The sequence below is a fragment of the Lagopus leucura genome, unplaced genomic scaffold (genome assembly GCF_019238085.1).
Source record: "Lagopus leucura isolate 7727_CA_CO unplaced genomic scaffold, USGS_WTPT01 Super-Scaffold_100001, whole genome shotgun sequence".
NCBI lineage: Eukaryota > Metazoa > Chordata > Aves > Galliformes > Phasianidae > Lagopus > Lagopus leucura.
Genome location: NW_024962262.1, coordinates 44655563 through 44799741, shown reverse-complemented (window position 1 = coordinate 44799741; position 144179 = coordinate 44655563). Strand labels below are relative to the sequence as shown.

Genomic DNA, 144179 nt, shown 5'->3' with positions numbered 1-144179 from the left:
CCTTATTGACTCTGCAGATAAATCTATTAGCAAATTTGATAGAGTGATAATATCTGTATTCCACAGTGTCATTAAGAATTTATTTCTATATTTGACAGAGTCTTTACCCTTGAGGACCACTGTATCTTCACTGAAGGCATTTATTGAACAACATCCTGATTGCTTAATGGTTCATACAAAGTGAGATGAATGAATGCATTTCTGAGCTGGGAACTGTTGTCATTAAGGTACGGTGCAAACAAATCAATGAGGAAGCCCCAAGCTTCTGCCCAACGGTTTGCAAAAGTGCCACAGGCAGGAAAGAAGAAAGTCAGCTATTGTTTAAAAATATCACCTGAAAACATGTGAATCATACCACAGAAATATTTGGGCATAAAGATCTGTAGGGAATTCCTACTTGAAGGCTTCCTTCTGCACAGGTGCAATTGAAGTAGGCAGCATATTTTTTTTATTGAGCTTTTAATTGCAGATAATCTATTTCATGTAAGGTTAAATTGAAGCAACAGTGAGGATCTCTTGGGAAATACAAAGCACTAATGGAATAAACTCATATTTGGCTATTTTGGCCAAAGTCATCTGCAAAATGAATTTGTCATGGAAACCTGGGAAGGTAACATCTCAGTATAGAAACTCTGCAAGTCCGCTTTTTTTCCTTGGTTGCAATTGATTTTCCTTCAAAAATAAAGAAATACCTGTATAGAAATACCTGAAACAATAACAAAATCCACTTTCTGACTGGAAAGCTGCTTCTCCTTCTCCGCAGCCATCCACCTCTCACTACAGAGATTCAACCATACAGCTCAACACCCTCTAGAATTTCCATTTGGGACATAACCATGCTTTTCAAATGTGTAGACTTTGGAAGAATGAATTTCCATATTTCCAGAAGCTACAGACAGAAAAAGGGTTGCCCACACCTGTCAGAATAGCAAAGCAGTTCTCATGATTGTTCTCATGTTAGTTCTCTCTCAAATTGCACGGATGCTACCACCTCTACACTGCTGCTGGTATTTCTGTGGTACTGTAGCATTCATTACAGGATGCTGAAAAAGATCTTGCCATTTAAACATGTGAGAAAACCAAAGATTTCAAGGTGTGTAACAAGATTATCTTAAAAGCTGAGTGATACATACAGCGCCTTTGAAAAACACATCCTGATTTTCTTTAAAAGAAGATTTTTTAATGCAGCAATAATGATCAAATTACCTATTTTCAGTCTTTTCTGGTTGTCTCAAATAATTAGAAACCAGGAAGTTGACTCTGGGTTTAAGTCTGTTCACCTTCCCTTTGGTATAAATCAAAACTATTTCCACAAGAATCCAATGGGAAATGGTACAGACCACCATCAGGAGATCTGCAAAGTGGCAGAAGCTGCAGCACAACTCCTGTCAGATTAATGAACATCAACTCGCAACCTGAAGGATCAAAGAATCATAGAATGGTTTGGGTTAGAAGGGACCTTTAAGATCACCTGGTTCCAACCCCCCTGCTATAGGCAGGGACACTTCCCTCAAGACCAGGTTGCTCACAGTTCCATCCAGCCTGGCCTTGAATGCTTCCAGGGAGGGGGCATCCACAGCCTCACTGGGCAACCTGTTCCAGTGTCTCGCCACCCTCACAGTAAAGAATTTCTTCCTGATACCTAGTCTAAATCTACTTTCTTCCAGTTTAAAGCCGTTTCCCCTTGTCCTGTTGCTACACGCTCTCATGAAAAGGGAAGGGCCCCCGCCCCCCCCCCCCCCAGCTTTCCTGTAGGCCCCTTCAGGTACTAGAAGGCTGCTGTAAGATCTCCTCAGAGCCTTCTCTTCTCCAGGCTGAAGACCCACAACTCTCTCAGCCTGTCCTTGTAGTGGAGGTGCTCCAGCCCTCTGATCATCTTCATGGCCCTCCTCTAGACCAGCTCCAACAGCTTCATGTGCTTCTTGTGCTGTGGGCCCAGATCTGGACGCAGTACTCCAGGTGAGGTCTTATGAGGGCAGAGTAGAGGATTGCCTTCCTTAATCAACGGGTCATACTTCTCTTGAGGCAGCCCATATGGATATGTGGGATTAAATCTTAAATGAAGGTAAAACAGTTACAAAAGAAAATCAGCAAGAACAGTCGGATGTTTAGACAAAATAGATAAGGACTGAAAATAGACTGGAGAGCAGCAGATGGACGCATGGGATGAGACTCACCTTAGCTCATGCTAGGCAGGCACCTGCCTTGTTGACATCCTCAGCTAAGCATATTCTCCATGATAAAAGGAGGTAAGTGCAGATAAATCTCAGACTGAGAATAACTATTTACAAAGACATCTGTTGCTGTTGCTTTTATGTTCAATGTCTGAAATGAGATGAGATATATACCCTGCCTTGTGTATCTACGTTAAAGATGGTTTATAAAACCAGCAGAAAACACTCTTTTCACATAACTACAGAGCACCAGGCTACTTAGCAGGGTAGCAGTTTATCAGGAGAGTTTGCTGACCTTGGTAGGATTACTTGTAGAACATCTTCTCAGACTTTTCAGTGAAAGTTTTCCTCAGAAAAGGTGTGCCACCATGTTCAAGCAGTCTGCAAGGTGCAGATCACCATGTTAACATACCCTGACTTTCTAATTAAATCAATACTCTTGGTGCTGAAAGCAAGGTAGCCAGAGACACCACAGGGCAAACTGAGCACAAATAACTGTTATGTTCCTATATGCTTTGTCTGAGCCTCACATAGCACCAAGTACAATAGAAAGCAACCAAGAAAAATGTACTTGAAGGAGAAGCAAAGGATGCAAATAGCCTTTACAATATATGTTCTTCATGTTAGTGTTTGTGTGTGTGCTAGCATCTTCTAATTCAGCCCTAAGGGTATAAGCATTCAGGTGTGTTAAGAAGTATGACTTTTCTAATGTCTGATATAGAGAGGCGTGAATCTAAGACAGTTTCATCAGCTTTCTATCTAACGTTTCTAGAATTTCTCTAGTAGTTATCTTTCATCTGGTTCTTTTTCTCTTCTGCACATTCCTCTTAATCTACTATGAGAAAGCAAAACATTGCAGAAAGTTGTTCTCAACAGCTAACACCAATGAACAGTCCTTACCTTTCATGACATTGACTCTGCTCAGATGACAAAGTCACTCACTTTTAACTGCTCTAATGAGACTTCCTAATGAGCCCTCCTGTGGTGAGTGTGCTAGAGGGGAAAGAAGAGTAAGGTAATGAAAGACAGGGAATGAAAATGAAAGAAAACATGACTTTAAAAGGTAAAATAAATATTTTTAAAAACTATTCCCTTGGTTTTTTTTGTTTGTTTGTTATTTGTGCTACTTTACATTTTTTTTGGTGGCCTTTCTGTGTGACTGCCCAAAGCTCTGCAAAACATGATCTAGTGGGAAAGAGTTGCAAATAGTTTCCCATATTAATGTATTTTAAAAAGCCACCCAAAGTTTAAACCTAACCCAGACTAGGTTCTGTGTCACTGACACAGGATCCTGAATGTTAACTGATGCATGTTTGTGCCAGATTGCAATCTGCCTCAGCTGGGTTCATGTCTTTGTCACTGTCCAAAACCAGATCAATATGCACCTTACGGCTGTTATATAAGCAGATAAGCACTACAACCTCCTGTCTGATTCCAGACTCTAGGCTTTTATAACTCTCATAAGGATCACTTCTGAGCAGCTTCTTTTCCAATCTCTAGTTGCTACATACTCAAGTGCATATGGCCCTGTTAGAGCCCATAATCTACAGACTCAAGACTCCCTTTTGCCTTTCAACTAAGGAAGCAATTTTATCTCTCTTCTTTTCCCTGTCTCCCCAGGGAGGCAAAAAAAAAGAAAATTTCAGTCCCTGACCTCATGTCAGGTCTTATCTACAGACTATTTTCTACATTTTTCATTGCTGGAAATAGGCAAAAATTGATGCCAGCACAAAGAAAACCTGACTAATTTCTGTATTAATGACCTTTTTTCCACTTCTCAACAATGTAAGAACCATGCTTTTTGGTGTACTGATTGGAGTTTTGGTGCTGCATTCACATGCTAAGTAAGTTATCTTGTAGGAAGCTACCTAATACATACAGCCACAGTTAACTGAAGGAACAAAAATAATTTCATGTGTATTTATTCATCTGTGAGACAACATGGTACAGAAAAATCCTGTGTGTGTGTGTGCGTCTGTGTGTGTGTGTATGAAAGTATCTGACAATTAAAAGGAGACTTGCTGTGAATTTCATGCACCAAATCTCTACTGTCAGCATTTGCAGGGAGAGACTCTGCTCTCTCAAGAGCCAGCACACCCCTCAGCACAAAGCAGCAGGCTTTGCAGTAACACCAAGAGCCCCAATCTGCTACTCAGGATCGCAGTTTTCCAGCTTACATCACAAATGTGGCAAATTGGAACCGGATCGATTTATTTATGTGGGTTAGTAGAGACTTCTTATGTGTGATTGCTTTCCCACAGGAACTATTTTTGAGATAGCTGCCAAATGAAAATTGAGTGCTATGATATCACATTTATTTATGCATCTGTTATCACTGCTCTTACTTACATGAGCTTGGTCAATTCTTTTATGTTACACAGTACAGATGCATTTTTATTGCATGCTTGAAGCATTAAGTTCATATTGATGTAGCTTAGTGCTAAAAAAAGCCTGCTGCTCAGCCTTTTAAAGCAAAATATGTATGTTGACACATTTCCCTCGGGAGATGATAGTTCATGCAACTTTAGAAGTTCTGGACGCACTTCAGAGAGCATTTTCATGAAATCCCATTCTGATATCCACTGATAGCTGCAGCCATATTCCACCTCCAAATGGTGCCAAGACAGTGAGTGAGAGTGAGATATCAAAGCTATCATGTTAATACCTGTGAATCTTCTATGGTGAAAGTTTGAAAACTCTTTGAAAGATATTATGCAGTAGAAATAGAATTGGAAAGCGAAGGAAATAATGCCTGGTGAGAGACTGATTAGCTCAGACATAGAAATTTTTAGAATCTTAGAATCATTAAGTTTGGAAAAGACCTCTCAGATCATCTAGGCTAACTGTCCACCAATATTGCCCACAAAACCACATCCCTAAATACTACATCTACCCTTTCCTTAAACACCTTCAGGGAGACAGTGATTCCACCACCTCCCAGGGCAGCCTGTGCTACTGCCTCACTTCTCTTTCTGTGAAGAAATTGTTCATAATATCCAACCTGAACCTCCCTTGGTGCAACTTAAGCCACTACCTCTTGTCCCATCTCTGTTAACTGGGAGAAGAGGCTGACCCCTAACTCACAACAACCTCCTTTCAGGGAGCTGCAGAGAGCAATAAGGTCTCCCCTGAGCCTCCTTTTCTCAACACTGAACAGTCCCAGTTCCGTCAGCTGCTCCCCATATGACGTGTATCTATAATATTCCAAGATTCCAGTTATTCATGTATTTACCAACTCCAGTCAGCGCTAAAGGTCATCCATGACAAATTCCAATGAAGGAATGGAGATTCCTTAAATATCCAGTTTATATATTCTAGCAAACCAAAGGTTGAAGAAGGGCATAACTGCTCTGTTAAAATTTTTCAGTGTGGTAGGTATTGTGAGAACAAATATTTATGTAAAAATGGAAAGCAGTCACAAGACCAAACACACAAACACATAGTCATGATGTGAGTTTCAATCTGACTTTCTGAAAGGGGCAAAAATAAGTTTGAAGATAGAGATTTATCAGATTATGATAGAGATTAAAATAATGTATTTTCTGAGAAAAGCAGGAAATGGACTCAGCAGACTCATAGGCTCTTTCCAGACTGACATTTTCAGGTGGCTTTAGTGCTGGTAATACATTTTCTCTGTCTTCCCAGTGTTATTTGTTATCTTGTGCTCTAAATTATTCCCCATGGCTTACTGGGAAAATATCGTGTATTGGTTAAGGGAGACTTATTTTAAAAAAGAAAATTAACAGCAATAATCCCATTGTTAAAAATAATTTAAAAATCCTTTTGGCTGCCACATAGAAGGGAATAAGAAAAGAAGAAAGTCTACAGACTGCCAAATTTCTGAAAATGCACGTTTCTTTTTTTTCATCTTTTAGAATGAAAGGGTGCAAAAGTTGAGTACATATTATGAAGGTTTCTCCAAAAGTAATGCCTCCTGTTTACATCCATGGAAACTACAACAGATACTGAGATCATAATAACATTATGTGATAGAACAACTTCTCAGCTACAAAATGCTATTTTTCAACCCTGTCACCACCATTAGCTATGCATTTTCACCAGAGATCATAGAATCATAGAATCATAGAATTGCTCAGGTTGGAAAAGACCTTAAAGATCATGGAGTCCAACCACAAGCTAACCATCCTACCCTAACTCTAACAACCCTCCTAAATTATGTCCCTGAGCACCACATCCAAATGGTTTTTAAACACATCCGAGGATGATGACTCAACCAGCTCCCTTTTCAGGTGCTTAACAACCCTTTATCTAAATAAGTTTTTCCTGATATCCAACTTAAACCTTTCCTGGAGCAACTTGAGACCTAAGATGAGAAAGAGCCCACATGCCGTGCTCATGAAAATCTGCATGGCCTACCAGTATGTGGGTTGTCTTTTATATCACTGTCACCACTGCTGAAACACACTGCCTCACTGTGCTCACATCCATTGTTTGGTCTTCATAAATGTTCACCAAACACTGATGAATGTCAGTGGATACCTTTTTTTTCTGCATGAGGAGTTCAGTGACAACCTTTTGCTTCATCTGCACTTCCACGTCAGATGCCATTGTGTCATACTGCACCTTTGCTGCCATCTGTTGCACCCAACAACATGTAATGGAACACGGGTGGGAAGGTTCAACCTCTATTGCCATGCCACCAACATTCACAGCCCTCTGTGGGGCTATCAAGTTTACTTAGCCTCACCACAGCCTCACCATCAAAATATATGAAGCATTGCTTTCAGAGCAGCAGTGAGATTGACTATTAAGACTGAAATAAACTCTGAATTAAAGACCAAACAGTTTTCCTAAATAGATTTTTGCTTCTTCTTTATGAACATAAATATATCCCATGAATTTGATACCCTGTTTGTAAACCTTCTGATTTCAATGGATGTGGATCATGCATCTTGTCCTGCATTTGGATACTGCAGTCAAAATCCTGACAAGCTTTTCTGTGGCTGAAAACATTGTTTTTTAAAGATGCTTAGCTGCTGTCATTCAGCTGAATGGCAGTGGTAATGCTGACTCCAACAGAATCTTGGAACTGCAAGGTGCTGCTAGAGAAGAATATTAGTTCTTGCAGGTGATATGTGCTCTGCTGGGCAACATGATTTAATTAGCAGCTGGAGTCACGTACAATCATCAAGAGACATATGCCTAATTTATCAAAAATTCATCTTAATAGAAATATATGACTGAAGCATATAATTAGGTTTAGTGACCATTTTAGCTGTAGTGCTAATGAAAATACTGCAAGAAAAGCTATATGTGGAGTGACAGTGAAAGAAAATGTAATGTCCTGCTAATCAGATGGATTCAAAAATCTGTGGTAGGTTTTTATCAGCTTTTACTTCTCAGCCACTAAACTGGAGCAGTACTCTAATTTTACAGAGAACTGCAGTTTTCTTTCTGACAGACTTCTTGTAAGAGACCGGAAGAAAGCAATTGTTATTCCTTGCAATAAATGGAAGTCTTGGAAGTCATGTCCATGATGGATAATCAAGGCTGCTAACAAAGACAGCAGAACTTTCAGGTAGAATTTTAACACTTTTATTTTGATAGCCCAGTATTATTAGGTGTGAAGTAATGGAAAAAATAAGCGCAAGTGGTGAAATTCTCCAATGTGTAACACCCTATATGCTGATTTTCACACAGAGGAAAGATGGCTTACCTTCTTTTCTAGTGGTAAAAACACTCTAGACAGAATAGACTGCTGATGATGAATGAACAACATGATGTGAGTGCTGACATCACATCACATCAATTTTTTGAATTAAATCTGCTCTTAACACCATCAGCCTTAAAAAATAATGGTCACTTTTCACCAGTAGTTCTGCATCCTTATAGAAATGCTCACAACAAAATTACTGATTGAAATAAACACAATGCAGCCCTGGGCATGAGTAAACTGCATCAACAAGATGAAAGAAAATCAGTCTTAGATCAACACCTGTGTGACACACTAAGTAGGAAAGGAGAAGTTAATTTATTCATTTTTCTGCCTATTTGACTTGGTGTCAGACTTGGGGCTGTACCTAAAACTACCAAGACTTTGGGAAAAATGACATTCAATTTTTTAAAAATTATTTATTTGAGTCCCAACATGATACAACCAAGTAGAAATATACAGGCATGAAAAATGTGACAGAAAAATGTTTCAGAGCAGTTTCATTTCCATTTTTACCTTCTCAGACATCCCTTTCTGCTGATCTTGGGTCCCTGGAGGAAACTATGGTGGCAGAAACACAAAGGAAAAATCCATCCAGCTGATACGTGTTCTCCTTTCACCCTGATATGGTCCATGTTCAAGACAGGATGGAGTCACGTTACAAATAGTGGAAAAAAAAACGTGTTGAAGAAAATCACTCTGCAGTCTGCAGACAGAATAATGCATCTTCAGATCAGCTTTGTAGAATAAGTTGGATCCTTTGCCTTGCTTTCCTTCCACCCATTTGTGGCTAGAGATCTAACAAACCCACTTTACAGTTTGATTTCCAATTCCCATTGGAGACCATGGCTGGCAACATGGACAGGCTGGATGTGCTCTTTGGCCACAAACTGATCTGTAGGCAATGTTTTCTGTATTAAGAATTATTTTCAAATGGCTTCGCTGACTGTGTGTGCCAAGACCTTATTTTCTGAGACTGTAATTTCTGTATAACTAACAAATGCAGCCACAACCACTTTACTTTGACAGTTAATAAATAAATTAAAAGCAATGGATAGCTTAGAAAACAGCCTTACATCTGCTTGTTCGAGTTTGATTGACTAGCCCTTTCACAGCTCATAACAATTTTTATTTTCCCCAGCACTCAGCAGCCCTCACCTTCAGCTCATATGGACAAAACTCCACACATAGTGATGTTATTCCTCACTGCCACTGAGTTGGCGGGCGTGCTGTCAGGCCCACAAGGATGAAGAGAAGAGGATTACCTCATCTTGGCTGTATCAGTGGTGAAGGATGAGAACCTCCCAGTCTGCCTCATTTTATATGCCTATGGGGCAGTGGATTGCTCACATCATTGGTCCCATCTGCCTTGATGATACTCTTTTCTTAAGAACAACGTCTCCAACTTAAGCTGGTCCCTTAAAGTCACACTCAATCAGCCAAACATCTTTAAACCATCATGGAGTAATTTTGTTCTTCACTGCAAAATATCTTGCAATTTTTTTTTTCTCAGCTCGCAAAAACCAGCAACCAAAAAGATGTATGATACAGTCTTTTACCCACAGTCCCACGGTGTCTTGGCAGCAATGGTGATGGATAACATGTGGCTCCTGAGCTTCTTCAGGTTTTAATCTGGGAGTTATTACCACTGTCAAGCACACACAGTCACATGTGCTGGGTGCGGGCTCTTCTGCATCGATCCAGAGACAACAAATGCGGGCATCTACTGGGAGTCAGAGACAAAGTATTCAGTGCACATCACCCAGACTACATTTTCAAATTAAAATTGCAGCCCTTCTCATTAGGCTAATAGGCTTCAAAATGTCAGCAGGAGGTTTTTTGAGCCTGAAGACAGAGACTAGATTCAAGGAGAATTTTCTGTCCCTTCATCTGACTTAGATGAGTGACTAGGGAAAGTTTTAAGACAAAATATCACTGATGTTACCAGTACTGCATAGGGCAGTCCAACTACACACTCAAGACCTTAAATCCAGGTACACTTAGTCAAATGTGTGTATTTCAGCCACCAATTAGCTTTTTTTGTTTGTTTGTTTTAAATCTACAAGAGGTTGCAAAGTATCATCTGATTGGAAATTAACTGTAAGCATTTTTGAAAATCCATTCTTGTTCATTAACTTTGGGGGGGGGGGGGGGGGGGGGAAAAAAATGCTTATTATTTTTGCAATATTAAGATACAAGTAAATGGATGCTTTTAACAGTGCCAGCTAAGTTGCCTTTTCTTAAAGCTATCTGCAATGTTTTGTGTGCCAAAAATCACATGTTAAGAAGCTAAATAGCTCTGTATATCTCACTGTCCACACTTAGTTGGGATTGAAATAATTCTGACCTGCATCTCACAGGAATGGAAAGCTGCCTCAAGTAAGAACTATTAAACAAAAAATCTTCATAGGTTTAAATGCAGAGAAAGCTCTTACACAGCAGTCAATATTTCCCACTTTCAAAAATTAACAAAACTGATTTTCAGGTCTAATTACAGATGGGATTTGGTGGGAAACAGAAAGCAATGTACAAAATAAATCTGATTGCACTGAAAGAAACCCCATTGTGTTCCCAGTCTCCCAAAATAATGGTTAAGCAGTTTTAGTTTATTAAGATTATGGAAAAAAAAAATAAATGTTCTGAGGATTGTAATTATTCTTATTTATGGTATAACTAGATTTTGGAATTGCTTGCTTTTTGCAGGAATTACAATGAAACCCTGACAGCTCAAACAGAAGTTGCATGTTTTGCTTCAACAGCTCACATCCATGCTGAGTAAAATGCTGCCATCTTTTGGTTGTACTCCACAGAAACAGGTACAGAAGACCTTCAGCGTGTTACCTTTGCAAACACAAGCAGTAGTTGCTACTTCTGCTGTAGCTGCTCCTAAGTCATTGGCTGTAAACCTGTTATCCTTGTCTTCAGTCATGGACTGTCATTCAGAGCTACTGTGCAAACTCTACACAAAAAGGAATCCTGTCTCCAAACAAACAAACAAAAAATTAAAAATCCCCCAAATCACCACAAAACAAAGAGATATAAAAAGGGACAGACAAACAGACATGAAAAGTTCTGGTTTTCTTTACAGTAAGACCACCACTTCCCTTCCCTTGGAAATGAATTTCCCTGACTAGAGATGTTTTTCACCTCCTAAAGACATCAGGAATAGCAAGTTGAGGAGTGAGCCTCTGACGGAAGCTCACTGCTCAGGAGATTCCTGGGGGCTGCTTTTATGAGTGAAGGCACCCATGTGCACCTGTGTGTGTAGTGAGCCATCTGTGGTCTAACACCTCTCCTGCTTCAGGAAATCTGCTACTTTAATTTAAATAATAATGCCTTTCAAAGGATTATCTGCCTAACAGCAGAAGCCCCAAGGATATAACCAAAATGCACAGGTGTTTTTTCTTTCTTTTTAGAATTTAACGTTTTTGTTTTATATGTTATGAATGGCCCTGGGCCCTTTCCGTTTTCTACTATGCAAGAATGACACCTCCTGCTAGCAGAGATCTGTAGTACACTGGTGCAAAAATACCTGTGTTTGAAACACAGCAATCCATAAATCCAGCTGGAGACCAAACATTAGCATTTAAATATTAGCCATCCTTTTACAGGCTGATGAATAGAAAAAAAAAATAATTACTTATCTGTTCTCTTGTTAAAACGTAATTGCCAATGGTATGCCCAACAGCAATTAATGCCTGCCCAGTACATAAATATTTCTCAGCTCTTCTTTCACACTGTCCAGGGACTCTATCAAAAAAGATAATGCTCACACTCATTACTTATCACGTTGAGGATTATTCGCACATACGAAAAATTATATTTGAGAGTACTGTAGAATTTAGCTTCCTGGTGGTATTCATTAACTTGTGTTGCATGTACTGGGCATTTGAAAATCGATGCTGATTTGCCCTCTGTGAGCTTTCAGAGATGCAGCACAATGAACTGGTATTTGGAAGACAAACTCAAAACAACAGCCATCTCAGAAATGTACTTATATCAAGTACGTGCATTGTTGACACAGGTATTATTCTACATTCTGTATTTGTCTGTCTGATCTGGTCTTTTTGCCGAACTAGTAATATTAATCATAAAGGCTAAAGTTCAATTTTTCCACTGCTGAATGTGACTACTGTCAGACTGTGCCCCATCAGCCCATTGGGAGCAGTTACATCCAAGGAAATACCTATTTCAGGGAGAAAGAGGTACGGGTGTACGAATCCAGGTTGCTGGCAGAAACCATTTGATCCCATTTGCACAACTCTAAAGTATCAGCAAAGAGGAGCTACTCAGAGTTTTGGGAGAATATTTCTAGACCTGAGCCTATCTTGCTGGCTCTTAAAAAGCAAATTTTTATGCTCAGTCGCACTGAAGTTGCATCATTGAAAAGAATCACAGAAGTGATTTGCATAGTAGTAATATTTTTTCTTTGTATAGACTTCATCTCTGAGTGTTAAACTATAGTCCATTGGCTTAGAACAAACTTATGCATAATAAAATTAAATACATCAGTGAGTCTTGTTCTACAGAACTGGAGCCTGCTTGCCTCCTTCACTGTCTCTTCACTTGGTGTTTACTGCCTGGGTGTTCATATGGCTGATTCTGTACCACACAGATTTACTATGGATTTACTGGTTGCTGCCAAAGTTAGGACACACATCCACACGACTGAGGTGCCTATTCTTGTTTTCCTAAGGTGGCAGTGCTAACTACAGAACCTGACAAGTATTCTGCAAATCAATTTTTGCAGGATTTCAATCCTCATTCAATTACATTTTTGGCCAGGATTGTCATAAAGCCTTCAAAGCATTCTCTTAGGGATTTTTAATCACCAATGCCAAGAAAAAACAGCTGTCATCTTGCTAAAAAATCTACTTAATTTTGCAAGAACCTTGGCTCTTGTATGACATGGCTGCTCTTGTTGGCAGCATGCATACATCTGCTGCAAAACCTTGTTCTTCAATTAGGTCTAACATAGGAAATAGAAAGCAAATACGTATTTTGCAAATGATTCTTGGTTAAAACATGCTTCTGAAATCAGCAGCACTGTTAAATCCTTATAATACTGGAAACATGGTTATTCCAAATTTTTGTGTTCAAGTCATGACTTGGATAAGCGTGGGTGACAGATACAAACTTGTACAGACAAGTATTGATGGGCAGTTCATCTGAAAGGCTCTTTTAATGGATAAATGTATTGTTCATGGGGAATGACAGTAAAAGCTATTGTTAGATTTTGTAGCTATTTAATAAAACTGTGGGAGGCTATATGTTCCTATATTTGGAGCCTAAAGAATGAGAGCTCTCCAAATTTCAGATAGAATAAAATGCATGCTAAGCATTGACTTTAATTTAACTAAAGTCAGAACACTATCAGTTGTTCTATTCAGCGTGTTCTCACAGACCATCTGCAAATCCACCATTTACTAGAGGGTCACAGACTAGCAAGTTAGAAGTATCATAAAATGTTGCTTTTCCCCAGTTGTGAAAAATATCATGGAACTGGCATTTTTTGTGGGACATCATCTGATATATTTTTCTGAGACAAGTCATATTTTAGTCCCATCATGACAGACTTGGAAGACATGATGTTTTAGCTAAAGGAGAGTTATAAAGTCTGGGAGAGCACCAAGAGAGAAGCAGCAGAGTTAAAACAGCAGAGAGACAGATGAGAGAAGTATCACCCATCTCACAACTATATTTTTTTTTACAAAAATGGAATCTGTCTCCAACTAGGATACAACATTTTTGTAATAGAGAAGCATTTTGCCAAGGGATTTGTGAGCAAGGGAGAAAGGAGGTCTCCCTTTTTTAATTACAATGCTCTGGTGCACTGGGAGAGATCAGAATGACAACAGTCATGGAAATGGAAGTATCTTTTTAAAATTCTCTTGAAATGCCTGCTCTTAAGATACTTGGTTTGTGTTACATGAGAAATCTTGTTGCTATGCTTTGACAGACTGGGCTTTGCTTTAAAATGAATAGAAATAATTTTCAACCCCAGGAAACAGAATATCTTGATGGAAAAAGTTCCCCTTCAAGGCCAATTGCTAAGAATGAGGCAAGAATGGGACAGAAGTTTAGAAATATAGACTTTACTCTCAACTTAAATGGAGACAAATGGAGACAAAAGTTACCAGGTAGTAGTTTTGAGTCTCTAGTCATACTACTTGAATATTAAAGAGATTCTCTGAATGACACAAAATGTACCTTTTTCATGCATGCATATATCAGATGGGTAAATCCAGTGTCAGAAATGTTGCATATTATTCAGTTTTAAAGGTTATAGAAATTTCAGGTTGATTTAACTTCCGAGTCTTCCAAATTTGCTTATATTATTTGACTTCTTTTAAATAGCCTTTTTAGAAAGACATGCAGTGTAAAATGAGCAGCTTTGAGATCCTTTTGTAGTTTTCATGGGTCTATTTTAACTGGGGTCATATATGAAATGACTTTAAATAAGTGCAAGTGTTTATACATTAAAGTTTTGATGTTCACAGATCCAAATGAATCCAAAAACTAGAGATTCAAGTAAGAAAAAAAAGTTTGATAAGCTCCGCTGGCGTATTAGACCTTCTAGCTACCAGATAACCTCCATACTACAAAACAAATTTTGACTCATGCCAATCTTCAAAACATACATTTTCATCCACCCAGTCCTTTTCTTCACCCCAATTCATTTTTCTTCTCTGAATCTTGGTGGGCTCCACAGCTGCATCCTTTCTACCGCTGAAAACAGGTTTTTGGTTGAAAAAAAAAGGCATGCCTCACATTTAGTATGAAATGTAACTCTATTAAAAGTCATCTTTGATTCAAATGAACCATTAAACGGTTGTTAAGCAAAGTTAAATGCAGCCCTTCACGGAGAACACAATCAGAGATATAAACAGTTCAGTTCACACCACTGTCCTGTGGTAAATCTGATATTTGAATGCACTGCTGGTTTGGATTGACAGTATTTTCCCATTTGGACCCAATATTTGGACCCAGTATTTTCCACTCATACTTATTTGTATATATCTATATATTTGTACATATATGTATACATCTATATCTCCAGCCATCTACTAAATTACAAAGAAGCTGAGTACAATCCAGTTGTCATAGTCCCTGGTGAGGGGCAGAATGGCCAGCTAGGGCAAAGAAAAAGTAGCTCTTCACCTACCTCGGTTCAAGAAAAAGTCTCTGATTGGACATCAGAAAACTCATCAGTTTCGTTCCCTTCCCATTGTCCAGGAGAAAAGTTTCTCTAGGATATATCAGATTGGAAAATATGGTGCAAGGAAGAGTGAAGATCTCTGGGTCTGTGTCTTAGCCTCCTGCATCCCTAAGATGGATGCAAAAGCCCTGGAGGTGAAAGAGAGTCTTAGATAAATGCAAGTGGCAAGTGAGAACTGTTGGATGGTAGGATGGGTGACTAAAGAAGCAGCTGTAGCAGACAGAGGCTGTTAGGGAGGTTGTTCAGGGACAGAATTGATTGCTGGGTATACAATGAACAGATGTGTTTGTAGGAGCTAAATTTGGAACAGTGAGCATCACGAATATTTCATCTCTCTCTGTTGCTAGCAGGCACACACCTACCTCCAGAAGGGCAATGCAAACTGAGGGCTCATCTAATCAAGCCTTCATTTTAAAGTCCTCTTTGTCTGAGGATGCTTGATGTGACTTTTGAGCCTTCAAAAAACACTTTAGAAAAACAATGGAAAATCCTGGTCTTGTCCCATCTGATTAAAAGTGATGGATCCAACAGAGTGTGGAAGGAGAAAGAAATGCCTGTTATCCATTTTCATAGGGAATGTGCTGTCAGTGCAACTGGATGGAGAACATCCCCAAGAGACTTCTGTTGGGGTGAGGCTCTGCCAGCTAAATGCAAACAGGTAAAGGTACTTGTCCTCTACAGTCATTTGACCTTTTTCCTATGCCTTCCCAGGATTCACTGGCTATCCCTTGGCTGCCCAAGGAAACAAGGGGACAATGACATGAGTGGTTTGGAGAATGAAGCTTAGGCCGTTTACCCAGCATTGGCCATGCAGATTTCCCTTGAAGCAAGTATCATGCTACAGAATGAGTAATTTGTATTCACTATAACCTTCAGAAAGAAAGCTACTGGAAAGAGAAAAAATCTCCTCTCTCTCTGCATCTCAGATGTGCAGTGAGGTGCCCCTGAAGTTAGAGAATCCTCATCGCTGGGACTGACTAGAAAAAGAAGAGGGTACATTATCAAGGTCAGTGTATGCACACCAGTCAGTATGGAGTCAGGGAGCAGCTAAGATCTGCAGTCTGGATCCAGGCTCTGGGAAATGCCACTCTGTCTCACATTTATCTTCACAATCTCTGACTGAATTAAACATCAGCTGATTATGATTGAGAAATTCATCATATAGGCATGTCAGAACCTCACAGACACCTAAGCGAAATCCCAACCAACTAAAAGAACTGGCTCACTGAATAGTCATGCTATGATAGTCAAAAGATGTTAAGATAAGATCTGTAGACAGGAATAACATTTTCATTAGGCTAGATAATATGCTTTGAAAACTAGACAAGCCTTATGCACACAAGCTCTTATTTCAAACAGATAATATATTTTATTATATCATTTTGTGCAATGTTTTCTTACTTGCATCATGTTTTTTGCAATTATCAGTTCTGCTGGAGACCCAAAATGCTTAAGCTGTCTGCCCACAGGTATCTAGTGCAATTTGAGATGCCAGGAGAGCACCTTTTAGAGACTCACACTCCTCTAGATTGGCAGAAAAGTGTTGAACAGGATACTTAATGATGTCTCAAAACACATGAAATACCTGTGTTCAGATAAATGAACAGAAAGGTTGTTTCTAGATAAAGAAAACTGAGTTTAACTCACAAATTCTGCATTGGTTTACAAGACATAAACAAATCTTTCTCCACACTTAGCAGAATGAATTTTTATTTCTTCTGATGGTGGTTTTATCATAAGTCTTCTCTCATTCCAAAACTGAAATGACTTACATTTTTGTTTCTAAACCTAAATTTCAGTAGCTGCTTTCAGAGTCTCATCATCATCATATGCTTTGAGCAGAATACAGAGATGATGAGCAATTTCAATTTTGGACTCACATCAGCTGTTCTCTCTCCAAGCTCACAAACTGTGAAATCTGCACCATCCAGAACATCTAAATGTGGAACTGAAGCCAATGCATTTGTCATTTGCTGCCATTTTTTTATAAGTAAACAACTAGCTGGGGGTTTCAACCCATGGATTACAAGATCTTTGGTTTCACTTCCAGTATTCGCTGGTAAATTCCTTTACAGTAAGGTTTTTAAGAATTACAAATGATTGCAGCTGTGGATGGGCAGAAGGGGAGAGTTTTCCTTTTCTTTATGGCTTCTCCTTATTTCATCATCATCATGCAAAACAAAATGAACCTAACAATATCAAAACAGCTTTGTTGAAGCCGTGCTTCTACATAGAGCCGTGTGCCACCACGGTTCAGAGACAGTCTCAGATTATACAGAGTATATAAGAACATCAGTGCTACCACTCCATCATTATGAGTTGACCCAACACAATTATGATGACTGGAGCAAATCTGAAATCTTTTTAGTGAAACCAGGGAAAGAGTCAGGAAACATTTTTTTCTTTAGAGAACGACAGAAGAGATGTCACCCCTAGGGCTCAGCTGATCACGAAGAAGGATAAACTCAAGAACAAAATGCAAAGCAGAATGATCTGGAATTACCAAGTCTTTCTCAGAGAGAACTTTAAAAGCTACAGTGATTATAACTGAGGGCAGTAAAAACAGTTCCCATAGTAACATAAGAACATAATGTAAACATCTCTTAGACATTCTTAGAGATTGAAGGGTGCTGCTGAAAGTAGTATGTGACTATTCTATAGACACACTGACCTCCACAGATCATGTAATCAGAGAATATCCCAATCTCAAAGAGACCCATATTGATTTTTGAGTGCAACTCCTGCCTCCGCAGGGCACCACACAAACGTGGTTCCTCATCCCTTGCTTGGCCCTTACACAATGGTGCACAGCCAGTCTCCAATGTGCTGTGCATCTCCAGCTGCTACAGAAAGAGCACTGGGGTGGTGAAAGACAGTACAGCTGCACCTATTTGACTGTCACATTGGAGGAACACCACTGGTGTTCCCAGTATCGCTTGTACTTCATTCATTTACTGTCCCCTCTTCTGAATGATATTACAGAAGTAGCAAAACTCACACATTTTCTTGGAAGCAGGAGGCAGCCAGGAAATCCCTGGGATGTTATGGCGTTCCCTAAAAGGAATTCAAATCAAAAATCCCAGTTTAATTCCTGAAGCATCACCACAACCAACTCCAAACAGATGCCATACAGAAAATGGCAATTAGCAATGTCAGCAAACTGCCTGGGATCAAAATCACTGAAGCACAGGGAGATTCAGAAAAGTGAATCAAGCATGTAACTGCCCAATTATTTCTTTGTGCTGATGACATGATACAACTTACTTTTTAAAAACTTCCAAATTGGTAACTAATAAATGGCAGCAGATACCTTTCTGATTTATTTCATTCAACAATTCTTGGTTTATTTCACAAAGTAGCTTAATGTATGCTGAATTTTTGAGCAAAATATTGTTATTAACACAATAAGTAACACTTAAGGGTTCTCCATTAAGCTTTGACAGCATCGTTTTTGCGTGGCTCTTTAACAGCAGGGGCACCAGTTTGTTCATCTTTAAGCCTGAGGGGGTGAAAAAGCTGGTAAGCATGACTAAACAGAAGGTTTCATCAGCTGAAGTGGAATATTATGGCCAACACAATTACTTTCCAGGATTTACCTGTAGTCTGTGAATTTAAGGCTCTTTAGAAGCCCAGCAAGAACCAGAGCTATGAGATGTTTGAGGCATACTCTAGAATATTTTTCTCCCAGTATCTTTATTCAGTGATTCGCTCCCTGTGGGCTTCTTTTTTTTTTTTTTTTTCTTTTTTCTTTTTTCTTTTTTTCTTTTCTTCCTATATAAGAAGCAGAACAGAAGCACAAAAGAGCAGTTGTAGACAGCAGTAGTAACAGAAAGTGCTGTATTGCAGAGCTGTCAAGCCATGTGTTATTTCTATTTCTGAAAACGGGTTTCAGCACGCAGTAACTCGGCGCCTGTTCGATCCGCGGTGCAAAGAACACAGCGCGGAAAACAAGAGGAGCACAAGAGGGGAGACTCCTGTAACAGGGAGGAGGCAGCGGGGAGGCGGCTCCCACGATGTTGGCTGCCCCTTCTCTGCCCATCGCCCCTGACCCGCTATCTGCCCCGCTATTCCAAAGTTGCCTGTCTTTGTCCCCAGCCTGGGCAAGGACGACGAGGAGGAGGACGAGGAGGAGACGGAAGGCGGGGCGAACCCTCCGCTTCCACCCGGTGGAAAGCGAGCATCCTGCCGCCAGCATCCCCGCCAGCCGCCGCTTCCCGAGCGCGGAGCATCGACCTGGGCTCGCCGCCTCCGCTGGACAAAAGTGGGAGCTGACGTGAGGTGGTTGTTCTGCGTGCTGGATGCAGGTGGGTTCTCTGCTTTTCTGTGTTTTCTCACAAAGAAGCGTCAAAAGTTTGTACTCTGCTGTTAGAACAGGAATTTGTGTGGGAAACTGCACATTGGAGGGCTTGCTTTAGTTTTTAAAACACCAGCTAAAAGTAGCTTCTACTTTTCTTCTACGCTGTTTTTCTGATCAGAAATTTCACTCGAGTCAACACTGTAACTCAAAGGTGGTGAACCTCATAGTGTGTATTCTGTGTTGTGTTGGTTTTGTTCTCACGCTTGTCCTTTTTCATAACTGCAAATTGCTATGAGTATGTCCGTGAGCCTGTATGAAGAGGTCTTCACACAAACAGGGGTTCTGGGAGCTGAGAGGTACCCAAACTCCTAAAGCATGGAGCTTCCTCTCTTTCTTTATCACTTGTCAAGTCCTGCAATGTGATTTATGGCTCAGAGAGCACAGTTCAGAAGAGATCATAGAATTGTTTGAGTTGGAGAGCTTTGAAGATCTTCTCATCCAACTGCCCTGCAATGAACAGGGACACCTGCAGCTGTTGTAGGGTGCTCAGGGCTCAGTTCAACCCAATCCAGTCAGAGATGGGAATACAGTGTTGTCTTCAGTGCTTTGAGGTCCCATACCACTTCCCTTCTTTCAAATCTAAAAAAGAAAAACCCAACTTTTTGAACTAATTTGATTGTGGATGCTTCTCATTAAAAACAATGCAGTTCCACATTGGAAGTCGAGGTGTAGTGTATACAAACTTAAACTTAGTCCTGTTCCTCCACCCCCACACCCAATTAAACTAAGCACACATGCTTTAGACATCATGTCTGGCAGTGTATATCCACTTCATAACATTTCAACTTCAAGATTTGTCGTTGAGATAACTATGAATAGTTTTGAAATTGTAGCTGTTGAGTAGAAAGCTAGGTTCATAAATGAAGGAAAACCTCTTATAAAATTGATTTTAATGTTAACAACAGTCTGATTAAATCTGTGTGCATATCTGTAAGTGATTTTTTAGCTATATCAGAAAAGAATAACATGAGTGTAATGTAAGAGAGTAACGTAATTTCTTATCAAAATTATTTGGAAATTCCATTTTATTAATCTTACACAAATTTATGCACCGTTAAACATAAAAATGAAGTAAGCAATATTTTTGACACTCTACACAACTTTGCAAGGGATGATGATCAAGAATCCGCCAATAGAAATAAAGAACAAGTTCATTTTAAAAAAAATCTGAAACCCCTGAAATTTATATGTCCTATGCACTCTTCAGTTATGCTTATTTTTGGTCAAAGAGGAGGTGGAAAACCAGCTTCACTGGTGTACGATATCGGTCACACTAAAGTGTGTTGGCAAGTGCAAACATAAGCCGGACACTCTGAGTATCAGTGCCTATATTTTCAGAATATAACATCTGAGATAATATCTTTTGAAACACTTTTTTTTTTTCTTCTGACAGCTTCAGAGAGTCATGCAAGCAATGACGGGTGCCTGTTTTGCTGTATCTTTAGATTACTAATGTCAGAATTGGTTATCAAAGCTTTTAATAACTGGTGATATTAAAGAACTTTGGTCATGTTTCACCTGGCTGTACGTTTTTGTATCACTTTGGGTGTGTTTTCAGTCCCACATGAACTATTCCAAGGAGATCATCTGGATGCTCATTTATTTGTTTCAACTACAACTGTAGCTTTTACGTATTTATTTAAGTAGAATTAGGAAAAGTAGATGAGTTTTGGCACTGGATGACCCTCAGGTTGCTAGAAGCTGAGTCTGAGGTGTCCTGCTGGAGCTCAGAGACTGGCAGTGCAGCAGGTCACTGGTAAGACAGTGTGGTAAAAAGAAACCTCCATAAAGCAAGCAGTGCGTCCGGAGGAAAAAGAAAACAAGTGAAGCTCCAAGCATGCAAGCCCATCTTCAGGTGGTTCTCAGGAATGCTTGTTAGCACCAACTAGAAGCTAATATTAGGTAAGAACTAGACCAGTTCTTCCAAGGGATTTGTATGGGAGTTTGGTGTCTAGTGAAATCTGAATTTGGTTTACTTTTTATTCAAAAGTGTGAAAACCTTAGCACTTCTTACTACTACTGAGCTCTTTTTCTGCAGAGACTTGCACACAGCCCAGACCTTCAGGTGTTTCTCTCTGCATGCTCCTGTCTCATCAGTTCTCCCAAGACTTTTCAGACCATACCTTAGTGTGTCCTTTTAGTCATCTTTCACTTTCAAATGGCCATGGTTTGACCATATCTCAGCTCACATGGTGTGTCTTACCTTTATAAAAACATATGTTACACTGATATACTAGGCACTGCTCCTCTTCTCTGAGCACCAAGATGCCCATGCTGGGCACACCAGGACAGAATCCATTGCACTGAAGCCAGATACATTGTAGGCTGCCCCTTGCAAGCTCCTGTCCTGCGGTTAGAGGAGAAAGAATCATCGAATGGCTTGGGTAGGAAGGGACCTCAAAACCATCTAGTTAGAGCATCCTGATCTAGCTGTAGGTGTCCTTGTTCATTGCAGGGGAATTGAACTAGATGACCTTTAAGAATCTCTTCCAACTCAGTTGAGTCTGCAATTTGATGATTCCTGCCCATGGGCATGGCTGCCCCCCACCAGCTCAGGCTGCCCAGGGCCCCATCCAACCTGGCCTTGAGCACCTTCAGGGATGGGGCACCACAGCTTCTCTGGGCAGCTGTGCTAGCGCCTCACCACCCTGTGAGTAATAATTTCTTCCAAATATCTAATCTAAATCTACCCATTATTGGTTTAAAGCTATCAGCCGTTGTCCTGTCACTACACTCACTGATAATCACAACACTCCATGATAAAGGAGAAAAATCTGGGTTTTGTCTAGATGCTTGGTGTAGAACTAAATGCTACCCAGCTTGGTCAGCTGAATGCTACCCAGAGAATAAATGTTCTTTTTAAAAACTCTGCAAATATGAATGTTTAATATATTTAAAAAATGTGCATAGAATCATAGAATCACCAAGGCTGGAAAAGACCTCCAACACCATCCAGTCCAACCATCCACCTACCACAAATATTTCCCCACTAAACCATGTCTTTCAGTACAACATCTAACACATATATGCATATTTAGTAACTGTGTATGAAAGAGCTATATATCATTGTTTATATTTTGATGTTAATAGAGATACATGTATGTAAAGTTGCTCATATTTTTTAAGGGGATTGTAGCCTTTGTCTAACTGTGCTGCTTTAATGATAATATTATCCTGCAATAATTCAAACCCTTGGCCTGTGATTATTCTGGTGAATGTAATTCCCACATAGAAACATTTATGATGGCACACTGTAATCTTTGCTACAGATTATCTAGGCATAACCAGTTCAGTTTGGGGGAGAATAAATTGCATCTGCGCAAATTAATCTGTGTAAATCAGACTTAAGTCTCTCCAAATTTTGACGCCAGATTCAGCATTATGGTTTCGAGAGGAGCAGATATGACTGACCTTACTTAAATTCCTCAATAAACAGACACATGCAAACAGATTAGAGAAAATTGTCTTAGAAATAATGGAAAAAAAAAAGTTTAGTAATAGCTAGGGCATAAGGAGGATTATTAAAAAAGAAATCTACAAATGATAGTAGAGAGAGAATTTCAAGTGCTCCTCCTGTTAGACATGCCTCTTGAGACCCTTACCAATCTAAATTACCATGTCTTTCCTAAATGGGGGGGATGGACGAGGGTAGGAGGAAGGTAGAAAGCATTAGCTTTTTGAGTACTGAGTGGCCAATCTGAAGGTTTGCAAAATGTATGTAATATTTTCATCATTTACCCATCACAAGACAGAGTTAAGGCACTGTCTATATTCCGAATCATTGCAACAATGTCTTTGCCACAGTGACTTCGTGAAATTAAGGAAATAGTAATAACACATACTTGCAACAGACATTCACCATGTCAGAAAGCTGTGATTGAAGAAGCAAAAGAAACCGCTGTGTCTTCAGTAAACACTAATGAGCTCTCAGCTTTCCAATTGGTTAACACTTCATTTGTTTACTTATTTTCACACCACAGTTTGCAAAAAGCAACGGTTAGGAGTAATGTAGAAGATGGCACATTTTGAAATGTGTCTAATTATGCCTCCTAAAAGAAAAGCTTTTGTGTTTTCAGCTATGTATTATGCATTTTGTTCCAAGCAGTGGGAATTCCAATGTATTCCAATTCCCGTTTTTATAGCAGCATTGATGCAGAATTTGCCTGCAACCATGCGGGAAGCTGGCTAACCAGTTACACATCCACATTAAGCATGCTGCTGTTGCTTCACAAAACACACACGCTGCATTCACTGCATGTGGCTATACAAATTCATGTCCGTGGTGGCAGAGAGATGTGAAGCTCTGGGTGTTTGTCTGCTTTATAAATAATGAAGGAGAACACCTGTCCACTGGTAGATGTGGAAGAAGTGGAATTGATATCACAGCTTTGCCAACCTTTACAAGCACCTGAGAGCTTCAGAGACTGCACTTGAAATTATTCTTTCTGGCCCGAGAAATACTTTCTCCTTCTGAAAAATTTGGTTGTAATTAAGTTCCAGCCAAAACTAAAACTTCGCTTGGTGGATTAACTTGGCACAGAAGATGATACAGATTTCTCCTCTGGAAAGCTATGGTGAAAGACAGGTATTGCAAGGATTTTTCTCCTCTGAGGAACCTTTCTAGAAAGGTTTGACCAGCCTTTTCCATGCTAAACTGAGAACTGGGGAAGAATTGTTTAGAATAGCCAAGGGAACTTCCATGAACTGATATTTCTGTTGAAAATCAGAGTGAAAACTGAGAAGACAGAAATTTTTGTTGAAGTTTAAATAGGGAGGTGCTGTAATTAAATCATATACTGACTTTGGTCTTAATATAGGAAGGCTTGTTTTGTTTTTACCATTTTTATTAGATAGGGAGGTTGGCGACTCTGCCTGTGGCAACGGGGTCGGAATTTGATGATTCTTGAGGTCCCTTCCAACCCAAGCCATTCTATGATTCTATGATTCTGTGATTCTGTGATTTTATGATTCTATGATTTGTTTTCTCTTTCTTTTTTTTTTTTTTTTTTTTTTCCAGAGTTACATGTTATTAGAAGAAACAACAGTAGCTGCCGCTGGTAGGGAGGTTTCCCATTTGCTCTGAAGGAGGCCATGTTGAAGCACCTTCTTAAGACACCTTCCAGTCTGAGTGTCAAAAAAAGATCATCTAAGATGATCCGATTTTTTTTTCATGCCCTGGAGCCACATGCAGATCTTACCTCTGAAAGGTAATGCAGGAAAATATTCCTCAGCTGAGTGAAGATCGAAAGAATCCTGAAATTATTTGATCTGTAATGGGGGGATGCTTCTGTGAAACTGCCAGAGGACTTCAGCATAGAGCATCTGGTGTCTCTGCCCTCACCTACCTGTGGCAAAGTCCAAAATGAACCACACTTGGACATATAACCTGAGCTTTGGTGCACCTACAGATCCTGTTGAGCAAAGAGCTGGACTCTCACGAAATGGGCACACAGTAGTGGCTGTTTTTCTTGGATTTATCTTGTTCTTTGGTTTCCTGAATAACTTGATTGTCCTCATCCTCTTCTGCAAGTTTAAAACCCTCCGTAACCCTGTCAACATGCTCCTCCTGAACATCAGTATCAGTGACATGTTAGTCTGCATCTCAGGCACTACCCTGAGTTTTGCATCTAACATCCATGGCAAATGGATTGGAGGGGAGCATGGTTGTAGGTGGTATGGCTTTGTCAATTCCTGCTTTGGTAAGAGTTCTCTTATTCTATTCTTTTCAACAGAGGTGAATGAAGCAACTCAGTGATTTAGCTGCTGTATGGTTAAAAAGAGCAATGCTTTGGTTTACTTGTTACAGTAAAACAGAACTGAAATTCATGGTGTAAAAAATTTTAACTGAAGGCTTTATATAAGAGCAGAGAGCTGACAAACATTCCTTAACATATCCAATTCCTTAAATAACTTAAGAGCTAAAAATGTCATCTACAAAGAGGAATTACTTCTGGAATAAGGAATTAGAACAGAGTATGTGAACATACACTGCACTTCCCTCTTTTTCAAGAAAATCTGTGCCAACAGTAAACAGTCCCTTCAGCATTGCTTCTATCACAAACAAAGCCTCATGAAAGTTCTCCATGTGTCATTTGTAATTATCTATTGATCTACAACATGAATTCCCTTTTGTCCCAGATAATGATAGTTTTTGTCATTAGATGCTTTCTGTTCTCCCCCAGAGCAAAATCTTTATTTGAAAATTACATAATGCAGATTCAATAACAAATTAAGTCATGGGACTAGATGTCAGAAATACTCAAAGTGTGCATCCATGCCATAGATAAATAGTATCTTTGCATCCTTCTTCTGTGCAGATAAAACATTTCCCACAGCAAGCTTTTGCTGTGTTAGATTTACATTCTTAAGTTAAAATTATTATATTATTTAAATTATGAAAAAGATAAAACAGAAAAAAAGAACAGTCAGACAACAGCCATTGTCCTTCCAAGGTGGCCAGTCATTTTCAGAATTGCACCACCTAACAGCAGTGCTTGGTTCATTTATTCCTGTACCACAATAGATCTGCTAAGACATGATCTGTCCTGTGGCTCTTCGTCTAGACATGACTCTCACCCAGACTGCAGGACCCAATCTGTCTTGCTCTACACCCTTGTTTCGATGGCCTCTAGGCCGCTGGGGCAAAGCTGAGTACACCCAAAGGTCTTCTGCCACTGATGCTGGGGTGTGTCTCATACTGGTGCTTTGGCCTAAGCAGCACTTCATCAGTTCTTGATGTAGAGTAAGAATGCGGATCCAAATCCCTGTGTTCTACCTGTATTGTAAACTCTTGCTGTTTCCAGCAGTGTACTCTCATCCGGTGCCCTTCCCTTCCACAAACTTGTGCTTCACTAATCACAGTTATCTCAACCTGGCAGTTTCCCATGGGAAGCTCCTGCTTTGCCCAAAGCTGTGTAATATAAAAGCACAGTCTTCATGCATCCAAAAATAAACTCCATTATCAGCAACAGCTTGGCTTGGTTTTGGAGGGTGGTAGTTTGTTTTAATCTGTGCAATCTAAAATAATGTGTTTCTTTTCCATTTTTGTGAAGGAGACTCCTGGTTCCTTAGCTGTCTGGAGCTTTAGCAAATAGCTTCCTCAAAGCAACTTTGTAGAAATATATTCACATGGGAGGCACAGGGGTGTTGGATATATTCCCAAGCCTTTGGTGCTCTGTCTTTATAACTGCAGGAAAAAAACAGAGCTGAATGGTTCAGTCACAAGTTTTCTCAGAGAGGGAAAGTTTAGGGCTGAGTTCTCTCCATCCAATTTACCCTCATGTTTTATTATTTAGGAAAGGGATGGGAAGATAACACTTGAATTGAGAAGAAAGAAACACATGTGCTTAGGGAATTAGAAAAAAACATATGTTGAAGGAGTCCTTTTGAGCTTGTTGGCTTGTCTGCTAGGATGCCAGTGTGTTCTCATCCCAGTTACTGTGGACTCAAAACAGCAAAAGGGTCGGCTGCCCTTGGGTGGAATTGCTTGTGGATTGATTCTTCAGATCTGCTGTATAAATGGCAGGTTTCCCTGTTGCAGTGACACCCATGTTTGTGTGAGAGGGCCTGGTGCAGTTTTAAAAATGGGTTAGATTGGCAAAGGAGCAGCAAACAAACAAAAGCAGAACTGAGAGTGCTAAGGGTAACTTCAGCTCCACTTACTGTTTTTTCGTTAGCAGAGTGTCTGGGCTGGCTGGGACTGCCTGCCTGCTGGCAATTACTGAACTGTGCACATGGAAACTTTTCCTAACAGTGCTGAAGACGTTCTTTTGCAATTCCTTTTACAAAGCCTTGCAACACTCACAACTAATAGAGGATAAGGGGCATGCTGCAGAAGTTCCTGCAGAATTGTAATTAGAAAGTGTTCTCTGGAAAATAATATGAGTAAAAGCAAATAATACTAGCAGGTAGCTTAACATTCACACATCTCTATGGACAGCCTATACCTGTAGATGAATACCATTGTTCATACATTTTCTTGAAATTCTGAACTCTAATATGGGCTAAAGAAGAGCTAATGCAAGTGTGCAACAGGCTGACAGCATCTCAGTTCTTCATAGTGCCTGAAAACAAAATTCCTAAGTGTATGATTCTTTTGCATCTCATGTGTGTGCCAAGCGCTACAAACTGAGCACTGAAAACCTGAACATCTTAGGGACATGCTAATGGGAATGGTTAATTTTTTTCACTGTATTTGGAAAATGATCTGAAAGAGGTATGTGCTCTGAATCTTCCCCCCCCTTCCCCCCCCCTCCCCCCCCCCCCCCCCCATTCTGAGATTTTCAGATATTAATGGTAAAGGGAAATAAACAAAAACATCTTATTCATTCTTTTCCTTGTCTTCTGTAAAACTTAGCAGTGATTCAGGTACTTGAGAGAAGGAGAAGTAGGTATATTCTCTATCGTAACCTGATGGTGTAAGACCTCACAATGTAATCACAGAAGATAAGGAAATAGATATTTGTCAGCAAGATGAGTTTCTGACACCAATGTAGTCCAGTTCAGATCACAGTCTTGATCACTATGGATATGTTGTGAGTGACAAAGTGGATTAGATTTATAAACATAATTGCAACAACTATAAATAATAGAAAATAATGGCTACAATATAAAAGACTGCACTGTAAAAGGAACACGTGTGAGCACATTATATGTGACTAAGAAGCAGACCATTTATTTGTATTGTTAACAGTTATTTGCAATCCTTTAACTGTGCTTCTAAAAAGTTGTATGCTTTCCATTAACTGAAAATTACCATACTCTGTTGTGCCTTCTGCCTTGTTTTGGACTGTCAGAGCTCAGAGGAGTGGCCCTAATGCTCAGGATCCATAAAGAGAGTCATGTTGTAGGAAAGAAGAACTAAAGTTTAAGATTTCAGAGAAAAGAAGGCTCTGTAGAGACCTCATTGTGCCCTTCATATATTTGAAGGGAGTGTATAAACGGGAGGGAGAATGGCTGTTTACAAGGGTGGATAGTGATAAGACAAGGGGGAATGGTCTTAAACTGAGACAGAGGAGGTTTAGGTTAGATGTTAGGAGGAAGTTTTTCACACAGAGGGTGGTGACGCACTGGAACAGGTTGCCCAAGGAGGCTGTGGATGCCCCATGCCTGGAGGCATTCAAGGCCAGGCTGGATGTGGCTCTGGGCAGCCTGGTCTGGTGGTTGGTGACCCTGCACATAGCAGGGGGTTGGAACTAGATGATCATTGTGGGCCTTTTCAACCCAGGCCATTCTATGATCAAGTTTTGTAGGAATAAACCCTTTAAAATTATTATTTAGTCTTTTTTTTCCCCTTTTAATTTTTTTTTCTCAAGGGATAACAGTCTGTCCTGCTAAGACAAATTTCTTTATAGAACCAGAATTTCGTATGATATTATAGTAAGTCTATAAGCTTCAGTAGAATTGTGCTCTCCCGTACTAAACAGTGGGAAACTAAGCCTCATGGCAATTATTTGATGATGTATAAAACAAACAAAAAAACAACTTCAAACTGTAAAAAAAAAAAAAAAAAAAAAAAAAAATGTAATTCACCTTTTAAATCTACCTGAGAAGGTCTGGATTTTAACTGGTTATTTTGTTCTTTCACAGTTTGTTTTGTGGTGCTATGCAAGCCACCTTCTTCCTGTGTAAAATAAAATTGGGAGCAAAGGCTTTACCTGACAGGTCTCTAGCCTGGGGGAAATTTGAGCCAGAGAAAGTAGGAGGATGAGGTTTGTTTGAAATGCAAATATGTGGCCATAGATCACTCATTTTCTTTGAAATGCCTTATCTTTTTAAATCACATAAATGTTTCCCTGAGGGGTGATCCACGAAGCAGATCTGATCCTCTTCCTTGCAAAATCCACAGTGCAATTGACATTGCTCACTGTGGAATTGAGCTGCTGTGGAATTAGTCTTTACTGGGTAATTCATTGCTTACCCTGGGCACTTAAAAATCATGAATCAAGAACCAGAACTAGGGGAGGTGCCATGGGCACAATGGAAAAAATATGGACAAAGCATAGTTGCTTGCTGATTTCCACACCTCTGCTTTCAAACCATTCTCTGAAGGCAGATGGTTTAGAAACTAATGGGCAGTGCAGATGCTGATCAATAAGCATTTAATGTGGATTTTAAGGAGAACAGTAAATATTACGAGGCTTGCTGCAGCAGCAAGAGAGCTGTTGGGATTTTATTTGGGGGAACAAAAGGAATAGAACTAGAGGAGGGAAAGCATGGACTGTTCCTGTCATAAATTATTTTTCCCTTGTGCTTGTGCGTGTTTGCAGCTCTGTCAAGTGGGTCACTGCAGTGGAAACTGCACATCACAGAGTTGGAGAAATGGATGGATTTTCTGAATTTGTCCTTGTTACCCATCACTTAGACACACTTTGGTAGGTTTGTGGCCATACGTTCAAGCGAACATGGAAAGGGACACAGGGACGGGAACATGTTCCCGAGTGAACTTGGAGTAAACTTTGTAAGCAGCCTGAAAAACAAATTGTTAAATATATTATGTCATGATTCAGCACTAAAATTTAATTTAGGAAAAATACATTATTTAGTAAAACACTCCCACAGAGAACGTGTATCCACATGCATATTGTCATGCAGCTTTGACCATCTCACACATATTGCCTCCAGTGCCTTGTTAAACACTTCACATTTCTGGACAGATGAAAGCTTTGAAGGAAATTTAATCTTTTCCCAATATATTTGCACCACTGTAGACTTCCCAAAGATGTAGCATAGGCACAATTCGGGTATGGATGACTTTTGGAGTTCATTTTCAGAATTTCTACTTTATGCTGTATCAGGACAAAGCATTAAATAGACTAAATGAAGTAATCCTGCCCTGTACCTGGAACTGATGGGGCTCCACCTTGAGTACTGTGTTCAGTTTTGGGCACCTCAGTACAGAAAGGACATTGAGGTGCTGGAGCAGGTCCAAAGAAGGGCAACAAGGCTTGTGAACAGCTTGTGAAGGTTTGTGAAGGGCTTGGAGAATATGGCATATGAGGAGAGACTGAAGGAACAGGGGATGTTCAGTCTGGAGAAGAGGAGACTGAGGGGAGACCTTATTGCTCTCTTCCAGTATCTGAAAGGTGCTTACAGTGAGAGTGGGGCTGGTCTCTTGTCACTGGTGACAGGACGAGGGGAAATGGCCTTAAGTTGCACCAGGGTAAGTTTAGCTTGAATAGCAGGAAAAACTTCTTTACAGGAAGGGTTGTTAAGCACTGGAATTGGCTCCCCAGGGAGGTGGTGGAGTCACCATCCCTGGATGTGTTTAAAAGCCGTTTGGATGTGGTGCTCAGGGACATGATTTAGCGGAGGGTTGTTAGAGTTAGGGTAGGATGGTTAGCTTGTGGTTGGACTCTGTGATCTTTAAGGTCTTTTCCAACCTCAGTGATTCTGTGATTCTATGATTCTATGATTCTATGATAAGTTGTGTTAAAAATGAAGATTTCTCCAGTCCAGAAAATTCAGCATTGGATTCTGTGGCTAGAAAGTTTTGAGGTGCATCACTAACAATGACATTTTTGTGTGATTTGTTTGATATCTGAGATATTTTACTGTTTCAAAGGAAGGAGCAAGGAAAAAGTTCTCTAGCTAATTGGAAAACATCAAAAGTTGTGCTCACAGTGCTAGAAAAGGAAAAGTAGTGTCATTACTTGGAGGATTTTACTGATCTTATTATAGTGTTACAACTGGTGGTTGTTGGTTTTCTTATTTTTTTCTATGTAACTTTAAGCACCTCATATCTGTTAGACAGTACAGTAAATGGAAGCTCAAAATTACTTATTCAGGACGTTATTAAATACGCTTCTGAAACCCATATTTACATGGAAACATGAAATGCTGAACAGATGGAAATCATCTCACTAAAACCAGACATTTTCCAATCCCTCAGGCTTCTTTCATAATCAATAGAAAAACGAATTTGCTCTGCCAACGTGCAAATCATCTGATGTACTTGCAAACTTCTCTTTAGGATGATATGAGCTGTGTCATAGAATTGACTCTGTTTCCACTAGTTCTGAAAAGAGCCGAGGATGGTGAGGTGGATATATGCTCTGTACCCTCTGCAGCCATGACACGGCCCTCACAACCTGGGTGCTTATTGCTCCTTTTGGCTTCTATGTCATTTTCTTACTTTTTCTTATAGTTTCCTCTTCACTTCAGTGTCGTGCCCTTTTCCTGGATGTTGTGTTTACCTCTTAATTTATTTCTAGATCCTCCAGGCATCAAACAACATCCATATTGAAATCACTTGGAATAATTGCCCAAAAGTGAATATTTGGAAAACATTTATGAGGTTTCCCTGAAGTAGTGCCCACATCCTTTCAGAACTTGACCACACATTCATTGTTAGGGAAAATGCTGTCTGCTCTGCCTATAGATAACTGGGAGAGCATGATCACTGTGTTTTCATGTGCTACTGAAACAAACAGGGATTCAGCTCAAGCAAAAACGTTAGAAAGCCAGTTAAAGAAGGAATCTTACAGTACAGAGAAAGTATTATCAGGCATGGTTGCTTCTCCCTCCTTTGGACTGGGCAGCCTCAGCTCAGCCCCAACTCAACTCCAGTGGGACTGTTTCCCCTTCTCCACCAGGCTCCTAGCTTTCAGCACAGAGGAAATGGAAGCATGTGGCTCTAACAGGAGCTAGAGCATACTCTGAACAGGTCACTGATCCCTGCCTGCCCTTCACTGTGCATCAGCAGGCACATGTAGATTGAGTCATCATGAGTCTCGGCTGCCAATATTTTCAGCTGCTGTGTTTTGTTGTGTGATAATCTAGAGTCTATTCCCCTAATGCCTGACCAAAAGATAGACAACAAAAGCCATGCAGTGATATCAAGAGTGAAAGGCGGACAGCATTCTTGTGTGTGTGTCCCTGGAAGGAGGAGTGGAATAGCAGAATTCTGCAAAGAGATCAATAATTTCCTTGGAACTTTTTAAAAGTATAATTATCAGCTGTCCTCCTGATGCCAAATTCTGTTCTGGAAGAAATGTTCAACAAGTCTGTTTTTGTGTGTGTGCAAGTAACTACAATTTTCTGCCTGTGTTCAAAGCTACCTTATCAAGCAGTCATGCCTGTGATTCAATGCATGTATTTGGTTCTGGTACCTAGCTCTACATTGTAGCCATGTATTGAAGAATGTTAAGGACTTCTTGCAAAGAAGGATGCAAAATAAAATCACTTTACATACAGATATGGAAGGAGCTTAAAGAAGAACCACACCAAATTTCCTTGCAAAATTATTCTGGTGATGAATGAATATAAAAGGTCAGGGCTGCAAGCTGTGTTTGAGATGATGAAAGAGCATTTCTGTCAGAGTTGGGTTTAATCATGTGTATTTGCAGACTCTGTTCCTTAATTCTAGGTCACAGCATTAACATAGGTAATGCTGTGTCTTATACTACTTTTCTATCACTGTAGGAGAAAATAGAAAACAATTGTGTCTGTAGTCAGGACACATCTGTGTGAAGAAATATGCTATTAAAATGTACCTGGTTTCCTGCCCCCTCCATGGGTAAAATGAATTAAACTACAGCCCAGTAAATAAGCAGTATTCACTCAGAAAAAGTACATTGGAGAGCACTGGACTTTGCTTGTGAAAGGCTATTCAATCATATCCTATTTAATTATGTGCTTAATAATCTCTGGTAATTCTTAAGACCTGTGCGCTACCCCATCTGAACAGAATTCTATAATTTAAAAAAAAACAAACCTTGAACTTCCCTTGTAGTCCCTGCAGTCTACCAGAGAATGGATACTATCTCTGACTATTTAAAACCAAGATATATAGCTAGTGGTGTTTTCTTAACTGATGACATTTATTTTCAATGTCCATTTCTTTTAGGAAGCATTTAAGCAGAATGCTACATCTTCCAGTCTAATAAGCAAATGAAAACCTACTGGCTTTTCAGTGATAAAGGAGATACATGACTGTTGGCATCATTCCGAATAATGCCACAGTAATGGCTAATAACTACCAATTTCATTTTTTCTGCTTTTTTCTCATCAGTGGCCAATACGCTTTATTTGAAGTAACCACCAAGGTTTTTATTATCTGTTAGTGTGTCTGCCACTTTTCTAATAAAGAATAGTTATTAAGATGAGGAAATCATTTACAGTAGTTAGCAAAAAGATTGTGCTGATATGGAAAAACAAGTTTCTTTCAAAGCTGGAGCTGCTATGTTTAGATTTGTGTTTTTCTAGGGATCAACATTAGCTTAGAAACATTTCTGAAACCAGAGATTCAATAAATGTCTAATAAGTTAATAAGCTGCAGCCTCTATTGATTCACAGGCTCCTGATGATTTCACAGCTAAAAATGAATCACTACTTAAATTATCCAATAGCCCTAACACCCCCTATTGCTGGAAGGTCTGTGGGTTTGTGGATTTTTGTTTTGTTTTGTTTTGTTGTTTCTCCAGAGTACTAAGTGAAAATGACCTCTGACTGCTATTATTGTTGGGTTTTTTTTCCATAACTGAGACAGGGAAGGTGAACATTTGAGATTTGTAGGCAGCAAACACACAGGAGTACCACTCCAACTAGCTGCTCCCTTCCCCTGACATCCCGCCATTATTTTCAGCATAGCATAACACAGCATAGCATAGCATAACAGTAGAATTAGAATTAGAATTAGAATTAGAATTAGAATTAGAATTAGAATTAGAATTAGAATTAGAATTAGCATAGAACAGAACAGAATGAAAATAGGATGGAAGTAGTTCAGTTGCAAGGGACTTTGAGTCCAACTGCCTTATCGTGTCACAGCTAACCAAAAATTACAACATATTATTGAGGCCAGTCACCTCTGTAGGAAGCCTGTTCCAGTGTTTTGCACAACCTCATAGTAAACAGATGTTTCCCAGTGCCCAGGCTGACTGTCCCCTGGTGCAGCTTTATGCTTTGTTCCCATTCTGCCATTGATTCCCAGGAGCAGAGTTCAGCACTTCCCTCTTTTTCCCTCCTCAAGACACTGCAGAGCAGTGAGGTCAGCTCTTGGCCTCCTTTTCTCCAGACTGCCAACTATCCCTCTGCCCTGACCCCTGAGTGATCTGGGACTTGGTTACTTTCCTCTCTCCTCATGACATGGTGATCTCCACATGGATCAGGGCAGGCAGATGTGGGAGCGTTGACCCAGTTATCAGCCTCAGCATCAATTGCTATGGGCAGCTTCATCCAAAGATTCTTCCTAAAAATGGCAAAGTTGTATTATTTCTCCCATTTGTGGTTTCTTTAAACCATTTCACAGACAGCCACCAGTACGTTGAAAGTGCCATCCTATGGCTGCATATAAGCTTTCGCTGTTACAAACGAAAGCATAGCAGCCAAAATGCAAAAGACTAACGTCTCACTGGGGTAAGCTGTTAATCTTTACATACACTGTGCAGTGTTTTGTCAGAGGCAGATGTTCACCATATGTTAATTTTCTACTTTTTTTTTTTTTTCCATTGTATGTTTTGTTCTATCATTTTCTATTATTTTGTTTTGTTTTGTTTTGTTTTGTTTCTATTGGTTCCACTAATGCAATCCAGTGCAGAAACTATAGATAACTTTCCAAGGGAAGAAAGGATCAATCATGCAGGCTTCAAATGCCTCAACAGATTGAAACCCTCTTTCAGATGATTTATTTTCATACCCTTAACCCCCAGCTGCCCTCCCCTGACAGCTCCATGCCGTTCCCTCGGGCCCTGTCGCTGTCACACAGAGCAGAGCTCAGCGCTGCCCCTCCGCTCCCTGTGAGGAGCTGCAGCCGCCATCAGGCCTCCCCTCAGCTCCTCTGCTCTGCGCTGAGCACAACGAGTGGCCTCAGCTGCTCCTCGCACACCTTGCCCTGGTCACTGTCCTTCGGCTGATCCACAAGTGCCTGGGTCTGCATTCAGCAGGATGTCATTAGAAAAATGCCATGGTGCAGAATAGTATGGCAGGAGTGGCAGGTTGCAAAGACTGCCTCCTAAAGGCAGCAAGGAGTATCTGCACAACGCATGCATGTGCACTGTGGATATTGCGCACAAAGCAACTCTCCTCCATGCCGATCTTTGTAACAGGGGCATAATTTTATCAAAACTATCAAATTTTGCGACATTTTTGATCTGCTGGCTTTTCAGAGAAAGAGAGAGTGGCTGTAAAAGAGGAGTGCACAGCAATGGCTGTGTGTGGATGTTGAGGATTCTTTTACTGAATGCATTTTGTAAAACTAACTGCGTATTTCTGTTTAAAATCCTTGTCAGAAGCAAAGACTGTATCAGAGCAATAGGATGAAAGGCTGCCAAATAAATACACCAGTAAGGATTTAAATAAGCTTTTTTCTAGTGAGTAGAAAGCAGGTTATAAGGGAAGACAAAGCCATGGCTTAATATTCTTTGTGATAAGAGCAGAAAGTAGACATGCTACCATCTGGTTGCTCCATATAGCAGTTTTTCTCTATTAGTCAGTGCATCAAGGGGTGTTTAACAAGGAATTTGAGGATGAGAATAGGAGCTTTCTAAGTGTTAGTATCTTATCTGCAGCTGGGGACACTCAGACCTTTGGGAAAGAAATACTAACAGTAGATACATGCAGGTAGTAATCTCTTATTATTCTGTAATTGTTTCTTCTTATCATTTTAATAACTAAATGCGAGTTGTGCCTTGCACAGTACGCTCATGCATTCTAAGCATTTGCCATTCAAAAATGTTGCACGGCAAAGCTAAAATGCTAAACTTAAAGTTACAGTAATGTTAAATATTTGATGGTATTATTACGGTATGCAGTGACAGCAGCCTGTGATTTGTGATGTAATGACTCCATGCCTGAAGTAGTACTGTTGAGCATAGTCCTTCCTGGATTTATTTCCCAAACTGAGTCCTCTCTGAAACTCTACAAAGTTTTGGTGTTCACAGTATACCATGTCAGAGAGTTCCACATACCAGCTGTATACTGTGCAAAATAAAGTACCTTCTCCTGCTTGTTTATTCTGACTCTGCAATCTGATTGTTTCATTTGGAAATCCTGTTCTTGTATTATGAAAAGCACTAAATAATCAACTCCCATCCACCTTTTGATAGTCTCTACTATTTTCTCTTTTTTCCCCAATTTCTAATAATCCCTGATGTTTACTTTTCTAAGTGCTGATGAGCATTGGTGCTTAGCAGAAATGGTTTTCATAAAATTGTCTGTCATAACTCTATTTCCATAGCAGTAAGTCAGTCAGATACAATCACAGCATATTTAAAGCTAGGACTGTTTTTCTTCACATATGACAGTTTATATCAATACAGCATTTCATCTGCTCAGTGACTTAGTTTCATGAGATTGTTCTGCAGTACTTCACAGTCAGCTTTGCTGATTTTGAGTTATTCAGCATAGCATGGTCAGAAAACTTCACTCTTCACTATCTTTTCCAGATCATTTATTAATATGATGAATAACATTGTGTCTGGCATAGATCCATAAGGGACTTTAATGGCCAAAATTTTCCACTGAGAAAACTGTTTTCTCCTGTTCTTTACTTCTTCCTTCTAATTGATCATTTATCCATGTGAGGATCTCCGTTATTGCAAGATGGCTTGCTATCCCTAAGAGCCTTTGGTCTAGTCAAAGCTTTATGGAATTCCAGGGAGGCTTTATCAAATAGATCAACCTTATCTGAATGACACTGTCAAGGACCACTAATGAATTATTTAGTCATGGTGTCCCTCCATGATAGCCATGCTGAGTTATACCAATATGTCATATCTCTCTATATGTCTACTATTATATGCTCTAGAGTAATTTCTGCTAATCTATCCAGTGTTGCAGATTAGACTCGCTGATTGGATGAAATCTGCTGTAAATCTCTTCATAGTGAACACAGCAAAAGACTTCCTCTTCTAACATCCTTTTGAGCTTTAAGGACTGGAGAATATCCCTTATTCTCACTGCTCATCTTTCTGGTGGCAAAATCAGAAGGGACATGGGTTAGAGTAGCCTTCTACCGTCTTTCTTCTTACCTCTGTAACACATGATGTTGTTGGGTAGTGGAACTGCTGAAGAAAATCCCAAGGGCAGTGTGGAGGCTAGTCTACATATTTTGACATTGTATTCAAACTAGCAGATGTATGACTGGTTATTGACAGTCATAGCTGGTTATTATAAAAAATAAATCGACCCCAGTGAAAAACCAGTCTCTTAGCATGACTAGCTGGTCATGGTCTGGTGGAAACTTGACTTCCTGTCTGCTATAATCAAACGCTGTAATTTCACCTCTTTGCTGATATGGTACTGTGTCTCCATGGCGTGACAAGCCCTGAGACTGTGCTTCATGTTACCTCTGTGCAGATGCTGAGCATGAAGGAAAGTGCCAAGGTGCTCTCCCTGTTTGGAAAGCAAAGAAGCACTCCTGGCAAGAGATGGAGGTCCTGCAGGGCAGCACAGGCATGGATATGGAGTTGCTGCCTCGTACCTGAGCATTTTGCAAGCATCTCTCTGATGCACCAGCACTGTGCAATCATCCCTGTTTCTCTCATGTGCACAAATCCCCTAGACTTCTCCTGAGATGCTGCTGTATAGGAGCTCCATCTAGTGCTGGCTTAGCTTCTTACTCTGACTCACAAAAGCCACTGAATAAGTACACTGATATGGAGGCATCCTGGTTAGGAAGCTGAATTTGCAAGTGCTCACACTGCTTTCCAGAATGCAAAGGAGCCCTGAATAATAATTTAAAAAAATGTATGGAGAGATAAATTTAAGTTAGTATTTTTGTTTGTTTTCTTGCTTTTATACAGCAAGTATCACTGAGATGCAAAAGGGAATTCTTTGCTATGTTTATGCCATTTGGAATAATGTGTTGGTTGGTTGATAGGCAGGTGTATTAATAACATAGCACAAAAGCATAAATCACAAGATACAACCCAGAATTAAGATCACTCTTAATGCACAACACATACACATTTAAAAATTCAGTGACAGGGAAAGAAAAAAAAGCTAATTCTTCACTATTAAAACTAATGCCTACTATCTGTACTGAAGATATCACTGAAGACAAAAAGGAAGGCATTTCATACAAAGGAAGAAACGGAAATGCTTGCTGAGAAAAGAGCAGGAAAGATTTACTGAACAGGACCCATAATGTTTGCAGTCAGGTTTGTCCCAGCAGGCTTAGATGCAGCAGTGATTTCTTAGTGATTACATTCAAGTGCCATCAGAGTTAAACTGTTACCTCCATTAGAGCTAAACAGAAAGTACTTCTTCAGGAAAGGGAAAGATTGCCTCCTCTTAATGGACTTGTGACTGCAAGTCATACAGGCAAAAGAAAAAGAATTACAAGCACTGAATAAACAAGTCTTGGTTTGTTTACTTATAATCACAGTGAATCGTTGATATTTGAAGTAGCCTTTGTAATGTAAGCCTAGAATGCTGGCATTTAAAAACTGGTTGTAGCTGCTAATGTGCAGCAAATTATTGTGGTAAATATTTTCTCAATTTCAAATCAGCAGAAGTGCTTTTAATGACTTATGTCAAAAGGAAGTGATGAGTAAACTTCTAAGCATTCAACTAGAATCAACATCACTTAGTGATCTCTGGAGGCCCCTTCCAACCTCTACAATCCTGTGATTCTGTGAAATGCAAGAATATTTGTATTTACTCTGTTTTATTATTGATATGTTTAATAGGAATATCCAAATACAGCTGATCATGTTTTAGATGCATGTTCCTTTCTCAGCTGCTTCCATGAGTTACTGAGGCATCTATACGCTCAGCTGCAGCTCGTGTTATTTATACCAGCACTGAATTTATCACTGTAATTTTGCTGTATCGTAAAATGACTTATTGTGATTTCTCAATTCACTGAAGTGTATATGGTGGGCTGAAAATTTCAAACTCAGGCTAGTACTGTTACTTGTCCACCAAGGCCTTGAGTCTATTCATTTTAACTCTGAAAAGTGCTCTAGGTTCACCAGGGTTTCCTTTTTAGCTCTGGAAATGTTTGGGATCTTCTACCAAAATCTGTCAGTAGATACAGTTTGGCCCATAAAATACATCTCTCTTTTCCCTTTTGGAGGGAAGAGAAATAGTAAAATACCAACATTCAGAGAGCAAGAAACAGGAGCCACGTGTATCTTCCACCCTCCATACCCATTGGCCTCCTTTCTAAATACTCATTTGTGCTTCTCACAAAACAAAACAAAACAAAAAACAAAACAACACATGAAATAAACAACAGCAACAAAAAGAAAACAGCCAACCTTCGTTAAAAAAATGTTGTGAAAGTCCACATTCATGATCTCTTGCTTGTTGCTCAGATTTTCTTCTTCACTGCTACTTTCCCACTATCCCTAGCACCTATGGAACATGATAGCAGGCTGTTAGTTGAATTAAGAGTGTTTCATTCTCTAATGCATATTGAAGATCTGGCAGACTGATCAGCTTTCTCATTAATACCTGTGACAGCTCTGGCATCGCGCAAGAGAAGAAAATAAAATCTGGAAAACCTCCCTGAATATCGTATATGAGATGGGTATATTTTTCCCTGTCTTGACTATGGGAGTGAAGGGGCTGTTATAAGACTCAGAGCTGGAAAGCAGAGTGAAATATTTTTTCTAAAGAAAGCATCTTTGGTGTGGGGAGGCCAGTTATCAGGTCAACAAATGCTCCCCCTGCTTCTGCCCAGAGGGTCAGCTTTGGAAATTTTCTGCTTTTATCATTATAATAGTCTTAATTCTGCATCTGTAAGAAAGTCTCTGATGGCTCTGACTGTTGTAGTGGAAATGACTGTATTTTAGTGGAAGAAATGCTTTGATCTTTAAGGTAAGAAGAACCCAGTTGTTTTGCTTGTTATTATTATTAACGTAACTGGTACATCAAAGATGGAGACACAGCTGACAGAAAAGCTTGCTCCATGTGCACTCTCATAAAGCCTCCAGTTCCATAGCCAGTGTTAGGTAAGGTACTTTGGCCCAGAGCTGATAATTTCACCTGAAGATTAAGCTGCCATTAGAAGGGGAGCTTGCTGCTTTTTTCTCCTCGCTGTTCCCAAGCCTCCTGTAAGTTTAGGAGACATATAAATTACATTGTGTGAAAAGTCCCTCAGGATATTTTATCAGAAAGGCTTCTAAGGAGATACAGAAGTGTAAATATGTTGGAAATGTCATATCTTTTATTTTAAGTTGCTTAAATTTTTTATGCTTCATTTTCATATGAGGTGTATTTTATTTCTATAGAGAGGCTAATAGAAATGCTCTCTTTCACATTCAGGAATGTTGTTTCCCTTGAAAACAACATGGACTCACAGATAAAACTCATTTTGTTTAACACAGTAATATATTTAAATATATTTACTTAATACCATTTGGAAGCACAACTTGGAATTAAATCCTAAAAATTGAGATGGTAAGAGACCTACCTTATCTGGAAGGGGTTATTTATTGTTTGTTCTGTGATGTTGTGTGTTCTGTGTATTGTTTGTCCTTTTACTTCTATGTTCCTGGGGAAGTCTGATGAAGGAGGTCAGCCAGAAGCACCAACAGATTAGTACCCCAGCATGGGATTCCTTGGTATTCCTTGGGGTATGTTTAGTCACAAAAGCCTCTTCTTCCTTTTAGATCTTGCTTTTCTCCATCTCATTTTGCAGCAGTATTTCTATCATATTCTCCAGCTACTGAAGCAGCAAATTTATCAGGTACTACCTGAGAGACTGGAGAAAAGGACTGTGGTACATGGGAACCCTGGCACTTAATATCCCCTTGAATTCCTCCTTGTCTTTTCTGGCTGACTCTGATGGGTAGCCTGATGTGCATCTGTTGGTGTTTGGCTGGTTCCATCACTCCTTGGGTCAGCAGCAAGTGCAGGTAGGCTGCTGGCACCCTGCCTTGCACTGGTCTTGCATCTGTATCTCCAAGCCTAAAGTGAGTGCATGCTGCAAAGATCACACCATGACTGCTTGTTGTGGGGGACCCTGAACTCTACTGAGAGGAGCATGGCATGGCATAGTATAGCATGCCTGTCAATTGTTTCCCTGTTGTCTTACTGTGAAGAGGATGGTACCTATGCATGTGAGTATATTCTTGGCAGGCACATTTTCCAAGCAAAGAAATACAAACAAGAAGCAACAGCCTTGACTGAAACATAAGGGGGATATAGGCAGGGTGCAATGAACCCAAGCATGGACCGCTTCATGAGGACAGTGGACTCCAAAGTTGTACAAAATCTTTATTTCAAAAGCAATTTGTAAATCTGTAGGAGGTTTAATAAATGTTTAGTCCCTTGTTCTTGCTGCACAAAGGAGACTGATCTCTTGAACACAGAGTTGTGTGCTTGTGGGTTTGTGTGAGTGAGTGAAATATAAGAGAATGAGTGTAAGAGTGTGGAATCAATTTGCACGGTTCGGTGTAGTAAAATTTTCTTTGCCTTTTGTAAGAGATGGCATCTCTTTTTGATCCATTAATGTCTTGCAGAAGAAAGTTCGTTTGCTTTTCTACAAGCTCAGTTTGCTTAAGCTTAGCTGACACTTCCTTACGTTGCCAATGGCCATTCATAACCAGAGTACAATACAGACTATGTGTTCTGTCGTTCAACTGTATTGCTCCAGAAACCTAACCATGATGACCTTGAGAAGCTTCAGGAGGAAAAATGTACACAAAGGCAGTCGTCAAAATGCTTACCCAATATGAGAATCTCTGGGATTCTCAGTTTTTTGTAACCTACGGATCATTGGCAGCCTGCATGCTGTTTCCAATTACTGCATCATAGCGAGCAGTGTAAAATAGCAAATAACTAATATGAAAATGTAATGCTTTTAGCTGAGACTCACAGGAACAGAGTGTAGTAATTTGCTGTGTCCTTCACCTGGTGCCATACTCTTGCTGTGCTTCTAGGAATAAATGCATGGATGTTTAAGTAAAAGTAAATAATGGATAATGTCTCAGATGGTATTCCTATAAATGAATGCCTGCCTTGGTTTATGACTTTAATTTAGTTTCTTGCAAACTAATTGCTGTGTAGAAAAGCTTCATGCCTCATACCCAGCTCATCTCAAAGTCATTCATTTCTATGGCTAATTTTTAAATAATAATTTGGTCCTGTAATGTAATTTCTGGTGGGGTTGTTTTTTTTTTTTGTTTGTTTTGTTTTTGTTTTTTATTATTATTATGTCATCTTTCAGTTCTGTTTATAAAGAACCTCACTTGGTTCCTGTATATGCATGGAACGTTGAGGGAGCAAATTACATCCCTCATTGTAGTTAACTCCTGCAGAGTTATCTGGCTAGGCACCAGCTCAGGGCCTTAAATATTTGTTGGAGGCAAACTCTATTTAAATGTGCAATTCCAGAACTTAACATTGTTGTAATTTTAGAAAACATTACTCATCTGAAATTAATATATGCAGAGTAGCATAGTAGAGTCATAAATATCCCTGTAAATTAAGAATGGAGCGTGGGGATAAAGCACTGCAATTAGCTTTAAATTATGATTACTTTCCTCTTTTTATAACTTGATTTTTATTTTATTTTATTTTTAGTTTTTTTTCTTATTATTAAGATTATGGAGGTTTTATTAAACCATAATTCTAAAATATTTAATTTTTTTTTTGTTTTCGTTTTTAAAGCCAGTATTCTCATTAATTCCTATGAATGCAGCAGACACATTGTAAAATAGAATAGCAGATAATGCTGCCACTATCTGCAGGTTTCAGGCAAAGGCCGCAACAGTTCAGTGCATATGACATTAAGGAAACTCTGATATGCAAAGATAGGAGGCAGAACGAAAAGTAAAAAGCTTTGTTCCACTTTATCCACTCTGGATTACAAGATCTTTTCACAGTCCAGTGAGCACTGAGTGACATCTGAAGAGAATGCTGAAATATGCTCTTATAGCATCATGATATTTCAGGGTGAATGAAAAAATGCATGCAAGGGTCAGCGCAGCAACCCTTCCAGGATGGCAGCTGGATCAGTAGGTTTGTTTTAGGCATGTGGTGCTTTGATGCTCTTGCACCACCAGCGGATTCCTGCCCACTGAGGGAACAGAGAACATGTCTGCTGCTCAGTGAAAGCACATCTGGTTCCTCTTCCTCACTTTCCTTCTGTCTCAAACTACAATTTGATCACAAAACCTGGCATTGTCTGTCTTAGGAAATTATGTTGTTTCAGTCCAACAGAGGAGGCCTGCCTGTCATTCAATCAGTTACCCAGTTATTCGGGTTCATAGCCAAGTATGGTCTTGGAGAAAGGTTATTTCTTGATGTGGTTCTTATATTGCTGTTATTCATTGTTGTCCTTTTTGGGAAGCATCAGTGATCAGTGCAGAGTGGTGTTAATTGCAGCATTATTGAAAAATCCAGGTATAACACAGGCCTTACTGCAACAAAAAGAAAAAATAAAAATACTGATTTTTTTTATTTATTTATTTATTTTGTCTGTTTTGAACTTTTATGGCTTGGAACTCTATATATCACAGTTCCTATCCTCCAGGAAAAAAAATGTAATGTGTGTCATGTCAGTGGAACTCGGTAATAAAAGGTGAGTAAATATGAAATAGCTTCTGCCAAGAGGTGCAATTAAGAGTCTCCAATCTTCACTTGTGTAGAGAACAAAAACTATTTGCACTTACATAAAGGAAATGGTATGAAGTGTTTTGTGTTTTTAGTCTGATTGTAAATGCTTAATTTAGTTTTGACTGACATTGCTGTGGTCCTAATTTAATGACTGAGCACTGATCTGTTCTCAAAGAGACCAATCCTGCATGCATGGCCAGTTGTTATATTCAGGTAGCAAGGTCCTGAGTCAGGGAAATTTGAACAGCTGATTCAGACCTTCTGAGCAACACTGTGCCCTCAAGGCTGTAGGCTGTTACCAACAAAAGCACATCTCATCTGCCATCTCATCAAAATGGGAGTGTTGCGCCCTCATTTACCATCAGAAGTAGCACAGGAGTAATATAACACATCTGTAGAGCATGCAGCTGGGAGGAGAGAATTTCTGTTAGCCTAGACTGCTTTCTCTTAGTGCACGATGGTCTAATCTAAAATGCACAACTAGATCCATATCACTTTACTGAGACTGAAGTTTCAAATATAAAATCTGGATTTTTGCCTTAGGTACCCTGGGTATCTATGTGAGATAAGTGTTTCTGATAGCAAGATGCTCTTTAGTCAAGCAGATAAAAGCATGGAAAGAGGCAGTGCTAAGAAAGTGAAGATAAATACGTGTGGACCAGGAGCAAAATACTGCAGAAGATCCTTTGTTCTTGAGTCTGTAATTCACAGCCTGCTATTTATTTTTTATTTATATCTTGAGGTATGTGTTTAATGCAGAAGTTATGGCCAAGGGCCTTCAAGAACGGTTCAGTAATATATTATGTAGAAAATCAGATTAGATAAGAAACAATCAGAATGTCTTTCCATTGCCTCGGAAATAGCTAGTCTGGCCTTAAAATAAGTTTAAAGCTAGGCTCTTGAACAGTGTAATTCAAATGAATTCAGTGAAGCTGTGTCCTCTTGCAGCTGTAAACATATCTACTTTGTAGCTTTGATTTCCCATAAAGGAAATAAATTAGTATGTTCATATAATAGTAACAAGAAAGATATTTTCTTCAACCAAAGTTGTCTTATCCTCGTGCTCTTTTGCATTTTCCTCTTCCCTTGAGTGGTAGGTTCTCCTATCCCAGAAAGCAAGCATTCCCACTGGGTCCTTTGCCATACTCAGCTCTGCACAAAGTATCTGTGAATTGTTGTTAGGATGGCAGAAATAGCTGCACCTGCAGCCAGCTAACAAGGAAATGAGTGATGGAACTGTGGGAGAAAGAGAAATGTTTTGTCTGTGGGAAATATCCTGCATGTTTTTGTGTGGGTGGTGGTTCGCTCAGGTACAGGACAGACTACTACTACCCCCAGGTGAGTGTCTGACTCATCTCCATCTCAAACATGGAAAGGAGCTCTAGGAGAAGCTGATAGTTAAATTGGCAAAACACAGACTCATAGAATTATAGAATGGTTTGGGTTAGAAGGGATCTTTAAGATCACCTGGTTCCAACCCCCTGCTACAGGCAGGGACACCTCCTTCTAGACCAGGGTGCTCAAAGCCCCAATCAACCTGGCCGTGAATGCTTCCAGGGAGGAAAATATTGAACAGAAACATGAATTACAGCTGTGAATTCCCTTGAAGATCAACTTTTTTTTTTTCTTTGTGGTCTCCAAGGCTCATTGTTACCCTAATTCAATTTTTTGACTGATTATGTGATTTATATGTAAACAAAGTTACATCTCTCCATATCAGACTCATGCTGAGAGTTGTTTGATTTTGCCCTATATGTGTGGTCAGAACTAAAGATATATCTAGATGTTGGAGCAGAGTGTCAAAAAGCTGCTTTCTTTTTTGGGCTCCCAATCTTGAATATAAGGCTTTTTCTATGTATAAAAAAATGCAATATTTGAAAATGCTCATGGAGGTTACAAACAGAATATATCTTAGCAAGGGAATCTTTCAACAATTTTTTCAGTTCATGCAGAAAATGTATTTCCTTGGTTAATACCAAAGCATGTAATTCTTTGTAAATTTCCCTGTAAAAGGAGTAGCCTATAAGCATGAAGACCTTAAATTTTAAGCTAAACACAAGATAAACAAACTCTTTTTTTATGATTAGGAAGGATTTATACATAAGAATAGTTCTCACTTCTGCTTCAAATAATGCTATAATCAGGAAAATTATAGCCTTATAGTCTTATTTCTTTGGGCTTAAAGTGGCTACCATGTAAAACAATTAAAGTAATTGCCTAAATTAATTCATTGCAGGCATCGTGTCCCTGATCTCCCTGGCTGTCCTGTCCTATGAACGCTACAGCACCCTCACGCTGTGTAACAAGCGCAGCGATGACTATCGCAAGGCGTTGCTGGCAGTTGGCGGTTCCTGGGTTTATTCCTTGCTCTGGACTGTGCCACCTCTGCTTGGATGGAGCAGTTATGGGATAGAAGGTGCAGGCACCAGCTGTTCGGTGCGCTGGTCCTCTGAGTCAGCTGAGTCCACGTCCTATATCATTTGTCTCTTCATATTCTGCTTGGTCATCCCTGTATTGGTCATGATGTACTGCTATGGTCGGCTCTTTTATGCTGTCAAACAGGTAAGCTGCTCTATGCTGATAGTGGAAACTGCATTGAGAAATATGTTTAATTTTTCCTTTATTGATTTGGAAGTAGTAGATGATAGACAGCAAAACAACAAAGCAAAACTAAATAGAAAAGTCCACACAAATCCGAAGGACAGGGCAAGGGAGTCTTCAGCAAGATCCTCCTGAAGTCCTGAAGCTGCAAACAGAACCATCAGACAGCATCCATAAAGTTTCTGACTTTGTGGTTTGGAAATATTGCGTCCTACCAAAATCAATATATCAGGGTAAAGGTTACACTTATAAAGTCAGCATACATCTGTCTGTAAGACATCTGTGTAAACATTTCTTCCTATTTTTGAATCATGACATTTTAATAATGTCTGCTTCTTGATCTGTGGGCTCCAAATTCCTCACTAATTAAATTCTACTGCACTTTGCAGAGTTATCCCAGGGGCCAACTTTGTCCTTGTTGTTCTACACTGCATGTAAAAATTTCCTTAAATAATTCTCCTACTACAGCTGCTATTACCACTGTTACTATTACTACAAACGACACTCCTCTAACTACTTTTAGGTACATGCAGATATTCCAAAATGAATGTTCAAAAAGACCTTGCCAAGAGATGTGGTGTTGTGAAGTTTTAATACTCTTGGGATGGTAATGAAATGGTTTGCTGATGAATAATGAGAAAGGAATGAGTGTATAAGGTGTTCTCTAAAAGGTAGTTCTCTAAAATGTTCAGATAAATTAACTAAAGGTTTTAAACAGGGAAAAAAGAAGGGCAGTAAATCCCTGAACAGAGTCTCTCATACAGAATTAAATTGGATGTAATTCACTTTTGATTAGTCATAAGAAATTAAGGTCATGCCTTTTCCATGATTTGTCAAAACTTTCAGAACACTTAAGGCCCAAATGGGAAATCTTCCTGGTTGAGTGCTGAGCCAGTCAGTAAAATCCCTTTGATGAAGCACATTTTAGTACTCATCTTAATGCTGTGAAATGGTAACATGGAAAAAATTCCCTTGATTGTAAACCATTAAAGCAAAGTTGAAGACTATGTCTGGTCCCTGGGTAGCTCTATCCTTTACCATCACCCTAAAGAAAGAGCAGGATCTTGAAAGATGTAAAACACAGAAGATACAACTTTTATAAACGCTTGTCTTGTCCTTCAGCACTCACTGTCCTTTTTGACAACAGTTATCACCACATTGTATAAATGCTATTATGGATGAAAAGACCTTAGCATGTTGTTCATTTTCTAGTTCTAAATGCAGACCTGTGGTATTTTATTCATCGTATTTTAAAAAAATGCTACTGTACATTAGAAGTATTGGTCAGATCATTGATCTGTATGGCTCTGAAGAAGCTATGGCAAACGTACTGAGGAATCAAAGTATACAGAAGTCTTTCAGTTTATAGGCATTTTATATTTAGACAAGAAGACTAAGCACAATGGGTAGAAGAGATGCTGATTGATCAATTAAATTCCAAATAAAAATATGGGAAAGAATAGAATTTTCAGCAATTCTTTCTCCTCATTACTCCATGTGCTTTCTAGAGTGATCTCTGGAAGATGTAGGTTTGAGACCCCTGAGAAATTTTGTGAAGGATGGAAGTGAAAAAGAATCAATCTTGCATAATCAATTGGAAGGAAGGTCTTACAGAACTAATGATTATTAAATGCAAAGGGACTCCAGTGGGAATCAAAACCTTTCCCTTTTCTTTCCCTTTTCCCGTGATCCAGGTTCATAGAAGCTGCCTAAGCATTTGGAAAGTCTTAAGTAGCTGATTTTTTACAAAAAGCATTTAACTCTTTCCTGGATTTCGTAAAAGATTTCCTTGGGAAATTATATTTCAGCTAGAAGAATCTCTTTAACCATCAATCCTCATCTTTCCATGCAGTACATACTTAATCATGAAATTTTGCATTTAATAAATTTCCTGTGTAGAATTTCAAAGAACATATCATGACACAGTCACTGTAACACAGGATTTCCTTCAGTCATAAGTCTGTATACTGTAATAAACAGGGTAGATTATGAAACGCTAAAGTATGTTGTGTTTCAAACTGGAGGAAGAGATGAACAGCAGCTAAATAAAATATATTACTTCTCATATAAAAATAGCATTGGTGTGATAACGTGAAAAAGAATAGTTAAGAGAGGATATTATATCCATTGTAATACTGTTAATTTCTGGCGTGGGCAAAAATTTGTTATCTTGCAACAAGATTTTATTCTGGCCTCATAGCTTAAAAACAGTCCTTCTGTGACCCTCTCTGTAATGTAATGTATGATGATATGTAAGAGCACTGCAAACATAATAACTGCGTTATCCCAAGCTTCATCTGCTTGGTAAATTTTCTAAAATATGCATATTTTCACAGGATATTTAGACATTTTTTATGTTAGAACATTGCAGAGTTAATGGTACTGCACCCTGAGATCAAGAGTACAGGAGTTGCGCCGTTATTAATGCCACAGTGCAAATTAATTGAGGTGGAATAAATACCTTAATAGATTTAGGATAGTTAATGCAGGAATTGGCATGAAGCCTGCATTTTCTCTTTGCAGAACTGTAATTATAGGTCTGCTTTTCTCTTCTTCTTCTCTAAATTTAGTCTCATGCTGAAGCATTCTGACACTTGAGGCATTCATAAATCCTATGAATTCATCAGCAATCTGAGTAATGGTAAAAGATTTCAAGGATTTCAGTAATACAGATTTTATAAAGGATCTTCTTTTCAAGGAATTACAAGTCAATATAATTCCTATATGAATAATGGTAACAGCAAAGGCCATTAAATAGTATTACAACATGATTGCACGATTGTCTCACAGTTCTTACAGTTTATCAAGCTCAAAGACCACTAGGAATTGCTGAAGTTATTTTCTCTTAAAATATCCTTTTTTTTTTCCAGACTAGCTTTATCTGAACAGCTGAGTCCTGTTGCCTCTGTGTTTGTGCAACACACTTGGAAGAGCTGAGAGATGGAGCTGGGTAAACGAGTCACTGGAAATTTTTAGCTCTTAATAATAAGAGAATTTCAGAGGTGGTAAACAAAGTAACTCTGAAATCAGAAAAACAAAATTAAAACATGTGATTTGAAAAGCTGCTAGTGATCTTAGCAGTGCATCAGATTTTAAGATGGACAGAAGCATAAATATTTTATTAGACTTTTATTTTTCCCTCTGAGTCCACATTCTATTTATGCTAATCTTTTTTCCTGTTTTTTTGCGATGTTCCTGACCTGTTCTTCCATTGTTACAAATGCTGAGATTCAGTTTCTCCTTCAAGTTTTCCTATAAAGATGGTGTGTCTGATGTCTATAAGTAGAAAGGGGCAAAGTTGTCTCCCTTACGACATATTATTCATACATATTTTATTCGTACACATTGTACAGAACAAGGAAAAGAAACTGACAATAACTTACTTCTCCTATTGTAATTAGATTTGGGTTTTTTTCAGCTCCTTGCTTATGATGCTTCTCTATGACTCTATCTTTGTATTCCCTATGGAAAAATGTTCGTTATACAGTCAGAGTCAGTTGTTTACACTTTGAAAAGTGGGATCCCAAATGTGGAATTACAGAGATTAGCGTTGCGATCACTGTAGCGCAGAGAGCACAATATGATTAAAATCCTCCACTGAGGCACCCAAAGAACTCATATGAACCAGCCTAATGAAAATTAGAAAAACTTTTAGAATAGTTCTCTTCAGCCAGTATTAACTCCTGCTCACATAAAAATCCTGCCCAAGGAGACAAAGAGTCCCAGAACATTGCTTCAAGAAATCTTTTCAGATTGATTTTGTGAAGACTCTCCTTTTGCCTCACCTCATTGCCAGTATCTTTCATCAAAAACTGTGCCTGAGCAAAGCTCAGATGGTCTTTATGGAATGTAGCTAGGACATTGAGAACAAAAAAAAGGGATTCTAAGCAGAGCACAAAGGCTTAAATACTAAGTGTGATGTATCTCTGAGCATGCAATTCTTGCTCAGGGTAGCAGTCCATGTGTTACAATGGGCGAAGGGCCAGGGGTCATACCATCCAACTTTGGAGCTAAGTGAAACAAGGAACACCCACTGTGATTTTCAATTTGATTTTGGCTGATTTTCTGAAATCTGTATTGTTTAATCTGTTTTGATTTTGAAGCATATTTGATCTTCCCCCAGTTACCTTTTAACAGAGAAGCAGTAAAGATGGAGTTTTGGAGCAGATGGTTTTGTGATCTGACCTGATAGCCCTGCTGCATGGTTTTGTTCTCTTTTCCCTTAAGGAAAAAGTAGAATGAAGAACATTTATTACATTCTTACATGTCATTACCTCATTTCTGCATTTTTTTCACATTTTACACTGTGAAAAAGTTCCCTTTTTGTAAACACAAAAGAAAATAAAAAACAATGAAGAAATTAAGACTAATTCAGAGGAGGAAGGAACTTGCTTTATCAGTATACCTTGTCCTCCATCTCATGGTTCATCTACTCATATTTAATTCTTCAGAAATCAAAATGTAGATTCAAGTAGTGAAATGAACCTATTTCCTCCACAGCAACTTTTTTTTCTTTTGAAACAACTTGTTTTTTTTTTTTGAAAAATTCAACATAATTTCTGACTTGCAGGTTTCATAGGAGGATCGGGTAACCTCATTTTATCCCATCTGCTGACCTTTCAGAGTCCTTCCACCTGATCTTCTCTCTCTCTTACTCTTTCTGGACTTCAAGTTACAAAATTTAGTGGAGGAAAAATCTCAGGTCTCTCTTTCACAGAGTAATGCTCCCAGAGTGAAATTGTGACTCAATTACAAATCTGAAGAAACTAATTTAAATTTCTGTGTAGTCAGATTTCCACTCCAGTATATTTCTAAAAATCATTTAATAAAAAATAACTGTAATGATTTTGAAATCTCCTATGCCCACAGAGAAATTCTGGGAAAAAGAAAAAGGGGAAGTGTGGATTTTAAGACTTTAGATTCGTTAATCCTGTTTTATGTCTACTATTTGGAACAGCTGAAATTATCTGTAAGAGCAATTTTTTGCATCATTCATTAAGGTAGTCAGGAAAAGACTGCTTTACAAAGCAGAAAGATTGCTCTTATCTTAGAATAATAGAGTGACTTGGGTTGGAAGAGATCTTAAAGTCCATCTTGTTCCAATCTCCATCTCTCCAGAGATGCCCCTCACCAGCTCAGGCTGCCCAGGGCCCATTCAACCTGGCCTTGTGTGCCAGGGGCACCACAGCTTCTCTGGGCCATTTGTTCCAGTGTCTCACTGCACTCTGAGTAAATGATTTCCTCCTAGCATCTAATTTACATTTTCCTTCCATTTCTGAAGCTCATTTGAAAATGATTATTTGTAGGAAGACAATGCATTAGGACAGAATGCTCAGTGATTTCAACTGAAAATAAATTATCTTCACATTATACAAAGAGTAGGATGGAAAAGCAATAATTGTTCCATCATTCCTTCATATGCTTCATATGTCTATTTATAGGGAAACTCAATTTTCTGAAACTTTATTGTTGTTGGCACTAAAGTTATGACTTACACTGAGAAAACTGGTAAAGCAATTATGTACCATTATCTCTGTCTTCTAAAAGCCCCAGATAAAAACAGACTGGTAGTCATAGGCCTTTTAGAAGCAAAGCTCAAAATCTTTCCAGTTATTTAATGAAACAAACAGGATCCAAGAAATGTAATTCAGGTGAAGATGATGTAGATCTAGTCCCTTTGTACCCATAGCTCATCTTTTTCAAATGTGATTTGGTACATTTGTGGCTTGAGATAGTTGCAAGTGTATTTGATCATAACTGCATCAATGCTGAGACAGATGATTATTCTCTTTAGATAATCTTATCAGTTTATTTATTACTCTGTATTCATAACTGTTGTTTCTTCCCTTTTGGCCTTCATGTGCACTTTCTCTCCAGTCTTCTAGTATTATAGAGGAAGAAATTCTTGGTGTTTCCATCTTGAGGTTTGCTGTAAAAGTATCACAACTACGTATAATTCACAAGCAAAAAAACTATTCAGCTAGCATTTGAATGGATTGATGTATTCTTTTGCATCATTAGGAGGTTATGGGAACTTAATTGAAATATAAATCTCATGTTAGGCTGAGAGAGATGTGATAAATCTTAGCAAAATATAATGAGACATCTGCCAGGTTATCAAATGTTAGAAAGTAATTTAGTTGTGTATCTTATAGTCAAAATCAGCAATAAAATTCTCAAAATAAATGTCTGTAAAAGTGCTGTATATTCTTTAATAGGCATGCATCATCTTATTGAGCAGTTGTATGACCTTTGCCCACTGCACAGCTAAACCACGCAGATGGTAACGCACCATTTTTGATTCTGCGATAACAACACCCAGAACATGCCTTCTTATGGATTGGTTTTAGGATTTTGGGACTAAGAACAGGATTCTAATCATAAGAGTGATTGACATTCCTATGTAATAATATATCCTCTTTGCATCTAGCTAATTAGTCAAGTAGAAAAACATGGCAGCTGATATTCTTTTAAAGATTGTTTTCTTTGAGAAAAAGGAGTACTGAAATCCACTTGAATCCATGTGGTCTATATAAGTGTTCTGTTTTCTGAAGATATGGTTGTGTTCAAGTCTTCTTAACTTCTGCCATGGTGAAATTTCTCAGAAACAGGTAGAGGAGGCAGTGCCAGAGGCAACTACTTTCTTTCTACTTTGCAAATTATTAATAAAAGTCATGGACTTTTATTATAAAAGAAGAAAAAAAGTCAGAAAATCATTGTTCTTGTCATTCTTCCTTGAGAGGGGATTATGTTGAATATATTGGAGTTGTTTTTTGTTTGTTTGTTTTAAGATTAAGGCTTTACAAACTGTAAATGGTCTTAGATGAGCATAAACATTTCAGTGTATCAATTGCTTTTCTTTCTGATTTTTTTTCTGGTTGTTTCCATAACCACTCCCTTCTTTCATAGGGAGCAATTTTTCATATGTTTCAGCACTAAGAACTGAGTCACTCTCGTTTTCTCTCCTGTAACTGGACAAAATTTCACTGTTGGGCAGAGTCCCTGGTAAAAGACATAGAACAAAATAGATTATCTTACACATGGTGCTGTGGACTGTTTGTCCAGAATATGGCAAAAGACTTTCATAATAGCTATCACCATTCATTAGTTCCCTGTTTTAGCCCCTCTTTCACTGCTGAAAATCCTGAGGGCTCAAGGAAAAGCCACTGAGGCAGCTTGCAGTGGCAGTAGTAGATGGAAATTTTATCTAAGAACTTAATCACATAGTAAAGAACTATGCCAGTATGAAAATGTAAGTCCACATTACAGAAATGAATGTGAATGATCACTATGTGCTTACAGAAAGAAAATCCTGTAAAAAACAAAAAGTTAAACAAGGTAAATAAAGAGCCAATTTTATTTCATAGACACATTAATTTCTAATCTTATCTAAACCAGATAAGTAGAATGTTTTTGTTAGCTCAGTTGAAGTGTTTGCACGTGTGCACATGCAAACTTCTGCATAAAATGGATTCAACGTTTATTGCCTGAGAAATGCAGTAGGGCTGTCAGGCTTTCATTATCTTAAAAGTACACATTTATTAAACTGCATAAAATTATGAGATCATACTCATATTCTAATTTTTTTTTTTAACCTACTGTGTCCTATGTTTCTTTATGGTGAATGCTGTCCACGACTAAAGACTTAGACTTAAAAGATACGTTTATGCTTCCTCTATGAAACCTGCATTTCATCTTCTGAGGCAAACTTGGTATAATATAAATATAACAGGTTAAACGAGAATAAGTACAACACTTTGGAAGTGATGTGAGGTTATGATGACCTTGCAGTATGTCTTTTCATACATTGCATTTATGCAGGGTAGGCAAAGCACTCCCTCAAATCATACTCTAGAAGCGGTACAATTTTATTCTTGCTTGTGTGGACTCTACACATAGGAGCACTCATGCTCCAGTGCATGCTCAATTTTGAAATGTTTTTACATGGTCACGGACCTTCCTTGGTCTTGAAGTAAATGGTGCCTATGTCCATAGCACACTGTGTTTGGCTTAGCCCATCCACTGGACTTTGTGCAGTGGCCCTCAAACACGGTAGTCCATATTCTATTTATTTGCTCTAATAAAAGTATTTGAAAAAAACCACCAGGGCTTCCTTCCAGCATGGTAGAGAGCTCCTATAGCATGGAATTAAGGGTCTTGCTATACACTGATTTTATAGCGGAGGTGTTCGGTAAGTATAAGTCTATGTCACAAGGCAGAGAGCTAGATAGAAATGAGGGAGCCAAACTTGGTGCAATCTTGTCTATACCATCTACTGGGAGTTGTCACTGGTGCTTTCTGTCTTACATAAAGTGTCTGAAGGTACTGTCATAGAGATACTGAGGCAAATCTGTGCTAGGGAGACAAGCATGCTAACGCTTGGGCAGGATAAATGATTAGAGCTTGATCCACTTCATGCAGTGAATTTATTTAGTGATACAGACATAGTTATTCACACTGCTAAAATTATGTGCGCAATCCATGACTTCCTTCTCCACTGACATTTGATTTTAATTTTAGTATGTGAGTTAGGAAAAACTTGAATTTTTATTTCTTCCCTAAAAGCAGCTTTTTGTATGAAAGGAGTTCCATGTGTGCACAGGAATCTGTAAGTTTCTGGCTTTCTTCCTTGACTTTAGACAATTGTGAATACTGTTTTAAATAGAGCTGGCTGGGAAACAGACTTTCTGGTCTTTTCCCAGTTTGAGATCTTTGATGATGATTTCTTTTCTTGAAACAAAGTCTAAACCACATTATTTTCCACAGATCAGGAAGCAAGTAGTATTTTATTTTGACATAATCCCCCACTGGAAGATTTAGCTGTTATAATACAAAATAGCGTCCTCTTGACCCTGAAACCACTCGAGGTCCTGGTGCCTGTGCACAGAAGTTGGTTAGCCTAAACAATGTGGAAAAAAGAGCCTGATAATCCTTGGAGCTGATGAGCTAAAGTGCTTTTGAGATCTCCAGTCTTGAGCAACATCGCTCTATGAGGTAACTTGGCGCTAAAAGAGCAGACATTTTAGATCTCTATCATACTGTCAAGGAACAAGAAAGAAGTCCAGGGAAACATGAGTTCCAGAGAAGTTACTCAAATTTGCGTTTTCCCATAGAATGTTTGCATCTTAGTGAATCAGGTTCCCAGTGCAAAAATGTCACACTAGAAATAACTTTGAGCTTAGCTGATCTATAGTTCACCTCTGCAAGTGAAGCACCTCTATTCTATTGTTACAGAAGAGCCAAGGGAGTTTCTGTGGTTCCACCTAAATTTTTTTCACATTCTCCTATTTCACCACCTTGTTTGGTATACATGATTTGATATGGTAATAAACGTGCAGCTCTCACATTCATGTAGTTGCTCATTGCTCTTGTTTAGCAAGAACAAACGTGCAAAGATAACTATTCAGTTTACTGAATCTCATGAGTATGGTGAATAAATGTTGAAAAATTATGCTAAATTTCACATGTTCCAGTGATACTCTCTTTTTCATGTTCATACTGCCAATTTAAATCAGTATTGATACTTTCTTTTTTTTTTTTTGTCAAAGCTTGTTTTCTCTTCTGTTTTTAAAATGAAAACCCAGGCTCTTTTATGGAACTCTTCCCCTTTATTAAATTGTTGCTGGGTTATCTGGAACACTTATTTGTTGAGACAGCATTTTGGAAAGGTATGACTTCTTGCAACTAAGCTAAAAGAGGTGGAAAAAGGCCATAATACTTGGCCATGCCTCATAGTGGGTCAGTGGTAATTGCCTGCAGTGTTCCATTAGATTAAAACTGGGGTCATACCTCAATTTACTAGCATTTTACTGGGTCACAGGCTCTACTCATTTCAGTTGGCCATCTGTTAAGTGAAGGCCACTGTCAAAAGTGAAAAATGATGGCAAAAATAGAGCCCATAAGAATTTAAACATGCAAAACATATAGCAGGCAGCATTTTACTTGTCTGTATCAATGCAAATAGATTGGCAACAGTCTAAGAGCCTTTAATTATTAACTTTGATAGAATCCTATAGGTCTTGATACAGAGCATCACTCAGTCAGATTAAGTACAAACATAATTTTGTGTGGCCTGACACTGATGCTTAAGCAGCAATATTAGAACTTTTTCCTCGTTTACCACCTGGATAAGCTGTGTGGGGCAGGGAGGAAGAGATCGTCTGGGGTTTACAAGGCAGTGAATGAAGGCAATCTTTGGGCTGAAAGTTAACCTTTATTGCATGCATGCATGGCAGAGGGATAAAGTAGAGAGGCCGGGCTGGAATGGGAGAAAGGAAGTGTGAGTCCTGAGACTTGGCAGCAGGCTGAGCAGGTCTAGGGAAGATCATGCAGCACCCCAACAGGGGAGCAGCTTCCAGCAGAGTGAAAGCAGGCTCTGTGAAATATTTAGAGACTTTCAAGGTTTTTTTTTGTTGTTGGTTTTTTATTTAATTAAGTACAAACATATGGCTCTTCAAAACATCTGGTTCTTTTGGAATAAAAGAGAGTTTGTTAAGGCACTTTATTGTTTGCACCTGACACTTCAGTTTTACAGGGAACCTCCTTCAGTGAAGAAGCACTTGTCCAGATCTTCCCAGGAGAAATGGTACTAATCCATCACACCACAGAGTTTTACATCATTTTGCTCCAGGCACATGATTCATTTGAATTTCAGTTCATTAACAGTGCAGTTGTCATGTGAACTCTTCAGCTACTTGATTACAGAGATCTTCAGATTAAAAATCTCAGGAATCCTTAGGCAGTAAATCAAAATCCCTTCGCACAGGTAAAGGCTAAGAAGGAAAAAGGTATGATCATAAGTAACCCATGTTGCCTTCAAAGATATGTTCATAAAGTTTATTGCTGTGTTTCTCAAGTTATTTTCAAGGTGATGATGCTTAATCCGTTGGCTCCCCAACTTTTCTATTTTACAGTTTTCATGATAACTACTTTCTGTTATTATTTAACCAATTTCTTATGTTAAGATGATTAAAAAGTGAAAAAGAATACTTAGTTCCAATTTTTAAAATTTAGGAGTCTGAGGCTTCTCCCTGGTTATCCTTTATAAAAGTCTGCACTGCATGCATCTTAAACAATGAACAACTGCCTCTGGATTTAGGTAGAGTCATCCTAATTTACAATGAATGGTAATTGTTTGACTTTCAATAGCACAACTGACATCTGCTAAGCAGTTAGATTAATCACAGCTGTGTGTGTGATAGGACTGCCTTTAGTGTCTATTCCAAACATTCTTTTGTACTTATGAGTGGTAATCTAAATTCAAATGGGAGATCTGTCAACTAAACTGCTTCTCAGATAATAAAAAGGCATGTAGGGTAAACACCTAAGGAGATCTTAATAATATTGAGCTGGTTTGTTTCTCATCACATAAGAGACAGAAGAGGTGCAATATTGCAGTTTCAAGGAGGCTGTAACATCCATTTTATCTGGTAATGTAACACCTCTGCTGCACTTGACCCCAACAAGTGAAAAGAAAGATTCCCATTAGGGTGATCTCTTGCTACTTCTTTCTGGCCTATTAGAGATGAAATACAAAATGTGAAAGAAACCAACCTGCACAGAAATAGATAAGGAAGAAAATGATAAATATTGTGCACCTAAATTAACGACAAAACAAATATTCCTATGATGAATGGAGCTTTCCTTCCCCTGCAAATTTTGAAGTATTTTTTATTCCTGTTTACAATTCCATTGAACATGTTTAAAGCTTGGTTATAAGCTTGAAAACACTACATGCAAGCCACTGCCTCATACAGAACGTGAAATGAGTATTGCCAAAATTTTCTGATCATATGTATCCCTAATTGAAGACCAACAGCAATCCTCTCTGCTCTGCCTTAGAGTAGGGATAGGTAGGAGATGGGCCTTTAAAAACACCCATCTTGGGAAAAGTTCATCCCACTAATTCAGCTGAATACTGCTCTGCACTCCATTTGTATGGCCTGCACACACTAACTGAAAGCCTTTAAAGGCCTTATCTGGTACTTTTCTTTCAGTTGCTGAGCAAGTTCAAGATAGTTGTTCAGTCTAAATGTCAAGTTAAAAGAATTGACTTTCACATCTTTTCAACATGGTCTTTCTGCATCAATCTTTGAACCTTTTATGAAGGCAATTTGTAACTGTGGTTGGCAGTCTCACCTTGGCCTTTTATTAATTGCATGGGACGTCTGGGAGCCTTTTCTTTTTGCATGTTTTGTTTCTCTTTCCAATACTGAAAAACCTTTTCTGCCCTGCTCATGCTTCCGTTCTCCAACACGGTCAAGGCTCAGTAGGTGCTTAGTCATATCAACCTGGTGCATTTTGGATTTTCTCACTGTAAAACTAAATGGATTTGCTTTGAGCTCCATTGCTTGCTGAGGAAGATCAAGATTGTAATTCAATCTAAATGTCAAGTTAAAAGAAATACGATTCCAGCTTGCTGAATCATCTTGTTAACTCAGCACTCTTTTTCACTTTGACCTTTCCTTGGGGAGGTTCAGGTATTGCTCAATTACTTTCTGTCTTTACAGAAGAGTTGTGGAGTTTTATAAGGCTAAATCATCATTCTCTCACTGAGGTGATAAAATTCACACTGGACTTCATACTGGCTCTGATTTTATCCATCCCTACTTACTCATTGCATTCTTAAGGATTCTTCTGCCATAAAACTGAGAAATGCGAGTGTTGCTCACAAGCGAGCTGAATTCGTTAGATCCATATTTAACAAATACTGATTTGAAGAGGCATTGGGTTGGTAGAGAATCATTACTGGACTAGCTTTTATCTTGGTACAAATGCAGGTGTGTTGCTTTTCCTGGATGTTGTGGTTATGAAACGAAGGCAAGAATAATATACCTTAAGTAAATTGGGCTATAAAAGAATATCTCCTAGTGCCAGCCTCATCCTTACAAGATAAAGGACACATTTTGCTATTGGAAATAGTGCTAATTTACAGACTGAGAGAGTGAAACAAAGATCTGATCGTTTACCCTGTGCAGGATCTCCAGCCCCAGAACTTGGCATTCCTTGTAGTTCTGTTACAGCACTCATCAGAATGCATGAAACCAAACATGTTGCAGTAAATATCCATGGAAATTATCAGCTGGGAAGTGAGTGCAGTTGATTAGGAAAGTAAGCAGGGTCAGCTTGGGTTGGCTGGGCAGTAGCAATGACTGTCTGAAGCAGGAAATCTAGGAACAAGGAGAGCAAGAAGATTGGGAAATAGTGTCGTAGATCAACAGTGGAATGAACAACTACACCTACTGTGCCGCTAGAGGGGGAGAACAGAGTTTGTAAGCCCAGAAGGGCAGCAGGTGGACAACAGCACCTGCAATGAAACATTTATAATGTATGTGCATACACATACATACGCAAATAATGAAGTGATCTCAGTTATCACTTTGAAGGAATCAGTTTGAGCAACTTTATAAAAAGATCATTTATGTGCTCAGGTAAATCAAAAGGATAAATAGAACACTGGGAAATAGTAGGATTCAGAGAAGAATTCCCATTTTTATTGTATCACTGTATGAATTTAAAAATTGCAGAGAGATAGAAGAGGTAGAGAAGAAGAAAAGGAAAAAAAAAAAAAAAAAGAATATGAAAAAAAAAGAAGGATAACTAATTTGACCAGAGCTACAGAACTTTTCAAGGACAGATGAAATAATAATTTAAAAAAAAATCCATATACACCATTGCTCAAACATCATAATTTTTCAGTTGTAGTGCTACATCTGCATTTTTATTTTTTGTCCTTTATTCTGATGCTTGTGTCATAGTTGCACATGTAAAGAAATACTGGTATGAAGAGGAAAAACAAGGTCATTAAGCTAAAACAGGTACTATGAAGAAGTTGAGGTTTTTAAGAACTGTGGAATGCTGATAACCCTTCTGTCCAGGCTATTCAGTAAGCTCTGCTGTGTAAAGAAATTCAGGCATTACCATGAGCATAGTCTTTGATGATAAGATTCATCAGTTTTTTCCCCTCCTTTTTCCCTTCTTTCCCTCTTTCTCTACCCCTCATTTTCCTGTCCTTTCCCATATTCTCCTTTTGTCTCCTTTTCTCTCCTTCCTCGTCATGCTCAGTTACCTATGCTGATAACATTCCATCCAAATTCATGTGTACATTTTGGTACAGCTAATTGTTCATCACAGAATCACAGAATTGTAGGGGTTGGAAGGGACCTCCAGAGATCATCGAGTCCAACCCCCGCTCATGTTTGCCAACTGACAAACTCTAGCAGAACTGTATTTTTAACCCCTAAATTTGGTGTTTTTTTCTTCTGAGCTGATACATTCTTAGTTTCAAAGTCAGTAGTTTCACTGACAAAAGATCAATTTGCTGTCTGCTGAACCACCACTGCACTCCTACAGAGCTTTAACCACTACATGGAAATACTCAAACATGCCAAAGAAAAGCCATAATCTGATTTTAATTCACAGAAGTCTGCTACTGTGCCTTTATGTCAGTTCCCTCAGGGTAGGTGAGAATGCATGGCAGATAGCTCAAATGAACCATTACAATGTGGTAAAAAATTTTTGATTTGGATACAAGATTTGGAATTTGTGTTGGCTGGTTTTAGTTGCTGCCAATGCTGTGCTGTTCTTCTTGTAACCATATAACCCACAGATCTGAGCTACTTCTAGAAATCTTATCAAAGTGCTACCTGCAGAGGACTGATAACAACATAGAAGTATGTCTGCCGCCTTCATCCCTTTCTACAAATTGGAAACAAATTTGAGATGAAGAAAAACCACTTAGAACTAAATTTCCCCAGAGAGTTACTCCAGCTAATTTATAAGTGGTTACTTTATTCTTTTCTTACTGAGATTCTATGTCATAATAACACTAATTCACAAGCTCAGAGAACTTGGAACTGTCAGGATTCAAAAGCATGAGCGGTATCAAAGCCAGTATGTAAGTGGCTGTTGCCATCTTTCCTGCTTTTTTACTTTCCATGTAATTATAGGCCAGAGACATTATTGAAACAGAGTTTGCCAGCTAATCAATTCTTACAAAGTTGCAAATTCCAGTTTTGACATGTCATATAGCTCTTTTGCATATCAGCACCACAGCTCATTGCCAGTGTACTTTACAACTGTGCTCCAGCGCTATCTGTACTGTGCTCTTTCTGCAGAGAGATGTCAAGAATTTATTTAAGAATGGTGAACTTAATACAGCTCATAGCTTTGTTCAAATGCGTGACTCTCCCACAGAAATGCCAGCAGGTCTCTAGTGCTATTACTGCTATTAAAACTGCTACTTTTTCCCTGAATGATGCTGGTGTCTCAATAGAAATCACTGACCTGCCTTAAAGCAAGTTTGGTGAATTCTTTTTCAGTGAAGAACAGTGAGATCCAGTTGCAAAGTCAGTTGCAAATATTCTGGAGATGTACTCTTCTCAGATGAATGCTCCGTGCTATGGGGATTTTAAAAAATTGTCTGGTTTTCATAGGTTAATATCTGTATAATCTCATGTTCAACATAGTTACACAAAAATATCATGAGAGGAAAGAAAGGTATTTTTCTGCCCACTTCATTATGTGCTACAAGATGAGATAACTCTGGCTCTTGCCTTCAGAGGAGAGTTAATTAATTTCCATGTTATCAACAATGTACATGTGAAAAAAAGTCATTCTAGGCACAAATAAGTATATATAGACAGTGAAGCTAAATATTAAGTCAGGAGTGCCTCTTCAGTATAAAGTAACATACGTCACAAAGAATTAATGCAATTTTCCCAGCATCTTTGGCACAGAAACCAGGAGACAGAATTTATTTTCCTTATAATTTTTATTCTTGCTCTCATTACACGAGGACTTCAGTCACTTTGCAGATCAGTGTTTCAGGTCAGAACTGACAACATGGGTTGACCAAAAGTTGGTTAAATTGAACTGTACTCATTTACATTCTGATGGGTAACCTGGTTTAATTGATTTTAGTTGTTATGTAAAACAAGTTCTTGAGTCCCTATGAGGTGCCCATTTCAAGGAAAACTGTTAAGAATGGGCATGAATATTTTTCCCATGTATAAACTCTACTACTGAAAAAGTGTTAGATCTTTGTACCAGTCTTATAAATATCTCACTGCAGTAGAACTTTTTATTATCTTGTCTGGATAAAAAAAAAAAAATTTAATTTAATTAATAAATATATTTATTTTAGGTAGGTGTAAAAAAAACACTCAAAGTACCTCATATACTTTGAGTATTTGGAGTAGCCATTGGAGATATGGTTTCTGAACATGGCAGGTACAAATAACTAGTTTATTTGTAGGAATTTCATCATGGAGGGCTTGGAAGAGACCACAAGACTCCCCTGCTAAAGCAGGTTCCCTACCGTAGTTTGCACAAGTAGACATCCATGCAGGTCTTGAATATCTCCATAGAAGGAGACTCCACAACCCCTCTGAGCAACCTGTTGCAGCATAATGTAACTCTTAGCATAAAGAAGTTCTCTGCATGTTTGTATGGAACTTCCTGTTCAAATTTTAGGCCATTGCTCCTTGTCCTATTGCTACACACCACTGAGAAGAGCCTAACCTCATCCATTTGCCTCCCATCTCCTTTTAGATATTAGGGTATTTTTGGTATATGACAGCCTTCAAATACTGCGTTGCTCTCACTGCATTGTGTGTTTGGTTTCATCCCTCTGCATATGATTCTACCATATCTGGATATATCATCAGCTCATATATGCTGACTAGGTGTAGTGAAGTATTTATAATGTACCATGAAACCCTGGCTTTTTTAAAAAGCAAATGCCTCCTCATCCTGACATTCATGTTCTTGCCTGATAGGCTGCAACGACCATTACATATCTGCATGCACACCACGTTCTGGAGACATTCTGCCCTCCTCACCCATCTAATAGTAGACGACTTGGGGAGAGGATTAGAGAATATTTAGCAAGAGCTTTAGTCTTGTTTAACCCTGGATTATTTTGTGTTTAATCATAGTTTTCAACAAGCACAAATTTCTGCACTGTCAAAGACTGCCTTACAGGAATGAACTCATAAATTTGTAATAATTTGTTTCAGTTTGTAATAGTTTGTTTACGCTCATCTTGCCTTTTTGATAATCTAAAACAAATAGTAAACTTCACAACAGCTTAAGTATAGGTTTCTTAATGGGAAGTCTTATAGTGATACACAATTTATAAAGAATTGCCTGTGACATACAAGCTATAGAAAAGGAGCTTATCTTCATTTTCTATGAGCAAAGGTAAACGCTTGTAAGCACCCAGGCCGGATATAACTCATAAGCCAATTTCTCCTTGCTGGCATATCAGGGGGAGTGCAAGAGAGATCTAACACCAGATACGTGATTCTGGTAATCATATGTGTTCATAAGGGGCACTTACAGATCGTTTAGTCCAACTCCTTTGCAATGAACAGAGACACCTGCAGCTAGATCAGGTTGCTCAAAGCCCTGTCCAGCCTGACTTTGAGTGTCTCCATGGACTGGGCATCCACCACCACCTCTATGGGCAACCTGTTCCAATGCCTCATTACCTTAGTCTAAATCTCTCCTCTTTTAAGTCTGATACCATTTCCCTTTGTCCTATCACAACAGACTCTGCTAAAGAGCCTGTCCTGTTCTTTCTTATAGCCTCCACTTCAGATACTGAAATGCCACTATCAGGTCTCCCCAGAGCCTTCTCTTCTCTAAGCTGAGCATTCCCAACTCTCTCAGCTAAGAGAATGATCCATCCCTTGGATCATTTTTATGTCCCTCCTCTGGATGCACTCCAGCTTGTCCATGTCTCTCCTGCATTGAGGACTCCACATTTGGATGCAGTACTCCAGGTGAAGTCTTACCAGTACAGAGTAGAGAGGCAGGATCACAAAAAAGGTCTGTCATAAGTATGGAGGAGAATGCTTTCATACCAGTTCCACAATAAATGCTGCATTTTTAAAGATGCCGGCAAGAGGAGAGGCTCTCAACAACTTTGAATTTATATACTGTGCAGAATCCACAGAATTTGACAGCCAGGTACAAGTACACATATTAGGCTTATTTAAATATAAATAGCTCCATATGAAAGGCATAACTGGATGTCTTTAATGATGCCTTGCTTTATCTTATATGTCAGTGGAAATTTTCAGGGAACTAGGAGGGGATTCCTCAGTAAAATATTGCAAAATTTGGCTTCTCCACAGGGGTAATTTTGGTTATGTACCAAAGAAATGCTGATGCATGAGTGATTTCAGTCTCTAATTTCACTACAAGGGCAGCAGCTCTCAACCCAAAGGAAAGGAAAGCACAAGTTCTCACCCACATGTGTTGGTCTCCATGAAAAATAATATTAATTGCAACTAAGAGCTTTACGTATTCAAGCAAAAATGGATGTGGGAGAAAATCCATATTCCATTTTTGTGGGAAAATGTTATCCTGACACTTCTTCTTTTTCGAATTCACACTCCAGATTGAGAGGAAGTGTTGATATTTAGGGTAGAAAATGTTGTTGATTTTGTTCAAAAGGTGGATGGAACAGTGAGTCATACTTATGGTATAAATATAGGTTTTCCAACCTTATAACACACAGTGTATAAGTGTATATGTATATGAATTTATATCATGAGTACACTATAGTTTGTAAACTTTATATACATATACAAATCTATATACTTATATACACTCAGTCACTGGCTTTTTCAGTGAAAAGAGGCAGCTCATAAACCAAATTGCAAACACACCTGAAGGGTGAGGAAAAGGTTTCAATGCATTCTGTTTCCAGATAAATAGGATTTCCAATCTCAGCTGACATTTGCTCCGGCTCTTGCATTTATTATTCTTGTCAATTATAAGTCTGTGGTTTTTTGTTTTTTTTTTTTTTTTTAGATTTATTTGTAGCTGTAGCTAAAGCATTAGCTGTAGCAGTGTTCTAGTCTTTCAAAACAATATTTTTGTTGACCTATGACCAAAGCCAATTCTTCTCTAGATGCCAGCCATTTCCTATGTAGACAACAGCAATTCATTGCTTGTATCATGTGGTAACCTGGAATCCTTTGTGACTCTAAACCTGTAATGTTAATCCCTATGGTGGGGCCATTGCACCTTTCATGAGCTCCTCAGCAAAGTCACCTTTGACTCAACAGTTTGCCAGGCCAAAATAGTTGTTTTCCTTGAGCAAGGGGGATTTATCCACTCTGCATGGCATGCTGGAAGCTGAGTAGTGTATCTTGCCCTTAAAGCTTTGAGGTTCCTTTAAGCCTTTATCATCTGCCAGTTACATTGAGGTTTTGAGCTAATTCAGACCAACATGTTTGTGTTGAGCCCAGTGATAGGGATGTCAGTGACTGTGAGCCAAGGCCGGTTATAACATGCTCACTGGAATTGGACTTAAACAAGAATTCAAGTACAATAAAATAATACTCTTTGTGACTGCTGTCAGTTTGGACAAATTGAAATTGATAGCTCCAAGGGGATGTCTTGCTATCTATTACAGTGCCCCAAACTGTCCAGAAACTTTGTATAAATAGGGTAAGGTATACTAGACACATAAAACCCCAAACAACCTCAACATTTTAGAGTGAACAGGCTCTTTTGATAATCTTTTTGATGTAATATTAATTATATTTTAAATAACTTTGGACATAAACTCCGATGTTTCTTGCATCAGGTGAATATATCTTCCAGGTAGAAAACACACCTCTCTGCCCATTCCATTTTCATTTTCCACATATTTTGTTTTCCACACATCTTCAATTTGTTTCAGACAGATGAGTGCTGTGGAATGTCAGATATCAGAAATAGCAGCTCTGTGCAGTGCCACGATTACTTAAGGATAAAGGTACAAGTCACAGGTTTTAAAAGTGAATTATCACCGTAAATAATGTATTTGCTTAAATGAGCAGCCAGGGCTATTGGTTCTTCATCTTTAATTCACCTCAGAAGAGTTTTTTGGTTTTTTTTTCTTTATTGAGTGTAATGGTAGTGCTAATAGTAATGCTCCAAAATACTTTACTTGTTGTCGTGATGCCTTTGGACCATTCAGTGAATTAGTTACTATGCATGAGCCAGCACCTTTTGAGGGCTAGGTTGCTTGGTGTGGGCTCTCACAGCACATCACTGGCACACAATTTCTTCTGGCCTTATACTGTCCTCACAAGGAACAGCTGCCCCAGTTGCCATGGGTAGTTGCTGACATCTGTCCTGAGGATTTGAATATCTAATGTACCCCTCTGTCTAAAATGGAACTGTTACAAAAACAAAATGATAGCCATGCATGATACACTTTTCTCATGCATACTGATGCTAGAAAATTCACTGCAAGAAGATCAGGAGAAAATATGAGCCATCTATGATGGAAGTGAAACCGTGAGCTGCTTATTTGTGTGCATGTGAATGCATTCACTTTGTTAGTCAAATTGTTGCTAAAAGCCCTTCAGCTAGCACAGGGAAAGAATTCCTGAAACGAAGAGGATTATAATGTTTCTTACGCCCATTACAGAGCTGGTATTAGCAGCAATAGCTTTCATGCTTCAAGGGCAGTGTACGAAGACCTAAGTTTTGTATTTAAAACATATCTTCACTTCATCTTGAGGCGTTAAGATGATGACTCTCATTTCAATAACAAAAATTCCCAATGAAGCCAGACTTCAGCTGATAAAATGTCCTTCTTGTGGACTTCAGTTACTAAACTTGACAGTGGCATTCAAATAATTAACTACAAAGTCCCTTGTGTGCTCTCATGGCTTCCTCCTTCTGTGTTTGTTTTTATTAACTCATTATGTGGCCCCAGCTGAGTGAATGCTCAGATGCTTGTTTAAGCCTCACTTTAGCCACTTTAGTCCGATGCAAGTATAAATGCTTTGTAGAATCAAAGCTCAGTGGACAGTAAGATGACCTGAAGCAGAGGTTTCTGTTTAGTTCTTGTTTCCACAGGGTCTGTACATTTATTCAGTGTTCAGTCCTTTTTTGTACTAAATGCTTTTAGCACCTAGAAGTTAATAAAAAAGGCATTTGTTTTTAAGGTCGTAAGACCCACTGTCCTGTGGCTGTGTCCCTTAAATAGCAATCAAAGCACTTCATCTTAGCATCAATGCATGAAGCATCAGTTCTGGAGTAGCCCACATTGAGAAGCAGATTACTTGAAGCTTCTATTTTCTGCAGATTTAGATTTTTTTCCCCCTTGTTTTCAGGATAGAATCCATAAGGATGGCAGGGGAAAGAGCTCATCATTGCTGACATTTGAGTTGCTGCTTAGTATGAGACACTCCTGGAGTTCTTGAAGGGTTACTCAAACCAATAAATTGAGAGCATTTTTAATTTCCTTATGTTAGAAACAGAGAAGACTGCCTTATATATATTTGCCTGGTCTGTAAAGGAAGGAGAATGATCATTTTCCAGCTTTTTCATCTATTGTGTCTTTTGCATTAAAAAGTCTAGTTCCCTTCTGTTCATTTTAAGAAACTGTAGCAAATGAAATGCTCAAAGATTGGCAGATTTCCCTCAGATGATTATGAATATTTCATTTATCTCTGGTTTTGGTAGTGCTGTTGAATATTTGATCATGTCAAAACAAGCATGCATAACTGACACTTAAGAAGGTTGGCAGCAAACACTGCTGCTCATATAGAGCCTTCTCTTTACTGTGCAGCTCTGGAAGAGAGAAGAAAACACAGCTCTTTGAATGTAAAATGTGCAAAGGCAACTGCAGGAAAAATGCATTAGCAATGATAAATAAACAAAGCATTCTGTACACTGTTTCCACATTGCTTCTTTAGAGTTGCAAAGGATAATCACAAAATCGACTACTGAGGTTGTAGTGTGTATGGAGTATGTGATTGCTATTATCTTCTACCTTAATAAACAGATGTTGAAGGACAAAATGACTGCACAACCATGGACAAGATGCAGTGATATGCAATTTCCTCCCTTGAAGTGGGTCTGGAAGTCAGATTTTTCCCATACAGTCTCTCCATCCAGTTAGGTGAATGGAGCACCATATATTCATCACCTTTCAAGATGTTAACTAATTAGCAGTGAACTGTTAAAGTGTAAAATAACGGCTTTATTAGAGAAAAAAACATAACTACATCAATTGAGAGAGAGAGACTAGGGTAAATGTAAAAACAAAACAAAACAAAAAAAAAAGCACAGGTGAAATCATGAAAACAATCATGATTCTCCCCCTTCATAATAGCTAATACTAGCCCAGCTTCTTTATTTTATGTATAAAATAAAACTAAACTCAGCTTGCCCATGGATGATGAGAGTTGTACATGTTAGTGCCTCTCAGGGATGACATGGGTATGTACCTCTGGCATTTTGGACTTTGCAGTTGTCTTTGGGATGCAGCAACACAGCCTCTGTGTACTCCCATCACTCAAGGTCTTTCTTGGCCTCTTCTGAGCAGATGAAGTTCTACCAGTACTCCTTTGGTCCCACCATTCATGGCTAAATCCATATGGCGCTGAAAGGGGTTTACCAATAGCTGTACTATTCCTTCCATTGCTATTGAACTGTAACATTAATACCATTAATGCACATGGAAGGTCCTGATTAGTCTTCTGCAAGGAAAAGGTCAGGCCTATTATTGCTTTTATTTTTTTTTTTTTCCCCTGTAAGGTCAGCCAATCTTCTCTAGACCTATACATTTGCCTACAAAGTGTCTGAGACTGTTCCCTGGTGTTCCTGGCAGAGTTCATGCCACAGATACTTGGGGTTCTTTTCTTAAACAACCACCTTAACAAACATTCCAGTTACAGCAAAAGTTGCTAGCATCCCTTGTTAGTAACTCCTTCCATTTTCTACTGTAAGATCCATTTTTTAGTGGCTGAAAATCCCTGAAGTCTTGGACAAGTGCCACTGAAATTTTCCATACTCTGCACAAAGCTGCCAGTTCCTTCTTTTCCCATACATGAACTAGCACTGCAGCCGATCACTTGGTGAGTAATACATCTGCTACATCTCATCAGATGGCAGAGGAGAGGATTCAGCTTTTGAGGTCAATCAAGTAATGTGTCACTCAGGCCCCCTTTGAACACTTTTCTGCTGTTACCTTCCTCCTCACTGCATGCCCCTGTGGCTTCCCCCGTGCTCTCTGGCATATCACATCTAATGTGTCTGCTCAGAAAACTCCTGCAGTCATAACTATGGTGTCTTGCATGCCAGATTGAGTGGAAAAGGAGGGTGGAGGAGTGCACTGAGTATACATGCAAGCTACAGATTGCCTACGGGGCAAAATGAGAGCTAATTGTGCCAGTCTTCTGCTCAATTCTTAAGATTAGACAAGCTTACCTATCACTACCTCAGGCTAATTTCTGAAAAACAAGCCACCCTCAATTCTGCTACTTCCCAGGGTGAAATTAGGGAAGACACACCATTATTATTATTTTTTTTTTTGATTAAAAAATAACCTCCCACCTTCCCCCAAATCTTCTTTCCCTTAAATTTGACGCCTTCCCTATAAAAGAGCAGGTCTCTCAGATTTGCAGGAGATGGCCCTTGTTCCAGGAAAAAGGCCCGAATTTACAACAAAGGCGTGTGGTTTACAGCCAGCCTCAGTAAATAATCCTTCTGAACCCAATGGCCTAATATTTTTTGCATCATTTCAAAATATAGTTTAGATTTTTTGTGTATTTTTAAAATATATTATGTACACTCTATCTTCGCATTTAAATCAGACTTTACAAATTCAGCTATCTAGTCCATTATTCGAATATTTTTTATTATCGCAGTTTAATGGTTTCCTATCACCTGGCTGTGCAGACACCAAGCATTTCTGGGAGGCACTTCCATTCAACTATTGAAAATACAATGTAGCAACTGTGTTAAATTGTGCAATACTTTCAAGATAAGAAAAGAAATCATTTTGATGCTAAATTACCTACTGCTTTTTCATCTACAAAAATGTAATTTTTCTGCAGATGCACTTTGCTTGGGGCATTCCAACACCTTTAAACAGAGAGCTTTTAAAGATAACACCTTCTAAAGGTAGGCTGCAAAGCTGCAAAGACAATGAATCCATAACTGTGTAGATAAATATAGTACATACTTTGAAAAGCAGAACTCTGGGGGCGCTTCTACAGAGTAATCTAAAACTTCTTGAAATCCCACAGCTTCTCTTGCCTTGTTTCAGAACAAGGCAACGTATTTCAGAGTGAAGCAGGGAGATTTCACATTGTGGTGGGTTGACTTTGGCTGACCACCAGGTGCTCGCCCAGGCACTCAGTGCCCCTTCTCAGCAGGACGGGGGGCAGAGAATAAGACAAAGAAAACTCTTGTGTCAATGACAGGGGGTCACTCACCAATTACCATTACAGGCAAAAAAAAAAAAAAAAAAAATTGACTTAGAGAAGCAGTTAATATATTGCCAATTAATAACAGAGTAGGTTAGGGTAATTAAAAGCAAAATTAAAAACATCTTCCCTCTTCCCACCTTCTTTCCAAGGTCAGCTTCACTCCTGGTTCTTCTACTTTCTCCCTCTGAACGTTGCAGGGGAATGGGGAAAGGGGGCTGCAGTCAGGCCGTAGCAGAATAGGAAACATTATCACACACTCAACTGTTTCCCAAAGTGAGGTTTAAAGCCAGGGGAAGGGTGGTCGTGCAACAATCCAGCAGTGTGCTCAGAGACACTGAGCAATGTGACTCTTCTCCCACGTTTTCGTTCCAGTTTTGCAGGCACAACTCCAGCACTCACATGTTCTAAGCATCAAGCTAAAAAAACCTTTAGCATGTCTTCTCCATCTTGGGGTGTCTTGTATGAAAACAGTAACATTCATGCTACTCATTCTCCCATAGCTAAGTGAGCAACTGCCATTTTATGGCCAGCTGTGGCATCTCAGGTTTCAGCTCCAAATCTGACCTTGCTGTTGGATCTTTCTCCATCACTCCAGTTACAGTGCTCTTACTGCTGTCACAACTGTCTGCAGTTGTGATGGTGAACCACCATCCCATTAGGCTCCTTTCATAAGCTACTACTGAGTCTGGTCTGTTCTGTCTTTGAACTGAACATTGGCCACCTGCTTTAGTACCAAACACAGAGCACTGAACTTTGAGTCTCAGGCATAAACACAAAGCCAAGGCAATATGGAATAAAACTAAGCTGAGTCTGTTGGCCAGTACACCATGAAAAAATAATATTACTGACACCGAGGAAGTAGATGAATGAATCAAAATGCAGTTAATAGCTATAGAAGTTTGGAGCATCAAATAAAAATTGAGAAGCATTAAGTACGTTTTTTGGTTGACCACAAGGGCCATACTTACCATACTTGCCCCCTCTGAAAAGCTGAGACAGCCTGGTCATCTGGGATTGAGAGCCACTAAGGAAGGGAATACATTATGATCATTACTGCTGGTCCATTGCTTGTCTTTCTTCCAGCAGTTCCATGCTTTTAATCTCTTCTCTGCAACAGTGAGAATGGAAATGTACTTTTGAAAATAATCATACTCTCAAAAAACCCTGGAGATGAAACTTGCTCATTCCCAGGATTTGGACTACAAGTAAATCATATTATACAATTATAGTAAGAAGTATACATAAAAATCATGATTTGATACACTGGTTTAAAATGGATTTGAAAGACTTTTTGGACATGACAGCTAACAAAATTTGCTTTCCAATAGATTTGTCTCTTGGCAAATGAGTGTTTAAACTCCATTATAGAAAACTGCAGCAGAAGGTCATCTTTAATAGATACTGAGGACATACGTATGTCTTGTTTCAGGAACAGCTGTCATCAGTTTTCTCCTTTTTAATTATCAGAACAGGAAGACGAGAGGAAAAAAAATAAAAATAAAAACAAAAACAAAATAAAACCCAAATTAGAGTGGATTCTCTGGTATCTGAGTTCATTTCACATTACATTTTTCCTCTCGATGAGCACATTAATAAGGATCCTTATTCTCTAGTGACATGTGAAGAAATTAGCGTCAAAGACCTCTGTCCACTTTGCCAGTTTCAAAAGCACAGTCAAATTTATAAGGAAGATACTGGAACCAACAGACAGTCAGAGTTAGCATAGTAACAGAGACATAGTGACAGTGTAGGCTTCCTTTCTTAAGGAAACAAAGATGTGAAACTAGAAGGATGCATAATGAATCTCAACACGATCACTTTCCATTTACACATCTCTTCTTCCCTTATTTCTAATCTGTAGCTTATCTGTGCAGATGGTAAACTCTTGTAAACACTAATGTGTTGATTGATGCCTCTACCCTTATTGAAGATCTTTAATTGTGGATGCTGGAGCTAGCTGGAGCTTTATATTTCTGAGTTAATGACTGTAGCATAGCTATATTAGCTGCAGCTAACATGGGATCCCTAAATTCTTCAGAGAAGGTCTCTATTAGTCACACACACACACACACACACACACACACACACACACACACACACACAAGCTTAAATAACCAATACAAGATTGGACCATTATCTATTATTAATTCCCTTGTCAAGCCAAAGCAATTATGAGATACAAGTTTTGTTATTTCAAACAGAAGAATTGTTTCCAGTGTTCTCAGAATAGACATATTTTATTTTGCAATTCATTTTTATTTTTTTTCCTCAGAAAATCAATTGAAGACTATACAGAAAAAAATGCTTGGTAATTCTTGGCAGACTAAGTTAGTGTGTGTTTTGTTTAATTCCCATGGAAACTTTTCTACCAAAATCCCAGGTAGAATCAATCACTCCAAAAGAACATAACTAAGTGGAAAGAATGTCACCATATTGCTTTGCCTTCCATATATGCTTACATAGTTAATTACTATGTATGTTTTAGATTTACTGTCCAATACATAAACATGTATGTTATAAAAAAATGCCCACACAGCAGAGAGGTAGGTAAAGCTTTGAATTTTCACTCTGCATGAACCTGTACAAGTTGTGCACCTGGCAACATACGACAATTTAACTCAGGTAATTTGTGGCTTCTTCCCCTTTTAATTTTTGTTGCTGTTATTAGATAAAGTTTGGATACATAACATTACAGGGAGCTGCCCTTTTGCTTATTATAGTTTCATCTGCCCTTCCCTCGGGTGCAGTTTATTCTCAAACACTGCACTTGGGGGCAGAGACTTTAAAGTGGACATAAATTTTATTTGGCTGAGTGCAAGAACCAGTTGATTTATTTTAAACATTTGAATGCTTCCTGAAATCCTGCTGGCACATCTGGGTTTACTAAACACACTCTGGAAGGAAGTTATGGAATTAACCATAACTTCGGAAGACCAGTGTGCTGAGGCCCTATCTGAGCCACTGGAGAGCAACTGGAACAAAAATTTACCTCCTTGCAGAGGTTTTTTTTTCTCTGTTGGCTACAAAGATTCTTAGGAAGATCAGCCTCACTATTCTGGAGTTGACATTTCCAAATATTTTCTAAGAACTTTATGATTTCAATAACCTGAGGCTAAGCACCCACGCCTGATCTGTACCTCAACAAATTTGCTGCTGGCTTCCACAGGCTTCAGGTATTACCTGTGCACTCAGTGATATGAGCTGTTATAATGTTTAACATCTGACTTGAAGATCTAGACTCAAAATGGACGTGATGATTTAGCTCAGAACAGATCAAAGGAAGGTATATTTTGAAGTACAGACGGAGGGCTTTAAATTCTTCCTTAGGTGAGCTGGGTTTACTCAGCTATAACTAGAATGTAACTGTTGGTAAATTCATGATAGCAAGATGAGCTAGCATACCATTGCACTGAAAATTGTAATTTGAATCTGTGCTTCTTGTTTATCCAGTTCTTCTCCATTTCCCCCAAATAACACAGTAACAGAATTAAATCAGTATCTAGCATGCTTTTCCTAAGTGCACAAAAATCTGGTTTTGATAATTATCAGGAAGGAAGACATTTTATCAAAGTAGTGAGCCACCTGGAAAAAGTAGTCTGTAAAGAGTGAATCCAACCACTTATAATCTCATTAAGTCTCTTCCGAAAGGCTTCTTTTATGTCTTCATGTTGCATTTGTTCACTTTGGGGTTTGAGTTTGTTTGGCTTCTGGAAATACGGTGTTGATTGTCATTTCTGATCTAAGACCAAAAAGGTTATTAAAGCAATAAAAACAACTACACAGTTTCTCCAATCCCATCTTTATTTTTGTCTTTTGCTAGGTTGGAAAAATCCACAAGAACACTGCTCGCAAAAGAGAATACCACGTACTGTTCATGGTGATCACTACAGTTATCTGTTATCTTGCATGTTGGATTCCCTATGGAGTTATAGCACTACTTGCAACATTTGGTAAGCCAGGTGTGGTGACTCCTGTTGCAAGCATCATACCTTCCATCTTAGCAAAAAGCAGTACAGTTTGCAATCCCATTATCTACATACTTATGAATAAGCAGGTAAGAAGTGCTATTTTTAAACTGTATTTTCGTCAGGTTCTGTTAGGTGTTCTTGATTTCTGTGTCTGCCTGTCCTGTTGTGTCCTTGTGAGAAAGGCATTCACAGCTTATCCAAATAATGTCAGTGGAGTCTTGGGATGGAAGTGTTTGTAGTCAACATAATGTTGTAAGATAAGGAGAACAGATATACATCTGCTTGCTCAAATTTTTTGTGTTCTTCTGAGGGACAAACTGTGTATTAATTTGCATACTGCAGAGTTGATGAATGTACTGGAATTTGTTTTGAAAAGAAAAGGGGGAAAGAAAAGAGGGGCAAGAAGAGGAAAGTATTTCAGGACCTTCAGAACAGTATGAAGGAGGATATATATTGCACTTAACTATTTTCACGATAGATCTATCTGAAAATAGTTATTAGAATTACAGTTTTTGTGGACTTCCACACTTTTTTCTAAAATAAGAAATTAATTTTGTCTCTTGACAGCCAAGACAGATTTTTAAAATGCCTATGTCCAACTGAGGTACCTCAATTCTTTAAATGTCATTTTCAGTACAAGAGGTTAACTTCTTAATGTTTCTGTGTTGGCAGTTCCTAACTCTGAAGTTTAATAAGGGCAGATCTGGAAGTTTTGAAAATATGTTTTGCAGTAAGAAATTCAAAAAATATGCATTGCTCATATTATCTTTTTGATTAATTGTGTTGGATGTTGATCTCAGTTTCCTGTCTTCATGATTTCCATTGCATTACTTACTTTTGCCTTTAAGTGCCTGTTATATGCTGTAGCCTACATTTAGTGTTATATAGTACTATGAAGCAGCAGTATTATATTACTATGAAACCTAAACAAGTTAAAAATTGAATGATCAAATATACTATAATTTTGCCACTGCCTCAGAATATTCTTCATCTAGTTAACCTATCCTAAAGTTCTTAAACAAAGAATAGGTCTACTCTTGCAGTCTGAAGGTAGGATCCTAGGCAAACTCTGAAACTTCCCTGAAATCAGGAGAAGACACTATTGCCTTCCTGAAGCCTAGGGCTTCATTTCTAAAGTTGAACAGTTCAATTGTCATTAAACTGACAATGAAAAAGATAGAGAACTTTGTTTGAAAGGTGCTCATGCTGAAATAAAATTGCTGTTTTTTCTCCTTTCTCTTACATTTTACACTTCTTAGGGAAATTTCCTAAAAGCAGTGTTTGTCTTTTTTTATTCTCTGAGCTCTTTGACAGATTAGGCCTTTGACTTCCATGAGACCATCTGACCATGCCATGATCACCCAAACAGGCTGTAACAGAGAAGACAAGCACACTTTAGCATTGTCTTCACAGGCAGAGCACAACCCAAACAGTAAGTTTTTCTACAAGGAGCTGAAAAGGCCGTGCCACAATTCAGGAGCACTGCAGCAGGAAACTGGAAACAGATTCTGAAGTATCCATGCTTAGTCTCCAGTCATTTGCAAGACTGATGTATTAGATTTCTCCTTTGAACTCAGAATAATCCGTTTGTTTCCTACTGCCTACTGTTCCACAGCTGCCATCATTTAACAAAAAAATGCAAAGGGGCAAAGTTGAATCAATATTGGAGGGTAGATCATTTCTTGCCAACCTGTAGCCAGTGTGTGGATTCTATTATTTTCATAGTTAGCTTCCTTATTATTGCAGAAATCAAGGCAAAATAATTTCTTAAACAGAATTTCTTCAGATTTGGGTAAATACTTTTCAGTTTAATACAACCAAAATAATAGTAAATGCCTGCCATTTATTCTCAGCTCTCATCAGCCATTGTGTATTAGTAGCAAAATAGCAATTTTTTATATGAAACTCGGGAACCAGCTTCACTCACAAAAGGCAAAATGCATCCATCCATCTGTTCATCTTCCTTTCAAAACAAGAGAAATAGTAACGCCATTGTCCTGTGTATGAAGTGTGTTCACAGAACCTCAGCTATTTTGGAGCTTTTCCCATTCATTTTCTTACATTTAACATCTCAGGAAAAATTCTCTTCTTCCCAGCTTCTCTGGGCTTCATTCTTTGCTGAGAAGTGTCACAGGATACTGGTGCTTTCCAACATAGAAATTGTCTAGCTCACATTTTCCATGGTTCTGTCTTTTTGGGTGCTAGATATCACAGCAGGCTATTTATTCAAGCACTTTGTAAATACACAGAGAACATAGAACTTAATCTCTACTTCTCTGTGCATAATCTCACCTTTTTCCTTTGGATGTGCTCTGAAGATTGTGAAGCATTGCTGATTGACTGCAAATACAGTGTTTACATTTGTCATAAATTAATTTGGAATATTGTGGAATTACCCATCTCTGAGCTAGCCTTAAAGCTCATCCTGCAGATCACTCTTTTAAATTAACTCTCCTGCAGGCTTTGAGTGACTTTTATGGTTTGGAAACCCCAGTGAAAAAGTTTAGTCTTTGTTTTTCACTGACCTGGAATGATTTAGGGCCATTAAGATGATCAGAGGGCTGGAGCACCTCTCCTGTGAGGAAAGGTTGTGGGAACTAGAACTGTTTAGCTTGGAGAAGAGAAGGCACTGGGTAGACCTCATTGTGGCCTCCCAGTACTTGAAGGGAGCGTATAAACAGGAGGGGGAACTGCTGTTTACAAGGGTAGATAGTGATAGGACAAGGGGGAATGGTCTTAAACTGAGGCAGGGGAAATTTAGGTTAGATATTAGGAGGAAGTTTTTCACACAGAGGTCAGTGACACACTGGAACAGGTTGCCCAAGGAGGTTGTGGATGCCCCATCCCTGGAGGCATTCAAGGCCAGGCTGGATGTGGCTCTGGGCAGCCTGGTCTGCTGGTTGGTGACCTTGCGCATAGCAGGAGGTTGAAACTAGATAAACATTGTGGTCCTTTTCAACCCAGGCCGTTCTATGATTCTATGATAACATGGCTGTGGAAATGGTGGATTTCTGGCCTGTGTCATTGTCTTTCTGCTGCTCTTCTCCAAGAGGAAGGAGGTGAACCTCTGAGGCTGGGTTGTTGCTGGGCTGCTAACATTACGCCAGGTAGACATTGAGCTCCACTGACAAAACTGTAAAGCACAAAACCGCCACAAACTTAAGCGATGTCTTCAAATTTCCAGCAATGTATCCACTCTGAACAGGATCCTTATCGCAGCTCCAATTACCTTCTTTCACCACGGTGATGCTCCTCTTCTTTGTGCTATGTACAAGCAGCTGTTAGACCTTTCCCCAGATTGTACACCCAAAAGCTTTGTGCTGGTGTAATTGTACTTGAGGACATACGCTGACAACCAGGGATTGTTAGCTGGATAACATAATGGTGTCATAGGTTGTGAGGCTACGTGTCAGAAGTTCCCTTTTAATTGATACAAAAGGTTAGATATGAATAATGAGTGCTTGAACGGTTATGGTTATGGATAAGATGTGTGTACTGAGATCGTGCCATTCTGCATTTGCTATTTCACATTATTTCAAATTAGCACTCAGATAACAGGAATTTGCCTCATTGCTGTTGACAGCCAAATTTAAAGCAAAGGAAACCTTTATCATATAAGGATTTCTAGAACACATTGCTTGGAAGTCCTTCGTGAGATTTAATGTCACAACCTTTGTTGATGTAAAACAGCATTTCTCCACTGTATCCGATGGGCTTCAGACTAGTTACATGATTTCAGCAGTTACTTCCACATGTTTATTCACGCAGGCAGGGAACCTACAGCTCCCTGGACTACTGAAATTCACACTATGCCTCTAACAGTGTTTTACGTCTCACAATCAGGAAAAACAAAACTAAACCATACCCAAACTCTGTTATCACCATTGTGCTATTTCTGGTGTCAGAAACTGCCTCTGAGCAAAAATAAGGAAGGAGAGTCTGAGGGATGGGCTGTATTAGATGTGAATAGGAGTTTCTAATTACCAGTTTGATTTCTACTCTGTCTATCTTCTTGAATTAAAATCACTGCACTTGCAAAAATAGAAGCTGGCCTTGTCATTTTCCCCACAGATTTGATGAATTGTTGTTGAAAAGTATATACACGCTCATTTGAAGATAATTAATACTGTGACCTTTCCAAATGTATCATGTTAGGGATGGGGCTGACTGAAGGAGGAATTACACAGAGCGAACAGAGAAAGTCAACTACAAAGACTTCTGTTTCTATTATTGTTGTTCATTTTAATTTATGTTTATGTTTCTGGTAGACAATGAGATTCAAATAATAATGTACTTAAGAGTGTTCCCCAACAAGACTCAGACCCAGCACTGTGCTTCTCACAAGTGAGTACTTACTCAGGCATGCAGCGTTATTTCTCTACTGAGACTGCCAACATATTGAATGATCTCAGATATGTCTTCATTGCTCATACACACAATGTAAAATAGGTGTGTGGGCTCAAGCAAGGAACCTCTATAAAAAGGCTTTAAAGAGGCAGAGCAATAGTACTGGAAACTGATGTGTGGTAAACAGGAGTTAACCCAGCAGGGAAACTAAGTTTCCCCAGTAAGACAGGGCTGTGAACAAAAGGGAAGGCATTTTCACATTATTTAGGTGCACTAGGTACGTGATAACACATCATTCAGAGAGCTGACCTTGACTCAAGTCACAAGTTAGACATTTCACAAACTGCAGCAGGAAGCTGTACCATCACTACCCAACTCACACCAGATGCATCACTACCAGGCCAAAGCCTCTCAAATGCCTTCATGGAACTTGAAATGAGGAACAAGGAGTCCTTCTTTAAGGATAAGCTTTTTAGTTACATGTTTTCTACAACTATTCTCAGTCCTTCTTGATTATACCTTATTCACTGAGCAGGGAAAAATGCACATGCACTTTGGGAAACAGAGTTAAACAATAGTCATAAAAAAAAATAAATAGTAACCTTAACATTTCCCACCTGGATGCACAACAATTGCATTTTCATAGCCAATTTTCATCTGGTATGGTGCAGTTTTCAGTATTTCCCACAAAAGCTAATTTCTCATTTTTAAAGCAACAGGAATATATGGATGTGACATTTTTTTCTTCCACTTTGAAAAAACTAAGATATTTTATCTGCATGAGAACACAGAACTACAGACCTGGAAAGAAAGTATACGATGAAGAGACAGTTGTGTCAAGACTCATTTTATGCGCAAATTGAAATGTATCTATTAAGAACTGGAAGTAGACCGTATTTGTTTAAGTTCACATACTTGTAGAAGTTTGTGAGCTCACCATAACATTTATTACCAAAAATTGCTATAATTTTTCATTAAAATTAATGTAGGTTTTAATACTCGTGATCTGTTTTTTGTTGTTTTGTTTTTCTCCACTGTTAGCCGGGCTGACTTAGTAAATAACAGTAACATAAGGAAGTGATGCTGCATTACTTTTTCTGTCAACTGGAAACAACAAGAATTTTTGTCCAAATAGAATTGCGCACCCAAGATCTTAAGTAGAAAATGAGCCAAAGTAATAACCTCTTAGTGCAGAATAGTCTACGCTAAGTAGAGCATTACAGTAAGGTTCAGAAGCTTTTGGACTGTATTCCTTTCCCAACATGCAGTGATCTGACTTTTTATAGTTGAGGGACAAAGAGAAGTGAGGTCTCAAGGGCACTTACACTGCAGCCATGAGGTGTCACTGCATTTCACACAGTGAGTTCAAAATTACTGTAGGTATTTCTCTCTCAGCTTATGACAAAAAGATCATTTCAGGCAAATAACCTGTTTAACCAAGGCCACAAGTATGTTTATCAGCCCCACCAGCTTCATGCCACCCTTGGCTGCACTCTCTGTGCAGCCCAGCTGAATATAAACATGAGCTCAGCCATGTGATGCCTGTGCTGTGGATGTTCTCTGAGGGCAGGCCCAGCTTCAATATCACAGAAGAATTTTAGACTTTCTTACTTCCACAAGAAAGGAAGTAAAAAATCATATCTTGTGCAAGAAAAATATTTAACAAAGGTGGAAACAACTACACGCAAATGAATGCAAACACAGAGTAAGCATGTGTCTATTTGACTAATTAGTGCCATAATAAGTATTATGTCCACTTACGGTGTCATTCTTTCTGGAAAGCATAGAAGGTGAAGGGCAATGTCCTGGTTTCATCTGGGGCAGAGTTAGCTTTCTTTCTAGTAGCTGACATGGTGCTGTTGAATACTGAGAGAATACTGTTGCTAACACACCGGTGTTTTAGCTGTGGCTGAGCAGTGCTGTGCAGAGCCAACATTTCAGCTTCTTTTATTGCCCTGCCAGCAGAGGGAGCTGGGGCAGCATCAGGAGCTGTGAGGGGGCAGAACTGGGATAGATGACCTGAACTGGCCAAAGAGATATTCCATACTACATGCTGTTTTCAGCAATAAAACTGGAGAGTGTTGGCTGGAGGGGCTGGCTATGGCTGGCATAACTGGCTGGGCTATGGTCAGCTGGCATCGTGCATTGCTTGATTTTTATTCCTATCTTTATTGTTAATTTTTTTTTGTTTGCTTTTATTATATTGAACTGTCCTTATCTCAGTTGTGGCACTGAGTGACATGGTCAGTGGGCATGGTGGGGGTGGGCTGACAGTTGTACTAGATGATCTGAGAGGTCTTTTCCAACCTTAACTATTCTATTACTCTATAAGATCTCTCACTTAGGGGAAGTGAGTTAATTTCTGTGTGATTCTGAGCTGCCTGCTGAGTTAAACCACAACAGGCAGTAATATCTCTTTACCTTATATATCATCTTAAAAATCAACCAGTATGTTGCTGTCATTTGCTGTATTGCTTTTTTCACAGTGCTGGAGCAACACGGGGTTTCACAGGAGCAGAAAGAGAGCTTCACATTAGACAAGGGTAATGAACAGATTAGAACACCTTTGGGAAAATACAATGGGTAGAGTTTGTAGCATTGACAGTAAGATCCTTTTGTAGTCCATATCCACTCTACAAAAGCAAAGAAGCCATTTCTGAGAAAAGAAAAAAGGAGGAGACTCCAAAGGAGCTTAGGCTGAGGCCAGATTTGAAATGACAAGTCGTACAGAAAGAGAGGGTTATAGAGAATGACTTACTAGGTCTTTTCCTATCTCTTTCATGATTTCTCTTCTGTAAGCTTTAACTAAAAAATTTCTTCAGAGGTTTAAGTTATCATTGTCATTTAGAATAAAGGTATGATGCAGGTAAACTGCATCAAGTAAAAACTGTGATTCCTTTGGACAAGTCAAATTTCAAAATAAAAATGCAATTGAAATCTAAACTTGAGAATAACCTCAGTTCTCTCTGGCAGCTTTGATAAGTCCAGGAAATCAGATAACTGATTTTATGAAAAGAGATTAGTATTGGTACCTCTTTGGTGGATAGCAAGGAAATATCTGTAGGTAAAGATTTGGCCTCTGGTCTCTGCCACTTTACAAATGAAACAATGAACAGTTTAAAGATTCAGTGTTTACTGAACAGTTTAAAGATTATGTGTTGTTACATCTCTGAAATTCTGTGATACAGGAAGACTTCAGTCAAATTGTGTGATCTTGCCTATCAAGAACAAACTACAGTTGAACTGGGAGTTTCAGGAAAACATTTAAAATCACCCATTTTCCCACATTCACAACCAGAAAATCAAACCTGCAGGGTAGATTGAGAGCTAAATGGAGGATTGTAGTATCCAGAGATGACTACTGAAGCAAGGAGTATGGTATACTCACACCTAAACAAAAGGCATGAAGATCCTTACAAGCAAGGTAATCCTTGGTATCCTATTTGCTCTTGCAAGTATACGCCAGCAGAATCTCAAACAATTCACTACTTCCTTGCTATCTCCATTTGCATGTTTGTCTTCAAGGGAGAGTCTGGATGGTCAACAGCTCAGTCAGTGCTAAGGGAAATGCAGGAAAAAAATGGATAAAGTATTAATCACCATGATGTTTCTATCTTGCCATTACTTTAGGGTGATCTACAAGTTGGATGTAAGCACTCGAGAATTGGGTGTCTTTTTCTGAACTGATTTCCAAGTTCAGTCTGTACAAATAAATTCCTGCAAAGGTGTACAGGGTCTACAGGTAGACTGAACTTGTGCTGTTGGTCAAACAAAACCACCAGTCAGCACTGCTGACACAGAAGAGACATTATGGGAGCTTCTGTTGCAATACTCTCAGCCACAGCTACAAGTCAAGAATCACACTGAATTTTAGCCCACGCCTTGGTCTTGCTAAAATGAAGCATTAATTTAGCCTCAGATTTCTGTGTTAATTCTAATGCTTATACTTCTCTCTAATGTCCATATTTTACAAATAGGCCTCCAGCTATGTATCTACTGCTGCCTATCATTTCAAAGCTGAATACAGGCACAGGTCAGCTGAAGAAAACAGTCTGTAATGCAATGCAATATGTTGCATAAAAAAAAGACTTTAGTTACTTTCTGAAGATGATTAAATTCAATGGATGGCAAAGATTTGAAAAAAAAGTACAACCCTGGAGGTAATAGAACTTCTCATTTATCTCTCCTGTTTGATCACTGAATCACGTCTTGTGATCTGGCTGTGGCATAATAGTAAAATTTTATTCGGACTGTGAAATTTATGTACATTTCATCTGTCAGCTGACATTACTTCTCAGTGTTTTACTGTGTCTACCAGATATATCTTTGTAGTCATGTATCCAGCTAACAGTTCAAGCAACTATCATTTCAGATTAAGGTGATGAAGTGAAAAAAATGTGAGATTACTAATCAAATGTTTTTCAGCATTTGTGTAACTTTCTCCAAACAAATATTCAATTAGTTTATTTAATCCTCATTATCCTTGTAAAGCAGGGGATGATCATCATCTTAATTTTGCATCAGGAGAAATTTCAGGATCAAAGGTTACATTAGTGCTCAAAAACTTATGAACTTGCATGGCATAACATTAATAACTCAAATCTGTAGAAATTTATGATTTATGTCCTTCTCCCTTGAGGGCAAAGAAGCCACCATACTAACAGAATAATGGCTTTCACAGTATGGAAAACGCAGCATAAAATTTGTTTCCTCAGATTAAGTCCCTTTTCACTTTAAACTGCATCATTTAATCCCATTCAGAAATTTGGCAGTGTCCAAATGAAAACAAGTTGAAGTTCCTTGTCTCTTGAAGTAGAAGCAATTGCAGAACTTTATTCCTCTGATGACTGGTCCACTAGCTTCCAAACTAGAATTATTTATAACCACTTTACAATCCCTTATTCCCGAATTTACTCAGTAACCCTCGTTCTCTGGTAGTCATCTTTTCTTCATACTCAGATACAGCAATCAAATGACCTTCTGTCTTCATACTGGTGGGCTAAACCATTTTGGTTCTTTTAGTTTGCAATAAGGATCAAGGCTCCTCATTCTTCTGATGTCAAAGAGTTACAAGCATCTTTAATGCTTTTGTTTATACATAACAAATCTAATTCTCAAAAGTACACAGTGTCCTCAATGCTGTGCAAATGCCAGTGACCATGAATATGCCCAGTTGCCATCACTAATGAATAGTCATAGAAAAAGCAGCCCTACAAATGTCCTGACATCAGTTTATTCCCTTACTTTGTAGGCAATGGACCCTTTTTGTGGTGCTGGCTCGCAGTGACCAAGACAAGTTCTCCAATGAACAATGCACTGGTGTCATAGAGCATTTCTGGAGTATTTTTTCTTTGAATGAATCTTCTAGCTTTCTAACTTTGTGAAAAATTCAAATAATAATAACAATAAAAATATAACCTTATTGTTAATCACAGGTGATGCCATGTATTTTGTCTAGGAAAAAATCTTCTTAATAGTACCCTGAACATTAGAAGAGGACCAACACTATAGGAGATATTTCTTGTTTCTGTCATCTTGTCTACAATGTTTAATTACTTTCATTATTGCAACCTTCTGAATTTGAGCAAAAACCACCAACAACTCAACAATGACTTCTTAAATCACTATACTATGACTTAATTATGACCAAATTTACAGAAATGTATGTAGATAAATATATAGGGGTCTACTATATAGGGTGCAGCTATTATTATGTGCGTTTTGTGTGTCTGTCTGTATTAGCAGAGTGTCACACAGTGACACAGCCTCAAGCAAAAAGAGCTTGAGTGATTTACAAGGAAAGATGATAATGATATGATGCTCTACAAAATTAATCTAATGAAAACTAGGGATTTGTATTTCCATGCGTGTTCTTGATTTCAAACTAAGTGGAGTTCTGTAAGACATACCTGGAAGAACTCTTTTCCCTAAACATGCTTTGCATACAGACTATGGCCAAGGACAGAGTGCTCAGAGCAACGAAAAGACAACAAAATCACAATTTTATAATTATTTGTTCAGAACTGGGTCAGAAACATATCCAAGTCCATCACAGCTAGCTGGAATCTTTTTATTAAGCCTTGTGGATTGATTCAGAGTGCATGGGTAAATGTACAAGAAGAAATGGGGTAGGCAGGAGAGCATATTGATGATGACGAAGTAAATACTTACATTTTTAGAGAGACAAAACACATTTTTTTGTTATATTTTGAACTTTCAGCAAAATAAGAGTTATTTCAAAATGATCTGGAATCTCTCATCGCATATTGCAGTAGTAATAGAACCTTCATTTCTTCTCATGAAGCATAATGTTACTATAGAGACCGGTAAATGTATTTCTGCCTCTGTCAGTCAAGATCCATCAATCACGCTGCAAAGCCCTGAACAATTCTGACCTACTGAAAATGAGAAAACAGAGGCAGGGTCCATTTTCTTGCTGTTCACCAGGTTCTTTGCCTGTTCTTTTTTCTCATGCTGCTTTAGTAAATTCTTCTTCCCTAAGTTCCTTTTAGATAGGAGGAAATTACTTCACATATGTTGCCATTTTGTATTTTGTATGTGTTTTAGTAGCTCTATTTAAGGGCACTGAAGACTTGGCTTGAGATAAATATGACAATTGATCTTTTTTATCCACAGCAATAAACCCCGTTGAAAGCATCAGTTCTCTCTTAAAACAATGTGCAATGAGAACATATTAGGGTTGTTCGTGCAGTGCTTTCATGTGCACAGCCAGACTCCTGGAAATTCAGCAGTCATGCTTGTTACATTGAAGTAAATATAACAGTTTCTCCAAATTTGTTTCCTCATGCAAAATAACTATTCCCAGTTTATAATTCCTGCAGCTTTGGTCTCTGGTTTTGTTCACTTTATGAGAGTGCATTTTACACGAGGACTTATCTCCAGAGTACTTTTAAAAGAGAATTATTTGAATAGTACGCTGTATTTATGAAAACATGATAATATTTCTCAGATACTGAGCTGTGCTCTTTTGTTTCTGCCATCTCTGCTTCTCTACCGTGGAACAACTTTGTTAGGATTATGTTGGTAACAGTTTATTGATTTGTTTTCTTCTTCTCTCTACTGTTCTTGGGATGCTCCAGCTGTTCATTAAACTGCCTAATGGCCTCATACCTCTGTTCAGCCCCATGCATTTTTAAAGTCTAAATTAGGTCCACCAAATAGCTCATGGTTTCATTTGGGTGGAAGTGCTGAAAGTTACTGGAAAACGACACAGTGCCTCTGGGGAGGCATTTTGCTAGGGAAGGAAAATAGGTTTGCCTGATCCAGCAGAACACTTACGCTTCCTGTCCTCTCTTCTGAAAAAGCAGACTCGGAAACAGGCCCTAAACAGAATTTTCCCCACCTTTCCCTCATGGTTGTCTGTCTTATGTGCCTCCTGGCTCATACTCATTGTAGGCAGAAATACTGGGCTTAGGGGTAGACCACAGGAGTTTTTAGTTTGTAGAAAAGGTGTGTTATGTTTCTTGCTATCACGAGCCAAAAAATCCCTCCTACTGTCTCTCTTAATCCAGATTGTAAATTCCTGGGCCAGGAACTTAGCCTTGGTCTACAAAACATGGGACAATCTACAAGTCACGAACTCTTGAGGCATATTTATGTTATGTTTACTTGAACTACTGTAAGAATGATGGAACTATGCTGACAAGACTTCCATCAATATGGAAAACAATCCTCAGCCTCCTGTTTTCCCTTGGCACCTCACCCACACAGAAGATGTGCTTGCTGCTCATGGTGGCAGTGGTGAGGATATAGCTAGCACGCTGTGTGCAGCAGCACTCCAGGATTGATTCTGGAAAGGGAGGCTGTTCAGAAGGCAGGCCAGAAAGATATTATAATAATGAAGTGCAATCACAGCCAGATGACTGGGAGCAAGGCAATTAACAGCAGCTGACAGCTTAGAGTCAGCACTGACAGCAATTTTTCCCTCTGGCTGCTCCCATAAAACCAAGGCAGATGTGGTATTTATTGCCTGTCCTCCCGAACCCCTCAGGGTTTCTGGAGTCTTCTCGGAAGTGTATAAGGAGCTGTGGCTACAACAATTATCCCTTATCTGTCAGCATCCTGCAACCAATAGGATATTTGATCTGCATTTGTCGACGCACAGAAACAAGTCATCAGAGGAAATGGGGTATCTTATTTCAGTTATTGTAGAGACAAGTAGAAGCATGTGGAGGAAGTTTTTCGAAGTGTAGCAGTGAGATGCTAACTCTGTTGGCATTAGAGTTTACTAAATTTAATGGGAGCCACAGAAGAAGTCAGTTAATGTTTATAACTACCACTGTTGTTCATTTTAAAATTACATCCCACAACACTAAGCCTGGCAGCAGCAAGAGCAACAAATGAGTTGGGTTCCTCCCTAAAAAAGAAGTGCTATAAAAAAATAAGAAAACAAAAAGCCAAAACAAACAAAGTTATTATTTGGGGGAAAAAAAGCAGCATTTCTTCATTTGCATCTGATGCGGCTCATCTTTCTAGCTGCTTTTACTCTGCCCTGATGAGGTTGCATCTGGAGTACTGTGTTCAGTTCTGTGCTCCTCAGATCAAGAAAGGCAGGAAACAGCTGGAGACAGTTCAGTGGAAGGCCACAAAGTTGGTGAGGGTTCTAGAGGAAAGGCTGAGAGATGTGGGGCTTTTCAGCTTGGGAAAAACAGAGATCTTAAGAATGCTAATACATATCTAATGGGTGGGAGTCAAGAGAGTCAAGGCCCCTTTCAGTGGTGCCCAGCGACAGGAAAAGGAGGAGTAATGGGCACAATCTGGAACATAGGAAATTTCACATGAACATTAGAAAAAAAATACTTAGCGGGTGACAGAGCTGCCCAGAGAGGTTGTGGAGTCTTCTTCTCTGGAGCTGCTGAAAACACACCTAGATGCTTTCCTGTGCAACCTGCTCTAGAGAACCTGTTTTAGCAAGCAAGATGATCTCCAGAGATTCCTTCCAACCTCTACATTTCTGTGATTCTCTGTGATTCTGTGATTCTCCCTCCTTCGTTGCTGGGTTTCATCAGTGCTTGTTTTTCCTCATCCTGCCCCCGGATTCCTTTCCTCACTCATGTAACTTTTAAGATCCCAGAGATTTCATCAGCTAAAGATCCCCTCAGTGATTTGTCACAACCTGTGTGTGCTGTCATTTCTCTAGTGGCAATTCTGCTTCTGGGAAGAAGAACCCACAGTATGACTGCATTACAATTAATTCCTTGTGAACTTAATGCATCCTTATACATCAAACTTAATAAGCATTTGCTTGAATATTAGCATATTTTTAGCAAAAAGAAATAGGACATGCATTTCCAACTTGCCTTGGATAGCAATGCATGAAGCTTGAGCTCAGGCTGTACTTAACTTCCTTAAGTTCACTAATCCCTTCCTTAAATGCACTAATCATTTTCAAATGCACTATCTGCAATAAATTGCCGCTGTAAGAAAGTAGAATCTAAATATATACATGAGGAGACACACATTGAGTAGATATTAGGGTTCAGCAGATACATCCATGCTATTCTGATGAAACAATCAAATTATCACCCACCAGTCACTTTGAAAAGATCAAGACGATGAAAGGGCAACAAGTGTTAGTGGACTGTCCATATGACTGCTCACCCTGATTGATGATGTTGGCCTATGGTAAATCATTGCTTCATCATAGCCACATGTGCAGTTCACTGCAGCATGTGGTGGGTGTGATTATAGCAAAATACTGTTTCCTCCTTAGCTTTGTGTAGCTGACTAACAGGGGCATGCTGCAGTCAAGACAGCGAGTTGGAGCTTAAGATGTACATAAGGTCTGTACATATGACAGAAAAATGATCAATGGTTATCATATGTATCTTAAGATGTGTCTTTCAGTCACAGTCTTTCAGCTGGCAATAGATATAAACACATCAAAATGCCTGTGTGAAGTTCTACATGTCAGAGCCATGCTCCTTTGAGCTGCTCAAGTGAAACACCACTGATTTCTGTGAATAAGTACAAAAGGTGCCTCCTTCCAAAATACATTGTTCAGAAAGGTGAAGTCTGGTTTGGGGGCTGAAACTTGAGAACAAGTTGCCTATGAAGTTACTTGAGATGCTATCAGAGAGATAGTGTCATACCTCTTCCATAGCTGTCACTGCTAAAGAATAGGGGGTACAGCAAGATACGTGCTGTGCCCAACACTATATAGTTCTCGGGTTTCCTCTCCCATGTCGCAGACAATACAATTTACTGAGCGTTTTATCATATGGAACATGGTGACCTTAAGTTCTGTGTGTTTTTAGGGAGTTTTTTTGATGAAAAAAGAAAGCCCAGTAAAAGCAAAACTGAAGAATTTGAAATACATCTCAGCATTCAGTTTATCCCGTCTTGTAACTAGGTGTTTTGAGTTTTCTGTGAAGTGTTACTTGCAAATTGTAACATATAGTGATTATCCCCTTGAAGTCGCCCACTAGGAGATGAACTGCATGATTATTGGCTGACAGGAGTTTATGTGATGGCAATGTAATATTTAATTTTTCACTGATGTGCAGCCAGGTTTACTGTAGGCATACACTCACTGTGATTGTCTGGGGTGAAAAGCCCAATTTCAGCCGCTGCAGTGTCACATCCCACCCATGAAGGAGGGAGGGGTGACCAGATTTGCAAATCCCCCTAGTTGAATTAAGATGAAATAACACTCAAGGTCTGTACATATGAGAGAAAAATGATCAATGGTTATCATATGTATGTTGGCTCTCCCACAGTTTTATCTACCTAAGCTGTATGGTTTTATAGAGAACTCAAGTGAGCCTTGCATTAACAACTTTAAGATACAGAGAGAAAAAAAGAAATAAAGAGTGGGAGAAAGATGACCAGTCATGGATCTGGGCCTACCAACAAGGGTGTTCCATGTGCTGTAGAACCAAGAGGAGAAGCAGCAGCAACAAGAAGTAGGGGCAGCAGCAGTGAAGAAAAAGGGCTGGGCTGGCCCTCTCCTAGACCTTATTTATATTATCAAAGCAAAAAGAGTTGGGAAGTCTCCCCTAGCCCTTATTTGGAACTGTTGGCTCCAGTTCCAGGTTTGGTTGAGACACGAGACGCCAGTCAAACCAACAAAGGCAGCACCAGGCCCCCTCCCATGGTTGTCCATTTCTTGGGCATTGTTCTGGACCCTTGCAGGAGTGGTTGGGACATCAGTCCAAGGGACATGTGGCTCCTCCCTTGGCTTAATTGTCTCTTGGACTTGTTGCTGATGCTTGTTCTTTACACATTGTTCAAAGACTACCAACACAGTGTAATACTACATGTTTAATGGAAGGAAGTAGACTTGTAGTGGTCACGTTATATGGTTTTTCATCACAAATCAAATGACAAGTTATGCTTTCCTTTGTTAAGCTGTTTTTCACTTAAATAATAGTTATCAAAAAAGCCTATTCTTGTTAAGACATAATGTTGGATTCCTTGAATGGATGGCACAGCTATTTACTTAGTTTATTAGCATTTCAAGTACAGCATCAAATCACCAGAGCACGACATGCTTAGAGTGCTTGAACATCCCAAGAAATGAACTGCCAAATGAACTACCTGCTTGGGTAGACACATTCATTTAAGAATAAAACTGCCTTTGGAATGTTCCCTTGTTTTCTGTAGTTTACTGAAAGCAAATTTTCAGTCTGTCAGTCCATTTCAATTTGAGATCAGTGACAGTTACATTCCCTGTTTAGCTGTCTGCAGTTCAGTGTCATTCACGCAAGCCAGTATGAAAAGACAAGCACTCTTAAACAAATGAAAACCAATGCTTTATTTACAGGAAAAAATCTGTACACTGTGCGTACATAAAAATATACAAAATCATAATAGAAAATATAAAAAGTGTTAAAATGTATACAAACACTTCTTAAAAATGTGACTCCTGTAAAATCTTAAGCTTTGTTATTAGAGTACACATTCATTTAAAAAAATCATCATACAAAATAATTCTCAAAGCTATTAAAAAAGTACACAGTCTATATTTGAATAGTTCAATGACTACATAGTCTAGGAGTGATGCGATGATATGGGTAAACGTAAGGCTTTTACACACAACTCTTATTTAAAGAACAAAACTCTGAATCTGATCACTAAGCCAGAGAGAAGAAATTTGCAGTATCAAAGCTCATTTAACGACGCAGGCGTGCCCAGACACGGGCTACTTTAAATTTCAAACAGTTAAATCAGGTATCCTCCTTCTGTGTGAGAGAGAGGATAGCTTCCAGGAAAGAGCCCGGTGCTCCTACTACAGGTTTCCGAATCACCTACTTCAAAAAGCAATTTCATTTATTTAATATGTGTGTCAACTTTAAAAAGCATGTCAGGAAAAAGAGGACCCATTTATTTTTGCAGCCTATGTGTTTGATATTCCTTTCATGGTACACCTGCGTCACCTTTCAAGTGGCATTCTCCATCCTTAAGAACTGCTGAGGAGGAAGGGAATGAAAAAATCACTGTGAATTGGACTTTTATTTGGAACTACTTGGTTCAATCCAACTTTAAAATGAGTATGCTCAGTCTGCAAAACCATTTCGTGTATGTAGATACTACTCTTCATTTTAGTAAAATGCTCTCTTGGATTTGTTGACTTTGCCAAGAGGTCAATAGGAACAAGCTCCAGAATTTGTTTATCTGTACAGAGAGATTGCAGATCACAGTGTGTAAACAAGCTCCTTCTCTCTCAAGGTACAATTTCTTTTATCATTGTAATTTCCCTAACTTAACCAGAGTTTCACTAGCATAAAACTGCACAGTGAGGTAAAAGAAAAAAAAGTAGTATTCAGTAGTTTAATTAAGAATTAAACTGAGCTGAACTGTGAGTCTATGCCCAGGTAATCTTTAGAACTATAAAGGAATGGAACAATTAGTAATTTACCTATAGCAGAAAGATTTTGGCTCAAAATGAGGCAAAACCTGTCCTAATTTTTCTTTCATAAACAGAAGAATACCTTGACTTAACCATTCAAAGGTTGAATGCATAAAATGATAGAGCACCACATGTCAGAAAGACTAAAGAATTCACAGTGGAGCTTAATGAAATTCAAAATAAACTCAGCACGTTTACTTAAGATGCTGCTGTGTTTCTGCTTAGTTTCAACTGAGTGCAACTTTTGTCCACAGTACCAGGGCACAGAAAAGGGGCTCTCTGGCTTTTGAAGGCAATTTATTCCTATTTGTCAGTAAAACTCCACAAATTTGAAACCTGACTCACTGTACCAAGTCTGAAGGGAGCTCAGGCATCAACTAACAGCGGTGTTTGCTTTGCTGATGGCATGTGTCAAGAGCTTAGTCAGTGCAGACCTCCCTTGCCTTGGTACCATTTCTCTCTGCTAGTGTGCAATAGCTGCACAGGAGAGCTATGAAGCCATGCCCACATCTACTTCCAAAAACCCTGTGATCTGGGTGGGAAGATGCATTTTCTTCCACATTGTCTACATTTGGTAAGTATCTATAAACTGCACTCTCACACATCACTGTTTTTAAAAGACACACAGATTCAGTGTTACTACACACTCATTGCTTCAAGTTGACTGGATCTTTGCCCTTGTGAAGGACGGTGAAATGCCCACAAATGCAAGAAATACTTGGTGGGCTCCTATGAAAGCCACCAACGCCAAAACCACAGAGAGTGTAAGCACTGGTGATAGCAGTACCTCTACAGGTCCTTCATGTTCCCTCTTCATTTCCACCCCTTCCCCTTTTGAACAAAGTGGAGGAGAGCCCTCAGTTAGCAAATCAGGATGTATTTGCACTTGCATCAAAAAACAAAGGACAAGAAAGACAGTAGGGGAACAAAATCTCTTTAAGCAGTCATCAGCTGTTTGACCAGACAGACCAATGTAAAATCACAGTGGAAACCAGTGCTACAAAGCCACTCTAGGGATCCTTGAGTTTTCAAGAAGATGGGGATCATAAATTGGTCTTCTACCCTTTGCAAGCAAGTAAGTGCCAGCAGCACAGTTCTGTGGCATCTTCTGAGGTGATGGTGCCACGGCATCCACACTGAACTTATGGTGGAGCAGTGACTGCTATATAAATCAGAATACATCAAATTCTCCTGGAAACAGTTGCACAAATATCTCAAAAGGTTGAAGAGTGTCAGCATACCAGCAAAGAAAAAAAATCCGCTGAAAGGCCTTAAATGTGCAAAGTCCAGTACAGTGAAAATATATAGTTTGTTTTCTGGTGTCTCAGACCTGGTTCTACATCATGACTTAAATGATGCATTAAGTAGGTATGATAGCACTTGCTGCATGGAACTCTGCAAAAACCACCTTGTTCTGTGCAACAGCTATGTGGACAACTTACTGAAGAAGTAATACAACATAATCTTGCTATGGATAGCTGAGTAATACAGTTACTATTTTTTTTAATGGAAATCAGAGTTTGAGGTTAGTGGTTGCAGACCAAAGTGATATGCTTTTTTTCAGAACTTGACAATTTCCTGCTTACAGAAAGTAGCAGTTACTAGTTCTAGAAAGGTAACCATCTCCCTTCCGTTACACACATGTGGCAGCTAACCCAACATGCTGGAAAGGCAGATGTATTCGGTAGTACTTGCTCAGACTTCAAATGTTTTGCAGGCACCTTACCAAACATACTAAAAAATAGAATAGTAGGTTATTTATCCTCCACAAGATTAAATAACAATGTTATTAAGAATAAAAGTTGCTGACATACATCAGTAGCTAATATATCCAGAGTCTGAAGCTAATATAAATAAAATCTGTTCCTTTTTATATGTACCAGAATGATTAATGGACACAGTTACACACAGAATGTAGAAGTACAGTTTTTAGACCATCTGGACATATTTCCTGTCAGCGAGAGGAATCTTAGAGGATCATAAGGCCCAAATTAAGAAGCTACATGGGAAAAGAAAGCTAAGCCCTATGCAAGAGATATTCTTCCCTTTTGAGGAGAAAAAATCATCAGACCCTAAGAGCAGAGGGAAAAAAAAAAAAAAGACCCTGTGATGATGCTTACATTGCTATCAAAGTGGAAATAGTCATTCATACCATTTGCACACTTACTGTCTCACTGTTGCATAAGACAAAACACAAAAGATACTTTCCAACACAAACTCTCAGTTGCCTTTTTGAACTGTCTGTCTTTTCACTGAATGGACATGAAGAGGATACAGCTGTGTTCTACTAAATTTGACCTATGGGAAAAGGTACAGTCATGTGAAAAAAAAAAACAAACACCGCCATCAATGGAAAGAAAAACAGCACACAAAAATCCTCCTGCCACTCAGGAGGCAATCTGAAACTGAAGTCTTCATATTTTAGATGTCTTAGCGTTCACGTCGATTTTCAGAATTGCCTTTAGAGAATGTTCTCATTGTGTGTCATGAAGGAAAATATTAAATGATCTCCACATGCTGTCCACAGTCAGTTTGTTTTTGCAGGCATTACAGCTTCTCTGGGGTACAGCTTTTCAAACATGCAGTAAAAAAGTGCTGATATCCTCCTCTTTTGTCAAACAACTCCCATACTTTCTTAAGAGCAGTAAGTTGTGAGCAAATGAATTTGATTTTGATCACAGTGAAATACCTCACAAATGATGTCTGTAATCCTCAGTGCTATCTTTGCTGCAGAAAGGTGAGCTCCCTCTACATTTGCTTGCAGCGCAACTTGTGTTTGCTACACAGTCTCCCTTGGCTTTCTCTGGATAGTTTTTATCTGTGCGTAGTGTGGGAAGGCATCATTTCCCTCTCACTTACACCCTCTTTGTAGGCCTCTCAGGGAAAATATTTTTCTGAACAGGTTATCAATATGTTTGTTGCTTTCTACAGAAATGAGGAATTTCTCTTTTCCCTGTACCCCGCTCAGTGTGAGCAATGGGATGTGACACCAAGGGTGCATCCAGTGATTTAACTGATTTAGCTGCGTGTTTTGCCATCTACATCTGCACTGATTTCATAGCCACCATAAGGCCTCCTGTACAGTTAGAAGCCCACGAGTGAACCAGTGTATGAATAGGAATTAAAAGACTCCTTTAATCAATGAATATTCAGCTCAGAGTAGCAATTACTTCATTCTTGGAGAGTGTGAAAATCCCATGGAGCCATGAGAAATGCTGCATTGTTCAAATGGCAGCTCTGTACACGAGCGATACAGGCTGCTACACAATGCCAGATTTAACAGTTAAATAAGTTCATTTAAAAAAAGTTACAATCTAGCATATGTGGCATAAGAGACCACTGACGAATTCCGACAGTCACACCCACAACAATACATTATATTTCGGCCTAAGTATGTCCTCTGCACCTTTTGTAAGCTAAGCTTTTTGTTTTCTTTAACTATTTGCAAAGCAGTAATAAATACTCAGGCTCAGAAAAGAAGTATTTCTCATGCCTGCTACTTAATTACAATTTAAAGACTCAAGACTGGATTGGTCTAAGATACATTTTTCAAGTATTCTCTCCTTGTTTATAGTACGACAGTAGTACCTTATTGCACATTGTTTGTGAAGGACTCTCTTCTACAAGGGTGGGAAATCATTTCGTTCCGGGCATTTGACAGACTTGAACCCTGGCAAAATGACCTTCCCCTTTCGGTACAGATCGTCCTGCAAACCTTTGTTCATCCTCTGCACCAACAGCTTCTCATAGAGCAGCGGATGATAAGCCCCTAAGGTACAAGCTGCATCGTAGTAGAGTTCGTGGTAGTGACATAGGTCGGTCTGTCGGACTGAAGGGATGTATTCGTACACGTGCACTTCGCTACACATGGACATCATGATGAGGATACCTGGAGCAAAAAGTGAAAACAAGAGTGAACTTATACAGACTGATCCCTATAGAGTTGACAAGGCGGTACACGAAGCATAAGGACGAAGTAAAAGGCCTGTAAGAGCTTGCACAGCGTCAGCCTCCTTGAGGGAGAAGACTATTCTCTCCCACCTCCCTGTTTTCCCCACCCTGTCCACAAAATATCCCACACAAGAATCAAGGATCTAAAGCAGCCGTGCACTAAGCCAACTGATGACATTTCATAGTTTATCATGAATTCTTGAAATTGTTTACCAAGACAGACTAGGTATACACATTCACTTGGACAATTCAGATTATGCACACATGCAGAGCAGTTGCCTGATGTTTTTAAGGAGCTTTTCTTTATATTTCTACCAAACACACAGCTAAATTCTGGCCTGTTATGCACAAGAGATCTAAAAAATTTCCAGTTATTCCCTTTCCAGCCAATGCTGTGCTTTAAGATATATTTGTCTTGCAAATGTTTACATACATTTTTATCTTCAAGGCTCTGGAGAATCTAGGAGAATACTATTTGCCCTCTCCTTTTTTTGTATATAACGGCAATGAGAAACAAAAACTGAAAAATGATCCAGTATCACCCATGTTTCCTCACTTGGCAAGTTTTGAATGGTTGCTTCCAATCATTGGCAATATTGGGGTACCAGTGTAATCACTGAAACATCTACACCTTATTATAACGTTGGTCTTTTTTGGCCTGGAATTGAAGCAACTCCCCTTTTTCTATTCACCTGCTTCTCTATAGACAGGAAGACATTGCAAGGAAAGCAGCCTAAGTACATGCAGAAGAAGCATCAACCAGTATTGATGGGTGAAAGTCCAGAGCTTTCTCAGAATTTTCTGGTGGACTTCATGGAGAAAGACTCAGAAGGGTGAAGTCCCTCTTAGAGCAGTGTCTTCAAGAGGAAAAACCTCATTCCACCTTCTGTTCAGCAAGGAGGAACCTACAAAATGCTAACTCACTCTTTCTTGCCATGTCTGAATAGCAGACAATCACCTGCATTGTCAATAGCTGCATAGAAAGACCTTAAGGAAATGTTTAAAGCCCCTGTTTAAAGACAGCCAAAGGTTAGCTTTAACCTTATGTGCACTCCTTAGATGCTGTTGTTACTCTCCTTAATCCTGTGTTTGGGATGAAAAATAAGACCAATAGAGGATCTGGAGGAAAACAGGTGCTTAGGCAGACGTTGCTTCCCCATGGCATAACTGTAAACCTGTACTACTAGAAGGTTTTTATAGCTCTGAGAGAAACTTATATGTAGCATTTGCACACTTTTGAAGGGACTAATATATATTGATCAATAGCACTGCCTAAACTGCAATACTTTCACATCAACTTCACATCAGTTTACGAGAACCTCTTCCACCTCTTCCATTTTATACAACATATGAAAGGAAAATGATTGATTAAGCCTTGTTGATATATTTTTTTTTTTTTTTTTTTAAGATGCAACTTTAAAAATCAAAACATATAGAAAATTTATTGAAACACTTCTTGCACTGCTGGTAACCGCATCTGTTGTACATGACCGCCAGCTCTCAGAGGAGACAGCTGGACTAATTCTGCTCATTTTGCAAATACAAATGAGAACTGAAGTCATTGGGGTTTTTTTTTTCATTACAACAGTTTTGGAATCAAAAAGCATCAAAGGTGTTTTGGATGATTGTCAAAAGTGAAATGAATTAACATAAAAAATTATTTTGCTTCTTTAATTAAGCAAAGCTGTTTTCTGAAGCTCAGTTTGCAGTTTGGGAACATTTCAATGGCTTGTTAATGAAAAGAACCTTATGTTCTTCCTGCTGTGTATCATTAGATTATCAAAATGATATTTTTCCTCGCCTGATGCGTGAAGTAACTGAAAACCAATTACTTCTGTGATTAAATCTTCTTTTATCACAAATAAAAGGTTCTGAAAACATCTCACATTCTTCTACAGCTTTAAAATCTACACAGCCTATGGCCTTAGAAAGGCAAAGCGTATCAATTTCAAAGGAAAAGTCCACAAATTTAAGTGAACTTTAATCTTAAGCAGCAAGATGAAAAAATGTCTACTTTCAATGTGGGTAAAAAGCACAAGCCACACTGCCTTGCCTCCAAACTCTTACAGAGATGCTCTATATATTTAGCCTGCCTAGCAAATATATCTAGAATTGTTTGTTTGTTGTTTCAGTTTTACAAATGCTTTCGCCTGCTTTTCCACTGTGAACCTCCTTCCTCAACTGATGGAGAGCCCACCTGCCACTCCAAGGTGACCGTTATCCAGCTGAATCAGAGAACAGACGGTGGAAAGGTGTGCAATGATGAACCATGTCCAGAAACAGACCATAAAGTCACTTCTCTCCTGCACCCAGAGTCAAGACTGGAGCCAGCTGCAAAAGCTGTACCACCACTGTAAGAGGAAAATTGATTCTGATGGAAAATACAAGCCTTAAACAGAAAATGTTTGATGTCACTGTCACGTTACCCAGCTAACCTTAAAATTACTAGAGGAAATTGCCATTTGTGGGATAAGAAAGCTGTCAAGAACAAAAACTGGGACTCTGTTATCATTTCCTTAGTAACAGCAAAGATGGTATGGTTCATAATGACAAAATTCCAAGCAGTGTCATTGACTTTCCTGTAAATTAGTTAATGGAGCACTCAGAAATAGTAACGTTTTAGTTCTCAGTGACCTGTGGATCTGTGTCCTCCAGAATCAATCTAAAAGATACGTACTATCTAATTTAGCTTTTTGCTTTTCCTATGTCATTCTACACAGTCCATTCTTTGTGGTTTCAGATTAGGTAAATCAGATAACTAATTTCTGGCAGTCAATTCAATTTTTTTGCTTGTATTGGCAGTCAATTCAAATTTTTTGCTTGTATTGGACAAGGATGTTTTTAAGGATTAAACGGTGACTCAGAGGGCTGGTTTCTGAGTGGTAACAGTTAATTTACAGCAACACCTTTGCATTTAAATCTAAGGTAAACGAACTGGAAGAGTTTGACAATGCCCCGTCCCTGGAGGCGCCCAAGGCCAGGTTCGTTGGTGCCCTGGGCAGCCTGAGCTGGTGGGGGGCAGCCCTGCCCAAGGCAGGAGTTTGGGCTGCTGGGCTCTGAGGTCCCTTCCAACCCAAACTGTTCAGTGATTCTATGAATCTGTGAATGACTAGAGACTACCATACACTGAGGTGTCTATGGGCCACAGAGGTTTATCTTTCCTGGTGGAAATGTGAGTAATCCTGAGACTTACAGACCTGATGCACCTGTCAAATGCACAAATCCAGCAAAAAAAAAAACAAAAACAAACAATGGTCAGTGCCAGACTTTTTTTTCTTTAGCATCTTTAACACCACAGTCAAAGAGACCAATAGTGTGATACAGCCAGCACTTTCATCCCAATAGCTGATGAGTGAGAACCCAAGACACTCAGGATAACACATTTGATCTACAGGACACACAAAAAACACCCCCCAAAATGCTCTTTCTTGGGGGGAAAAAAAACCAAAAACATTTGTGAGCTGCTTTCTTTGTATGAATTGAATCCTAATTAAAATAGAAAACAAATGGGTTCAGTACTGTCCCATACCTTCTAAGATATGAACTTCCTCCACATGGGAATACCTCTAGATCTTATTGCCATCTAAGTTTACAAAAAACATCTTTAATACAATAGCAGCACTTTAAACCATGAGGACATTCGCACTAGTACTAGGATGGATTCAGTTTTTCTCTGCTCTCTAAACTTGCTCATGTTATTCTGCTTTCCTTTGAATGTCCAATCTCATTTCCATTTGTAATCTCAATTATCTTTACACATCTTTTTGTGTTATTGCTTCCCTGGTTTCTCCTCCGCAGCTGAAATTTTCTCCCCCACACACTGACTTCAGTTTCCAGGTTTCCCTTCTTTAATTCTTTTCCCTGTGCTGCTCAGAGTACATCTATTTGCTTCTTTCATCTATGTAATTTTCACATCACTGCCCAATGCAATATCATCTACAAGTTTGTTTCATATCTCATCACTCCTCCTTGATCATCACCATAAAGGATAAACAAATTTTCTGATAGCCTGTAAGGCAAAGAATTTCCATATAATACACCCAAACACTGGTCTCTGTTCACAGTCCTTAAGTTAGCTTTCAGACAATGAACAATTACTACATATAAAACAGTGCCAACTGGCTCACTCAGCACCTAAGTAGATGTTAATGGAAGATGGAAAGAGAGTTGCTATCCCATAACCTTGTAGTCTGGGCAGAATTAATCCCACAGAGATGTACATTCGCATTTCCAAGCAGTCTGGTCTACAGTCCTCTTTAAAGACATTGACAAGAGGCAGGCATTTCTGTGGTAAAATTCGTCAGACTTATTTTAGATATATGTTTTATGATGGGATTAAATTGATCCTTATAAGTGTTGTTTTTTCTCTTCAGTGACTAGGTAGAAAGTGAACAGACAGTCTGGTTCTTGATATCTGTACCTTCTCCCTTCTAGATCTAAAGCTCTTTAGCTTAGAGAAAAATCATGTAAATACTTTTTTCAGGAACACTGGATTAAGAAATGAAAACAAAGTGTGATTCATCTGACCAAATTTGCCCAATGATGCAGACATCTACACCTCAAATAGCTATCACAGATTCCTTTGCTGTCAGTGGAAGAAAGTGCATTCTCGGGATGCAGTGCCTGCCAACTCATCCTATAGTAAGCACTTAAGCACGGATCATGAAGACGTTCCTTCTGATGATGATGGGAAAAAAGGAATGGTTACAGATAACTTGTATTTCTCTTGTATTATACCTCTCTCTCAGTGTAAGCCAGGAGTTTTACACGTAGAAAGGAGCACAGGTCTAACAGCCATATTTACCCTTTGCTCTGCTGTGTCTGAGGCTGACAATCACACTATCACAATCATAATGTGGAAGCATCTAAAGCTAGGACATATGAATCCTGCACTCTGACTAACCTGGCTATGGACAGAAATCACTTTTATGTGCAAGGACCAAGCTGATGGGAGATGGCCTTTTTTCACTCATAAGGATGTATGGGAATCAGAGAGAAAGGAACAAATAACAAAGTATCTAGGGAAGACCAGAGGACAAGGGCAGATTGGATGGGGCCCTGGGCAGCCTGGTCTAATATCAAATGGGGAGGTTGGTGGCCCTGCATGTGGCAGGGGGGTTGGAAATTCATGATCCTTGAGGTCCCTTCCAACCCTGGCCATTCTGTGATTCTGTGATATGCATGACTTAAGAAAAAGTAAAACAGAAGGAGCTATCTACAGCAGGCAAAGAGCAAAATGGAGAAGTACTCCTTAGAAAGGTGAATACCAAGTAGTATTCATGGGACACACACACAAAAATGCCTTTATTTACTGAATAATCTCAGTAAAATCTAGATTACCTAGATTAATCTAATTAATCTACTAGTAGCAGTATTACTACCATGCCTAGGGAACTTGGTCAAGACCCCATTATTGTACAAAGAGTATAAAGAGTAGAAATACTGTCAGTTTGAGTGATGAAATCACAGTGTGGTCTGGAGGGACCCATGGATTACTTCAGAGGGAAAGGGATCTCCCGAACTTGTTGAGTCCAATCTCTCCCATCAGATCAAGTACAGCTCTGAAGTTAGATCAGTTTTCTCGCAGCCTTGCCCAATTCAGCACTGAGTATCTTTAAGAATGGAAATGAAACTCAAATATTTTCAAAAGTTCACTGAAGCATTCAAAAATAACATGATAGGCATGATCGTGGAATCAGCAAGCAGGCTGGAAAATGACTTTTCTTCCAAGTCTGATGATTATGTTTTAATAGCTAGATATTAATTATCCAATCAAAAATTCATAGAAAGGAAAAGGTCAAGCTATCTTGTGTAATTTTAGCTTTGGCAAACGTGACTGGTAGAACCATACATTCAAAACTGCAGCTGAAGATATTTCTTCATTGAAAAGAATATTCTCTTTTCTAATCTACGGTAATACCCTTGTTGGATTTTCCATCTTTCAGAAATCCTTTTAGGATTACAAATATAAGATGAAAAAATGCATAATAATTCTGCTTGCGTAGGGGAAACTTGTTTCATAGGAATCACTCAAAGGTGTGCTTCATTAATGTTTTATAGGTGAATGACAATGCTCCTAACTACTGTGTTGAAAAAAATACAGGACTGTGAGCTTTACTTTGTGAAGTACGCTACAATATATTACTCCTGTATGGGAACTGCTAAGTCACGGCCTGAACCTCTGATTAATCACCTGAGGTGAGCCTTGAGTCAGCCAGAGGAGCACAGCTGAAGGCAATTCACCTGTGCTGCCGGAAGGGGTGGAGCCAGGCTCCCCCCCTCCTGGACCTATTTAAGAGCTGGCTACCAGAGGGGAAGGATCTCTTCTGGAGATCCTCCTCTTTTGGTATCTTCTAGTGAGCTCAACCCAAGGGTAAGCTCTTCTACTTATTCTCTTTTGTGATCCTTGTTTGCTTTTGCCTTACTCTTTTGATTATATTGCAATTATAACATCTTGGTTATACACTCCAAAGAAATGACGTTAGAGAAACAGTCAACGTGCAAGTTTCTTAAAGCAGCACAATATCAGATGCCAATGAAGTATGGTGGCTTTCAAAATACGATATATTTATATTTCTAAGTCCTCAGAAGGACGTGTGTCTTTTTTTGTTCTTTTTTTTTTTTCTTTTTTTTTCTATTCAGCAGACTTTCATGATGTTAGGATGCTTAGGGTATGGTTTAACTCAGTCTGAGTGGCATAAGTAAATTCCTGGAATTTTACAATCTGTAATGAAAACATTTAAAACAAAATTAAATTATTTGCATGGACAGTTTACAGAAATAAATTCCAACACAAGCCATTCTGTGACTCTATGACTCTATGATTATGGATTCTAATCAAAAGGAGAAAATGTTTCTTAATTTGTTCTTGGTGATTTTAATGACCCAGCAGTTATCCAATTTCCAGCATGAATCTTTTGTACAGTACAATTAGGCTTTGTGGTTAGCACACTAATTTAAAAATGTTCTCTAGATAATAAGAAAATAACCTACAGCTTAATGTACCTGAACTCAACAGATGCTGTACAAAAGCATCTAAAATAATGTACCACTCAAACATTCAGCAAAAGTTCAGCATCACTTTAACAAAATTTAAGAGACTCTGGAAAAATATGAATAAGCGTAATCTGATTATTACACTCACAGTGTGACTTACTTCACAGACAGCACAAGTTTATTTACAGGAAAGAATTAAAGCTAGATGCACCAATATGTCTGTGTTTGATAACACAAGCACTTGAAAGCATTACAAATGCACATAAAGTGTTTAGAAACTATAGTTCTCTATATGCTAGGCTACTTCTATCAACTCTATTTTTTTACTCTTGAGTAAACAAAGTAGCTTGTTGGATTTCAGATACCACAGGAAAATTTGTTACTCCTTGAAACAGGGCCAAATTTGCCTCAGGTATTCTTTGGAACATACATAAAAAGAAACTCTGAACTTTTAAAACTATTCTGTTTCTTAAAATTGGTTCTTTTACACCTGTTGATGTACTATGACAAAACTAACTGAAATAGAACATTACCTATATTTGCAGAAAAACAAATACTTATTAAGGAATTTAATAATTACCAAATGCCTAAGCCTAACAAATTGTGTAATACTTGTCATCTTAGATGTATAATACTCACATTATGTACTAGAGCTAGAAAATGACGTATCTGTCACAATGTGGAATGCAAAAATCTATACATTGATCACAGTAATATACTCTGTAATATGAGCATAGACTGGAAAATATTGACCAGTAACATCCACATATTTTTTAAAATATATTTTTAAAATATATTATCTAAATTTGGGTGATGTGCCAGAATACTGAAGATTTTTAATGTGATTTGGTTTTTAATTTTCGGGTTTTAATGTGATTTGGATGAAGAGAGAAGTCTGTTTTTTTTATGTCTGTAATTTAAGATAGTAGGAGTAAGTAAGGAAGGAAGTAGGAGTTTAAGTAAGGGAGATGCTCAAGCTCTGTAATGTTTTTAATGTAAATGAAAAAAAAATATGTATTGGAAGATTATGTATTGGAAATATTATTTCTCTGCATAAAACACTTGAACAATACTGAGCTGAAAAGCACCCTTCAGTTCTTCAACCAACCACTGAAGAACAGCTGATTAAGTAATAAAGTGATAATCTAAGTGACAAAGGCAAGTCTTACTAAGTCGAATTGTTTCTTTCAGCTCATGGAAGTGTGTTTTTCTAAGCAGAGCTGGAGATGAGCTGCACACTTCTGTTCAACACGCTCTCTGAAGCCATTTTAAATTTAAACTCTTAGTCATATACTGAACTGCTACTACTGAAGTGTAATGGTAGTCTTGCTTGTATGATTGTCTCAATGCATGCACATAAAGACTAAATATTAATGATATTAATGATGCAGAACTGTTTTGAGTCTGTAATGTGAACTGTAAAGCCTCAAACGAGCCTCTTCCTTCTCCTAGCAATAAATTAACCTGGGCTTGGTAATCATTTTGCATTCAGTGGTTCATTTATTAAGCTAATAAAACGTAGAAACCTACACAAACCACGTTCAGATTTGGGAGTTAAAAAAGCCAACAGACTAACACTGTCAAAAAGACAAAAGCTGCTGAAAAAAAGTGACAGGTATACAAATGTGAATTTCAGGTAAAATCACTTCTGAAGAGGTGAGTTAGAAAAACGTGCCAATGGACTACAGAAAGCAGGAATTCATATAAAGGGGTCTTCATTACAAAACTGTATATAATCCAGATTACATGAGATTTGGTGGCTGGACTCCTACATTTCATCATGTCTGAAAAATATGCAGCAGTTCACAGTCCAGGACTGGATGTAAACATATCAATATTCGTTTAACAACCCCAGTTTTCAACCAAGTGTGAACTAGTGTTGCCAACTGCAAAAAGTCACCAAAGCAACTTGTTGCCTAGGGCTAATGCAAGACAATGAGAACAGCAGGCAGTCTTTTGTTTAAAAGCATGAAGGCGTCAGCCACAGAAACAATGCAAAAATATTCGGGAAAAGGATTCTCAAAGCTCATCTAAGATTAGATTAGGGACACAAAGAGTGAATAATTTATAACGAGGAATGACATTAGCTAAGATATGACATGCCAAAAGACAAAGTTACAAGCTAGGAAAAGTCTTCATCAGTGTCTTGCAGTGTCTCAGAAAACAAGCCAAAAGACTCCCAGATTAAAACAAAAGATTTATTTTCCCTTGGAGCACTGATCCCCAAAAAACAAAGCAAAACAAACAAAAAAATCCAACAACAAATCTATGTTCTTGGTCATTATTCAAACCCCTTGAGGCAGCTCCATTAGAGAATGACTTGTCTGTGCCATACAAAGATGGCATACCCATAAAGTAACACACTACAAACTGGATGCAATTTGACAATGCGTTCAGTCTGTTTTCAATGATGTCCTGAACTTATACCTATCATTAAGCTGGACAGGAAGCATTGTTAAACCAACAGCAAATTCAATGCAAAAGACTGCAGTCAGATATTTGTAGCACTGCTAAGGTGCAGAATGGCATCTGTGATGGATGGGTTGCTGCAAGGTGACATCTCGCTTGGAAGAAAACTGAAAGCAGGAAGATCTGCATGCTACAGCCTGATGCCATAGAAACTGGATGAAGTTGATGTGTATTGGGTAGTATTCATTTCACCTGATTTTAATAAAACCTCCATAGTATATGCATTATAGTTTAGCATTTCAGAAGTGGCTAGAAGCAGTGACATATGCAATTACTGCAAGATTTAAATCTGTATGAGAATGTACATAAAATGTGATATTATCAAAGCATTCCAGACTTGTGCCTTATTTTCAATGTAGCCTGTAGCACATTCAAGCCTGCTCCTCCCCACAGACCCTCCACACCCCTTTCCTCCAGCAAAGATGTGCACTATTCTTCCCTCACCTCAGCCTTGAGCTACTGCAGTGCAGATGCCTCAACTCAACAACATACTGAGCTAATACGGGTGGGGTGTGGGGGAGCTTGGGGCTCCAGGACAGAGTTATGCTGAAACAGAGCAACCCATAACCCAAAATAAGCACAAAACTTGTCCTCTTCAGCTCCTATGCAGTGAAGTTACCAGGGAAAAGGTTCCAACTCTTCCCACTCAGGTAACAATATGTACAAGACTACCTCTTCCTCACAAATGAACCACTTGCCCCTTTTCCGAAAGGATTAATAATATTGTGACTTAAGTACCTTCACATAGCTATTTAAACAGTGTTAAATGATTCTCCTGAATCTCTTGAATGTTAAAAGATTCTCTCTACTGCTGAAGGATGGGTGACTCAGTGCTGCAGAGAAACACCGTGAGAACACCTTCCATCCCAAATCCTCCCTTTGGGAAGACTCAGTTTCTTGTAAATAATACTAAGCAGCAGAAAGGGATATAAATTTCAGGTTCAAGATGTAATTGCTGAAGTAATTCTCTAAGACCACCCTAAAATGTTCCTGACATTCCTGATGTATCCACGTTTTAATTTTTACAATTTATCCAATTTTGTAAACTGGGACTAATAAATAGGAAGAAGTTTGATAGTCAGAACATGTTTCGTACAGGTGCACTCAGTTGTGCCTTTCAGCTTCAGTTCCAAATGGATATTTGCTGCATGAGTTGTTGAGAGATACCTGACATGAAGACCAACATGACTTTTCAGATTTCTGCCGAGCTGCATTATATGCTCTATGCTTTGTCTTGCCCTTTGAAAGGATATAGTTGCTGTTCCTGTGCTCTCTCCCAGTTTTTATTATATTATATGTGCAGTGGATTGACATCTATTCAATAATATTTCTAAAATAGGAAGCCTTTCCCTAATGACACATTTAAAATGCATCTATCAAAATAGTAGGTAGTTATCAAACGAGGTGCGTATGACTCTCAATGAGCATGTCTTACTGTCTTATTTTCTAGAAGCTAATATTAGCCTTGCTAAAATATATAAAAGTTTACTTTGGACAAGAACCAGATAGATAAAGTAATATATTATAAATAAATAATAGGCATTCTTATATTATAAATAAAATAGGCAAATAGCCTAATCTAAATCTCCACACACTTATTACATGTAACTGTGCAGCTTTTGTTGCCAATGTTTTTGCTTCTTTAGCAGTTAATGTTTTCCAAGCATTCTCTGCTTGTAGTATATTTTTGTCAGGAACATTTAGGTTCGGGGTTGAAGATCACTGTTTTATTCTTACAGTGAAATTAAATCATGTTTCTTCAAAGAAAGCTTTTGAAGTGTTTCTTATATACTGTGGAGAGTACAGATTGACAGCACAGTGATCCTCTCCACTATTCTTATGATCAGCAGCTGTTATCCTATTTTTATCAGCAACTTCATTACTCCAAGAATTGCTTTTGCAGAATGTGAATGCTGCTGATGAGATCATTCCACATGAGCAGACTTCTCCTTATGAATTTCTACACACAGGCACCAAAAATCTCACTTCAAGAAGTAACCCACTGCAAAGCCATCCTTCCCCCACACAACCCTTTTCTTCTTTCCACTCACGATCCAGACAAGCACAGCCAACTCAGGACATCAATGGACGCTTTTTCAGGCACCTTTATGTTATCCCACTCAGAGCCTCAAGCACTCTCCCTATAGCCCTTGGTGAGCTCCACAAAACCATAGGATGCCACTACTGCATACGAAGCCCAGTATGAGTGCTCAGAAATGGTCTTCCCATAGCTGATGAAATGTCATATATCATTGCTTTTAGATTCAAATGAAAAGACAAGTTTCCAAGGCAGACAATGGCACTTGGAGTTCTATTGATTCCTGTGCCTCTAGATGCATAAATAAGGAAGATCCTGACTCAGTTTTGCTCCTCTGAACTACACGCGTCCTTTCAACATTCACAATAAGGACTTGCTATGTTCCCAGATAATGCTCTCATTTACGACATTAGGCAGCATGAACTGTGGCCTCAGTGCCAAACTGTCCCCCAATAAATATTAACAAATGATGGAAAAATATGATGAAATTCTATTGCTTTGAGGGTAAGAAGAAAGGGGATGCTTCAGCCTCTTACAGACTTCACTGGAAGCTGTGACAGGGAAATTTCATTCCTAGGCATGTGCATGGGATTACAGTCTGGTCTGTCAGACTGCATCAGTGACTCCACCCTCACAGCATGATGTGCTGCATGCTTTCACTAATGGTCTTGAGCACCACTGTTATATGATCTCAACAAAGAACTTCAGAATTGAGTTGGTTGTCAATGGATAAATTAATATGGAATAATATAAATTTCTCATAGATGCGTGTATTTTAGAAGTATGATACATATACTATGAATATGAAGAGTGAGAAAGCAGAACAGTAAATTCACCCAACTGTTTTATAGTTCTCATTTCTTGTATTTTGAATAATCATTATTCCAGTTTCGATCAAGAACAAAAAATAGATGTACATACATGAGATACTCATGAAACATACACATTTATAGCTTTGTTTTTATCTAACATAGGACTGGGCCCATCCTTGATGCACCTACCAATAAAACCTGAAGAAGGAGGGTTGGGCTGTATTTTCTCTTTAGTGTTCTCCTGAATGATGTCCCAGAGCTGCCATATAAACTTTGGATGGAGAATGTAAAAAGGCTGGTTTGGATTCTTCCTGCGATGCTGTACATAGGGAGTGAACAGATTGTAGTCCGGCTTCTTATACCACTGGGAAGAAAAAAGCAAGAACTTTCTTAAATCTTATGTTATCCAATGTATTTTGAATGCTATACGAGAAACAATGTGAATGAGCTTGAATGCCCTGGAGGCACTCAAGGCCAAGCTGTATGAGGCCCTGGACACCTGAGCTGGTAGAGAGCAGCCCTGCCTATGGCAGAGAGTTGGGACTGCATGGGCTTTGAGGCCCATTCTAATTCAAGTCATTAGTGATTCTATGAAGGCAGCTGGCATTGGTGAACATTTGTCCTAGAAATCCTCATTCTGGGCCACTCTTCTGCCTTTTTTCACACAGAGACATCCAATAATCAACTAAGTGCAGCAGGACAAGCCAACCCCGACTCCCACTCAAGCCCACAAGGCACATCAAACATCAGCAAGTGAAGCAGCCCTGTGACAGCCTATGCAAGAAGCAGGCAGTTTCTGGCATCTGCTGCCATGGGAGTTGAGCAGATGAAGGTTTCTTCCTACTTACAGCCTGCTCAGCTCCCAGCTCCCCCTGCCAAGAACCATCAGATCAACTGGTCCACTGGAGCTGCAGCACTTGCCTAGGCAGAGGCTCTCCAAGTGACAACCAGACGAACGTTGGCTGCTCTCAGCGAGGAGCACAGATGGCTGTGGGGGAGCAGACGCAAAGGGGAACTGGTAGAGGGAGGCCTGGGACACAGGGAAAGCACCAAGAGAAATTGTTACTGAGGTGCTGTATTTCGTCTGGGAAGGTGGGAAAAGAAGGATGCAATTTGTTACCTTTCTTGATAAAGCCTCTTTCTGAGATCTAGCAATATCCCTCCTTTGCAAATATACAGAAAATTCACTGCCACATAAAAATAGTAGCATACCTTACCGAAAAAAATCCACACCATTCATCTATTCTAGTATCTCAGAGGAAGCCACTCTAGTACAAGTTTGGCCAGTTCAGGCATAAGTAGTGAACCCTGCTCCTCAGAGAATGACTTTGAGGTTCACTGTGGTGAGAAACAGGGAGACAGGAGTACTAAATAGACAAATTTTGCCCAGTATTTTGGGACTGACTGGGAAGAAAGGAACAAGGAGACATCTTACCACGTTCAAATTCGCAGAGTAGGGCGCAGGATCCCAGGCTACTAAGATAACATCTTTGTACAAGGAGCTGTCGACAAAGTGATGGTTTGGGTTGGTGAGAATCTGCAAATACATGTGTAAAAAAAATGCAGTTAAAAGCAAATGGGACCCAGTAATAGGGCAAAACCCTACCCTAAAATAAACAGTCCTCCCCACTCTGCTCTTTGTTCTAATTTAATTTGACTTTAAGCAACTTGTTCTATTATATATATATACATATATATGTATATAGACCCTTTTATACATAATACCCAAAAATAGGGTTGTTTTTATACATACATATATATACATATATATATATATACACACATATATACATACAAAGAGCCTAGCCATAAACAGCACTATGACAGTTTGAAGTAGCAGTACTCTGAGTTACTCTCCATCTGTGATGTGATGAGACCACTTGAGATTCTGCATAATTGTACATCAGCACTACTGCGTGTTCCGGAACATTACAATGAAAGCTACGATATTTCACATTGCCTGCAGGATCCTCTTTTTGGACACAGACTAGCTTTCTTTGAAGAGCTGCAGCCCCAAAGAATACCCTTGTCTTTGTATTTTTCTTTTATTCTCCCCCCCATTGGTTGTTTTCTCATTTCAACAGCAGCACAGTGTCATGTGAAGTACCTCTGAAAAGGAAAATTAAACCATGACAGTAAAAGCTCGTATACCAAGAAAAAGAATTCCAGGAATAGACGTGTGATAGTACTATTTTTGAAGTAACTGTGATATTGCTCTAATCTACTGCACTCTCATAGCTTCATCCCACCTTTTCTAGTACTCTGCTTGATCCTCCCACCCCGATGGAGGCTTCCCTTCCACTTCTGCTGGCTTCTTACCCAGACTCTCTGTGTCTAACCAGATCTCTCTGAGCTCTGGTGCATCCAACCCAATGGAAGGACTGAACTGAATGATTTCTGCACTGGTTGATGCAGCATGAATTTAGCTCCAGCTGTTAAACTAATCAACATTCCAGACAAATTCATACTAATTTTCATTTCCCTTTAGGATCCAATGAGCCATATTTGATTATGCATATTTTTCTTCAGAAAAATAATATTGTTGCCATAGCAATATTCTTTCTACCATAAACTTTGAGCTTAATGACTTTGCACCAGCCTTCTACAATAAGAACAGAATTAGTCTTGCTGCCATCAGCATCCCTAACTCCATTTCTCAGAGCAGTTTTTGCCTGAGAACATAAACTTCTTTTATAAGACTACAGAGTAAGCATACCAAAAGGTCAAGCTTTTTAAAGCTCAGTTCTACAGTTATCACACAAAGGAGCTCTGCTTGCCTTTCAGCAAGCAAGAGTCCTTCAGAGGTGTTGTCCATAGAAATTTCACTCTTAGTGAACATGCATTCATATGTATGAGATGAATTTCCTCTGGAATAACAATATGTGTTGTGCTTGCACTGGCTTCCTTCACATCCTTTGGGTTTTCATAGCAGGGAATGTGAGGGAAGGAGAGGGCCACAACAGCCTTTTAATCAACTGAATGAAGGAATTTCCTACAGTAAGGAGAGAAGGAGGATCAGAAAACCAGTATGGATTACACATCTTCAGTACTGGTAAGGAAAGCCAGTTCTATTAAGTGACCTGTGCAAATTTCTCTCCTGGCAGGGAAAGGCCAGTTTCTCAGCACGAAGCTTCTGACCTCTCTGAAGGAACAGAAAGGTGATGGGAATACAAATGTTTGCAAGGAAGCTGTGTGAGATGACTGGAGAAGCAAAGCTCAAATCACTCCCTGCAGGCATTTTTCTCTTTCTCTGTAAGGTCCATAGTTAGACTAGTCAACTAAATCAAGTTTCTAAGCTCTTCTTCTTGCTTTGGGACAGGGGCTTAGGCATGGTCAATAATTAGGATGTTTTGGCAGAAAGTAACCCAAAGCAAAATGAAGAACAGATGGGGAAAAAAAAACCCCAAAAACACAGTTGAGATAAACGACACTAAGATGTACATCAGTTACATCAGCACTCTCCAATATATTACTAAACCCAGAGTAAGATTTTATGTTCTTCACCATGAATCAGCACATACACAAAATGCTGTGCGGCCAGCCGTACCCTTGGCACTAAGTAAACTCGCCATATCAGTATTTTATAAAGCTCTTAGCAATTCTGTTATTACACTTCGGCTGCATTTCATAAAGATGAAAGACATTTAGTTTGCCCAAGGCAACAGTTTTTCAAAATTAAAAAAAATACAACCATCAGGTGTCACTATAGCTCAATGCATGCTTCATTTGTTGACACTGATGTGCTAAAAATCCCATTTTCTATTTCTATTCAGATGAACAAACTCATCTCAGGTGTAACATCCAGTGGATACAGAAGTTTTTCACTAGATTGCTCCAAATTTTTAAAGAACAATGGCTGTCAGACAAATCAGTCCTCATCCTCTTCACCTTTCAGTGAGGAAATAATTGGGGAACAGGAGAAAAGAACAAAGCTTTGGGATTCCCACAGATCAGGTTTTATGAAGATCCTGGAAGTGGTGTGGCAAAATTCTTTGTTACTGAGGACTGTGGCATCCTGCACAGCCTGAAGAGGTGCAGAACACATGAGAAGCTCTGCAAACCAATTCCTTGCAACACGGATAACAAGTAACTACTGCAATCATTCTGAACTGACGGCTTGTGTCAACATCACTGTAAGGGAGAACTTTTACCTGTTCTATATCATGACTGTTAAATTACTAGCTGTTTCCCAGACTACCCAACATTTTCTCAGAAGTCATTAATTTAATGTCGTATCATGCAAAAGCGACACTGACTTGAATTCACAGAAGGAAGAGCTTACCTGAGAGTTAATGATTCGCATCGTCGTTTTATTTCCAACATCTTTTTCATAGCCACGTGTTGGAGCAGAATTAAATCTTAGAACAGCATCATGAGAATCTGGGAGCACAAATATTGGGGTCATTTTTATTTTTCTTAATGGGACTGAACATTAAAATAAAACAAATTATCTCAACTAATGTAAAACTTGCACATTTCTCCTGATCTTGCTATTCTAAGGATTACAAACATTCTGCTACAAGCAAACAAAAATCCACTTGCATCTGCCATACATTATTATCCACTGGAAAAAAAAATCACCATTTGTAAATTTAGCTTTCAATACTTAAAAATGTTTATTTGATAAAATTCACATAGAAAGGTTATCAGTACATCCAGCACACACAGTCACTTGCTATCTCTATTGTAAAATTTACAGTTAATCATAGAATCACAGAATGGCCTGGGTTGAAAAGGACCACAATGATCAGTGAGTTTCAACCCCCCTGCTATGTGCAGGGTCACCAGCCACCAGACCAGGTTGACCAGAGCCACAGCCAGCCTGGCCTTGAATGCCTCCAGGGATGGAGAATCCACAACCTCCTTGGCCAACCTGTTCCAGTGCGTCATTATCCTCTGTGTGACGCAGTGGAATAGGTTGCCCAAGGAGGTTGTGGAGACTTCTTCCATGTTGCTATGCAGGAGCCCCACACACCCCAACACCTAACTTCCATCTGCCTAAACATAATTATCTTGATTGTGGAGAAGCTAGAAGACACTAAGTCAATAGAAGTGGCAAGTACTCCGCATTTCTAGAGATGTAAAAGAAAAACAAAAGCCCTTTATACCCGAAATCTGCTTATTAATTTAAAATATAAATAAATTCGGACAACTTTTTGACTATCTTTTGAGTGAGAAATTGGTTTAGGAAATGGAAACTGTATGGTTTCACAACTTAACTCAGAGACAGTGTACTGCATTTCCGAGATTGTTCACTCTGTTTTTTTCATATCATGATGAAAAAAACATTTCCTTGTTCAGAAAGAATTTGATCAGGATGCAGTCAAACACTGATGACAATTGCTTTTAAATTAAGTGATTTTAATCTTAGTAAGTAGTCAAAAATAACTATTTCAAAGTTGCCAAAAGTTTGAGATGAGATCATAGATCCCCACTACCTTCTGATTTTGCCAAAATAACTGTGTCTCCCATTTAGTAGCATGATCATGTTGGGAGTATTTGTGGTATCGCATGTATTTCCACACTTGGTGTCCCTTACCCCATATTTCTCTCCTAATGAAACTAAAGGAAACATCAGTATTTTTGTCTGCATTTCTAATAGGAACACAGAAGAGGGAGCTAAAGGCCTATGAAGAGAATGATCCTGCACTGCTCCTTTCCTACACCTACATCTTTCTTTCAGGAGAGTAAACAGCAAGAGCCTTTGTCTATAGCAACTTCATCAAACAAGGCAGTACAACACACAGCCTCCAAACCAGAATTCACACGCAGGGTGTTTCTCCCCACTCCCCAGTGAGACAGTCTTCCCCGTGCCTCTGTGGACACTGAAAAGACTTCCAAGGAGTCACAGTGACCACAAGGACCTGTGCGTCTGATGGCAGTCAGTCAGGCCCCACAGTTTGGAGCTGAATTCTCTGTTCAATCAGTTGTACCTGCTCAAAGCCTGCACAACATTTACGAAAATCTTTTGTGAATCTTGTTGCCCCACACACTCTCCTGTCAAGCAAGCAGGCAGGAGATGAAAAACATCAGCGTAGGCCTTACACAGCAGCATCTCTTCCTTTTAGGCAGCATCAGAATCATTTCCAATTAAACCAAAAGTTCTTCTGCAGTGAATGGCATAAGCTTTCCATGCCCTGAGTTTTTATGACGGAATGGAAACACAGGAGCAAGAGGATCCCAAATCCCACACCTGGGCTGTACCCAAGCACATGCATGCCACGACGCATGCTGCTTTAATGCAAGTCACAGCGTGCTATGGACTCTCCAGTACATCACCCATTTGTACTGGCATAAACTGGATGCAGTGGGAAACACTTGATAAAAGGAAATTTTGTTTCAGTCTACAATAACACACTGGAGAATGGTCAACATGCAAAGCTACCTCACTCCAGAGATTTCTAAATCAGTGGAGCCTTCCACTGCAGTGAAATAATGGATTACCCTAGTTTGACTTCTGACTTTTGCTGTAGGACATCAGGGCACCTGGGTTGTGCTGGAAGCCTACTAGAGTAGTTTGATAATGATAGCAGCTCTAAAGTATCTCAAAGATTTAAAGGATGCCCATCTGTGTCAAAGAGATGATACAGCGCGATGAAGCAGGTATTGGAATGTGAAGTTGTGGAAGATCGGAGGATTAAAGTGCACATCAAAAGGTTTCTACAGTGCTAAAGGAGATAATTCCTCCTGCTCCAGAAGCAAAACCTGAGACATCCATCTCATCCTTCTTTCAGTGCTCTTAGCACACTGCATATATAGCACTAAAATGAAATACTGGGATTTTAATACAACTTGTAACACCCAATTTGGGGGGAAAAAAAGCTAACAACAAAAAAAGGCAAAACAAGAACTGAGCCCAGTTTGTTTTATGGCTCCCCAATTCTCTTTTGAATAGCCAACACAAAACCCTCTGCTTTAAGCAAGGAATTGTATAATGTTGACATCTCAATGACTCACTGCAGCAATGGAGAAACAATGGGAAGAGATACTTGAACTCATTTAAATTCACACTTAGAAAAGAGGTCAGGAGACTTGATCTTGAAGAATGGAGTTATTGAAGGGCCTGAATTCTATTTGCTTGTGAGCTGTAAACATGCAGGAGATTAAGATTATGCTCAATTGCTTCTTGGCACAGAGACAAAGTTTAGCCCGGAACAGTAAAGCCACAAGCAGTTTCCTGATGAGTCACGCCAAAATATGGACAGGTACAACACAGCTTTTTGGAATAGAATCTGAAAGTGGCTCTAATCTGAAGAACTAAATACAGTTTGCAGCAAAATGTCAAATATGGCAAAACTGATGAAACTGGTGCCTCCTTTATACTACAAGCTGTAATATTACAAGAAGTAATCATTATTTTCTTTAAATCAAATTAGGACTTCAGGCTGGATTTTCCTTTCAGTTATACTATTCTGAAAGGGAGCTTCACTCAGCTTCACTGAGATCTGTATGCTCACACTCACATAATGCTGGTAAGAGAGATTAATCAGATCCTTTAGAGGCCAGTGCTTGAGAAGTATAAATCTTTTGAAAGACAAACGTGAATATGCATGTGTACATACTTATGCACATGAACAGATGTATTTCACCCACCTATTTCATCCCCTAGAGAGGAGTTCAGTATTGCACCAGCAGACATAACTACGGCACAACTCCCAAAGCCATGTGTATACAATTTGCCCAGTGGAATCTGAGGAACGTGCTTCTCCCATCCAAGAGTGGAGAAGGGAGCTTCCTTGCCATCTATTGTTCTCACATTCACCCTTTCTTTCAGCTCGCAGAAAAGCTGGTCGCCTGTCAGCTTCGAGTTTCGTTTCCCTTTGAAACGCACACCATGCTTATTGGTGCTCAAATAATCTTTCATCGCCTTCTGCAGTCGAGGGTTTAGCATCTTGGAAGAGACATCTCCTTTCCAAAGCTTGTAAAGAAAGGATTTCGACATTGTAGAATACAGCCCATCCCAGTCATCAGATTCATCAAGCATCTGGCTTCTTCTGTGCTTTGTGCTCCTTCTCCTCATTCTCCTCTGACGGCCCCAGTTGTTCTGTAAAATATTTTCTTTTGGATTATCCTCACTGGCTGAGATGAATTTTGCTACCTCCTGAAAGTTGCTGTGTGACATAGGCTGACCAGCAGCGAATAAATAATCATCATTCACTTGGTAGAAAGCACTTTCTGATTTTCGTCCTACCTGTGATGGAAAAAACTCGTCTTCGCTTCTAAAGGCATCTTCCAAATCAGTCCATTTCTTAATACTTCCAGTCTCTGATTTAAATGCGTCTAAAAGATCTTCATTAAGGAGTACCTCATTCCCATCAATGGCTTCAGAGAATGAAGGATCATGTATGGCTCCCATGATGACTCTCTGCTTGCCCTGTAGGGGCAGGAGCCTCTTCGTTTCAATGTAAGAAAAGGAACTGGGAACTGGCTCAGCACTGTTGCTGTCTGTGAAATAGATGAAGATCACTAGAAAAAGCAGACCCCATGCAAAGATTCCAAACAGCATGAGTTGTTTCCATTGCTTCAAGTTAGGTTTCATGGCAATGCCTTTACCAGCTCCTCTGTGCCTTGAAGTACTGGCGAAGGAGAACGACACCTGTAAACATCAAATATTGATCAGGAATGGCTTTAAAAATAGATACAAATCAGAAATAACTTCACAAGCTTTGACAGAAGGTGCAGAATTAATCTCTAAGTTGTAGCACAGAGCACTCAGATGCAGGAACAAACTCCAGAGCCCACAGACACTGTAGGAGTGACAGGCTTTGGCTGTAACCACACAGTGACAGCTGCTAGCTACAAAAGAAGCTGGTGGCCAGTTTCTACAGTAACACTGGATCCTGCCTTCAGGGAGATCATGTGCCTGCCTGCCTCTGTTGAACAGAACATACCATTAGAAAAGCAAAACCAAAACCCGTGTCTGGCTGCATGCACAGTGGGGAGAATATAAACTGTCTACTCTTTTGCACCAGGCAGGGAGCACAAATTCATCTGGACAGTCCTCCCCTGCCCACACCCCTGAAGTGGCACAGTACTCTGTGGATATCAGAGGGGGAGCAGGGAAGAGCATCACACCAGCAGTTCAGGAGCCTTTTCTTAGCTGCTGTGAACTGACACAGTCTCAGTGAGCAAAATCCTCTTCTGGGGAGCGCAGCCCAGGATTGCACCCAAATAAGCAAAGTGCTGTTTGGATGCTCTGCTTGGATGATGTGCATGCCCTGAAGTGATATGAAAGAGTTCTTCACATCAAAGCTTGAGGAGTTAGTGTTTTCCAAACAGGGTGCAGACTGGCACCTCCAGCTAAATACATGCCTTTAGGATAACGATGGAGATTTACATAAGGAGGGTGGGGAGGAATGTCAGACCTAGACTTGGAAATCTGTGCTCCACTAATACCAGGGATTTTGGACAGCTTGTGTATTAATGGAGGGTTGTGTTGTCCAAAATGAGATCAAGTCTGAGCAAAGGGGCTTGGTTCCAAGGGAAATAAACTAATGCAATGCTGGACTATCACACACACCATGCCCTTACACAAACCCACTTGTGTAATGAAGTGCTGTTTGTGGGCTTTGGGGGCAAAACCAGCTGAAGAAAGTCTGTCCCTCCCTTACCATAATCCTTATCATTTCCCCCACCCCCCTGCCCCTGCACCATACTCATCATCAGCCACACTTTTAACACCACAGTGTAACTAACTCTGTATTCTACTTAGTGACACATGGCTTAGCTAATACAGTTTAAAAACAAGCCCCCTTTTTCTGGAGTTTTGTTCCTAACCCCATTTGCTCCAATGACCAATGGTGCCACTTAAAAGCCACTTGTGCAAGCCAGCTGTGGTCAGAAAAGGAGAAGTGGAGCAGCGGATTTCAATAGCAGCCTGCACTGCAGGAGCACACATCGCATTAAACCCCACCCAAACACCACACATGGCTTCATGCACCTCTGATAACACCTTGGCTGGTTACACCTCACAGCCAGGAGGGACCAAACACATGATCACTGCACACTGCCACCTTTCCTCAAGCTGCTGAAGTATGTCATAGCTGAGTGTCAAGCTTAGAATGAAGGCTGTGTTCTCACATCGGAAAGAAATCAGCGGTGATGTTGGGGCAAGGTGTCCTCAGCCCTGCTCCTTATTCTTGCTCCATAGCCCTGCCATCTCGTATAACACCGCTGTGCACAGAGCTATGCGCAGCACCGCCTGTCCCAATACACTGATACAGCAGGGGTAGAGAGCTGAGGGAATGCATATTAAAAGTTGCTTTTTATAGGAAAAAAAATTAAAAAATGGGTCAGCCCCTTTATCCATGTCACTGCAGTCACACACAGTTGTTCCAGCACAGACCAGGAGATCACCTACCACAGTGCAGAGACGAGAACAGATCGCAGGTAGTATGAGCAAAAATACTTCAGACCAGCATTTCTGCTGACCCCTCTGGAACGCGAGGCCACAGCATCACATTTCTAAGACAGGCTATATTAAAAATCAAGGCAAAGTTTAGAACACTGGGGGATTTAAACAAAAAAACAAAAAAACAAAAAAAAAAAGCAAGCTAACTTTGGGACTTACAGCATTGTCCAGAGAAGATTCAGTGTCACACTTGGGTGACTAAATTTAATCCCCAATACGCTGAAAGAAACATTCATGAATACGATAACCCCGTGCCTCTGCACACGTTTGGCTCAGCTCACGGGAACTACATGGAAAGAAAAAGCTATTACTCCAACTGACCCATTTCCTAGCTGCATTCTGCTGTTGCTGCCGCAAGATCATTCTCTGCAGGACCCCGACAATCCCTCCCTCTCCCCCCGCTTCCAATTTTAAATCACTCCAGGCGATGTCCTGTGGGAGCCCACTCACAGCATATGACTGTGTGCAACTTCAGTCTGCCCTGAAGTTATTGCGACCAGCCCACTCATCAGCGTTCAGATGTTTTGCATTTTTAAAGCTGCATTCTTCGCCTGTCTGAACTGCTTTCATCCCTTTTTATCATTTTCCCTGCTGTGTTTCCCCAGCACTTTTCAACACGTGGCTTCCAAACCGCTGTGTAAGTTGGTCTGTGCTCAGTCAGATGTTTCTCCTGCTGAATTCACATTTCTCACCGGATCTGCAAAGGAAGCATCTTGCAGAATCTTTCTAACAGACAAGCTTGTAGGAAGTAGAAGCGACAAAGGAAGAAGTCACTAATACCTTCCACTGACACACGCAACAAGCTTAAGCACAATTCAAGCACAAACCTTAACAAAACCTCACGTTTTTCTCGGGTCTTCCAAGTTTTGTTTTATCTTACCGCCAGAAATTGATAGGAAAGGATTTAGCCTTAATTCAGGTGTGAAAATAGGTAAGGTTCTAATTGCCTAAGATAACGCGTGCTCCATGAAAAAGGCTGCTGCAGCATGAAGTGTTAGTTTGGGCTCCACCACCTGATACTCAGGCTACAATCTGAGAAAGCCATGAGTGGCATCATTAATTAATGTTAAATTGAGGCAAAAGATTTTTTGCCTAATAAGCGGACAGCCATAGAGCATACTTGTATTGGTTAGCATGCACGTGTGAGCATGCACAGGACTACATGTATTATGCAGTAAAAAATCATCCACATAAAAGAAATTATCAGTATACACCACTATATTTGTCAATACGGCAAGTAAAAGGAGAGACACCAGTGAGAATAAATCAGAAAACTTTACCCATTAGCTACTGCAGAAGCTTATCTACAATCCCCTGTTGCAAGTGGGGCCTCAAAAAGGATACTCAAATCTCTTTTAGACCGGAGCTATGCAGGCAAATCTCTGTGCTGCTTTAATGTTTTTTACTCACAAGAAAAGCCTTGTCCTCCAGCAGCACAGCTGAGCTGGAAGCGAATTCAAGGTCATTACTGTATTAGCTGCAAGAGGACCCCTGCAACCTAGCAGGATCTTGAAGGCTGCAAGTGGAAAGCTGCCCTAAGCCCGAAGAAATATCAGTTTATCTTATCTCCCTCCACACGGAACACTGAGTCAGCTCCCCTTCAGCTCCTGGGGCTTCTCACACCTCACAGTCAGTGCCCTCAGCAATGTTTGGGAGCAGAGGGCAGCCCCTCCTCGCGTTCCCCCTAGCTGGTGGCAGAACTCTGTGGGGAATCTCCCACAAAACCACCTGAAGTGTGTGTTGGGTATGCTCATGAAGGCAGCACATCTCTGCTGGAGGCAGCAAACTTTTGGGTAGCAAGCCCAGAAATGACAATCTTAATGAATGATGCTGGCCAAATGAAGAAAAACAGGTGGTCTCATGAGCGCAGCTACTGAAGCCTACTGGATCCTTCAGGAACAAGCTTCTGTCTCTCTCATCTACACTCATTGAACGGTTTTAAAGTTATCAAAACAAATCTACAAAAAATTTTCCAATTATCATTCACTTATCACATCACATGACACATCACATTATCATTGCTTCACGCATCCACCTTCACATAATATCCAACTTGCCATAATAATCCTCCCTGCTTATGAACAATCATACAATCATTAAAGTTGGAACAGACTTCTAAAATCACCTAGCCCATCCATCAAGCCAACGCCATTATGCCTGCTAAACCAAATGGCAATGCTGAAGTCAAAGTTTACGCTAAGGAACAGCAAAGGAACCTGGTTAGCGTAGGGTTAGGCTTGCACTTATCCCAAGCCCATGACTTACCCCAAGCCAGGTTCTCATTCAGCAGAAGTGATGCACACACTAATTACAGAGGTAAAGATACCATTTTGTTATTATCTCATATGAGAAGGGTCTTTCAATCACCAGATGACTTAAACCCAAATTACCACATGGACAGAGATGTTATTCCTACCCAATCACAATGGAAGCCTTGGAAGGTATGAGGCAAGGTACTACTCTCTAAAACTCTCTGGGGATTGCAGAGAGGTGGGGGTCAGCCTCTTCTCCCAGGTAACAGTGATAGGACGAGAGCTAATGGCTCCAAGTTGCACCAAGAGAGGTACAGGTTGGATATCAGAAACATTCTCATGGAGACTGGTGATGGAGTGGCACAGGCTGCCCAGGGAGGTGGTGGAGTCACCGTCCCTGGAAGTGTTCTGCTATTGTGTGGATGTGGTCAGTAGGCATGGCATGGATGGGCTGATGTCTGGACCAGATGATCTAAGAGGTCTTTCCCAACCTTAACAATTCCATGAGTCTAAGGCACAAATTAGTACAGTGAGTAAAGAGTTATGCATCTGCTTAGTACAAGTACTGTTGTCAAGTACGAAAAATAAAGGCAAACAGCAAGAGCACATTCAAAGTATCCCAGGAAATGAAGCCGCCTCCCCAGTGGAAATTAAAGGCCAATTCTGCGAAAGAACCAGCTTACAGGAAATTTCCCCACACTAAGATGCAAGATGGCAATGCATTCCTGTATACACTCCCTGTATATGGACCATTGTTTGGCAACAAGGAGCACTCCTGATTTTTCTGAAGTGGGCCTCCTGACTATTTCTTAAGTGAGATGAGATGGATGAGGGAGATTTTTTTTTTAATTCCTTTGAAACATTCCTCCCTTTCAACACTGTCTATTGTTAAATTAATTTGTACAGACCCCAGTGGCTCAGGGGTCAGAATGGTTCAAGTTGATGTTCTAAGCTGTGCACTGTTATGTTAAACAGGGTTTTTCTTGGCTGCAGCTTTGCAGTGAGAAGGTCACCCCAGGGTTATTTGGGGTAGCACATGTTAGTTGTGGGCAACCATTCCCAGAGGACTGAGAATCAGATGGGGAGGGGAGTTATTTGATGGAAGACTTTGGCAGCCTGAATGCTCCCTTAGTCTGTGTCATAGTCAGCTAATTCCAGGGTATTAAGAAACCTCTGGCACAGGGCAAGACAGCTGGAGGCTGCATTTCCAGGGTGGGGAGGCACGCTCATCCTCTCCTGTGGGAAATACCAAATTGGTTTTAGCATTATCAGATCATATCTGTGGTGCTAGCTGTACAGTAGGCAGCAACAGACAGGCAAGCCTGTGGGGAATGGTGACTGCCAAAATATGTATACTAGTCACTTGATGGCCCATGCACTTGTCTTATTGGCTGTGATGAGGCCTCCTAATTAATGAATCTCTTCTGGACAACTTCCTTGTTAGTCCCAATAAATCTGGCAATTTCCTCCAGTGTTAAATTCAGCTGAGTCAAGTTGCATTCTGTATTACTTGTGGCAACTTAAGAAAACATCTTCTGAAATGAAGAAGAAACATCAAAACAACTTAAGATTTTTTCTTTTTATGTTCAACATTGCTCAGTGCCTTTTTAATATATCTGTTTATCTTGTTCTTAGGGGAGATTCCTTGGGAGGGACAAATGATAGCACTGCTAACCTGAGTCATTTGTTTAATGCATGGCAAGCATCCCAAGCTGTAGCATCAGGTTTCAGTTTGCTCTTGGGGATGGACATAGGCAAGCAGGTTGCCTGTCTTCAGGTTCTATGACAAAACCTAGGTTTTTGAGTTGAAGGGAGATAGTGGGGATAGTAGGGAGAGCTTTCTTTTTTTTTTCCCCATTTGTTACTAATGACCCATTTCCAGTAGCTCAGGCTGTAAAACAATTACCAAACATAGTGAGACTTGCAGTAAAATTCACTCAAGCTGGCAACCCAGCAGCTGGAGAAATGCTCAGTGGGGCTTCTGCCAAGGAACGCGTCCCAGATTATTCTGTAGAAGCACAGGGACTTAGAAGTGTAAATCTCCAGGTTTTAGTGAGAGGTCAAAGCTATTTTCTGTGCCTCTGATACCCTCCCTCCACACCATCATCAAGTTCAAACTGTCTGGCACTGGGGCCAGCTATCGCTTTCCTACAGGCCACACACAGCACCTCCAGCACAGCCCAGAGATCACATACACATACGTGAGCATGGGTTGACAACAGGGAAGTAGAAATAACTGTACTCACTCTTAGCCCCACATGCAGGCTTTGCCAATGGCAATGAACACCACAGCATCAACAGCCATGGAAGACCTGGTACTGCAGGGACTGCCTGCACCTTGCAGGTCAATCTCCATCCACCCGACTTGCCACACTTTTTCTCACTCTCCAATTTACAGTGGGATTCAACACTCCTGAGAGTGAAAATGCCATCTCTATCTTCTACAGACTGATTATGAGCTGACCACAGTCTTGGTTTCAAAACTAAAGGTTTATACAGAAATGCACGTTAACATTCAGAACAACTTCGCAGTGAATCACTTCCAGGCTCCCCAAAAACTGCAAAGTGGTGTAAGTATCATACAGTTGCACTGAAAAGTAATTCTCATTACATACTTGGCACCTATTGTACCTACCTTTCCAGGTGCCCCTCATGTATCCATGTACTACGTATACTCAGCCCTACCTACATGTGAGCTCTTAAGCCATTAGCTCTTATCAGACCTCTGCAGTGCCCTGGCTTTGTTCACAGCAAGATGGAAAGGTTCAAGGCTGCTTGACACTACACTACGTGTCAGCAGTGCCTGCTTCCATGACAGGATCAGATCATAAAGCAGCCTATGTTCATCCCTGCACTACAACTATGCATCTTTGACCCCCCCTCCCTCCCACTCCCAAACTGCAAGTAGTACTGCAGAGTACTACTCATTCCCAGAGGATCTGATCAGCATCAGGCTCCTGAGAAGCCTAATCCTGTGCATTTGCAGGAAAGAGCAAGCTGGCTGGAAATAAGAGAGAAGTATAGAAACAAAGGCATTGGATTGATGACCATCACTTTTTCTCTGATCTTCTATTTATTCCTATGCACCTTGTTAAGGTATTTACTCTTACTGTCAAGGGAAGGTGCATGATAAAGTGAGCACACAGAAGAAAGGAAGCAAGAGGAAGGGAGAGAGAGAGGTTGGGATGGGCAGGAAGGAAGTCCAGTTGTGCACTGGGCAGGAAAGCTGGGGTACCACAGCACCAAGGAACGAGAACTGAAAGGAAAAACTTCCTCCCATCAGAATCAGCAAATCCATCAGGTGAGTCCCCCTCATGCTGGCAGAGAGTCTGTCCCAGGAATCCTGCCCCGTGTCACCCAACCAGTAGACAGCCAGCATGCTCCTGTAACAACTGTGAGGTCTGGGTGAACAGCAGGACCCCTGCTCTCCTGCAAACCCATGCAACACTAGGGACTGAGCTTTGCAATGGATTAGAATCCAGAACAGCTGCACACATTTTTCCCTCTTCCACCTGTGAACGTCACTTCACACACCATGCAGAGATGCTCCAAACTACAGCTACGGTCTGCAAGACTGCAAGCAGAAGCAGGAGTTGCTGCCTATCTTCAGCACAGCCTGGTTTCTGGTTTCTGCAAGACTAATCCTTCCCTGCCCATAGGAGGTTTTAATCCCTTCCTCCCGCAAAACTGCAGTTTAGGAGCAGCCCATGCCAATATACTGATGTCACGTGTAACCAAACATGATGGCATCAATTTCTTACAGCCTGAAACAAGACAGAGAGACAGAGAAATGGATAGTTTACTCAATGTCCAATGAAACGTAAGAAAAAAGTTGAGACAGTACATATAACCATATTTGGCTTCTCCCCACTATTTTTGAGAGACAGCTTTTGATACTGTACTTGCAGAAACACATAATTCAAAAAAGGAAGGAAGTGCTTTGAGGGTGTTTTATTTAAAGCTTGACAGGATAAACGAATCACAGTCTCATTAAATCACACAAATCTCAGACTGCACACAGGACTAAACCACAAGAAATGGGATGTTACAAATCCTCATGCAGTTCTACACCGCGAGCACAACAGTTCATTTTATTTCTGCTCTTGGCAAGGTTAGGATAAAAGACATCTTTTCTTTGCTCCATAAATGTTTTTAGATGCTACATTACTTGAACTTAACAGAGCAGTAATTGCACTGAAAAAGGGCAATCTGAATTGCTTCCTGAAAGATGAAAGCATTTATACCAACGTGCACACGAACAGAGAGCACAGTGACAAAAGATCTGTGTCAACAGTGCTAAGAAACCCCAACCAAACTCACAAACTGTTCCAAACAGGAATAATTTGAGAACTTTGGCTTTCCACTCCAACACAATAATATTTCTGAGATATACTGAACATCTCTATCTCAATATACCAGTAAATCTCACATCCACGCAGTGAGACTCAGTAATGCAAGTCCTATATGCATGGAGTTTTGCTTTGCTCTTTATTACTTACTTTTTTATTAGGCTCTGGTCTGTATTTTTATATTTGTTCCAGAAAGCAGGCAAGCAGGCTCTTGTTTTAAAACTCTACAAAAGAACAATGGTAAATAAATTGTTCCCAATTTCTCAACTCTATCTCAAGCCAACTCCTATTTATTTATGTTAGCAACATAATTGTAAGATTGTAAGAGAGCATTCAGAAAAGTATCACTGTTAATATTTCATTTCTGTATTCTTACACACTTATAAACAACATTTCTTCTGCAAGCTTATTTGCTCAAGGCTAGAAATTTGAATGAAAAGTTTCACTCTGGAAGAAGCTCTGCCAAACTGAAGTATGAAGTCAGTTCAGCCCTTTTTACATTACAAATACAATCCAAAAACCAAAGTTTCCTGGACTGGAACACTTTTTCTCCTTTTTTTTTTTTTTTAATGTGTGTATATTTTAATACATAACATGGCTATGCTAATGAGAAGCCAACCTATACTAGCTGGGATGTTTTGTTTGGCTTCGCAAAACAAAATATAGTGATATTTGTACTTAAGGGTTTTTTGTTGTTGTTGTTGTTGTTTTTTCCTCTTTTTCCTCTTCCATTCTGGTACCATTTTATGCCTGGCTTAGGACAATATTAGTTTGAACTATGACAAGATCAACAGAAATCGCTTCTGTGGGAGATACAGCTGTTCGTAACCTGATCCTAACCACCAGAACTTGAATTTTACCTAACTGGAAACTTTGCAGAGAAATAGGATCTTTGAGGACTACCATCGTGGGATCAGCATAAGGAATAGTGTCAGATCAAGGCTGTTGGTTGGCTTCTCCATAGCTTTACCCTTTGTGCAGTCATTAGTGCCTACATGCTGTGCGCATGAAGTACAGCCAATCTTCTTGCCTAGAGCTTGCCATTCACTCCCTAGAAAGTATAAAGGACTTTACAAGGTGGAAAGTTGAACAAAAAAAAAAATCAGGGTCTCTGAAAGCTCTGACAGCATTACAACAGCGAGAAACTGAGGTGAAATGTGAGAGATAGCTGGCTGGACTGTGAGACAGCCGCATTCGTTGTTTTTGCTATAAGGGTTGAAATAACAGGATAATATTTTGGTTTAATCCTCGCGGGATACATCAGTGGAATTAGCATTTGGTGCTAATTTTAACCATCGTAAGAGACAATGGAATCTAAACCTTGGTATTTTTAGATTTATGGGATACCGTAGATGAAACTGAGGAATAGAAAATATGTTTGTTACTAAGATAGTTGGCAGAGGTCTTTGACATGCCTTTACCTCCAAAGGAAAAATTCTCAATTTAAATATTGACTTTGAAGTCTGAAGTTAATCAGTACCCATTCCCTCCCTGCAATACTTCAACAAGTGAAATTTTCAAGATTTTCATAAAATTCTTTATTGGGATTTCAAATGCTTGCTATGTCATCTTTGGTCTTCAGCCAACAGTCAGTTCTTTGTAATACTGCTGATTTCATTAAAAAGCCTATCTTTTGCATGCTCTGCATAGAAGAATATGATTCTCCTGGGGAAAAGGAGGGAGAAGGTAAGGGAAATGGTCTACCCCAGCAGAGAGAAGAAAGCACAGGGGGAGCACTGGGGGTTGCCTCACAAAAAGAAGCAGCTCCCTCAAGTCACCAATGGCATGCATTCTCTCACCATCCACCCTCTCAGGAAGATGCCCGAAACTTTATTTCTCCTTTACCACCATCTAGTGACATCCTGGCAACTGAGTAGGTGTGGGTGTAGGCTTCCTCCTGGCTGTTGCAAGGAGTAGCTGGGTAGCTAGAGTACAGAGTAGCCCACTGTTCCTTAGCACGATCACCTGCTTGCCTGCATACCCCATGAGCCTGTCTGGAGCCAGTGCTGGCATCTCTTCAGGTTCCTCTCTTTAATCACAGAATGGCTTAGGTTGGAAGTGACCTTACAACTGATTTAGTTCTAACCCCATGCTGTGGGCAGGGACATCTACAAAGTTAGGCTGCCCATCCATCCTGGCCTTGAACACCTTCAGGAATGGGACATCCACCGCTTCTCTGGGCAGTTCTGCGCCAGTGTCTCACCACTCTCTGGGTAAAGAATTTCCTTCTAATAAATAATCAAAATCTTCCCTCTTTTAGTTTAAAAACATTCCCCCTCGCTCTATGACCGCCCAAACATGTAATAAATCAGTCTTTTTTTTTTTTTTTTTTTTTAAATAGACTCCCTTTAAGTACTGAAAGGCTGTAACGAGGCCTTCCCAAAGCCTTCTCATCTCCAGGCGGAACAACCCCAGTTCTCTCAGCCCTTCCTTGGCACTATCCGTGGCACTATCTACCACTCTGGGAGCCTACTGACAACACTGACAGCAACCATTTTCAGAATCAGGAAAAATGTTGGTAAGAACAGACGAACTTCCACATGTGTTTGCCCTTGTCTTGTAAAATACAGCCCCAATCCATGTCTGCAGCTTTTAAGTGCTAAAGGCAAAGAGTAAGTAATAAAAAGAAGACAATTCACTGCCCTAAATCGATCAAAAGAAGGTTTTCTCTGCCAGCACAAAAAGAGAATGTTCTGAGAAAGAAATCTTTGTCTTAACATAGACTCCGTAGCAACACCCAATCCTGTCAAACCTATTTTGCTGATGGCTTTGCAGTCTTGTTCAGAGAATAAATGAATGAACATTTAGTCTGATGGAAGAGCTCATGCTTAATGTTATTAACATTTAGATGATTCCTTTTATTTCCTGATTTGCATCTGTATTTCAAGTCAGTAATGTTGATAGAGAAGTTTTAGAGTTCAAAATACTAAAGCAGATATGGGTATGCTACACAGCACCCTGCAAGCAGAGCAAAATTCACCCATTTCCATCAGATCCATTTTATTTTTTTTTTTTGAGCTAGAAGAAATGCACATTGAAGTTCACACTAAAGATGGGCATAAAAAGACAAAAAATGTACTGGCAGCAATCACAAATTATATCAAGCAGCAATGAGATTCTTGTTGTGGTCAACATTTGTCCTACCGATTATTATATGCACTGACTAACTGATTAAAAAATGTACCAATTCACTAAAGCAGAGCATAGGAACAGCGTATTTCCTTAATTCATTGCAACTTATACCTCATTTTAGTTATCTATGCATTGTATAATTCCACAGTATTTCCGGTAACTATAGTGAGTCACATGAATAAAAGTCCCTGAAACCTCATATATGGAACCTGGTATAAGCTCTGTGACCTCTTTCAAAGGTCTAGCAAAGAGTCATACTTCATGTTTTGCAGGAAGGAATGGCATAGCCCTGGGCATTCACATAAGCCATCCACACTTTGCTACAGAGCTATACTACAATCCTGCAGCATCTTAGAGTCCACAAGACTTTAAGACTTTACAATTCAAAGGCGAATTTAAGAAGAACTGTGTAGCAGATTGGTTTGCAATAAATGTAGCTTGTAAGTAAGCCAGATAGCCAGATAATGTCACGCTTTTGTCTAAATATGTTCAACTTTTACGAATTTCTTCTATTTTAGTTGCTTTTTGAGATTGTGAAATCTCTTCAGATTGCTCAGAAGACAGGAATTATTAACACTGAACTAATTTGTGATGGAATGGACTTATCATACTAACTACTGATAATTTTTTAAGCTTCAATTGTTAGAATTCGATACAGCTCTTTATGAATCCTGTCCAACATGCTTTCATGATTCTTAATGAATAGTATTTATCTGAATTATTTACTAATTACTTCCAAATTACAAATGTCCCTCAGGTATGAATCATTTTTGATGAAAGAACAAGCAGACTTGCATGATTTTTTTTTACAATGAGGAAAGAAATTAAAGCAACAGAATTTCTATAGATCAAGTGAATAGAAACATTGATTCATTTGAACAGTTTGCAAACTTTATCACCACATGCGGGTAAGCATTTGTGTCTATTAAACCTTCCGTGTCATCACCGTGCCAAGGTCTCTGTTAAAGATAACCACTAAAAGCTATGGCAAAAGCAACATTCTAGACCGCAGACACTGTAAATGTCACAGTCTCCGTAAGGATACGGAGTGCAGAAAAGCACATAGAGAATAATCACATATTTTCAAGCCATTTACACTGAACATTCCCAAGGGAATGCTGTAAGAAGCCAGCATTAGGTAACACACAGTTTCCTCTCCAGGAGTCACAGAACCCAAGTGTATGCAAATTCTAATCCATTGCTTCTCTGCCAAGCACACTGTTGTAAGAAACAAGTACACTGGTGTCTTTAGTATAAAATCAGTTTCACTTGGCTTGGACATCAGAAAATAGGGAAAAAAATAGACTCCTAGTATATGACATTTGCAGTCTGAAAGCACTGACTTTCCTGGAAAATGCAGCACCGTTAATATAATACACACTTTATGACTTTATGTACCTCTCTAGAGCTACTATTTCTGCAGCATTTCAGACATGACAGGTGAATGCTGACTCCATATTACAGTGGTGGGTATTTTTCCAGCATTACCATGTCACTATAACCACTCCCTGATTTTCAAAACCTTAGGAATATCAGCAATCCTATCTTGAACGCTCTCTAAGACTTATGAACCAGTCACCCTTGCTGTAAGTCTTGACCCAATCTGCCTTTATGTTGACGACATGATTTTTCAGCATGTCTGATTCCAAGTTATTTAACATTTTCCTGAGTGCTTTTCAGGTATGAGGCTTGCAATTTTCTCCTTTTGTAACCTCACTTCAGATGGGTGGAAAATGAGAGGCATATTTTGGTTAGAAAAGTATTCCATTTCAAAAATGTAACTGTTTCCTTTTGCAGATCTGAATGAAAAAAAAAAAAAAAAAAAAAAAAAAAAAAGGCAATTTCAGTTTAAATCCCATAGCCACAGTGCAACTGATGTGGTATCACATATTACTTTCTGAGAAATGAATGGCATGAGGTTATGAGCAATGCTTTTGTTGATCTGCTGTTACTAACCACCCTTCTCTGCAGCTGATTCCAAACAGTTTAGGAGAAGGACAAATCACATATAGAAAGAGAACTTAGCTTCACTGAGTTTTTGAGACAGATCAGACGTCTATCTTAGCCATGTTCAACTGCTTAATAGTCAAGGGAATGAATTACTATTGGCTGCTGCACCAACTAGCCATGGTACAGGTATGCTTTTCCAAGCACAGCGGGGGTTGCTGCAGCAGCAGCAAGCAATGCTGTAACATTGCAGTTCACCAGGCTATGCAGTTTTCTGTCCCTTCTCTCAGCTTGTGCAGTGGGTTTATAAGGTTCCTCAGAAACTTTCATCTGCAAGCATAGGATAAAGCAGCACCAATAGTAACTCAAAGCTTTGCAGTTTGGCAGTCTGCAGATTGCAGACACACTACTCCTAGAATCACCAAGACAATAAAAATGCATTTAAGGTGATTTCTTCCACAGTGGCCTTTCTTAGAGAAGAAATCATTCAAGGATTCTAAGCAGAACACTGAAAGAGACACACAGCAATGCCTCAGCTCAGTAATCAAAAGATGCACACTTGTACCTGTATGTCTTGTTTTCCACTTCCTTTTTGATAACTGTGGCTTCGCTAGAATTACCACCAGAAGAATTTTCAGGGCACTTTCAACTCAAAACAGTTGATATTTTAAAAGTGTAAGAGCCTGTGCTGTACGACAAAAGTAAAATTCTATGTCTACACTGTGTAGTAGCTGCGCCTTATTTATCTTATGACCTTGCAAACCCAACATATACTGGGTAACTGCAAGGTTTAATTATTTTAATTTTGTGGTTCAGGAGTTTTCAGCAGGGTTTCTCTATTGCTTGCAGCTTTTGCAGAGTGTAGTAGTATATCTGATCACTGGTTTAAACAGCAGTGATCACATTACACCCATCCTGCACTCTTCTCATTGGCTGTCTATACAGCAGCAGATTGATTTTTAGCTGGCTGTGTTCATCTTTTTAGAGCTCCTATAATAAAACGCCTGAGCAAATAGAAAACCTCTTGATGCGTATTTTATGCAGGCACTCTCTTTCAGGAATTAACCCATGATAATGTATTGTGTTCAATCTTTCTTTTGTACTGTGGTGTGTTAGGCAACAAGCTACGCCCTCCAGTACAGGTGGCAAACAGCACAAAGTCTGTCTGCACCTACTTAGAACAGGGCTCATGAAATTTAGCAAGCACCAGCAGATCTTGCCAGGAACAGACATGGGATCTTCAAGAAGCAGCACCTCCTGACTTCTCCAGAGTGCTTCCTGGTGCTTTTAGCTCAGGAAAGAAAAACACAATCAAGCATAAACATCAAACACTCTCAAGTGCTGCCTCAGGGTGAGGGCTCATTCCAACTTGACATCTGTTCTGCCCTGCTATAATGTGACTCAGTCAAATTAATTCAGTGTCTTTAAATACAGCACATTCAGATGCTTTTACTCATTGTCATCCCTTTGGCTTTACATAATGATAGCAAGTTTCTGCAGCATCATGCTTTGGTCCCCACAGCATCCAGAAACCAGCACCTGGAGTGGAAGAAAGGGATGGTACATAACAGGCCTAACTCCTATATAGAATAAAATCTCAGCCAAGGCATCCACAATTTGAGAAATAAGCAGCACTTCCTGGATGATATCTGTTTTCTAATGCCTATCTACAGTTCTGTAATTTTAGCAGCTACGCACTTCAGACTATGCTTGTTTAGAAACAAAGAAGAGCAGTTCAAGACCATACATGGAAAACACTGCTGCCAGTCTTAGGATATTGGCACTTTTGTGGCCTTCCATGGCAGGAGCAAGATGGACAAGTTAACCAACAGAAAATTTTCTTTCAAGTAACAGCCAGGTTGACAGAGAGACTCCTTTCTATCAAGCATAGAGGTGAAACCTGTATTAAACAGCAAGCTCTCAAACCAGATATTCTATAAACCTCTAGCCAATTATAACAAGGTGGAAGTAAGACTCTGCATCTCCTTCCCCTATGCATACAGAGATAATGTTTCTGTCTCATCACGTTTGCTCATACACAGCCCTACTTCATGTGGCTCCAAGCTATACTGTTCTGAATGCACACTTCCAAAAATAAAGAAATCTAAAATAAATAGGAAAAATACAATCAGCCTAAACAAGAAATAGCAGCAATCAATTAGGAAGGAATGAAGATCAGCTATGCAGAAATATTTCTAATGGAGAGATCAGCTTTCTGTAACAGCCTTCAGTTTTAACCTTCATAACTTCAACAAAGTAAAGCCCAGCCACATGAAATTTCACAGTCACGATCTTGTGCCAAGGAAAGCTTCTCTGGAAAGTTTGAGGTAGATTGGCCAAGGCATCTTGGAGATATGAGAGTTCCAGAAAAGTGTTCTCCATTTCTTGGACTGTTTCCTAATTTTTTTTGGCTCATCATAACTTTAAAATGGTTGGTTTAGACATTCCAAATTTGCTTGGCTACCATTGGTGCCTTGGAGTAGTTGTAGGCTATTTTATTAGTCAGTGTGGGTTTGTGCAAATTCTGAGCGGTGTTAACGACTGCCTCACGCTGGCTTGTATATACTGTAGACAAGTCAGTCTGGCCTAATGCAGGCTCCTTCATCACCTCATCAGCTATGCTCAGGAGGCAGTGCCAAAGCCCACAACCCTTCTTTCAGGTCCAACAGGGTGTAAGGACTTGGCCAGACTTGATGGCCTCCACGGGAGAGCTACATTATCCCAGGTTGAAGAGAAATGGTTCAGTGGTGCTTCCAAGCTTCGCCAGCATACCAAAGTGCTTCAGTGGAAAGCTAAGCACCAAGCATTGACACTTTTGTCCACTCACCACTCCTTCAATCCATACTTAGCCTTACTTTTCCAGAGAACATCCCCATAACTTCAAAGTTCCCCTCTTCTCTGTGGATTACTGATTCAATCTATTCTCCATTTCAATAGAAATTGCAAACTCCTTGCTGTGATCTCTGAGCTTCTTCTGCAGCTTATTTCCTCTCTCTGCTCCATTCCCTCAGTCTCTGAAGGCCTGCTGAAAATCAGAAGCCACATACACATGGTCACAGTACACCTCATTAAGCTTCTGGGTAGAAAACCCACGGGGAAGATCTCAGCCCAAGAATCAAATTTCCCCTGAGCAAACTCAAAGCTCTGACAAACCCAGGAAAGATTCTGAGTAAGGAATTTGCTCCTGGTGGGAATGGCTCTGTTCACAATCTCAATTTCGATAATAGATACTATGGCAACCTCATGCATCTCCTGACATAGCCTTTGGCACGGTCAACTGCTTCAAATAATTCTCCTGTCTTTGATATTCCCTTTGACAATGGGTATCACCTGCAGAGTCACCAGGAAAAAGAAGCATTGCACAGCTGATCAGTAGTGGAAAACGTCAGGACACTAAAACCACTTCTGAGTGAAGTAGGTTTCTACACAGCCAGTGTCTCAGTTACAAAGAGGCCTATTCTTTTTGAGATGCACAAATGCGTGACTCCCATTCATAGGAGTTATGCGAGTGCATCAAAAGCAGAATAGGCTTGAAAGTGCCTACATTTACCAAACACTGATCCCACACAGAAGAGCCTTTTAACAACGACACATTCTTTGACCTACTGCAACTTACTTCTGCTCTTCAGAAACAAAAGGCTTTGCAACAACCACAGCGCCTACATTTAAAGATTTGTAACATGAACACAAAGAAGTCCATATAACAATCTGCCCAGAAAACAGAAAGAATTGAAGTTTTTCCCACACTTCTCATCCAGTTATGTATTTGTCAGAGCTCTGTTTTGTCATCTTTTACATGCTGATAATCACAATCAAGCCAGATACGGCTTCAAGCAACCCAATCTTGTGAAAGGTGTATCTACCTATGGCAGGCAGTTTAGAGCCAAATCATCTTTAAGGTCCTTTCCAAAAACTCTACAATTCTTTGATGATACCACACTTTGCTTCTTGGGAGAGATCATGCAAATCTCTATTAAGGCTTACAAAAAACCTTAGAGTGGCTTGGCACAAACCTATGGAGCTCCAAGGAGAGCTGCAAGAGAGGTTCTCCAGGTCTCCCACAGAGCTCCTACTAGGATGCTCCTGTGCCCTCTGGGAGGATATGCTACACTGCTCTACCTCGCTGTCTCAGTGCATGAGCTAATGAAAAGAATATGAGGAGAGGTGCTTTCCTCCCCCAGTAATCCACAGAGGACCAGCCACAGCCTGACCCCAACTTAACACTTGGGCTGTAAACTTACTTAACACTTGTATAAGAATTTATTTTTTCAAACATACTGATGGCAGCATATGGCCCATCGACAGGTTTATTATTATAAGACACTTTTTCCACCAGGTTATAGTCTTTTTTATAAACATATGTTTCAGCACATAATAAAATCCCTAAGAACTCTTTCTGAAACATAATCACTATGCAGGCACGGAAACTACTTTTCAAGGTTTGTCGAGATAATGAAAGAAACAAATCTTTTAAACGGACTTCCAGTTCTCTAAATATCTTTTCCGAAATGTCTTTTAAATCAAAGGCTAGTAAGAGCCATGCATGTTCAAAAAAGAAAAAGGATGTATCTCCACTTTGTTAAAGCAGTCATTTTTATATTTTGTAAAACTTCTCCTTCCACTAAGCAGACCTTTTAACTATGCTTTAAATCAGAACATGTGTTTTATGGGTGAATGATAAGCTCCTGAAAAAAGGTGGCATATTATGTAGAAAATGTCAACACCACACAGCTACTGTCACACAAACTCATGAGTATAAAATTGCTCAATATTCTGTGCCCTTCAGCAGTGCTGTGTGCGGAGTCAAGGGGATCAGATTGTGGCCCTGCACCCCCATGTACTATGCTATAGCAGAGTTCAGTCTACAAGCATGTGGTCCTCCAAACCACATCTGTATTCGTAAGAAATAATGTTTCTTGTTTATGCAGCTATAATGCAATTTCTATACTAGAACTACAGTTTCCAGAAAGACCCTATACTGTACAATGCTTTCTTCCATAATAACAATATACAATTTTCTTCAATAAATTCCTGCGCTCCTCTTACTCTCAACGCTTCTATAATGCCATATGATATTTAACCCAAGCAGGCTTCGCTTTCAAACCAACTTTTTCAGTACATCAAAATATGACCTAACTCATGTACGCTTCCTAGGAGCTTTGCTTCCTACCACCCAAGTTTATTGTCTCCTTTTGAAAAGAGCCTGCAGCCAGAATACAAACCAGGAATAACACAACTTAAACCCACAGCCTACCTGAAGTCAGTGAGAGACCTCTTACCTATTTTAGGGGACTAAGGATTAGGCCTAGCATTTGCTGAAGACACTAGAGCCCTTCCAGACTGTACAACACATGATGCTTAATATTCCTTAGGCTCTTGAAAATATTTTGTAATTACTGTGAAAATTTCACTGGTATTTAGGCTGTTTTGGGGAAGAACGGGCACTTGGTTTTGTTTCTTTCCGCCTACAATGAGGTCGCCCAGAGAACATAGACACTTGAAAAAAAAAAAAAAAAAATCAGCCACTACCAGGTTTGAAGTTTAAACAAATAAAATAACCTCAATTTTATCATAGGCATACTATTGTAATTGGTATGCATGAGCATACATTCAAAGGAAACTCGTTTGTTAAAATTAATCACTGAGTTCTCCGCCAGACTATCACTAACTACTATCAAGTCTGGACGTGATCAGCTTCACCAGGAGATACAGCATACCCTCCCTAATGCTTCCACAAGCTGAAAGCCTAAACCCAGAAGCCTTTGAACAGTCTGCAAGCAATTCCAGCTGCAGCCAGGACCTCATCAACACAGTTGTGCACTCTACTACTTTCTACCTTCATGGATTAAGTCTTTATAGGAGAGACAGTGCATTGTTGGCCCTTCTCCACAAGCAGACAGAGCACTATTAGCAATCACACTTCGCTGTGCTGGAAGTGTTTGGAAACACTTAGCTAACAGGATGGGTTTTCGGCTAAGAGGAGGCATGATGTCCTCGTTAGCCACTTTAACAAGTCCTTTGACAAGGGGGCTGGTTCTGCTTAGCTAATTGCCACGGCTGCTTCTGGAAACCTGTCTATTAGAAACCACATTTCACAAGTGACTGAACAGCCATCAGATGGGAACAGCTTTCATTTATTACTGACCCATTTCACTACCACGGCATCAGGGTGAGATGCGTCATCTCCCCTTTCCAGTCTTGAGCTGAACAACTGCTCTGCATACTGAAACACAAAACATCAACAACTTTTTTCATATTTGCAAGCAATTTTGTTAAAATTGTGCTTTGAACCAGCATCTTCTTATTCAGGAACAAGTCTGACGACTAATACAATGAGAATACAGTGGATACTTCTTTACTGATGAAAGAATGTTGAATTCTGCATTTCTTGGTGATGTAAATACCTGAAGAATGAGGGCATTTTGGACCCTTACTATAGAACACATCATTATATATCTGCAGACAAAAGGTGTTTACATTGGTTCTTGTCTAAAACCTCCAAACCTTCAAAGACAGCATCACAGGTAGAAGACAACTGGTATTTTGTAGACAGTATCAGAGCCTTTGGCGAGGAACAGGTAAGACTGACCAGACCAAAAGTTAACCTTCCAGCAACAGACTGAAAGGCAACTCCACTACCAAAATAAGGAATAGCACTCAGAGTTACTAGAAAATGAGAAAGCTATAAAGATCCCTTATCAAATTTTACACCTGGTGACATAAACGGAGTCACAAAACTGCAGAACAAATCACCACATGTCACTAAGCCCTGCACACCTGGTGCATCATTTATCTTCAAGCCAGACCAACACACATTACAAGGGAAGGAGCAGCTTTCCTTCTCACAGTTAACCACCATTTGGTTCACATGATTTTGTGTTCAGCCTCCAGAGAGCACTCGCAGTCACTTTGCAACCCTAGCTATAAAACATCCAAATTTCATACAGTTTTATACAATTCAATACAATAAACAGATGACTGTACCAAAATGGAGGGGTACAATGACACACAATGACAATCGCAGAGCTACGCAGTGAACAACATTCACTTTTCATTTACATTTTGGAGATGCAGCCTTCCAGAAAGCATAAGGCAGCCACACGCATAACCAGCTGTGAGGGAAACCTCTTCACCAAGATGTAACAGCAAGAAGGGCCACCACATCCTGGAGCCCAGCTCTGCTGCAGTCCCTCAGCTCCCAGTGGCTTTCTGGCAGCATGGAAGAATTGGCCCCTCCAAAGCAATTGGCACAGAAGAGGGCTTTGAAGGCATGTAGACAAACATTCTCTGTCACAGCATCTGTTATGAGTAAGATCCCAAGGTCAAGGACCCTCATCAAGAACACTGACAACAGCTCCCTGACATTTAACTCTTCCAGCATTTATCCCTCAAGAAACAGCCAATCTTTGAGAAGTGTGCACAGCAAACATAATGATGTTGGCATGCTTTGCCCTCAAGGCCAAGTATCTGCTTACAAACATCCATGCTGCTTACAGTCTATGTAAAATTTCCAGGCCAAACAAAAAGAAAGAATCATTTATTTTCAGCATCTTCCCCAGATGAAGGAAAAACAGTTTTCAGTGCTTACACCACAGAAAAGACTGGATATAAAACAATTGATAACAAATATCAGTTTTTTTCCCCATTATTCTCAAGTATAAGATGGTAGTTGTATTCAGCTTCGCATATGATCTTGTATCCTAGATATGTCAACAGGAGTCCTACTGGAGGAAGATGGCATTCATTATGGAATTAATATATGCAATTAAATACACAAATAAGTTTTTGCTGCGTAGTGAAGAGTTTGCACAAATTCTTTGTATGGCAGATTTCATCTCTCCTGCTACTTCAACATCGCTGGAACAAATAACCTCAACTTCAGTAACTGTGTAAGAGTTCTAAAACTTTCAAGAAGAAACAAATCAATAGCAACTTTCCCACTTGTGCCATAGTTTTGATGGATTCTAAATATGAGGGGCAAGAAATAGGGAAGATCAAGACATACAGTGCGACAGCACGCAGAACTATTGCTTTGTATGACTATCAACAAAATCACGCAGCAAGGGAATACTTTTTGGCTTTGCAAATTGGAAAAGCAGTGGCACAGCTACAAACAAGAACCTAAAAAGTGCAAAGTTCAGGGGGGAAAAAAAAAAGCCATGCACACAGCTGCTCCAAAAATAGGCATGGTCAGATAAAAGTCTGAAAGCAATTATTTTGGCCGAATATTGTACACAGACCACTGCGCTAAGCTTCTATAATTAAACAAGACAAAAGGTCAGATGGTGCCTAACAAACCATTTACTACATTAATTACATTCAAGCGAGGCAGTCTAATGCTTCAAAATAACTAACAACAGTGGAAATAACTTAGGAAAGTATCTGATGCCGTAAATTTCTTTCCTTCCCATTCATCAGTACCAATGCTGGTAGCCAGTCTTTCTAGCACACTTGTAAAGCACAAAAGGCATACCGCTTAGTGTCAGGAAGAGCTATTTAAGGGCTGTAAACCTTTACTCAGAGGAACCCAGCAGTCTTACTTGACAAAAATTATTCCTGCACAACAAAAGTAGCGGTAATGCCAGATTTTGTGCTCCTTGAATCAAGTGCCTACGCCTTTGTTCCAACGTTACCGGGTCACCGAGTGCTCAATTTTTTTGTAGCAGTAACAACATTTCAACAGACCATCACAGATCGTACCCGGTTTCCTTCTGACCCTATTCCCCTCATTCGCCTTCACACTGATCACAAATCACTGGTATACATCTGCAGCTCTAACAGTATCTGAAGCAGCTTCTTATCAAGATAATTAATATTAGAGAGGTACTTAATGCATCTTGGCTCCTTTTAATGTCATTAGTAGATAAGTACAAGGAAAACGAGCCAACGCCATATGCCCAAATAGTTCACTGGAGATTGCCTGCCAATTGCAAACAGACCCCAGCAAATACAGAAAAGTGCCCAAAACACAGCCTGAAAATTACTGCAGAGAGATCTACATACAATTTCTGATGGGCAAGTAGTATTCCAAAGACTTATGTAAAACCTCACTAGTATATGAGTGACACATCCAGCATCAATTCACAATACTATCCTTAGGATGCTATCAACAGGATGCTGCTTGATCTTATTTCATTTCACATCAGCGAAATGAAAATGAAATCCATTCAATAGAATTAATTTCTATTTCCTTAATTTTTTATCTGCAAAACACTGCATCCAATTTTATTCATATACAGCTATCTTTAAGAGTGCAAAGGAAACAGTCACTGTGCAGATTTTAGAGGACAGAGATAAGGTCAACAAACTCATATTTCATACTTTGCTGCTAGGATGCTTACATACGCAACCTTGACATCCCTGTAAGCACATTCTGTAAAGTTTTTATAATACTTTTCCTACTTGTTTGGCCTTTCTGTCCCTTTCCTCAGCAGGAAACACATCACAAAACATAGATGCTAGAGATTTGTTGCAAAGCAGCAGAGCTCTACATTTTGAATGCATCCTCCAACTCTTTAAGTGCAGCGTGGACAATGCTGGGAAATCCTGTCCTCTGCCCAGATGAACTGTAGGAGAAAATAGTTTTCTTGCTACTGCATCAGGGGTTGGGGAGGTCCTAAACGCCATCACTGAAGACTTCTGCCTACAAAAAGCTCAAAGTCAACACTTCCCAAACAAATGGTGAGCAGAGCAAAGGTCTGCCAGGATGCCCAGTGTGTCAGCTGCAGAATTGGTGCTAAATATCCATCCCCCTGTTGGTGCGCACAGGCAGCCCCTCACCTCCAATCTGAATAGGCATCTCATCACATCTTCTACCAACAGCACAACTTCTGGTCTTAGCAAGATGCACACAAAACCAATGGGTAACCACCACAAATATCATTTAAATCTGAAAGCACTTACGAACAAGAAATGCCTCTAGGCTGTATTTAAAATAAAACAAAATAAAGAAAAAAAAAAAACTCTTCTAAAACTTGTAATAACTTCATCTGTACATGGAAAACTGCAGCAATTCTTCCCCCCTGCCCCGTCCAAAGCCCCCACTGTATCAAAACCAGCTGAATTACTTTTGCGTGAGCTTTCCAAAACAAATACGTAGACGTGTTAGAATTACCTGGATGCAGACACCTCGTCTGGCAAGTTTCATTGCAAAGGGTTAAAGATCAGAAAGTTTGCAAGACTGGAAAAAGGAAAAAAAATCACCCTGAGAAGCCAACAGAAACCTTAACCCCCAGGTCTGCCGCTCCTCCCCAGCCTGTAGGGCTGTTGGACTGAACATTTCCTTCTAGATGAAGCAATGAGATGCCTAAACCTTGCCCCAGCAGTTAGCAATTAAACTGCTCGAACGCGACACCTCGATGCATTCCCCCCCCCCCCCCAGTACCAAATGAAGCACATTGCCATGACGGAACACGCTACAGATGATAGCTGAGCGTTAGGAATGATAAAGCTCCATCTAACGATACACGCTGCCCACAGAAGCGATCCTTGCTGCTTATTAGCGGTAAATTCGCCGAGACCTTCTTTCTTTTCTCCTTTGAGGCTATCGATTTCTATATACTCATTACTTACAAACGCAGTCTACACAACACGGAACTAACAGAAAACCCCCTGAAAAGCAACATCAGGAAAAAAGAAAAAAAAAAAAAAAAAGAAAGAAAAAAAGAAAAGAAAAAAAAAAAAAGGAAAGAAAGAAAGAAAGAAAAAAGAATAAAAGCTCTCATTTAAATTCCTGGAAAGCAGCGCTCCTCTAAACGTATCTACTCAGGCTCCCGGAGCAGGCGAACCCTGCTAAGCACGCACGCACACACACCCTGCACGCTCCCCGCCTGGGAGCTGCTCAGCCACGAAGCCACTGAGCTGTGCCACCGAGAACCCACATGGCTTCGCCTATAGGATTTTCCTCATAGAAAACGCTGCACGGTAGAAACCCTCCCCCTTGCCCTCCCCCACTCCCGCCCCCCAACCAACCAACAAATAAATAAATAAATAAATGAACAAATAAAGGTGCCGAGGGTGCCCCACGTACCGCACCGCTGGGCTCAGGGCGCTGCGGGGCGCCCGCCCCCCGAAGCGCAGCAGCAGCAGCAGCCGCCGGGGCGCTCCGCCCGGCCGCCGGCCACCACCACCCGCCGCGGCTCCCCCCGCATGCTGCCGGCCGCACGCACAAAGCGCAAGGCGCGGGCGGCCGCGGGGGCGGGCGGCACCCCGGCTCCCCGCCGGATAGCAGCGACGCGGGAAGGGAGGGGAAAAGAAGCGAGCCGCCTCGCGCCACCCCCCTCAACCACCCGCGGGAGCCGCCCCCCGCCAAAGGACGGCCCCCCGAGCACCCCCCACCCCGCCCGCCGTTACCTCTCGGCCGAGGCAGGCATGCCGGCGCTGCCCCGGCTCATTGTTCGGGGAGGGGCGGCACCGGCGAGATGGGCGGGCGCTGCGGAGAGGGGCAGCCCGGCTACCCCCAACGAGGGCCGCGTGGGTCGGTTCCGCCGCTCCCGCCGGGGGGATGCGTGGGGATGGGGGTGACGGTCGTCACGGGGCTCCGATGCCTGGAGGAAAGTTGGAGGCGCGGTGATGTGCCCTGCCGGGCCGCAGAGAACGGCTCCGGCACTCGTGCGGCGTGGGAGAGCCGCAGACGGCTTTGGCTCTTGTAGATTAGGCTGCGTTAATTAAGGAAATATTTTAAGCCGAAAGGTCTCCAGAGAAGAAACGCTTTAAGTCGTTCGTAAAAGCGGGCAGGAACGCAAGGCGAGGCAGCGCCGTTCGAGCGGCGAGCACAAAGGAAGCGAGAGCTCAAGTGGGTGTTAGAGGAGCTCCGGTGAGCCCTGCTCGCACCGCTGTGCCCTACACCGATCGCCCCGCTGTGCTCGCAGTGCTTCCAGCCACAGAACGGGAACCGTTGGCAGTGCAATTGTTGCAATCCTTCCTCGCCTTGCTGAGCACTTAATACCTCACAGCGTATTTTACTGCCTTTGTTCGGATCGAATAGTGTTTTACTTTGCAAATGGCAAATAGCCTAAGTAAGTTTTCACGTACAGATAACTCTGCAGCGCTTAGGTAACAGTCATTGCGCCAGGTCTGTCCTTTAAGTTTGGGGAAAAGCATCCGGGACTGAAGCTTGATTGTGCCCACATTTGCAAAGCCCAAGATGATGAGAACAACGCGCCTGCAAAAGGCATGCCTGCAAAGTGAGAAGCAAGTGTGGAGAGCTACGCAAATAGTAGCAAAGCAAAAGCGATGCAGTTGGCTGAACTGAGATGCGGCTTTGAAAATAGAAGGGGAGAAATGGGTGTGAAAGGAATGCACCATCGGGAATGGGTTAACGTTTCAAAAGATGAATGTTGAGTTAGCCCTCCATGCCAAAAGCAAATGACTGTAAATCCCAGAGTTCATCCACTTACTTATTCCACTTAACTGAAAAGTTTCATGAATTGCAGCACAATTAATGAATAAAAATAATATGTTTGGTTTTTTTTCCTCTCAACCTTGGGCGTTGGAAAACCAGATTTCAAACCTGGAGCTAATTTCTTCAAAAATATAAAAATCATGTTTCATGGAATCATAGAATCGTTTGAGTTGGCAGGGAGCCTTAAAGGCCATCTAGTCCAACTCCCCTGCAATGAATAGAGACACCTATGGCTACATCAGGTCTCTCAGGGCTCCATTCTGCTTGACCTTCAGTGTCTTCAGGGATGGAACATCGTCAGTGTGACGAATGCCATGACGCAACTGGGCTGATTGTCTCACAGGCATGACATAAAGGCAACAAAAATGCTGTAGATAGGGACTGCAGTGTAGGATACACATATTGGCTCTATTGACACCCTGCTTCTTGAGGGATAGTCCTGTGTACTTCCATCAAAAAATCTAAATTTATGTGTTGTTTATAAAATGACATGGTGGCACATAGAATGAACCACAAGTACATGTTTGAAGAAACAAAGGAAAACGTGGGTACAGCTCACTCAGTTTTTTAATCAATTTAATTAATTTTAAAGTAGGAATGTAAATTTGTAGAGCTCTCCGGAATCTCCCATCTGTTAGCATTGAAAAAATGTGCAGTTCTTCAGTGGGCTCATTTTTAATATAGGTGAAATAGAATTTCAATCTGGACTAGAATGTAAATTAACAGCATAAATTAAATGGACACTACAGGAAAGACGGTAGTGCTAAGATATTCTACGTGGGAGACTAAGATGGTTTAAATGCTGTATCAGAAGAGTTTGTCACCCAGAGACTCTCCTCTCTTTCAGCAGTTCCGGAATGAGCTCTTGGCTTGGTGGCAGATAATGCCGGTTGAGCACAATTTTTATTGACTGCAGTGGAAGCTGTACCTACACCTCTAAATGTAAAATTTATCTACAGGAGGCAGGTGGAATTAGTCTGCAATCTGCTACGGTTTGCTTATGCCTTTGACATTTTGCTTTTGGCTTAGGCTCTGGATGGATGAGCTCTGCATTCTGCATTTCTCACCATTGGCCTGATTCTGTCTTCCATTACAGAGGTGTAATTAAGAGCGTCTTCCCTGGAAATCAGGAAAGGAACTGGGATAAGGTCTGTGAGATCAGCATCAGGCCCCGCTGATGCTGAAGCAGCCTGCAGGAAGGTCTGAGATCAAAGTAATTGCTGGAGAGTAAAGAATTCATTCTCAGGTGTTCACAGCTTGGGGAATTTGTCTTTTGTATAAATGGATAACAATAGGGTTAAGTTACACACAGATGCTGCTTCTTTGTTATTGAGTTTAGCTACTGGTATAAGTGCATCTATCACTTTGTTTTGTTACAGTGTTAGAGCACTGCATATAAATAAATGGGATAAATAACCTGATTTACTATGGGTACGAGTCACAGTATATTAAAAATTGTGACACAGAG

The 144179-nt window shown here is 39.7% G+C and overlaps 2 protein-coding genes across 5 annotated transcripts; one reads left to right on the top strand and one right to left on the bottom strand.

Annotated features, from left to right (window-relative positions):
- The first annotated feature begins 24786 nt into the window (after positions 1–24786).
- LOC122178190 (pinopsin-like) lies at positions 24787–98259 on the top strand. The gene is made up of 4 exons (XM_042868213.1): positions 24787–25123; positions 46171–46496; positions 74586–74819; positions 98035–98259. The coding sequence occupies exons 1-4, from the start codon at positions 24787–24789 to the stop codon at positions 98257–98259; spliced, it is 1122 nt and encodes a 373-aa protein (XP_042724147.1).
- Positions 90889–141722, bottom strand: ST6GAL2 (ST6 beta-galactoside alpha-2,6-sialyltransferase 2). 4 transcript variants are annotated; one of them, XM_042868209.1, is made up of 7 exons: positions 118788–118832; positions 118578–118691; positions 115811–116813; positions 112500–112597; positions 109653–109754; positions 108407–108581; positions 90889–95840 (listed from the first exon to the last, which is right to left on the bottom strand). In XM_042868209.1, the coding sequence occupies exons 3-7, from the start codon at positions 116754–116756 to the stop codon at positions 95572–95574; spliced, it is 1590 nt and encodes a 529-aa protein (XP_042724143.1). In that variant the 5' UTR covers positions 116757–116813; positions 118578–118691; positions 118788–118832; the 3' UTR covers positions 90889–95571. The 4 variants fall into 4 exon arrangements, with proteins under 4 accessions (XP_042724143.1, XP_042724145.1, XP_042724144.1 ...); XM_042868211.1 differs by lacking the exons at positions 118578–118691; positions 118788–118832 and adding an exon at positions 141661–141722; XM_042868210.1 differs by lacking the exons at positions 118578–118691; positions 118788–118832 and adding an exon at positions 141338–141373.
- Positions 141723–144179: the final 2457 nt, after the last annotated feature.

What these genes read in the sequence shown, in the direction of transcription:
- ST6GAL2 (XM_042868211.1), bottom strand. Translation starts at nt 116,756, where the DNA reads ATGAAACCTAACTTGAAGCAATGGAAACAACTCATGCTGTTTGGAATC. An exon ending in ACTCTGCGAATTTGAACGTG is followed by an intron (nt 108,582 to 109,652) that starts GTAAGATGTCTC and finishes TTTTCTTCCCAG; the next exon opens with TGGTATAAGAAGCCGGACTA. An exon ending in TCCTTCTTCAGGTTTTATTG is followed by an intron (nt 95,841 to 108,406) that starts GTAGGTGCATCA and finishes TTTTTGCTCCAG; the next exon opens with GTATCCTCATCATGATGTCC.
- LOC122178190 (XM_042868213.1), top strand. Translation starts at nt 24,787, where the DNA reads ATGAACCACACTTGGACATATAACCTGAGCTTTGGTGCACCTACAGAT. An exon ending in CTTTGTCAATTCCTGCTTTG is followed by an intron (nt 25,124 to 46,170) that starts GTAAGAGTTCTC and finishes AATTCATTGCAG; the next exon opens with GCATCGTGTCCCTGATCTCC. An exon ending in ACATACTTATGAATAAGCAG is followed by an intron (nt 74,820 to 98,034) that starts GTAAGAAGTGCT and finishes TTGTTGTTTCAG; the next exon opens with TTTTACAAATGCTTTCGCCT.